Source organism: Carassius gibelio, chromosome B10 (genome assembly GCF_023724105.1).
Source record: "Carassius gibelio isolate Cgi1373 ecotype wild population from Czech Republic chromosome B10, carGib1.2-hapl.c, whole genome shotgun sequence".
Taxonomy (NCBI): domain Eukaryota; kingdom Metazoa; phylum Chordata; class Actinopteri; order Cypriniformes; family Cyprinidae; genus Carassius; species Carassius gibelio.
The window spans coordinates 17,898,444-18,024,588 of NC_068405.1; the positions used below are offsets into that span (position 1 = coordinate 17,898,444).

Genomic DNA, 126,145 nt, shown 5'->3' on the forward strand with positions numbered 1-126,145 from the left:
AAATAGCAACCAAGCTAGTTTTTCACAACAGTCTCTCATCCACTTATGGACCAGGCTCTGGCCTGTTTAGCATAAGTGATGAATCAGATCAATCCAAACATGGGCAAATGCAATAATAAGAATAACTAGTTTACTAAGGCTTATGATGATATTATACTTAAAGAATGATTTTCCTGTCTCTTTTTTTCCATTGTATGTCAATGCAGTGCTATTTTGTATTTGTATTTATTTTGTCTTGGAATAAAAAAAAAAAAAAGGAAACACGATTCCTCGCTGCATCTTTAGTAAGTTGTGAGGAACACTTATAGTTGAAACTGATTATTTATTATAGGTGGATTTTATTATTATTATTATTATTATTATTATTATTATTATTATTATTATTATTATTATGTAACAAATTCAAAGACAGAAAAGACAACAATGATGGTTTACATACATTACTCCAAAGCATGCATAATGTGGATGGATGAACTCTCAGAGAAAAATTTCAATGACGTTTCACCCAAACGGACCAATCGACCGCCAGAATGTGAAAGAGTAGGCGGTGATTAACTCCGCCCCTTTGAATGTGACTGACAAAAATTATATTCAATCATAGCACTGCATACACATTGCTACACCAATCAGAGACGGCCAGTTGCTCACAGCGTCAATCAAGTTTGGCTGCGCCGGAGGCTCGCTCTCGCCCCGCTGTCTTGATAGAGGACGTTGGAGTCACAGTCAGGAGGGGTTCTATATCAAATATTAATTTTAAAACAGCAAGCACTTACAGAAAATCCAGCCAGCATGTTCTCCCGCATCGCTAGACCAACCGCCACCCTCGTCCGGAGCTTGTCGACGTCCTCCCAGGTAAAATCTCATATCTGTGAACATGCGATTTCGCTAACAGTAGCCTCCATGATTTGTATGACTGTGATGACGTTAATATGTCAAACTGAAATTAATACAGTGTACCCCCTCCCCCGCCCCATACTAATTCTTATTTCTTAATTAGCCATAGACTACAATAGTATAATTGAAACTAAGTTAAGTAAACCTACAACGTAATTTGGAGGTTACCTTGCTTGGCATTTAGCTATCACAGTGACAGTGTAGGTGTTGCAACATAACTAATTTCTTAGTCATATGGTCTACATGTTTATGGAAGTTGGAAGGATCATTAAGTATTCCTTATGAGACTGTTCAAATTATGTTATCTTGAATGAGAAGTTTTTCTTTCAGTCGACCTTGCCATCTCATTTAGATCAACCTGTTAAGAGGAAGTATCACTTTGACTCACGTACACCTTTGAAAGGTCATTACTGTAATCAGCTACTTGGCTCACTGTTGCATAGTAAATAAAACAAAGTGTCTTAATCTGTAATGAGAGATCAAGCTTAATGCAGCTTTAATGTTGTGAACAGCAAGGCCATGGGAAAAAGCTAAAGTGCTACAGAGATGCTGTCAGTTGTGCCATCTGATGCGTATTATAAGGCTTATACAGGAGGTTTTGGGAACACACAAAAAAAAATTTAAACAGTGAAAATAAATATTATTAAATAAGATTGGTTTAAATAAATGCATGTAAAATGTTTAGTTAGTGAACAAATAGTAAAATAGTTGCTTATTATGCAAACTATATATGAAGAAACAATAAGTCTTAATAGTACAGTACTATAGTGAGTAGAATTTAAAAAATGAATGTAACATAAAGTAGATATTTTGCAAGTAATATTTATACATTAACAATAACATTTCGTTGAATCTATATACATTAAAATTTAGAGGGTCCTTCTCATGAGTATGATAATATTTGTGAGTCTGTGGCATTAAAAATTTATATATATATTTTTTATATAAAAGTCTTTGACATTCTTTTTTTTAACATGATGCAAAATAAAGCATAAGCATAATGTAAAACTAATTAGTTTGTTTGCTTCTCTAAACACATCCATATTCCATACAAACTTCCTTTGCACTGTCTAAACAATAAACAGAATCCTTAATCACTTGGTTTAAACCTTGTGTTAGAAAAAAATTACACTGGCTTTTTTCCAGACTAAAAAGGTCCCAAGGTAAAGATAAAAAAATATGTTGTGAGTGCTACCTACATGTGTAAATGCTTATAGATGCACACAGTTTTTACATTTTGCATTCAGTGGTTGTTCTATATTTTTATTTAATCACTTTTTAACTGTCAGATTATGATTAATGATCCATCTTTAATGTATTTAATGCACACAACAATACAAAGCAGTACATTTATTGGCCTGTGGAATCAAAGGGCACTTTAATGATAAGAGTAAGGTGGATCTTCATATATTGTGACACATTGCAATTTTTTCTCCTTGCAGCACAATGCGAAAGTAGCTGTCCTGGGTGCCTCAGGTGGCATCGGGCAGCCCCTGTCCCTCCTGCTGAAGAACAGCCCTTTAGTGAGCGAGCTTTCGCTCTATGATATTGCTCACACTCCAGGAGTGGCTGCTGACCTCAGTCACATTGAGACCAGAGCCACTGTCACAGGTACAGAGATGGCTTCAGATCCTCAAACCCCTTAGGTTGGGCTTAGTCATTTTTTGAGTTTTGATTAGTTGCAGAGAAATCATATTTGCAACCTTAAAGTTGAAATACAGTGAAAATTCACCCCATCTATTTTCTTAATACATCTTTTTGATTTTCTAAAAGATTCATCCATGTAATTTTTTGTAGCCTGTAGTTTGTTAGTAAAATTTTAACTGGGAAACAACAGACTGGTCATGTATGCCAGACTTCAATCATTTAGATCACTTAAAGCTTGCCAGTTTCTTAAAAGATCTGAAAAGATCTTCTGCTGCTTTCAAGTCATTGTGACTTTGAATATGTCTGCTATAGTGTTCACGGTCTTGCATTGCAGGATACATGGGAGCAGATCAGCTGGGTGCTGCACTGAAAGGTTGTGAAGTTGTTGTCATCCCTGCTGGTGTCCCAAGGAAGCCTGGTGGGTATATATTACCTCTGCTTTATTTATTAAGTGCATTAAAGTCAGCATGGAATGGCATTTGTAACCCATTTTATTTATGCATATATGCAATATATGAATTCAATATAAACTATTCATTGACTTAAACATACAAGGTCTTGGAGATGTAAATGGGCTCAATCATAAATCCAAAAATTGATAGAAAACCACCAGATTTCTCAAGATTGTGCTTTTCGTCTTTTTTTTAGGTATGACCCGTGATGATCTGTTTAACACCAATGCCACCATTGTGGCCACATTAACTGATGCTTGCGCCCGTCACTGTCCTCAGGCCATGATCTGCATCATTTCAAACCCAGTAAGTATAAGGCTGAGATCTTACTTTATACCTGCTCAAAGGCCACAAGGTTTTATAGCATTATAAGATAATTATCTGTTTTCCATTACGATAATTGATAAATGTTCCTAAAGAAAAATAGATTTCATATTGAACTTTGATACTGTGAATTTCAGGTGAACTCCACCATCCCGATCACTGCAGAGGTGATGAAGAAACATGGCGTCTACAACCCCAACAGAGTCTTTGGTGTCACAACACTGGATATTGTCAGAGCAAACACTTTTGTTGCTGAGCTCAAAGTGAGTTCTAGAAATACAAGATTGATAGAAGAAGAATTGATTTTTAAGTGCAGATTTAATGTCATCATCAGAAAATATATTTGCACAGTCAGCCCATTGTCAACATTGCTGTAATATTTCCAGGGCCTTGATCCCGCCAGAGTCAATGTGCCCGTTGTTGGAGGACATGCAGGAAAGACCATAATTCCTCTCATTTCACGGGTAAGGAAACCTTTTAGTACCTAAATTCAAATTTATTTCATAAGCATATGAACAATATTATATCACAAAAACTAGCAAGACAAGCTGTGACAGGATATTTTGTTGGTTGTTGTTTTGTTTTGGTTTTTTCCTGCGACATTGCACTGCATAACCCCGCCCACTGTGATATCTAATTGGTTCAAAGTCCTATACCATGAACATCAAATAACTGATTGGCTGTGATTGCTTTTGGACAGATTTAAATTTAATTTTGTGTTGTTTTCAGTGTACTCCCAAGGTCGAGTTCCCTGCAGATCAGCTGTCTGCCCTGACAGGTAGGATCCAGGAAGCAGGAACTGAGGTTGTGAAGGCTAAAGCCGGTGCAGGTGAGAACTGAAGTTTTATGTGATGTATGGCTGCTTGTTTGTTTTTGATTAAGAACTCTAAAGTTTGGTTCCTTCATTGCCAGCATTTTAATTGTGCGGATACTCACTTTGGTGAAGTAAAATACCATTTACAAGATCTGGAATATGAATTTAAATGTGTAAACTGAATGTATATCTTTTTTTATAGGCTCTGCCACTCTCTCAATGGCCTATGCTGGAGCCAGGTTCACATTCTCCCTTCTCGATGCCATGAATGGAAAAGAGGGTGTTGTTGAATGTGCATTTGTGAGATCTGAGGAGACAGAATGCAAATACTTCTCTACACCTCTCCTCCTCGGGGTAAATCTAGCTAGACGCTCTTTAGATGTTCCTTCACCTTATTTTCAGATCATAGAAGGTCAAAGTAACAACCAGTAAAATAGACTAAGTTTGTTAGTTTTTTTGTTTTTGTTTTAATGAACTTAATAAAAATTTAATTAACTCCCTTTTCTTAGAAAAACGGCATTGAAAAGAACCTTGGTCTTGGCAAGCTCTCTGCGTTTGAGGAGAAGCTGGTAGCTGAAGCCATGGATGAACTGAAGGGCTCTATCAAGAAAGGAGAAGATTTTGTTGCAAACATGAAGTGATCTGTGCTTGTTGCACACTACCTTGTGAAATGTCATTTATTTAATAATCTGAAATCATTGTATATCAACAAGGTTTCCCAAAAATGTATTTTCATCATGTTCAAAGACACTCAGTCTTTGTACGTTTAAAATGGTCAAATCCAACCATCAATAAAACAGTCTGTTTGCCAACTCTATACGACTTTGCATTTCATATTATTATTAATATTAAATATTGCTATTTTGCTATGAGATCCTTTTATTGACTTATATTTTGTTGTTGTTGATAACTAGTTGCAATTTGAGTGACACATAAATCAGTGTGAATTAATTTTACATAAACAGAAATGGCTCTGAGTAATCCTGTTGTCAGAGAGTGTGTGTGTGTGTGTGTTTTTAACAAAGATCCATATTCTATTAATTCAAGTTTGTATGATTTATTCATTAAAAAACTTATGATTACTGCAAATCTACCCCTTAGTTGTATCGTTTGAAAATGGGGTGCTGGGTAAAAGAAGTTGAAAGCATCTTATATATATATATTACTTTTGAAACTTTGGACCACGTCTCTGTCTACATGGCATCACTATGTTCTGTCATTCAGAAACATGGCTTTTCATACCGCTGCAATGCTGATGACACTCTACCTCTTATTCCATCTTGATGATTCAATGGTAGCTACTTGCATCTCAGATTGTCTAACAGACATTTCTTGATGGATGATGGACCATCACCTTCAACTCAACCTTGCTAAGACAGAACTGATTGTGGTTCCAGGAAACACATCGTTTCATCACAATTTCACCATCAAGTTAGTCACATCAATCATAACTCCTTTAGAAACAGCCAGAAACCTTAGAATTATGATTGATGATCAGCTGGCTTTCTCAGACCACATTGCTAAAACTGTCTGTTCCTGCACATTTTCTTCAATCAACATCAAGAAGTTCACGCCCTTTCTTTTGGAACATGCTTCATAACTCCTTGTTCAAGCTCTTGTTCTGTCCAGGCTGGAATATTGCAATGCTCTCTTGGCAGGTCTTCCAGCCAGTTCTATCAAACCTTTCCAATTAATCCAGAACGCGGCAGCAAAATTAATTTTTTAATGAGCCAAAAAGAATACGTCACACCTCTGTTTATCAATTTGGACTGACTACCAATGGCTGCTCGCATAAAATTCAAGGCATTGATGTTTGCCAACAAAACTACCACTGGCTCTGCACCCATTTACCTAAATTTATTACTTCAGACTTATGTGCCCTCTAGAAGCTTGCATCCTGCAAGTAAACGTCGCTTGATTGTGCAGTCCCAAAGAAGCACAAAGTCACTTTTACGGACTTTAAAATTAAATGTTCCCTCCTGTTGAATGACCTCCCCAACTCAATCCAAGCAGCGTAGGCCTTAGCCATCTTCAAGAATCGGCTTAAAACCTTTCATCTTTATTTGACCCTCTTTAACACTCACTATTCTAATTCTATTCTTAAAAAGAAAAATTCTAACTACCTTTCTAATCTTTATTTATTATATTACTTAAAAGCCCTTGCTACGTGTACTGTGTTATGCTAACTGAGACTTGTTATAGCACTTACATATTGCTTATACATTGCTCGTTTTATTTTTGATTGCTTCCACTGTCCTCATTTTTAAGTCGCTTTGAGTAAAAGCGTCTGCAAAATGATTAAATGTAAATGTAAATGAAACATGCAGATTATAAAATATATAATTATCCAGTTTATTGTACTTAAAAAAAAATTAAATGGGTTCGGTCACGTTATCCCAAATGACTCTCTATTTTACTGGCATAAAACATAAACCATGCCTTCATCAAGTTATATAAATCAAAACAGGATGATTTTTTGTTGTGTATTCAGTACACAAAAATTGTAAACGCTGAAAAAATACGTTTTCTAAATTCTTGTCTCACGTTGGCTTATTTGCGTAAGGTTTGCTCATTTGCATACGTGCGGAACGTCCTGCGGCCAATCACTCACAGGAGGTTTGTACGAAAACATCGTCTCCGCTTCCACCACCGTACTAATTAGTCACATTTTCCGTTTCTATGACTTTACTGTGCCAGTATATTAACAGATAATTACACAAAACATTCCGAATTTAGACTGAAAGGTATTTTGGTGTACAGACCGTAGAATAATGGCTGGTTTAACAGATGAGCGTTTGCGCGTGGTAGCGATTATTCACGCGCTCAAAGCTGTCGGTATCCGTGTGAAAAGCTGGAAGAACTTTCTAAACGGAGATTCAAACGGTGAACAAACTTTTACTGAGGTAAAGACAAAAAAAAGTATGAAACTCCATGCCTTTATTTGTAGCTTAAATATATAGCATCGTTGTCATACGTTGAATCTGTCTCTCAGGAGAGCGCGTCTCAACGCTTTGCTTTTAGCCGTGACCTGCACTTGCTCCCTCAACATGAACTGTCTGACATGGGTGGTACAGTACCTCAGTATGTATAACTTACTTTATTTAAAAATGTAAACAATAAAGAATAATTATGATTTTCACGTGGGAATCATGACAATGGTTGACAGAAACCGAGGAACCTGTGTTTTGTGTTTGTCTGATGTGCTGGTTTTCAGGTTCCTGGTGGAGGCCTGTGGCTATCTGTCACAACATCTGGATACAGAGGGTCTTTTCAGGAAAACTGGTTCACTGAGTCGTATTCGGGCTCTAAGGGTAAATTCCTTCATTAATAAGACTTTTTCATAACGCTAAGTCATTTTGCATTTAAAAAATATATACAGTGATTTATTCTTTTAGAGGATTACCACCTTTTCATTCAGGTACATGTTTTGACCTTATGTTCATATGTACTTTTTTAGTTACGGAATTTTTACTCTGCTGTTCAAAGTATGGAATTATAAAGTCTCTTGTGTTTACCCTTGCTGCATTTATTTAAACAAAAATACAGTTAAAATTGTAATATTGTGATTGTTTTTTTTAAAGAAAAAAATAAATGAACACACCTTTTTCCCCAGCAAGGTTGCATTAAGGTGATCAAAAGTGACAGGAAAGACATTTGAAATGTTACAAACATTGCATTTCTATTACAGATGAATGCTGTTGTTGAGGAAAGAATCCTGAAAAATTGTATCACAGTTTCCACAAAAATATTAAGCAGCAAAAACTGTTTTCAATATTGATAATAATAAGAATCATTATTAACTGAGAACAAATAATAATTGTAATTTATCACTAAATAAGCATTAGAATGATTTCTGAAGGATCATGTGGCACTGAAGACTGAAGTAACGTATTTTCCGCACTATAAGGTGCCCTTAAAAGTCTTTAATTTTCTCAAAAAACGCCAGTGCGCCTTATATATGGATCAAGGTGCTCTGTCATAATGTTGACATTCCCTTTAGCACAGCTCCATCTAATGGATGCATAACACAAACCCAGTCAAACGTTTAAAATAGGCCATTCATTGAAGATGCGCTTTATAATCTGGTGCACCTTATAGTGCAGAAAACTGTTTTGCTATCACAGAAATTAATTCCATTTTAAAATGGAAAGCAGTTGTAATGCCAAGTGCTTCTATTTCATAGGCAGATCTGGAGCAGGGAAAGCCCGTATTCCTTCCCCCGCATGCATCCCTCCTGCAGCCCTCGGATGTTGCCTCTCTCATCAAGCAATTCTTACGTGAGCTGCCGTCTCCTCTCATCCCTGCGGACCTCCAGATCCCTCTGATTCAGGCCCAGGGACTTGAGATGATACATGACCAGGAGGGAGCAAGAAACAGAACAACTCTGCTCATAACAGCTCTGTTTCCTTCATCCCACGCTCGTGCTCTCAGATACCTCTGCACCTTTCTGCATCAAGTTGCAGAGAGGTTTTACATTTGATTAGAGTTTGAAAATGCTTGTTTTTCTTTTTAAAGTCTTTTATACTTGTTGGATTTGTACATGTTAAAGGAATATTCTCTTATTTTTCTGTAATCTTTATGCTTTATTCAAATGTATTATTTTTGGTAATTGAGAGCATCCAACTGATGCTTTACATAGACATGCAGACAATGCACAAGCTCATTCTTAGAGGTCAGTAATGATTTAGTACTTTTTTTTTTCTTCCTTATGTTCATGTCTTTGATCAGAGGCAGTGAAAATAGAATGGATGCTACCAGTCTGGCAGTTGTTATTGCTCCTAACCTGCTTCAGTCTCCAACACCACCTTGCAAACTCACTCTGGACACAGAGAAACATTTAGACCAGCAGACATCAGTGATCAAATCTCTTATTCTTCATGCAGATCGTATTGGTAAAGATGCATTAGATTTGTATAAATAATTGGTTATCTGGCCATTTGCTGGTTTAAGCATCATTTTACTTTGTGTAAACTGAACTTGTGAATGAACTTTGTATATCAGGTGTTGTTCCATTGTGTGTGCTGGAGGCATCAAAAGCAACATTGAGAACTGAGACGCCCTCTCCTGCAGGTGGCGCTATGTATAGTAAAAGGACCGGACTCAGTGTTTACAGAAGCCTGAGAAGACAACGGAGGCGAAGTGTTGGTGGTGAGATTTCCATGATAAATTCTTGATTTTAATCATTTTTTATATTTAATTACTAATTTATGAAATAATTTATATGAAAATTAAATTAATCAAACTATCCTGAACAAAGAATGAAAGAATATTAAGGAGCACAACTGTTTCCTACATTAAACAATGTAAAAATGTTGCCTCAGGTTATACATACATGCATATATACGTATATATCTATCTATCTCAAAATTCTGTTTCAGAAATATTCGTAGATGCTTTTTCTAAATTGAAGCCATGTCGTACTCTTACTGGACCACTGATAGTTTTAGATGTCACACCAGGTGAGCCACTATATTTTTGTATGGCAAGTGTATTCATATAAATTAGTATCTCCTTATCAAAAATACTTTGGATCTCTCCAGTGACTCCTCTCTCAAAAAGCCCCACTCCTCAATCACCAGTAACAGTCAAACGCAAAGCCACTGAGGAATCACTTCCTGAAATTGAAGGGTCTGCAAGGAAAAGGTGATTTGCGACTTACCTGATATCAGTGGTGTCTGATTGTAAGACGACTTCACAGATTACTTGCAGGTAATGTATTGTGTGTTTTTTTCTTTTTGTTCAGGCGGTCTCTGCATGACCTAAGAGAGGACGCAGTGACACCCATCTCCCAGCCAGAAGGTAAGTCTATTTATGTGTGGATTTTAACAGCTCATCTCGTTATTGTTTCAGAATAATAACACAACAAAGTTGCTTTGCATAAATCTGCTAGAATGTGCAAGCAGTCATAGTCCCCTGGAAGAAAAGTGTAGAAAAGAAGATCCCATTCCTACCACTTCTAAAAAGAGAAACCAATTAAAAGAACAGCGGAAATCACTTGGGTATCGTGACTGCACTCTACACTATACTAACATTATCAAACCATTTGTGCATGAATTCTAATGTACAAATAGTAGCAGTCAGGGTTATCTGTTTTGGGGTTTTCAGGCCTCCAGCACGAGAAGAAAAGGTGCATCGGAGAAGAAAATCTCTCAGATTTTTCACTGAGTCCAGTGGCAACAACAGTAACCCTGTGTGTTTTTTATTTTATTTTTTGTTTTTTAACTAACTAATTGCCATCTTTTTTTGCCTGTGATTTTAGTTTTTACTTTGTTTTAACTATAGTTTTTCCCCATTCTTCTGACATGGTTCAATACTTATAGCTTTCAGTGACCCCAACCCACAAAGACCCAGAAAACTGTTTAGAAGAACACCAAGAACAGCCTGACAGTAAAAGTGGTTCACCACTTACAAATGCTGATGTATCTCCAAAGATACCACTTATCCTCATTGATGGACCAGGAGGAGGTTTGGATCAGTTTTTATGTATTTACTTGAATTATTTTTGACTATTGGCTGAATCATGAATATTTTCATAATAACTGACATTAGTACATGCTATAAATCTTTTCCTGTTCTCTTTTGTTGTCTTGCAGTAGTCGTTGAGAATGAGGTGGATGATGACCCGGTTCTTCTCAACTGCACTTTTGCTGAAAGCCCTAATGACTCTCAAGTATCTTGCATTCAAAGACAGAACAGTGAGCAACCCAGTGATGATGAATCCTGGACTGTACTTGAAACTGAGGACTTTGTGCAGTTAGGAAAATGTGAGGTAATACAATCTGTCACTCAAAACAAGGAGTCTCAGATAAATGCAAGCACAGAAGTAGAGAATGAACGAGAGGTGAAGCAGCCAGAAACCCAGCCTCGTAAAAAGTCCAAAAAAGTGAAGAAGAGCTCTAAGAACCGATCCCGTCCTCGTAGATCCATAAGCCTACCTGAGGTGACATTGGAGTTGTGTACTGATGAGATGCCTGAGTTGGAAAAAGAAGTTGGTAGAGCGGAAACTGAGATGGATAATGCTGTCTGGCCAACGTTTGCAAGTCCCACCCTTTCAAATGAGCAGAAAAAGGTGTGTGTCAAAGAAATGCAAGAGCCCAAAGTTAAAACTTTTAAGAATTATAAGCAAGACAAAATGACAGATTCAACTGTTGGTTTCAAAAGACCCCATCTGCGTTTGTCCATGGCTGAGCGACTTCGAGGCTTTAGTGCTTTGACCTTGCTTCTCCGGACATCACGCACAGCACCTCAGTTTCAGGAGAAACCCCAGGAAGCCCTTCAGAGGGGACCCACGCGTCTCCGGAGACAAGGTGCTCGAAGGTTCAGTCGTTCTTTCAGTCATGAGGGAGTGCCAGAGAGACCACTAGAGCAGAGCCCTGTGGGATCTCCACCAGTAAATCAGGCTTTTATAGGTATACACAATGCTAGCCCTGATTCAGGTGTGGAGTCATTCGATCATGAGCCGATTATTGATTTTAAACATCAAGAGGTGTGCAACATGTCACAATATTACCCTAACGTTCCAATGACAAAAGATGTGGATGTGAATTCTCTGAGCTCGTTGGAGAATCCAAACCAAGATCCAGGTTTGCCCACAAGAGACAAAACTAAAAATCAGTTTCCCTGCAAGCAAACAGAGCTGGATGTCGAGGAACTTGACCTTCATAAACTATTGGCTCAGAAGTGCCACATTGGTGGTCATGGTAAAGACGGTCATCAAGATTCAAGTGTTCCTGCAGAAATTCTTAAACCTGATCTTGCGTCTCCAATGTCCTTCGAGCAGACGGTGCCATTGAAACCCTTTGAAGACACAAGCTCAGTCGAAGACTTTAAAACGGATCAAGTCTCTCCTCTAAATGGAAGTGAAAAGGAAACTGCCTCATGGCTGAATGCCAGTCCTCCATTTGTGTTTCCAAATTTTGCTCCTTTGTCATATGTTGGTGTGATTTCTGAAAATGACACATGTAACCGGTCACCTTGCGATCTCTCCCCTCCAGCCTTTCAGTTCAGGCATGTGACCGCAAGGAGGCACTACCGAGACTCTCCCCGCTGGCCCTCTCATGAGGTGCGAATGTCTGCTTGGAACCCGTTACCACTTTAAACGGTTCTTAAAATTTTTATTGGTTAAATATTAGTTCCCAATGACTGGGATCTGACATTGGATTGTATAATCATTTATTATTTATTGAACAATGCTTTTATTTGTGTTTTTATGTTTGTGAGCTGTCACAAATTTTCTTTGTTCTTAATAAAATCAATTTCAGTAGTTAAATTTTTTTGTTGTTTTTATAGAAGATCAGTTTATTAAATTTTCTCTTAGAAACTGTATAACAAAATATTGAGTACTTTTTACAAGCTGAGGTACTTTTACTTTGTCATTTAATTTTTGTATCTCAAGCACCGATCAAGTTCAGAGAAGGCATTAAAAAGGAAGGTTCATTGTCACTCATTAAATAAAAGCTTCAGTCCCTGTTGTCATAAAAAGATATTAACAACAGTATAATTTAATACGAAGTAGCCAAACCAAACAAAGTGATAACTTAGTTTAATGAGGCTGGTGCTCCTCCCCTTTAATGCCGAGCAGTGAGGGGAAACTAAAGAAAGTGGAGCTCCCTGTCAATCTCTCTGAACCACCTTCATCAGAGCCGATGACGCCCAGTACTCCCACACAAACCGGCAATCTGTCGTCTTGAGTGGAAGAAGGAAAGAGAAGGGACCACATCCTGACATCTGTACGGCTAGTAGATCTTCTGCACCATGGCAGAAGGAGCAGAGGGAGAGGATGAAATCCAGTTCTTACGAACAGTGAGTTATACTTGACAATGCCATACCATACCTCTGATTAATTTGCATAACTATACCTTATAGTAAGAATGTGATTATACATTTTATATAATACACAGTATATTACACTTTAGAAATATTTTGAATGAATGTAAATCATAAGAAATCCTTGTTTGAAGTGTGGAAATCTTGAACAAAACGCTTTTTATATTAAGTTGACCACATTTTGACAGCTTTTCTCATGCCATTTTTATGGATGTTTTTGGATGAATGTGGAGTGGCATGACCAGGTGTGAGTCTTTGTTGTCTGTTTATACAAGGTCCAGTGCAGAGGTTAGATTGTCACTCTTTGAAACAGGATTTTACACCGTTCACCGAAAGAATCAAGAAGGCAACATACTGCCAAGACTAAAATATAAATCTAGACTGTAGACTAAATACGCAGGGTGAATACTGTATATGAATTTAGGATGTAAGTATGCGGTCCGTTGCTGCTATAATATATGGTTGCACTCTACTGTATATTGTCACACTTCTGTGGAGAGAGGAGCCCATCCTTGACCTTAGTGTTGTACATGCCTGACCTGGTTGTGTTGGGGTTATTTCAACATGAGCATGTTATTAGTTGTCCTTGCCAGAGCTAAAACTATCCTGTCATTGATGCACTGAAAGATTTTAAAACAGTATGGAATTCATCATAGATCGAGATAACTAGTACTGTTCTACTGTTGTTTGAAATGCTGCTGTCTGTGTGCGCTATAGTCTATATACAGAGATGGCATTAGCAGCTTTCTGGGCTTGTCCTTAACCAACACCTGTTTGTTTCAGTCTATTTAAAAAGTCTGTTACATGTCCTTCTACTTTTATGACAGCCTCTAGAGCTTTTCGGTTCATATTTAGTGCTTTGTTTGATTAACCGGAACATTTCAAGAACATAATTTAACTGTTAAGTGGAGAAACTATACTACCAGTCAAAAGTTTGGAGACCATTTTTATTTGTTTGTCATGATCTGAAATTCTTGAAATTAAGTTTGTAGAAAAATATGACTTGTATGTGATTCTTGTGATAAAAAGTCAATTTTTTTAATCGTGTTAAAAACAAGTTGTAATTGATGGTGAAAGAAAATTATTATATGATTTTACTATTATTCTAAACTGTGCAGGTGTGTCTGAACTTTTGACTGGTATATGTATTTCAGGATTCAGAACATTTTTTCATTTAAAGTTTTATTCTGGAGTGATTGTTCAACAGGAGTCAGATGGCTATTCTCTCCTTTAGACTCTGTGCTAATGATCTTTTGACTGTCGTTAATGAACAGACATTTGTTCGTGGCTCAGTTTCCAGTCAGCACTGTCGGTTGATATGTCGTGATGTATTCTGGCTCGGGAAAATTGCATGTAGCAGGTGCTATAGCCTGAAATAGAGGGACCGGGAATGAGGAGGAGGCCAGGAGAGACAAGTAGAGGAGAAAGCTGATGGAAAAAGAATTTAATGTTTGTGTTAATGTAATTACATAGCATGGCTAATGTTTCAAAAAGTGACATGATAAAAAAAAAAAAAAAGTGTTCTAAATCTTTTTCTTTATAGATGTAGATTTTTGTGACTTCATGTTAATTGATTACATTGAGTACTTTTAAGTAACTTTATAATATCTAAAAATTTACGAATTCCCATAAATGTAAAAACCTAAATAAATAAATACTGTTGTAAAAAATGTATGCAGTCTTCAGTGTCACATGAATCTTCAGAAATCATTCTAATATGCAAATTTCCTACTTAAGATGTTGAAAACGGCTTATTATTATTTATTTATTTTCCAGAAATCTTTGAATTTGAAAATTCAAAGGAATATTATTTATTTTAAAAGGAAATCTTTTGTGATCGTATAAAAGCCTTTATTGTCATTTTAAACTATTTAATACAACCTTGCTGAATTAAAGTATTAATAATTATTGAAAAAAACCTGACCCCAAATTTTTTAACCTTAATATATTTCCATCAACAGGTTTAAATAGGTTACATTTTAATTGGATGATGTAAATGAGATAAACTCTTATTCACTTGAAAATGCATTTCCCCTTTCACCCAGTATAAATACATATTCTGACATTTATTCAATTCAAAAATAATTATTATTATTTTTGTGTTCTCACAATGACTATATTGTGAAGTGCTGGGTCTCAGGTTGCTAGCAGCATGTGTCAGTGTGGACAGGGTTTTTCACGGCCCACTGGCTTACATTCCAGCCCTGGAATATCTCAGCAGATGACACACTTACATACATAATACACCGTCACTAATCTGTCAAGGACATGACCTGCCCCAATTTCTTTAAAAAGGCATTCTTACATTACATCTTTATAATGAAATGCTGACAATAGAAATTGCATAAACATGACATATTTGTACAAAACATCATATAATTTGAACTGAATCAGTGGAGCAATTATGAGGCTGTCTATCAAATCAAGACTTTTGAGGTCACCTTATATGGGAATAGAGTTACAGACGGCGGGTGCTGCACATAAAAATGAGTAGCACTACCACAGGCTTTATCACGATGTTCTACTAAGAACAATAATTTCACTTTCTCATAGAGCTTAAATATATTAAGGCAAAATTCTAACTTCGAATTTCAAACAGGCCTCATCTAGGCCTCCTCAAGTGTTTAGGCTGTAACCTGAGCCACATTCAGGATTAGATGCATGCTGCCCTGATCAAGGCTACAAATGTCATGTTATTTAGCAGCAGCATGTGCTATGAACATACTGTTACAAAGAAAACACTGATGACTTGTCTAAAGCAGTATTTCAGGAAGTGTAAACATCTTAACAGACATCAGATTGGACTCCAAATCAGCAATAGAATTGAGATATTTATTGCCAGTAGTTTTGATATAAAAAAAATGCATCAAAAAAACAATATTGTCTTGAACACAAAGTTAAAAGTTCTATTTTGTTTGCTTTTTAAATATTCTAAAATATTTAGCCTTATTTATATATTTAATCCTAAGAGTGATGTCTTGACATCCATTTTCTTTGTAGGATGACCAGGTGGTTCTACAGTGCACTGCTACTATCTTAAAGGAGCAGATCAAACTCTGTCTGTCCTGTGAGGGTTTTGGGAATCGCCTGTGTTTTCTGGAAACTACATCCAATGCCCAGGTTTGCTTTTCATCGATCTCATTCAGAATTTATTAAATATTGTATAAGGCTTTGGATTGCCAGTTTCCTGTACACTTCTTTCTTGCCATTCTAGAATGTTCCTCCTGATCTGGCGATATGCTGCTTTATTCTGGAGCAGTCCTTATCTGTGCGGGCCCTACAGGAGATGCTGGCTAACACAACTGAGCTTAATGAGGTCGGTTCAGAGCACGTACTTCAGGTCTCAGTCACCTACAAAAAAAAGTTCATTTAAGTTTGAAACAGCATGAGGCTTCTCCATAAAAGTGTACATATTTGTAACCTTAAAATGTTTGAGTCCTCCTTTTCTTTTGCCTGTTTTAGGCAGTCGATTTGGATAAATGGGTAGGTTTCTCTTTGTGCCTCGAAATGTTCTTTGAATTTAGCTTATTCTTATTGCTGTGTTTCTAATATAGCCGCATAGTCATTGTGATGCTAAACACTGTCAGAGTGTCCTTGTCTTTACTCACCATAATGTTTTATTAATCTTTTGTTTATTAGTGTGTCAAAAAACTGGTCTTGTTGGAGTTTGAAAAGTAACAACAGAGAGGCATATAGATGTTTATACATTTTTTGAATTGTATATAATCATGTTTTTCCACCTTCTTCCAAGTCTTCACAAGGAGGAGGCCACCGCACGCTGTTGTATGGCCACGCCATCCTGCTCCGACACACTCACTCTAGCATGGTGGGTCAATCTGAATACACATATACATTACTAGATCATCACTACAGGGAAAGAGTCATTCAGCCTATCTGTTTTTACTGATTGACATCTCTTTGCATGACGCAGTACCTCAGCTGTTTGACGACATCAAGGTCCCTCACAGACAAGCTGGCCTTTGACGTGGGCTTGCGTGAGGAGTCGACAGGTGTCTGATTTCTGGTGGATCATTATCACAAATGTACTTGTAAATATACAAAAGGGAACTCTGATTAAAAGAGGTCCATATCTTCATTTAGGCGAGGCATGTTGGTGGACCATTCACCCTGCATCCAAGCAGAGGTCAGAGGGTGAAAAGGTCAGGGTGGGCGATGATCTCATCCTGGTTAGCGTGTCTTCTGAAAGATATCTGGTAATGCTCATCTCCACTGTATGTAGTCAGCACAGTCTCACTTTTAGTTTACCTTTAAAAATTTGTCCCATCAACAGCACCTTTCCTATGCCAGTGGAGACCTCATGGTGGATGCTTCTTTTATGCAAACTCTTTGGAACATGAACCCAGTCTGTTCTGGCTGTGAGCTTGCAGAGGGTAAGCAACTAATATTGATATGCATTACGGAGATTACCAATTTCGTTGTATTTACAACAAATGTAATGCAGTATTTTGTGATGTTCCCTTTGTGCAGGGTATCTGACTGGAGGGCATGTTCTGCGTCTTTTCCACGGGCACATGGATGAATGTTTAACAATTCCTGCTGCTGACCAGGGCGATGACCAGAGACGGTGAGATATAAAACCATACGCTAATGTAATGTAAACAATTTAATGTATTTTTTTTCAGTGAAAACATGCATCACAGTCAATCGTTTCTTGTTTTTCATGATTTTTCAGAAATGCACACTATGAAGGTGGAGCCGTGTGCAGCCACGCCAGATCTCTGTGGAGGCTGGAGCCTCTTCGCATTGGGTTGGTGCTATTTGTATACATCAAGAGCCTTAACAAAAATATACTTTTTTTCTTTCTTTCTTTGAGCTGATGTTCAACCTGTACACAGGTGGAGTGGTAGCCACATGAAGTGGGGTCAATCCTTCAGAGTGCGTCACATCACCACAGGCAGGTATCTGTGTCTGGATGAAGAGAAAGGACTCCTGCTTGTGGATGCGGAAAAAGCCAATACAAAGAACTCCGCTTTCTGCTTTCGTGCTTCAAAGGTTTGTATACCGCTCTCAGCTTCATACATTAGTCTCTGGGAGGCTGGCCTTTTGAAAATATTTTCTATCAATCTTTGACGTCAAACATCATGTGAATGAGTAGGAGAAGACGGAGGTGGCTCAGAAACGTGATGTGGAGGGAATGGGGATCCCAGAGATCAAGTATGGAGAGTCCATGTGCTTTGTGCAGCATGTCTCTACCAGCTTATGGCTTACATATGCCTCGGTGGATGCCAAATCTGCTCGGCTGGGGCCATTGAAAAGGAAGGTACAAATATTAATCACATTATTGCTGTTTTACTGTATTAAATAAATGCATACTCGGAGATCATAAGAGACTCTTTTCCAAAAAAAGAAAAACAGCAATGTAAATTCACTCTAGTCAGGCCTAAGACTGCACAATTCAGAGATTTCACCAGTGCTAACATGTGTGCTTCTTTTTCTTAGGCTATACTTCATCAGGAGGGTCACATGGATGATGCTCTGACTGTGGCGCGTTCTCAAACAGCAGAATCCCAGGCTGCTAGAATGATCTATAGCACAACAGGACTTTTCACTCAGTTCATTAAGTAAGAAAAATCCTTTCTTAAACCAGCTTATAGTGGTTTAGTCTGGTCTTCTAGGATGAAAGGAAAAAAGTACCCAAACACCATCAAAACAGACCAGCTTAGCCAGACTTGGAGACCAGATAGATAGGCTTGTGCTGAAAAATGTTTTTTTTTTAAATCAAGGCTAAATATAAATATGTATTTGTTAATTTGTGTTGTCTGACAGGGGTCTGGACTCTCTGAGAGGGAAGAGTAAATCTCCAGGCACATCACCTCCGTCTTTGCCTCTAGATGCCGTGGTTCTGTCCTTGCAGGATCTCATTTTCTATTTCCGACCTCCAGAGGAGGAGCTGGAACATGAAGAGAAGCAGACCAAACTGCGCTCCTTAAGGAACCGACAGAATCTATTCCAAGAGGAGGTTAGACATGCTGGCAAATATATACTGTATAATTTCATTTACACTAAATCCTATATTGTCTTTAACATTTACAAAAACATACGCACATAGTTACCAAGGTCTGCTTTGTTGCACAGGGCATGATCAGTCTTGTATTGGACTGTGTTGATCGGCTGAATGTCTACAACACTTCAGCCCACTTCTCAGAATTTGCCGGGGAGGAAGCAGCTGAGTACTGGAAAGAGATAGTCAACTTATTTTATGAGCTGTTGGGTATGGTTGCGTTTACTAATGATTATAACATGGAATGCATGCTTAGCCACACTGTTTTCAGTGTTTTTAGAAAAATGCAAAGCCCTTACTTTTTTTTTTCTCCTATAGCATCTCTGATCAGAGGAAACAGGTCAAACTGTGCTTTGTTTTGTGATAATCTTGACTGGTTGGTCAGCAAACTGGACCGTTTAGAGGCATCCTCAGGTAGGAAGCCATAATTGATTTAAAAACAGAGGCCGTTGAGATTTATTTAAAAGCTTTTTTATGATTCTTTGATAAATAGAAAGTTCAAAAACCTTTATTTGATATAGAATGTCTGTACTTTAACACTGGATCAATATAATGTGTCCTTCCTGATTGAAAATATTTTTTTCTTAAAAATGTCTTTTAAACGGTTGTGTAAATGTGCATATTTTAACTGGCAGGCATTCTGGAGGTGCTGTATTGTATCCTTATTGAAAGTCCTGAGGTGCTTAACATCATCCAGGAGAACCACATCAAATCTATCATTGCACTTTTGGACAAACATGGACGCAATCACAAGGTTGATCTCTCTTCGTAATCAAGATTGAAACTTTTCTGGACTGCATCCTTCAGTCGTATCTGCTCTGTTGTGACTTTTCATTGTAGGTTCTAGATGTCCTCTGCTCTTTATGCGTGTGTAATGGTGTTGCCGTGAGGTCCAATCAGAATCTGATCACTGAGAATCTGCTTCCAGGGCGTGATCTCCTCCTGCAGACCAACATCATCAATTATGTCACCAGGTCTGACTACAAACCAAATAATACATCGTAAAAGAGCTATGTAGATTAGTTTGTTTGGCATCTGGAGCTCATGTTTGATGTTTTGCAGTATGAGACCCAACATTTTTCTGGGCACATGTGAAGGCTCTACACAATATAAGAAGTGGTACTACGAGTTAATTGTAGACCATGTGGAGTCATTCTTGACTGCTCAGCCATGTCACCTTCGTGTTGGCTGGGCTTTGACCGAGGGTTACAGCCCTTACCCTGGAGGAGGAGAGGGATGGGGAAGCAATGGAGTTGGAGATGATCTTTACTCATATGGCTTTGATGGGCTACATCTGTGGACAGGTGAGGATTACCCTCCTTCATCTGTTCCAGCACACTGATATCCCACTGCGGTCATCTAGAACATTATGCTCTCGTTAGGTCGCGTACTACGTCAGGTGGCCTCATCAAATCCACACATTCTCGCGGCTGGAGATGTGGTGAGCTGCTGTTTGGATCTGAGCGTTCCTAGCATCTCCTTCCGGATCAATGGACATCCCGTTCAAGGCATGTTCGAGAACTTTAACCTGGACGGTCTCTTTTTCCCTGCGGTCAGCTTCTCAGCTGGGATCAAGTAAGAGCCAAGCTTTTAATTTCAACACAACAATGTTAACTTTGAATCTCAAGTTCTGTTCTTGGAGGGCCGCTATCCAGAAGAGTTTAGCTCTAGCCTTTATTAAACACTGTTGAACCAGCTAATCAGAGTCGTTAGGATCACTAGAAACTTCCAGGCATGTGAGATGCTGCTAAACTCAGCAGGAAAGTGGACCTCAGAGAGCAGAATTAGACCTGACTTAATGGGACAAATTCAAAAATGTGTTCCACAGAGTTCGGTTTCTACTTGGTGGACGGCATGGAGACTTTAAATTCCTTCCTCCTCCTGGTTACGCCCCATGCTATGAGGCAGTTCTGCCCAGAGATAAACTGCATATTGAGCCCATTAAAGAGTACAAGCATGACTTTGATGGGGTCCGGAACCTTTTGGGACCGACCCAGTCTCTTTCCCACACTGCCTTTACCCCTTGCCCGGTGGACACTGTGCAGGTAGGATTTCATAAAATGTAGCTAAAGAAATATATTAATAAAGTGAGATCTACTGATTTTGCTATCTAAATTATTTCTGCAGATTGTACTTCCTCCTCATCTAGAGCGGATTAGAGAGAGACTGGCTGAGAACAGCCATGAGCTATGGGCCGTCACTCGAATTGAGCAGGGCTGGACCTATGGACCGGTCAGTCTATGACTACATAAGATAAATATATCATTAAAATACTATGTGCACAATAAACATATTTAATATATAAATAATCTGTCTTTTTGTCGATTTGTCTCTGTATGAAGTCAGTAACTCAATACTGTCATTCTGCTGTCTACACTCTTTTAGTTTCGTGATGACAACAAAAAGCTGCATCCATGTCTAGTGGATTTCCAGAGCCTCCCAGAGCCTGAGAAGAACTACAACTTGGCAATGTCCGGAGAGACACTGAAGTGAGTGAAATACTGAGATTTGACATGTTTGTTTCTGTCTGGTTAATTAATCCCTGTTTCTCTGTGTTGTATAGGACTCTTCTGGCTTTAGGATGTCACGTTGGAATGGGTGACGAAAAAGCAGAGGAGAACTTGAAGAAAATCAAACTTCCTAAAACGTCAGTACTAGAGAATATTCTGATAACCACTAATCATGAATATGATTAATGAAGTCTCAATTGCTTTTGCTCAAAAATGTATAATTAAATACATTATTATTTTTTTGAAAGAAATAAATCCTTTAATATTACAGCAAGATTGTTAAATGTTATCAAAATCAAAAAGGTAGGACTATTACATTGTTTTAGAAAATGGTTTCAGTTAAATTATTTTATTATTCATCAAAGAATCCTGAAAAAAAATCTTTGTTTCTGCAAAGGTATTAAACAGTATGGCTGTTTTCAACATCAAATCAGCATATTAGAATGATTTCTGAAAGATCATGTGACACTGAAGAATTTAAAATTCAGCTTTGGCATCACAGGAATTAATTAAATTTAAGAATTTAAAAGTTATATTTAATTGTAATAATGTTTCACAGTAGTTTTTGATTGAAAAAAAAATCAGCCTCTATGAGCATAAGATACTTACCGAAATTCAAACTTTTGAACAGTACTAAACATGTAAAAAAAAAAAAAAAAAAGTCTAAACTTAAATTACTTTTATTTTTTTTTATTCTTAGATATATGCAAAGTAATGGATACAAACCTGCTCCTCTGGACCTCAACCATGTAAAACTGACACCGAATCAGAACACACTTGTGGAAAGACTGGCTGAAAATGGACACAACGTCTGGGCTCGAGACCGTGTTCATCAAGGATGGACTTACAGCATTATTCAGGTAGGGCTGCACGCTTTTTTCAGGAGCAACAAAATATAACAAATGACAAAAATAAGGAAAAGCACAAATGCATCTAGAGCATGGTTTATCCTTTACAAGTCTTTTTTCAGAGTTTCCATTTTTCAGATTTTTTTTCTTGTTTTTGTTCTTCGGAACTCGTCTTTAACAATTTTCTGACAGAAATACTCTTTCCTAAAATCTTTTGAAAATGTTAAGATATACAATAATAATTATAAATCTAGATTTTTTTATGAGGTTAGCATTTTAATACCTGATCTTCACTGTAGGTCTTGCTGCATCTGTTTCTGATTTGTTTTAGGAAATTGTGAACAAGCGCAACCCCCGTCTTGTGCCATACAATCTACTGGATGAAAAGACGAAAAAGACCAATCGTGACAGTGTATGTGCCGCTGTACGCACTCTGATTGGCTATGGCTACAATATTGAGCCACCTGACCAGGAGAGCAGTGAGTCTGTCCATCTAGTCATTTACCAAATCAACCTCTTCAAAGGCAACTTAAAATCATACAAGGAATTTTGTATTTGTAAACTATTAGTCTCTATTTTAGGTGGCCATGGGGCTGGCAGTGGTCGGAGTGATAAGATCCGTGTGTTCAGGGCAGAGAAATCCTACGCTGTAACCCAAGGCAAATGGTACTTTGAGTTTGAGGCGGTAACATTGGGAGAGATGAGAGTTGGGTGGGCAAGACCAAGCGTCCATGCTGACAGAGATTTGGGATCAGATGACCTGGCCTATGTCTTCAATGGGTTCAAGGTACTTTAATGGAAAAATTTAGCATTCTTAGGGGCTTCTTTGTTTTAAGAACTTTCTACTGTTGTTAATTGCACCTAATGTGTTTACTGTCACTTTTGACCAATTTAATGTAGAGTAAAATATAAATATCTTTAAAAATGAAACTGAAGAGTACTGTATAATATAATATATCTGATTTTGAACCCTAGGCTCAGCGTTGGCATATAGGAAATGAGCCGTTTGGCCGGCAATGGCAGTCTGGTGACGTGGTGGGCTGCATGATTGACCTGACGGAGCAGATCATCATGTTTACTCTGAATGGAGAAATGCTTATCAGTGACTCTGGGTCTGAGATGGCCTTCAAAGACATTGAGATCGGAGAAGGTGAGAGTCATGAAGAGGAATAAGATTGAGACATTAGTTGCTGTGACATTTACTAATATGTCCGTTGTTCTCCTGAGCAGGCTTCATCCCTGTGTGCAGTCTGGGGCTGTCTCAGGTTGGCCGTATTAACCTTGGGCAGAATGTGAGCAGCCTGCGTTACTTCACAATCTGCGGCCTGCAGGAAGGTTTTGAGCCTTTTGCCATCAACATGAAGAGAGATATTACCATGTGGTTCAGCAAGAGCTTGCCCCAGTTTGTGCCTGTGCCAACAGACCATCCTCATATTGAGGTAAAAACGCTCTGAAAATGCCTTATTAATTAATGTGAATCTCAGCTGCAGGTCTTTCCTTTTCTCAATCAAGTGATGTTAAGTTAAACTAAAACTATTAAAAATCATCTTCATTCATTAAATCAAAGCTGAAATAAAATAAATTATGAAAATTAGATGAAAAACTTTAATGAAAATCAAAAATGTTGTGGATAATATTGCAAATAACTGAAATAAGATAAAGTACTAAAGTGATTAAACCTGAAACAGAAATCGAAATAAAAAACTAAATTGGATATATAAAAAATAATAATAATACATGACAATTACTATAACTTAAACAAAATTTAAAATGAAAAATGAACATATTAAATATTCTTCCAAGTATTAATATACGCTAAAAAAGCTAAAAATAACACTGTCTCTGACACTTGTCTTTAATTGCTCCAACAGGTTTACCGTGTGGATGGAACAGTGGATAGCGCCCCTTGTCTGAAACTGAACCATAGGACATTTGGGTCTCAGAATGCCAACACAGACCTTCTGTTCTTTAGACTCAGCATGCCAATCGAATTCCATGAAACCTTCAAAGTGCCAGTGGGAGCTTCCCCCCTCACCCGAACCCTCACTATCCCTGAGGATGAGGCCCTTGAGGTGGACCCTGAATCTGAATTTGAGCTCCTGAAGAAATCAGCCACTCGTAAGGAGCAAGACGAGAAAGAAAAAGAGCCATCTGTCCCTAAAGAGCTTCCTGGCAACAAAGAGGGCGAGAATGAGAAAGACACCACCACAGAGAAGAGCAAAAAGAGAGGGTGAGAGAATATAAAGTCAATGAGAGATTTGTAATTCTCTCTCTTGTTTATGAAATGACAAAGTATCCGTGATTTCCAGGTTTTTTTCTATGGCAAAAAAGGCAGCATTTATTGCCCCACCACCAGTGGTTCCAGCAGTGCCTCGTCTGATGGAGGACGTTGTCCCAGATGATCGAGACGATACTGAAATTATCTCTAACACAACGACTGTATGGATGAAATTTTATAATCTTTTGCTTACTAAATATCTTTGCATCACTTGCAGAATTCATTTAAATAATGCTTTGATCCTTGTCAATGTTGTCATGTATAATAAAAGCTTATTTTCTTTCCACCAGTATTATTATTCAGTCCGGGTGTTTGCCGGACAGGAGCCCAGTGGAGTATGGGTAGGGTGGGTTACTCCTGACTACCACCAGTATGACCCACATTTTGATCTGGGTAAAGTCAGAAATGTAACCGTTACTGTTGGGGACGATAAAGGCAACATTCATGACAGGTAAGACCATTCATGCTGCTACATACTTCCGTACATTTTCCACCAGAATAGGCATACATGAGCAATGACCCAGGCATAACTTAAACCATTTCATATCACTTTACTCTGCTTTCCTCAGTGTAAAACGCAGCAATTGCTACATGGTTTGGGGAGGAGAGTTCAGCAGCTCACAGCAAACACGCATCAGCCAGGAGGATTTTGTGATTGGCTGCTTGGTGGACCTGGACACAGGACTGATGACCTTTACAGCCAATGGGAAAGAGATCAATGCCTTCTACCAGGTGAGAGAAAGTGGTCAGAGTGAAGTAGTTTAAATTACATGACTACGTGTTTGCAACAGTTTTTCAAGTGCTATATAATATAAAATTAATAAAAATTTATAATTTACTAATTTATTTTACAAATACTAAATAGCACCATCATTTTATGTAGGGGTGCACGAAAAATATTGGCCGATAATGAATGCGCATCTCGTCAATAAAGCCGGTTATCTAATCAGTGGTAAATTCCATCAGGTGCGTGATTTCACGTAGAGCAGCTGTTACTGTACAGAGCCGATGTTAACTGATAAGCTGCGCAAATCCTTGTTGAGCTTTACTTAATAGATGCGTATTAATTATCTGCCGATATTTATCGTGCACCTCTAATTTTATGTCCATTTAATGTGACATTAAGCTCTTTCTCTGTGTTTCAGGTGGAACCCAATACTAAGCTCTTCCCTGCTGTCTTTTGTTTGCCATCAAGCCAGAACATGTTACAGGTGGAACTCGGCAAATTAAAGGTCACTATCCCATGCTAAAAATGTAATTTTGTTGTACAAACATTATACAGTGATTTTTAATGTAAATTGTTTTTTATTCTTATTCTCCTTTTCCTTTCTATATCCAGAACATTATGCCCATCTCTGCAGCCATGTTCCGTAGCGACCATAAGAACCCGGTCCCTCAGTGTCCTCCCAGGTTGGATGTCCAGATATTAACACCTGTCATTTGGAGCCGGATGCCCAATCACTTTTTGGCTCCTGAAACTGGCCGTGTGAGTGAGAGGCAGGGCTGGAAAGTGCAGTGCATGGAACCTCTTATTATGATGGCGCTGCACATTCCAGAAGAAAACAGGTATTAAATTTAGTATGGAAATAGTACCTGGTTATTATATTAGAAATTAGAAAAAAATACTTGACCCTTTTAAATAAAAGAATTCAGTGTGCTATGAAAAATGTAACTTTTCTCTCTTCTCCAGGTGCATTGACATCCTGGAACTGTCGGAGTGCACCAACCTAATGAAGTTCCATTACCACACACTGAAACTGTACGGTTCGGTGTGCGCTCTGGGCAACAACCGTGTCGCTCACGCCCTTTGCAGCCATGTTGACGAATCGCAGCTCTTTTACGCCATTGAAAACACCTACCTTCCCGGCCCCATCCGCAGCGGCTACTACGACTTGCTTATCTCCATGCACCTCGAGTCTGCCAAGCGCAACCGTCTCATGACTAATAAAGAGTTCATTGTGCCCATGACGGATGAAACACGTAGCATCACCCTCTATTCAGATACTGAGAAGGCCCATGCGCTTCCTGGTGTTGGGCTAACCACCTGTCTACGCCCCAAACTACATTTTGCCCCAACTGGATTTGTGGGTACTAATGCAGACCTTTACACCCTCAGTCCCATTTTACCTCTGCAGGTAGGTGAGAATGAAATTTGTGTCTGGTTGTAAAGACTGACACAAAATTTGCATCTTAATTTCTCTTTGCTACCTTGTTTTGTCTTTCTGTACTGTAGATGCTTAAAGACCATGCCCTCAGCATGCTTACAGAAGCCGTGCAGGACGGTGGGCAGGCCATGCGAGATCCAGTAGGTGGCAGCGTTGAATTCCACTTCGTGCCCATTCTGAAACTCATCAGCACCTTGCTAATAATGGGCGTGTTTGATGACAGTGACGTCAAGCACATCCTGAAGCTAATCGAACCATCGGTCTTCAGTGATGGCGAGAACCCAGCTGAAGAACTGGAGGCTGCCAAAACTGGCGATGCCGAACAACAGCTGGTCTACAAAGAGGAAGGAATGGAGGTTAAAGCGGAAGAGGGGGAAGTAGAGGGTGAAAATAAGAGAGAGCTACTGGATGAAGGAATGGGAGAGGAAGAGGAAGAAGAGCTTGAAGAAGAGGAGGAGGATGAGATCGAACCTGAGGAGGAGGAATATGAAAAGCATGCAGGAAAACAAGGGAAGGAGGAAGAACATGCTGCAGAAAAAATGGATAGAGAGAAAAAAACAGATGAAGAAGTTGAGAAAGAAACTGGTGCAGCAGAGACAGAAACAAAGGAAGAGGAGGATGTGGGAGAAGGACTGCTACACATGAAGCTTCCTGAGTCTGTTAAACTTCAGGTGAAGTACTATTGATTGAAGACTTTCATATATATTAGTAAAATTTCCCCTAATTTTCTTTCTTTTTTTTTTATCTTTCTTATTCTTAGATGTGTACACTCCTGCAATATTTCTGTGACTGTGAGCTACGTCACAGAGTGGAAGCCATCATTGCTTTCTCAGACAGGTTTGTCAACCAGGTGCAGACCAATCAGAGACAGCGTTATAATGAGCTCATGCTGGCCTTCACGATGAGTGCCGCAGAAACAGCCCGCAAGACCCGCGAATTCCGCTCCCCTCCACAGGAACAGGTACTGTTCAGCCGCTCTGGAGAGACAATGCAGCTTTGGTATATATAAAGCTAAAAAATGTATTTATATATATATATCAGCTTTTTTTGCTTTTATATAGATATATTCATTCCAAGGCTGCTTTTTCTCGCCATGGAAAAAAGAGCTATAATTTACACTTACACTGTTTATTCAGGTGAACATGTTGATGAGCTTTAAGAACTCTCCAGAGGAGGATGTTTGCCCCGTTCCTGAGGAAGTCCGGAATGACCTGCTGTCATTTCACCATGACCTTTTGGCTCACTGTGGTCAGTTTATCCACACAGACTAAACTCTGTTCAAAGAACATATACTCTGAAATGTTTCATATAAGGATTAAGGGGGTCCTATTATGTTGTTTTACAAAGTCTTGATTTTGTTTTGGGGATGTACAAGAACATGTTCTCATGCTTGGTGGTTCTAAAACACATTATTTTCACATAATTTACATTATTGCAATATCTTTGTCCCCAGTCTGGCACAAACAGCTCAATTAGTTCAAGGTTTGATCTAGGCCCGCCTTCCAAAAAACTAAATGTGTTGTGATTGGTTTGCTGCGCTCACACTTTGTATGTACATACAAACAAAAATCTACGAGAAACAGAGCCTGTTTTTTCCATTGCGTATGTTTACCTACAGCTGAGAGGAGAACTATCACATGAGCTTTGCTGTCTTCTTTCCTATTGGCTATCTCTCCCACAAGTCGCTCTTCATTTGCATAAAGTTGAAGGATTCTGAACTTTTTTTTCTCAGACTTTCAAATTATAGGCTACTTCCTTTGATAACCTTTGTCCAGTGTCAGCACTCATCATTGACCTCATCAAATTATCATTGATAAAACGGTCTCTAAACCCCTTTAAACTAGAGATGTGGTAGATATCTCATAACTCCCTCACATTGTCAGTGCTGCCCGTCTATTGATGTTGCGGTCTCCGGTAGGTTTGTTGTTGCGTTTCTTCCTTTTCTTTTTTTGGCTGGTCTGTGCCAGTGTTGACACCTTGTGGACAAACTAATCAGTGCAAAATCATTATAAGGCATATTTGCGACCTGCATACTCTTCCTCAGGCCAGATGAAGATGATTGGCAGGCAGTATTCGGCCGGCGGGCCTCCAATTGAATAGTGTGATGTAGGGCGTCACATGTATTCTCCTCCTCTATTAAAGGTGTTCATATTGAAGAGGAAGAGCAGGAAGAGGAGTTGGACACCTCTCTGCGTGGGCGCCTCTTGAGACTAGTGAAGAAAGTTAAGAGCTTGCGAAAGAAGCCGGAGGCTGAGCCTGAACCCGAAGAAGATAAAAAACCCAGTAAAAGTCTTTTACTTCATATTAGACTTCAAAGTCCCTTTTTTCCCCATAATGTAATTACATGAACCTTTGCTCTTGTGTCACAGGTACTCTGCAGGAGCTAATTTCCCACACCATGATCCACTGGGCTCAGGAGTCTTTCATTCAGAACCCTGAGCTGGTGCGGCTCATGTTCAGTCTGCTACACAGACAGTACGACGCCCTGGGAGAGCTCATCCGAGCATTGCCCAAAGCCTACACTATCAGTGCAGTGTCTGTGCAAGACACAATGGAGCTACTGGAGTGTCTGGGACAGATCCGCTCCCTGCTCATCGTACAGATGGGGCCTGAAGAGGAGAGGCTGATGATCCAAAGTATTGGGTGAGGGCATGATCACACCCTTACAAAGTTCCTTAACTTCAATAAGTAACAATAGCAACTGCAAAAGATATCATCTTCTTACACTGTCATGAATTTACACCACGAGTTGCAACCATGCTCTGGCTTCGTCTTTCAGAAATATTATGAGCAACAGGGTATTCTACCAGCACCCCAACCTGATGAGAGCTCTGGGGATGCATGAGACGGTCATGGAGGTTATGGTAAACGTACTTGGGGGTGGAGATTCCAAGGTACGCAGTTTTTATTAAAAGACACATTTTAATCTGATGTTCAAACATAATTTAATGATCATTTTCTCTGAGCAGGAGATCAGATTCCCTCGAATGGTGACCAATTGCTGTCGTTTCCTGTGTTATTTCTGCCGTATCAGCAGACAAAATCAGCGCTCAATGTTTGATCACCTGGGCTACCTCCTGCAGAACAGTGGCATTGGGCTGGGTAAAGTCTGATTTTAGAGAAACTCATCTTTTTAAGCTGTCTCTCCCTTTTATATCCAGTATGGGTTTTTATGTGTAGCCTAGTTAACATTAATAAAAATCAAATTTAAATTTCACTTTATTCAGCTATAAATGTTTACTATTTATCGTCACATCAGCCAACCAGTTAACCGTTTCTTTTAGGAATGCGTGGCTCCACTCCTCTGGATGTTGCTGCTGCATCCTGTATCGATAATAACGAACTTGCCCTGGCCCTCCAAGAGCAAGACCTGGAGATGGTGTGTCAACCTAAAGTACAAACAGAAAACTTTGACCAGTTTTTGTGGCTGCCAGAAAACTCTTTTCGTTTCTGTTTATGCAGGTGGTGAAGTACTTGGCAGGTTGTGGTCTGCAGAGCTGCCCCATGCTCTTATCAAAAGGTTACCCAGATATTGGGTGGAATCCCTGCGGGGGCGAGAAGTATCTGGATTTCCTGCGCTTTGCTGTATTTGTTAATGGTTTGTTTTTGTAATGTGATGGTTTTAACTGTAAAATAAAGAGTGTAGTTTGCATACATTATACTGTACACTATTGGTTTGTTTGTTAGTATAAGACTCTTAATATGATTAAATAATAATAATAATAATTGATGGTACAGCTTAGTTGGACCAAACAGATCCAGTATAATATCCTCAAATTCCATTCAGTTTAATTCAATTCAGATCCATTCAATGAAACTGAATTGTTTTTCAACATTATATATAATGTTCTCATTTCAGGAGAGAGCGTGGAGGAGAACGCTAACGTGGTGGTCCGACTGCTGATCAGGAGGCCTGAGTGTTTTGGTCCCGCGCTGAGAGGAGAAGGGGGCAACGGTCTACTTGCTGCCATTGAAGAGGCCATTAAGATCTCAGAAGATCCTGCAAGAGATGGACCCACTGTTAAAAAAGACAGACGCTTCCCTATGTGCGTACAAATGACCTTATCCAGATATCCTTAATTTTATCCTGACAAAGTTACCCAGTGTGATGCTTTGTTACTGTCTGATTTCACAGTAGTATGTACAGAGGTTTTTAAATGCTTCTTATGCTGTGTCAGGTTTGGAGGTGAAGAGCAGCATGAGGAGAACAGAGTGCACCTGGGAAATGCCATCATGTCGTTTTACTCAGCTCTCATTGATTTGCTGGGTCGCTGTGCACCTGAGATGCATGTAAGTGCGTTTGTATGCTAATGTTTTAGTGATACTAAATGAAATCTGATTAACTGAACATCTCACACTTCCTGTCTTGCATAGTTGATCCAAGCTGGGAAAGGCGAGGCTTTGAGAATCAGGGCCATTCTTCGGTCTCTGGTGCCTATTGAGGATCTGGTTGGTGTGATCAGCTTGCCATTCCAGATACCTGCTTTTGGAAAAGGTAATTATCAGTTAACAGACTGTAGATAGATGCATGTATTCGGACCATTCTCACACCGTTTTGCCCATAACATTTCAGATAACAGCATCATTGAGCCAAAGATGTCTGCCAGTTTTGTGCCTGATCATAAAGCACCAATGGTCCTGTTCCTGGACAGAGTTTATGGCATCGACAACCAAGACTTCCTGTTGCATGTACTAGAAGTGGGCTTCCTGCCTGACATGAGAGCAGCAGCTTCCTTAGACACAGTAAGATACCTACTGTATTTTTCTTCACTAGCAAAAATGCTGTCTGTGTTTGCATTCAATTAATATCAGACATATTGAGATGTGGTGTTCACATGGGAAATGTGGATTTAAGTTTAGCTTGCAACATTCTCTGTACATATCTGTCTGCACTCTCCAGTACTGTCACAATGACCGTCCTGATCTTTCTCTTAGGCCGCATTCAGCACTACAGAAATGGCCCTGGCACTGAACCGTTACCTGTGCTCTGCTGTGCTTCCTCTTATTACTAAATGTGCTCCTTTATTTGCTGGCACGGACCACCGTGCCATTATGATCGACTCCATGCTCCACACCATCTACAGGCTGTCCCGAGGACGCTCTCTAACCAAAGCTCAGAGGGATGTTATTGAGGAATGCCTCATGTCTTTGTGCAGGTGAGTGTTATGCACAGCAGCAAACAGCAATAAAACAACGAGTGTGCATTTAAAACATGTTTAGCCTTAGCGGACGTCAGTATTTTTATCATTTTGATTTATTATGTAATGTTTGCTTTACAGGTACCTGCGTCCATCCATGCTCCAGCACCTCCTCAGGCGGCTGGTGTTTGATGTGCCGATTCTAAACGAGTATGCTAAAATGCCCCTTAAGGTATGGCATTATTTCATCCCACATTCAGTAGGTAGTATTCATTTAAACTGGTTTCTACAGTTAACTCACCTGTGTGATTATTTTGCAGCTGCTTACTAATCATTACGAGCGTTGTTGGAAGTACTATTGTTTGCCCAATGGCTGGGCTAACTTTGGCGTATCATCAGAGGAGGAGCTTCATCTGACCCGTAAACTCTTCTGGGGAATTTTTGAATCTCTAGCCCACAAGGTGGGAATACACCCTCTTGTGTAATAAATACAAAATATGCTGTTATTGAGCTGTTTGAGTGTGTTATTCTGTCCCAATGTATTTTGAAAAGACAGAGTAACATTGTAGCTTTTATATTTTGTGTCTACCAACAGAAATTTGATGCAGAGCTATTTAAAATTGCCATGCCATGTATATGTGCGATTGCTGGAGCGATTCCTCCGGATTATGTGGATGCCAGTTACTCCTCCAAAACAGAGAAAAAGGCCTCCGTCGATGCTGAGGGTAACTTTGATCCCAAACCTGTGGAAACGACCAAGTATGTTTAATTTTTAAATTATTCTGTTAAAGTCAAATATTTGATCAATTATCACACGTTTTAATGTTATCTTCTTATAGCACTATCATTCCAGAGAAGCTGGATGGTTTCATCAACAGATATGCAGAATACACACATGATAAATGGGCTTTTGAAAAGGTATGCATTTTATTGTTTGTTCATTTTTATTGTTATTTTTTATATAACACTTTGTTAGGGGGTCTGTTTGTTGCAAGGGTGCTGCAAAATAGTTGGTAGTTTGTAATGAATGGTGCCTAGCTGGGTAGTTTCAGATTTATTTGGGTAAGAGTCTTACCAGTGCCTTATAATCCATCAGATTCAAAACAACTGGACATTTGGTGAGGTGCTGGATGAAAATGCCAAGACTCATCCCATGCTCAGGCCTTACAAAACGTTCTCTGAAAAGGTAAAAGACATCATGCGTATAATATTAGATTTTCACTCTCTCTATCACTATGGTGAACTTGGAAACAAGTGAGCACTAAATCCAAGTGAAGAATAAACAAATTTTACAACCATAAACCAAAAACATATATTAGAAACCAAACAAAAAACATTAAAAAAACAAGAACCAATGCTGATAACACAATTTAAACACTAAATAAGACAACTAATACCTAAATTAATTAATACATAAAAAAATACACTGCAAACAGACAGCTAGGAAATGCTACATAGCCAAAATTTCCACATAATAGTCTAAATCAAGACACAGAACGGGATATTTGACACTTTCAGACTTCACAGTGCTCTTTTTGTTTATTGCAAGAGCATTATTTTATATATTTTAATTCAATAATGTTTGCATTAGGACAAAGAAATCTACCGCTGGCCCATTAAAGAGTCCATCAAGGCCATGATAGCATGGGAGTGGACGCTGGACAAAACCAGAGATGGAGATGACGAGAAAACAGAAAAGAAGACAGCTCGCAAGATCTCACAGACTGCACAGGTAAGGACAGAGAGTGGAAAAATATCTTGAGATACTAACCAAATACTAGCTGCATACTACTGTTTCCAAGTTTTGTTCTGAGATTTTTGTTTTTCGTGCTAAATGAGAAATTACATATTAATACTCTAAATATTTAAACTATTATTTTTTTTTACATTTATTTTCATAGGCGACTTATGACCCCAGTCATGGCTACAGCCCTCAGCCCATTGATATCTCAGGCATGACTCTTTCCAGAGAGCTACAGGTACACAGTGCTGCTAATGCACATTCCCATTTAGTTCAATATCCTCATTTAATACAATGGAAAGCATCATAGCTATAACCACACACTGTGTTCTAGTCCATGGCAGAGCAGCTTGCAGAAAACTACCACAACACCTGGGGGCGCAAAAAGAAAATGGAATTACAAGGAAAAGGTTTGCATTTCAATAATGTCTCAAATAAAATAGTTTTGCTGCAGTATTATTATTATTATTATTCGTATTTTAGTTGCAGCTCTTTTTAGTTTGGCCGCATCTGTCTTTTTGAATTAGGGGGCGGCACACACCCTTTGCTTGTGCCTTATGACACACTGACGGCTAAAGAAAAGGCTCGAGATAGAGAGAAGGCGTATGAGCTGCTCAAGTTTCTCCAGCTGAATGGATATGCTGTGACAAGGTACAAGGAGCCACTGAAATTAATGTATACTCCAAAATATTGTAATTGCTATAATTCTGATTGTCTAAAAAAAATCTCTGTCCAGAGGGCTCAAAGATATGGAAAGTGACATTTCCTCTATTGAGAAGCGTTTTGCATATGGCTTCCTACAGAAGCTGCTAAAGTGGATGGATATTGCCCAGGAATTCATAGCCCATCTTGGTACAACTTTCTTTATCCTTTTTTGCATGACTTTATGGAATAATTGAAAAACGAAATTTCCTGTAACATTTGTGTTTACAGAGGCTGTTGTGAGCAGCGGCCGTGTGGAAAAGTCGCCACACGAACAGGAGATAAAGTTCTTCGCCAAGGTCAGGCTCTCGTGGTCTGTACGCCTGATGCTGAATGTCTTTCAGCATCTGAACAGGACTGTGCATAATTAGTGACTTTTTTTTTATGTCATCCTCAGATACTTTTGCCTTTAATAAATCAATATTTTAAAAATCACTGCCTGTACTTCCTTTCCACACCTGCCAAAATCCTGGGCAGTGGCGGACATGCCTCCAACAAGGAAAAAGAGATGATTGCAAGGTAACAACACACTCACAGACACTTGACCAGATGTTTATGGCAAATACAAGGCCAGATCTTCTTACTTCATGTGTTTTGACACATGAAGTAAGTATTTCACCCTGTTCTTCTCGCTCCTCCTTTTCCTTTTTTCTCTCATTTATTCATCATTTTCTTTTGGTTTCCTTTTATTTGGTGTCAGTATCTTCTGTAAGATGTCTGCCCTGGTGCGACACAGAGTGTTTCTCTTTGGTAAGATATCTACTCTGCTGTCTTCCATCACTTTTCCTTTCGGTTTTCTTACTGCTTTTATTTCTTATTGCTTTGCTATCTTTTTGTGTTGCTCTCCATCAACTAAATGCATAGAGCATATAATTTACTTTACCTATGGGTCTAAAATAGCTCAATTTCACTCCTTGATGTAATACCATCTATTTGTGATGAACAGGTACGGATGCACCTGCTATTGTGAACTGCCTCCATATCCTTGCACGGTCACTTGATGCCAGGTAAGTCACTGAAATGAATTTCCAGTAAGAATGGAAAACGTTTGTGAAGTAGTTAAATGTTGCATTTTTTTATAATTTCTTTCATTTCTCTGACTTTAACAGAACTGTGATGAAATCTGGACCTGAGATCGTGAAAGCAGGACTGCGTTTGTTCTTTGAGAGTGCAGCCGATGACATTGAAAAGATGGTGGAGAACCTCAAACTTGGCAAATTGTCCAAAGGCAATCAGGTACAGCTAGAGTAATGATGACTGTTTATGACAAAGTTCATTTGCTGCATTGTTTTTGCATAGCATGATTATTATTATTTTTTTTTTTATCTCTCAGCCGGTTAAAGGTGTATCCCAGAATATTAACTACACCACAACAGCTCTGCTCCCTGTCCTCACTTCTCTGTTTGACCACATCGCTCAACACCAATTTGGAGATGATGTTATCCGTAAGGACTTTTTTGAAAACTGAAATACATAAATACAGTATGTTTTCAATAGTCTTGAAATCTAGTTAAATTAACCTGTCTCTTTTGTTTCTGTTAGTGGACGATTTGCAGATGTCCTGTTACCGAATCATGTGTAGTATCTACTATTCCGGAAGTGTAAAAACACCTCATGCAGAGAGGTTTGTTAAGAGTGTGTTTGTGTGTACTAGTCTATAAGTGATGTGACTGTGGTTGAGGTTTCTATAGCTTTCCTCTATATTTATATTAGGCATAGACCAGCCCTTGGAGAATGTCTTGCACATCTTGCTGCAGCCATGCCTGTGGCCTACCTTGAGCCCCATCTTAATGAATACAATGCGTTTTCAGTGTACACTACCAAGACACCCAGAGAAAGAACAAGTAAGTCCTCTGTTTTACACTACAGTTGATAAAATAGAACTTACTTACAGATGTTACAGAAGTTCTTTCAATTAAATGCTATTCTTATGAACTCAATTCATCAAAGAATTCTGGAAAAAAAATCAGTTTCCACAGAAATATTAGGCCGCACAGCTGTTTTCAATATTGATAATAATAGGTAATGTTTCTTGAGCACCTAATTCGGATATTAAATGTATTCTAAAGGATCACGTGACATTTTTATGGCTACTAAAAATTCAGCTTTTAACATCACTGGTATAAAATACATTTTAAAATGCAATTTTTCCCCAATATTATTGTTTTTACTGTATTTATTTTGAAATAAAATGCAGCCTTATTGAACATGAGAGACTGCTCGAAATCATTTACCAATCTTATGACACCAAACACATATATATATATCCATTTCTGTATTTGTTTCTGACTTTTATTCTCCCTTTAATCGACAGTCCTGGGCCTTCCGAACAACGTCCATGAGCTGTGTGACATTCCTGAGCTAGACATATTATTAAAAGAGATTGGGGACCTGGCTGAATCGGGGGCTCGCTACACTGAAATGCCTCATGTGATCGAGGTCACCCTGCCCATGCTGTGTAACTATCTGCCCCGCTGGTGGGAGAGAGGAGAGGAGATCTTTCCCGAATTGGAGGGTAAGTTGTGTACAGACGTCACATCCGATCAGCTAAACCAGCTTCTGGGAAGCATCATGAAAATTGTGGTCAACAACTTGGGAATTGACGAAGCTTCCTGGATGAAGAGGCTTGCAGGTACGAGAAGTTTTGATTCTAAAGTATGTTTGTGTATTTTAGGTTCAGTACTTGATCTTCAACATTATGTCCTTGTCTCGATCCAGTGTTCTCCCAGCCGATTGTGAGCCGAGCCAAAGCAGAGATGCTCAAATCCCATTTCATTCCCACCATGGAGAAGCTGAAGAAGCGTACGGCTAAAGTAGTGGCTGAGGAGGAGCACCTGCGTATGGAGGGGAAGTCTGAAGGGGACGAGGAGGAAGGAACTATTAGAGATGAATTTGCAGTTCTCTGTAGAGACCTATATGCGCTGTACCCTCTTCTCATCCGCTATGTGGATAACAACAGGTATTTTGTGGTTCTTGTGTAGGTATTTTTTCATGGATTTATTTTTAGCTCTCTTGACATTTTAAATGTTGCATGGGTTTTAGAGCAAGATGGCTGATGTGCCGAGACCCTGATGCTGAGGAGCTGTTCCGCATGGTGGGAGAGGTCTTCATCTTCTGGTCCAAATCTCATGTAAGAGACAAATGTCTGACTCATCACAACTCACGGTATCAGCAGACATGATAAATACTTTAATTGGAGCCACAGCGTATGACATTCATATACAACGATCTACAATTCTGTGTACTTCACTGATCTTCTCATTCTCTCTGCAGAATTTCAAGCGAGAGGAGCAGAACTTTGTGGTGATGAATGAAATTAACAATATGTCCTTTCTCACTGCTGACAGTAAGAGCAAGATGAGCAAGGTGAGGCCCTTTGAGATGTGCAATCAATGGGGCATAGACTTTCATATTTGACTAACGATTTGCTTCTATATTTGATTATCATGTGGTCAGAGAATTTTTTATTGAGTGAATTCATACATCTATGTTAGTTTATACTGTATTTTGACAATTTTACATTCATTCATTCAGTACATCTGCATAATAGTTTTGGTGTGTTACTTCAGAATTATGTCTATATTGTATTAATATTTTGAAGGTGCTTTTTCTATATTTTTAGTTTTTATTTTAATTTTAGTTTAGGTTTTAGTAGTTAATTTTTATTCTTATTTTTTTATTTAATATGTCATGTTATTATTGTTCTTTTTCAGTCATCTTAGTTAACAATAACAACACTGGTTGTTAATGCCGTGAATGTTAATGTTGTGATTAAAAAAAAAAAAAAAAAAACTTAATAAACCAACAGTGAATGGTTGGTTTGGCATCGAGCTCTACATCAAAGGTAAAGTATGCTGTGCTTTCATGCGTCACGTTTCAAAGGCGTTGTGCTAATTCTTGCTGTCACAAGTGGCAAGTGCTTTTTCGGATGCGTTTTACAGGATTTAGATCACAGTGTTAATGGCGTTCTCTCTGTGACTGTGCCCTGTCCTCTTTTTCTCATCTGGATGCTGGTGGGTTTCTAGACCGGGGACTCTGAGGTTAGCTTCCCTGACTGCACGACTGCTGTGCTACCGCATGGCACCTCACATCCGGGGGGGCATTTCATCAACCCCCCAACACACTGGCACTCTACACACATATAAAAGTGACTTCTCAACTGTTTGACCAGAGTAGTGTGTCACTCCCTCCATTACATGCTACATTATATAATTTCATGCTAGAAAGCATATTGGTTGTTTGTTTTTTTCCCCCCAAAATGGTAGTACACCTAATGGATCGGATATCTAAGAGATACAGAATTGAAATGTGAATTTGAGAGAATTCTTAGAAAATAATTATGGGTAAAATGACTACTATGATACAGATGAAAAGATAGGCTCTCTCAGTTTCAAGAAACATCCCATCCCCATGGACACAAGGGCCACAGGGTGCCTGTCGTGCTGCCAGTGTGTGAGGGGGGGAGGCGTTTGATGAAAGAACTCTTTGTAGAGGCTCATGGCACTTGATTCCATGTCTGTCGCAGAGGGTCCGAGCCCCTGGAGGCCTGTGCCATCACCCTGTACAGCAGTTTGCATCTGTTGGACTGTAGTTCGGATGGGGATCTTCATACATCTCTTATCTTCCTTTTCGCTTTGTATAACGGCTGCAGGTTGGGGTCAATATTTAATCTGTTCAGGAAGTCAACTGAGACTCAGATGCAGAAATGCACACATCAAATGATTCAAACTGTATTTCAGTTCATTTCCTAAATTAGATTCATGTGAAGGAATTTGACCTCAATTAATGTTTATTTTATCATACATCCTCCCTGACAAAGGGGAGCATTTAGAGTCCATCCTCTAATGTGTGCTTACTTAGTCCCACCTTAACTGGAATTGTTGCCATACTTATATCCAATGGCTCACATCTCCATATTGTTCCATTTTTGTCTCCCCATCCACCCCTTTCAGCCCATGACCCCTGATCCAATCAAAAGAAAATGATTGAGGTGGGATTGTGGAAAAAGGGATTACATTTGCATACTTTAGAACTAATGTGACCTCTAAAACTTGGTTTTAATTGTTCAGTTGCAACTTGCATTAACATAGTGGTCTACAGCTGAAACGACAGAATAGATGGATTTATTCAGACCAGGATTGAAATGTAGATGAGCACTAAATCAAGACCGATACCAGGGCCCTTAAGCCTCAGACCCAGACAAAGAGGTGTTAGTCCAAGTTATGAGACCCACACAAAGGCCATGTTTATTATTATTTTTAATGGTCGTAACCCTAAAATCTTCTGTATTATCCACCTTATTTTTCCTGCTAGAGTGGGTGTGGCCATTTGTAAATTTTATGTGTCTAGCTTCAGGTCTCATCCGCTTCCAACTAATTTTAGCTGTAAAAAAACAGCTAGTTTTCCTGCTTGATATTGCAAACTGGTGTTTCTTACCATAATATTTCAATATTGTCTTATGAACACACTGGTTTATGATGTTAACAGTTTTACCCTTTACTGCACTTTGTTATTCTTCTTGTTATTTCCCTAGCAGTGGCTAATGAACTGTAAGTCACGCACATTCACAGAAAACTACATACATTTGTCTTGAAAAATAAGGTGGATATTTTTTAGTAAGTAAAAGACCTTTAAGTGTAATTCTATGATTGATCATCTTCACATCATGGATTGTGGATTTTGCTGTGACAACTTTGCTCATTTTTTAATATAAAGGAAACATAAGAATCATGTTATATCATGTTAAAATGTAAATATTAAATACTATACATCAGTCTTATAAGGAACTGTTATTTGTCAATCTCTCAGGCATCACTGGATTGGATTTTTTTAAACAATTAAAACAACAACAGATTTTACATAATAAACCTAAGCATTTAAATATAATCTTTCTAAGACATGTTATTAGGACACATCCAGTGATATGGAATCTACCAGAACTTCATCTGACATTTTGACCATATAAATACCATTCCATTTAACTATAAAGGCCATCTCATTTTTTGCTGTCTGGGCTTCTGAATAAAAGTGAGTTGTTGTTTTTTTTCCCTCTTTTTGTTTGAGCTCTGTATACAATATCATACTGTATGAACCATAAAAGCCTGTGTGCTGTTCTGCATTTAGTCTAATAAAGGTTCCAGTTAAGTCCACCCTTCTGTTCAAGGTTAAGTACTGTATATAATATTGTTGGGTCCTTAAATGATGACATCACAAGTGTGAGCCAGGGTTTCAGCAGTAGCAGGGAAGAGCATGTGGTTATGGCTGTTATAGTTTCTCGATTTAAGTTGATCCGAAGGCACATTTGTTTTAAGTTATTCCATGTTCAACAGTAAAGCTAAGAAATGATTCAACCAAGCAAGGTGTTTGATACAAAGGGCAGAACAGCCTGGCATAATAAAGAAATGATACTCAACAAAACACATATGCAAACACATTTTTTAAAATGTGTGTCTAAAGGTTCAGTAAACTATTCCATTTAAAAAAAAAAAAAAAAAAAAAAGAAATTCAGGCTTTATGAGTAAGATCAATTTCACAGATTCACATTCAAACAACTATAGTATATTCTCTCTTACACACAACGGGTCTCATTAATGAAGCATATGCAGAACATTTTTTGTCTAAAACCATTCTTTCTTATTAAATTTAAATCTTTTAAAATGTATTTTCTCATGTTTCCTAAATGAGGCCCAGTTTCTAAAATTGGGAGTGTTGGTTTGGAGGGGCAAAACTGGTGCAAATGGGACTCGTGTGATCAAGATTACTGAAATGATTTCCTTTGTTTCTGTGGGTTGGGTTTCTTCAAGGTTAGCAACCCAAAACGAGTCAAAAGCAATCGTTTCGCCTTAGTTTTATAATTAACTCCACTGAATGTGTTTGTTTTTGTTACTGAGTGTGGGATTGCTGTTCCTCTTCCACCTGCTGCGGCTGAGCATGTTATGACTGTGCACGTCCTTGCAGACCTTTTCAGTGCATGGAGTGTATTAAACTGCACTGACACATTACAGCACCAGCCAACCTCCAGTGCCTGCTTCTATTATATGTCTGAGCTAAGATGATGTTGAATGATTGTTGCTCCTTTGGTGCTGTCACCTCGCTGTTGAGTTACGGTAGTATTGAAACTTTAGCTTCAGACCTACTACAACTTATTTTCCCCACTAAGCCCCACTGTTGTTGTCTATTTTGATAAAAAGCGACCCTGAACATTTACCCTTCCTTACCTCTTAATGACCCTATTAATCAGAATGACTAATTTCTAAGGACTGTTCTCTAAAGAAGTCCTAACTTAAAAAATGTAATATAACGACTGAAGTAATGTCTTCAAGTAAGGATGGATTAGTCTGTTTAGTTGTCTAGGTCCTGGTAAGGGAACAGGAATCTTTGAATTTTGCGCAATAAAATGATGGTACACTCTTGAGGTGGACGTCTATTTTGTGGTCAACAGACTCTGTTAGGTGATCATTCAATATGAAAATCGCCTTACAAGATGCTAAGGTTTCATTAAAAGTTATTTCATGTCGGTGTCAGCTGTCATGCTTTGAATGTTACTGTCATCTCAGGCTGGTGGCTCGGACGTGGAGCGTGCCAAGAAAAAGAGACGTGGAGATCGATACTCTGTTCAAACGTCCCTCATTGTGGCAGCCCTGAAGAAAATGCTTCCCATTGGACTGAACATGTGCTCTCCTGCAGACCAGGAGCTCATTAACCTGGCCAAGACACGCTATTCTTTGGTAGTGTGGTCCCATCTATTTGTCTGACTGTCTTAGGATGTTTTACATGAGAACTTCAGGTTGGTCACTAAACAGGTAAACTGAAGCATGTCTCTTGTGTTTTTGACCCACAGAAAGACACAAATGAGGAGGTCAGAGAGTTCTTGCAAAATAACCTGCACCTCCAGGGCAAGGTAAGTGTATGTCTTATGTTAGTCTTTTAAAAAAGTGTTTTTGCAGACATTTGAATCCTATCTTTCTCTCCTCAGGTTGATAACCCATCTATGCGCTGGCAGATGGAACTGTATAAGGAAATGGCAGGCAAGGCAGAAGATGCAGATGCTCCAGAGAAAGTTGTGAAGCGGGTTCAAGAGGTCTCTGCAGTTCTGTACCACATTGAAGTGGTGAGTTTGAATTCCAAGGTCTGAAACTCTTAGTGCAATGCAAATAATGCACACTTTGGCGACCACTCACCCACACTCCCATTATACTTCAGTAACCAACTCAAATTGCTAAAGCCTTTTGTAGACTAGATGACATATCTATTCCATATGTGGTTTAAAATCTGAAAACGCCCTGAGATAGTTGTTCTTTTTACAGACTGAGCACCCTTTCAAGTCCAAAAAGATGGTTTGGCATAAACTGCTGTCAAAGCAACGACGTAGAGCAGTGGTGGCCTGTTTTAGGATGACTCCACTTTACAACCTGCCCAGGTGAGACTAGACAGGTCACAATCATACAACAGAAGTATATGTTTCTGCTCTAGTGGGTCTGATTCATAAAATGAATAAAAGAGATAATGGTGGATTAGAGAAGATATATAAATGTATTGTCTCTCTTTCAGACATAGAGCATGTAACATGTTCCTGGATGGGTACAAGCGAAACTGGATCAAAACCGAAGGATATTCCTTTGAGGACAGAATGATTGATGACCTGTCTGTATGTGCTCCCAAATTAACAAAAATAACTGATGCATTTTAGTATGAGAGAAATTCCTGTTAGTTTTGTTTTCCCCCAGACAAATTTAGTAACAGATTACTTTTTCTCAATGACGCAGAAAGCAATGGAGGAAGAAGAGGAGGAGGAAGAAGAAAAGGAGACAAAGCCAGACCCTCTTCATCAGCTCATACTTCACTTTAGTCGCACGGCCCTCACCGAGAAGAGGTGAGACCCCTCCACACCTCTGATTAGATGTAGTGATGAAAGTAGATGATCACACGGACGTAACCAGACTATTCACGTTGTGCACATGGCCTTTTGGTGAAGTTATGTAATCATCCGTTACAAAATAAAAGCAATTTACAGATATGTAATGTATAGGTTTAGAAGTACTCTATAATGTACCGTGTTCATATAGTAAGTAATGCAACAGTAAATTATGCAGTTGAAAAATCATTATACAAAGAAATGTGACCACATACTATGATCTAAAAAGGATATTTCTAAATATGTATTTACAATCTAAAAATTATGTTTTTCAGAATTATTAACAGAAAACAACTTTAGGATGAATTAGGATTTAAAATGTAGGCATGTTTTTACATCTTTTATATCCTTTAATTATTTTTTCCCCCTGATTCTGCTCTATCACAGTAAACTGGACATAGATTACTTATACATGGCATATGCTGATATCATGGCTAAGGTGAGACCTCGCTGTCTTATGGTTAACAATCATCACCAATTTAGTAATTTATTTTATAGATTTAAAATATTGCTACTTTACTGTAACTTGTAACTTCTCCATTTCAGTCAAGCCATTTTCCTATTTGATTTTTGATTTTTTCATATTGTTTTTAAATACATGGAAGTTTCCATCGCAGGATCTCATGCTGTGTATCATCCGTTGTGTCAATCTCTGGTGAATTTAGAGTTGCCACATGGATGAAGAGGATGAGGGGGGAGAGGAGGATGAAGAGGGGGGAGAGGAGGAGATGTCCTTTGAGGTGCGACAGACAGAGATGGTAGGGGGAGTCCGGGGGCTGGGGACGGGAAAGACACAGAAGCGGTAGACCCGAGTGACATCCAAACCAACCACTGTATCATCCATCCATTCACTCACATTCCATTTTATGTCTCTTTGTCCAGGCTGTGCTCTCTGTCTGTCCATCTGACCACATCTAATATGCTTTATCACATTACACTGCATCATCTTTAACATGTTTATTTTTTTACAATTGTTATTGAACTTTGAGCCACCTACTAAAAACAGATATTAATAGTATAAAAATATCTAAATACATTTAAATACAATAAATCAAATGTAAAAAACAATAACATATATTTTATGCCAAAAGAGCAGCATTCAGGAGATTTTTTTATGCTTTTTGTTGTACCTTTCAGTGTTTGCATAACCTAAAGTTGCAGCATGTGATCATTTTCAAATATGTCGCAAAAATGACAAATCTGCTCAACAAGTTGCATTAATTGGCCATGAAGCTTTTAAGTGTAACCGATACAAACTACAGTATAAGGTTATAATTTCATGAGGTAATTTTGAGACCTCGGTGTGTGAAAAATCACATGTTGCAGCTTTGATGTCCACAAAAAGCTATGTTCTCGTTTCTTTGTAAACATTTGTTGAATGATGTTTTTTAATCATTTTCTTGCCATGATCTATAAGATTGATGTGTCAAATGAACGTGCATTTATTTCTATATGCTGTTTTACTTTGACAAAAAAACTAATAATAACGTATTTGTCACTTTGTTTCTGTATGCTTTCACATTCTTACCTTGATTTCCTTTAAAGGGGTCATATGATGCTTTTTTTTAAAGATCGTTATTTTCTGTATTTGTATTTTAACAGAATAAGTTGACACACTTTCATGTTCAAAAGACACATTATTTATAAAATCCTGTAAATTATTGTAGGTCCTGTATGCCCCACCTCTCTCAAACATGTAGTTTTTCTTCAAAGTCCCTCCTTCTGACAAGCGCAGTCTGCTCTGATTGGCCACCTGACCCAGTGCATTGTGATTGGCCGAACACCACAAGCACTCGTCGGAAATGTAACACCCCTTTCCATAATCGCAAGCTTCATCTTTCAAAGCAAATGTAAAGACAATTAATAATGTCCTTAGTTTTACCATTAGTTCAAGCCAGTTCAGATTTCTTCAACCTTATGCAAATAAGCAGCGAATTTCGTGAGCGACAACCAATGGGAGTGAAGTCAGTGGAGAGCACGTGATTCAGCTGTAGTAGAGTGTTACGGGGCAACCAGTAGTTGGAGCGCCCAGTAGCGACCTCAATTGCCAGCAACAAGCAGCAAAAAAGTCACTGGCGGTGTAAACGGGGCTTTACTGCAGTTACTGAAACCACTCCTTCTTTCCTTGCATGAACATTTGGGTGGCATTACGCAAATATTTCCAGATGGCGTGTTTGAATAAGCCGTTTTAGGGGGGTCTAGAGTCTTAACTTTGATAAAGTCATATCTCTTTGAATTTGAGACTTTAGTCTTTGCAACAAATCTTCTTTATGCACCAAGAGATTGTAACACTCCAAAGAGAAAGAAAAAATTTAAATCGCATCATATGACCCCTTTAACTCATTCACAATAATCACGTGAAAGTGACTTATGAGTGTTTTCTCAATATAACTGACATAGTATACTGACACACAGACTACAGTTAAAGCCAGAGCAGTCTCCTAGTCTGCACACACACACACACACACACACAATGGAACAAGCACACAGATGCACCTATAGCGAAGTGGATTGTGCACGCCATACACACACACACACACACACACACACTCACTCAATCAGACTGAGCGTATATGTATAGACATAGGAAAAATAAATGCACTATATACTCCACACATTTGGGTGCTTACTTAGTTCAGGCTTACACGGGAGGGGGGTGGGATGGGAGGTTTGGGAGGGGGGTGTACTGTATTATGCATGCAGTAATTATAAACATATGCACTTTATGATTTCTATAATTTTTACCAAAGCAAGCTTAAGTAAACCAGTGTTTATATTTGCTTTTAAATGTATCTCTTATGCAGTACTTTTTACATATGTCTGTAAAAAAAAGCTTGCTTTTATTATCTGTTAAATCTGCTAAAGTTAAACTTTAAATACAATTCCAGTTTATTTTAAAATTAATTAATGTTTGATGATGCTGGGTTATGAATATATATTCACCTTATTATGAATATTCCCTAAGTTTACAGTTCACTTTCCAGGAGACCATAGATGAGTAACACCTGCATGGTTCTTTGTTTCTCTTTAAGATGCAAAGCCATCAGGAGAGTTTACTGTAGTCCAACGTTTGCTCTGATAGACAAACGTTAGAAATAAGAATGACTGTCCCAAAACTAATGAGGATGATGGGAGCATGCTGAATAAAAATGACTGAAAGAGAAGACAATATTAGAATATAATAATAATAATAATCACATCAGCAGGGCCCAAATCATTTACAAGCACTCACAATCACCTGATCTTGCCTTAACACCGTTATAATCACATTTTAACTAAAATAAACAAGTGTTCACTTTGTGTTGTATAAGATATTTAAACAATCAATAGAGGAAATCACTGAAAAGAATTGATAATACTGCTGAAAATTAAAGTTGTAAACATTAGCAGTGTTTGTGGTTGACTTGATGAAAGCCTCAAACAGTGTTTTAGGTTGCTATGACAATAATTTCATATTCTCACTGCTGCTCATAGTCATAGTCTCAGTAAAAAGCAGTTTCTAAAATTAAAAATACCAAATTGGATTTTTCCATCGCTCATGGGATAAGGCCAATAAAAATGACAAGTAGTAACTGGGCAAGACTGAAAAATGAACATTATTGCTTGTAGTTCAATTAGAGGGGCAGGGAGATTGAGCAGAAAGAACAGATTGTAAGAAAAGAGAAATGTTAAGGCTTTCAGACAGTTCAATTTTGCCATGTTTAACCTTATAGGAGAAAGAGATGGAAAAGCAAAGACTCCTCTACCAACAGTCACGTCTCCACAACAGAGGGGCTGCTGAGATGGTCCTACAGATGATTAGCGCCTGCAAGGGTACATGTTCACCTCTTTCCATCCAGTTTTTTTTTAAGCTTGAGCACTTTTTTCTCCATTTATTTTTTTATTATTTTTTTGTACAGGTGAGACTGGTTGCATGGTCTCTTCCACCCTAAAACTTGGTATTTCCATTCTAAATGGTGGAAACAGTGAGGTCCAACAGGTTAGTTAAGAGGCATTTGCATCATGGAGGCATGACAGTGAATTAGACCCTAAACTGATGCTGAGATGTAACAGCATCGGTACTTTGCTTGCAGAAAATGCTGGACTATCTGAAAGACAAGAAAGATGTGGGTTTCTTCCTCAGTGTCCAGGCTCTCATGCAGACCTGCAGGTACATTCTGATTGGGAGCTGTTGTCACCTCGCATTCATATTAGTTAAACGATTCATTAAATCAATGTTTGTGCCTCTTTTGCAGTGTTTTGGACCTGAATGCCTTTGAGAGGCAGAATAAAGCAGAGGGTCTAGGTATGGTGTCAGAGGAGGGAACAAGTAAGTAATGTGAATGATCTACAATCTTTTTTAATCAAGAATAATAGCAATATATTGTTGAAAGGAAGATCAGTTAAGTCCTATCAAATGTAATTTTTCAAGCATAGAGTAACGGCATCCAAGTATTCATCCATCTGTAATCATACATGTTTGGTCATTCTAATATGGAAATTCTAAACATAATTTGTTATTTGTTACATATTAGTTGAATAAATGAATTGTAACCATATTATCACAGTCGTACCATCTCCAGATTTTATAATCTAGTCTAATATGATGTCAATAAACTGATTATGATATTGGCCATGAATAATTCCCTTTTCATTCCATGCTGTCTGTTTGCCGTCAACTCACCATCCCTCTTTTTCCATAACTATACTTTTGTCCTCCATCTCTTTTCATTGTTCCGTCCTTTCACGGGCCTCAGACATGAAGCTAGAGCGGGGTAAATAATGCCTCTGTACCTCTATTTCTTCCTGTCACTCCTCTCTGTCCTTTTATCTCTTTGAAATCATTTTTGTTAGAAATTTCGCTTTTTGGGTTTTGGAATTTTTTTATACAGTACCGACCCAAAGTTTGGACACACCTCATTCAAAGAGTTTTCTTTATTTTCATGACTATAAAAATTGTAGATTCACACTGAAGGCATCAAAACTATTAATTAATGTGGAATGTGGAATTATATATGGAATTATATACATAACAAAAAAGTTTGAAACAACTGAAAATATGTCATATTCTAGGTTCTTCAAAGTATTCACCTTTTGCTTTGATTACTGCTTTGCACACTCTTGGCATTCTCTGGATGAGCTTCAAGAGGTAGTCACCTGAAATGGGCTTCCAACAGTCTTGTAGGGCTTCCCTGAGAGATGCTTTGCACTTGTTGGCCCTTTTGCCTTCAGTCTGCGGTCCAGCTCACCCCTAAACCATCTTGATTGGGTTCAGGTCCGGTGACTGTGGAGGCCAGGTCATCTGGTGCAGCACCCCATCACTCTTCTTCTTGGTCAAATAGCCCTTGATGCTTTCAGTGTGACTCTACAATTTTCATAGTCATGAAAATAAAGAAAACTCTTTTAATGAGAAGGTGTGTCCAAACTTTTGGTCTATATATTCTGTGTGTGTGTGTGTGTGTGTGTATATATATATATATATATATATATATATATATATATGAATCTTATCACTCAAGGATTTGTAAAAACAACTTTTGGTCACATTGCAAATGCAGATCGCAGTACATTACATTATATCTGAATTACTTTATAGTGAAGCCGCCTATCCACTGCACACGACATTCGGACATGATTGTCGCATTTCTCCCTCTAGCGGCAATCGCGCAGAACTTTCAAACTGGTCGTGCAGCAACCATTACCTTGGCATATTCACCATGGTAAAATTAATAATTTTAATGAACATAGTTAATTTATGAATGCATCGTCACAAATCAGGTGACCCCCAAAATAAAAACAGTAGGTTTTATGGGGCTAATCAACGTAAATAATGGTTTAATAATTATTCAATAATTATTTCTGCCATAAGTATTATAAACCACCATTTTACAGAAATAGTGTTTAAATGATAATGTTAATGTTGACAAAATATTGGGAATTCTGACCTCACACCGATAGTTTTGATTAGAATACATCACATCCGGTCGGGCGTTCGCATACGGTCTAGTCGCTGAAGTTCAAATATTTGAACGTATCCGAGGCTCAAATCAGATCCGAAATTTCCGCATACGCATGTGATCGGAACTCCACGCAGCTCCCGCTTTACTTTCCATTGGAAATGAATGACTTCCGGTCTGTCCCTTGTCGTTCATCGGAGACAGTGGAAAGGAGGCTTTACACAGAATGTGACTGAAGTGTTTTTCTTCTCCCCTTGAGTGCTGAAACAGATCTACTGTAACTCTAGATCTCTGCTTTGTGTCTAATCTAAAAAAAAAACCAGGAGTTAAATTATATAATGAATATATGCTGCATTTTAGTTTTGTATAACATTCAAAAACATTAAAAATGTTATTCGTAGTGTTGGTTTTTGTATTAAAGAGGTCATAAGATGCGATTAAAATTTTTTCTTTCTCTTAGGAGTGTTACAAGCTCTTGGTGAATAAAGATGGTCTGTGAAGTTGCAAAGACTAAAGTCTCAAATCCAAAGAGATATTCTTTATCAAAGTTAAGACTCTGCGAAACCCCCCTAAAACGGCTCATTCAAACACACCCCCACATGTCTACGTCACGATGTGGAAATATCTGCGTAATGCCGTCCAAATGTTACGCCCGTTTCACACATACTCCGTCTGCAGTGTGTATGCGTTGTGTATTTTTTTACGCACCCATGTTAATGGTTTCCAGCGTTCACACTGCACGCGGTTGTGGTCCGTCAATGCATTCCAGGAGCAGTGCGTCTGCAGCAGTGTAGAGATCATTTACGTACAGAGTCTATTTTTGCTGTGCTGAATGTGCTGAATTAAAGTGACAGCGCATTGTTCGCGGTAAAAATTAACATGGATTGACACGGAAATGCAGTCATTTCACAATAAATGTATACTAATTAAAGCCTACTGTGTTTCATACGGAACACATGGGTTTTGGCTAGATTTAAAACAAGAAAAAGAGCAACTAGAGAAACAAGGCAACATTATACATGCACTTTTATAGAGGCAAAAAAACAAAGTTATTTAAGATCCATTGGATTGCGTGTAATAAAGATTTAAATGCAAAAGGCCCGAGAGTTGACTGTTTCTGTCAGTGGTGAGTTTTAATTTGAAATGTTTGTGATAACCTAACAAGAAAAGTAGGCTCATGTTGTGTTTAAATGTGTTGCAGCTTGTTTCAGCAACTTGTTATAAAAACCTAGCAGTCAAACGCATGAGTAATATGTTGTTTATATTTGAATCTAAATATGTCTATGAAAGATTGTTACTGTACTGTGATGAAAGAATATCACAATGCTGAAAAAGCTTTTTTAATTTCTTTTTTTTTTTTTTTTACATGATTTGATAGCAACATAATGGACAAATGTTGTATTTTGTGGCTTAAACAGCCGCATCAGCAGCAACTGCAAACGCATCCTGTGTGAAAGCACAATGTGTCTGTGCTGCTTCAGCACCACATACATAACGCACTCGGACTGCATAAGCACTGCAGACGGAGTATATGTGAAACAGGCGTTAGTGTTGAAGCAGACATTTCAGGTTTTGTGAACCTAGGAGAGGAGGTAATTCTGACTTTCCTATGACAATCTGGCGCTTCTGAATCAGCTACTGGAAGTTTTGTTATAAGTTTAAGTATTTGCTATTGAATGTTCAAATGCAGAGTTTTACTCATCACGTATGTGTGTGGATGCATGCTGTAAGAGAGAGAGAGAGAGAGTGAGACAGAGTCACACAGTGCAGTCAGCTGTCGTCAGTGTCTTGTATACTGCAAACACATACGAGCTTCATCACTGTGTCTGTCACGTGACTTTGTCTCTCTTTCGGGCTTGAACTGAAGGTAAAACTAAGGACATTATTAACTGTCTTTACATTTATTTTGAAAGATGAAGCTCACAGTCATGGAAAGGGGTGTTACACTTCCGACGAGTGCTTGCAGTGTTCAGCCAATCACAATGCACTGGGTCAGTTGGCCAATCAGTGCAGACAGAGCTTGTCAGAAGGAGGGACTTTGTAGAAAACTATGCATTTGAGAGAGGCAGGGCATAGAGGACCCACAATAATGTTCAGCATTTGAAAAACGAATGCGTTTTTTGAACATTAAAGCATGTCAACCTATTCTGTTACTCCAAATACACCAAATAACGATCTTTAGAAAAGCATCATATGACCCCTTTAATAAATTTAGTTTTCACAGTGAAAAAGGTCTTAGCATTCATATGATGGCACTAAAATGAGAATTTTTGTTTTGTTCCTAACAAATACATATAACTTACCAGATCCTGCCATTCATTGGTTATGAATTAAACCATAAATGATCTAACTCTCTCTTGGCTTCACCATTTTTGCACCTAATGTTACCCTATATGCCCTCCTATATTTACCCCAGCTGAGACATTGATTTGAGGTCACAATTAATCCAGTAACCAGCCATTTTCAAAAACGGTAAGTTATGTTAGGACGCAGCATTTTAGCGGTGCAGTTTAACATCGTGAATTTTCTATGCAACAAATTCACTTGAAGTTATTTGCAAAAACATCATTCTATGCTGAAGGGCTTTTGAGTGAATGTGATTTTCATGATTTTAGCATTGATTATTGACCTCCTCCTTACCTACCCAAACACAGCTGAGGTTTAGGATTGCAGTAGGTCTGTCCCGCACGCTAAAGTTTTGTCTGTTTCTCGTCTGCTTCATGTTGTAATTAATCACCCTCTGTGTTTGAACCACAGTATATGTGATTATATATCAGTGTTCTTATATCTGTGTTCATATATGTACATTATTGTGTATGTGTAAAGTTGATGTGTATGTGTTGTGTTACTTGGGTAAAGTGATTCTGTAATGTGTTTAATTTTATGCTTGTATAATTCAGTCTAAGTCACTTCAGTCTAAGAACGAGTGATTACGCAAACAGCTGTCTCTTTCCACTCCCTAGTGCACAATGAAGTGAATTGTTCAATTCTGTCATTTTGTATAATTTTTTTTGTGCATTGTTATTGTAGCTTTTAAAAAGAGTGGTACTATTAAGAAATATTAGTTTGTAGATTTCTGGTGCTTCTCAAGGATTTATTAACATAAGTGAATATAGTGAGCAGCCTATGCTCACTGGTGCTCTCTAGGATTTCGGTGGGACAAATTGGTAAGCATATGTAATACTGAACTGGGCAGTGGAAAAAAAAAACTAAATTTCTTGCTTATGTCTTACAAAAAGGGAAGAAAATATTGCAGTTTTCACTAACATTATAACATGAGAAATTTGAGGTAGTTTTTCTCTAAGCTCTTTAATCAGCTGCTCTCTTCCACTTACTTTCTCTTTTCAGTTCTAATCAGATTGCTGCTACACTAAACCTGTGATCAGTGTCACAACATGTTCATCTAGATGTAATGTGTTGCTGCATATTTCTTTCCTTCACATAGGCGAGAAGGTCATGGCTGACGATGAGTTCACTTGTGACCTCTTTCGCTTTCTGCAGCTCCTCTGTGAGGGTCACAACAATGGTGGGTCCTTAAACAGAGTGTACAGTCAAATATAGTGCGCACGAACAAAATGTACTGTGATTTATTGCAGTTTCAATTTCTTGAAATGAGTCTTGGATTTAAACACTATCATATTGTTCAAAACCTATATAATGTTGTTTTTTTTACTGTTAAACACAAAAAGTGAATTTGAAGAGGCAAGTTTCAAGAGTTTAGGGAATGTCATTGTTATACAGATTTAATGTTTAACCATCTGTGAGTTCACTTCACTTTAGACTTCCAGAACTACCTGAGAACACAGACAGGCAGCACCACCACCATCAATGTCATTATCTGTACAGTGGATTACCTGCTTAGACTACAGGTGAAGTCTTTTTACCCCTCAAAAACTGACTAGTTCAGACAAAGTTAAGCACTCTCAGTAAGTACACTTATTGCTTTGTTGGTGTTTATTTTCTCTTTCCAGGAGTCTATCAGTGATTTCTACTGGTATTATTCAGGGAAAGACATAATAGATGAACCAGGCAAGAGGAACTTCTCTAAAGCAATGACTGTGGCCAAGCAGGTGTTCAACAGCCTTACTGAGTATATCCAGGTACATTACATTGACATTCCTAATATAATATAACAATACAATTTTCTCCAAAATCATATACTTATTATATTGCTGTCCTGTCATGTATTTAAGTTGTCCTCCTGTTTCAGGGTCCCTGCACAGGAAACCAGCAGTCTCTGACCCACAGTCGCCTGTGGGATGCTGTGGTGGGCTTCCTGCACGTGTTTGCCCATATGATGATGAAACTGGCTCAGGTAACCCATCTGAACTTGATTCCTCTGTTGATCTACATTTTTTGTGTGTTTATTTTATCTGAATCACACTTTTCTCTAGTAGCAAATGTGTTTAATTTCTACTAAGAGGGATTATGGTTTACTTAAGTGGCTAATAGAAAGTGCATGTTAATAAAACTTTAGTAGTTGCTTATGTATTGTAGAACTGTTTTTAATAATTATATTACATGCTGAATTGAAGAACATGTTACATTCCTTTTTCAAACTTAAAATGACTAGTATGTTGGAATGTAATATTGTTTTTACTCTCAATGTTTTACTGATTAATTAAACTGTTTTTCATACACCGTATGCAGGGAAGAGTATGTATCACTCTTTTTATCTATTGAAGTGATTGTATTTGAGTTTTTCCCTTTATGTTCCAGATTCCCAAATCCAGGTTTTTTGAACCCAGTAGGCCTTTTTTGACACAAAATATAACTTTACTCTTCATTTAACATGCCAATTTCTGAACTTTCCAACAGTTCTGCAAAAAAAAAAAAAAAAAAAAAAAATCTGGCAAGTATGCAAACAAGTGGGTCAAACAGCCTGAGAAAATGGATGGCAGTTAACATTACCCAGAAAAACCATGTGTTTTCAACTTCATGTGAATTTGCTGTATTAAAAAGTTTAGCCTCTTCTACACTTCTGCCTTTGGTGTGTTGTTTGATTATTATAATTTTTTCTCAATCTCTTGTGTATGTGTATGGAGTGTTTCTCTTCCTAGTAATTAACACCTGTTATTGTTACTGCATGCAATAACCTGCATTTAAACGTTAATTTTTTTTAACATTTTCCTGAACCAATCTGATAAGGTAACATTTCTTGTAAAGATGCTGATGTAATTGTTTAGTGACCGTACCCTTATACAGTAAGTTATACCCTCACAATTTCTTTTTTGCATTTTTCCCTTTTTTTAAATAAATTATATATATATATATATATATATATATATATATATATAAATTATTATTCTTTTTTTTTTTTTTTTTACAAAAGCTGCTGATTTAGATTATATATGTTATGGTACAGTGTATATTATACAGAATGTCATTGTGTTTTCTTGAAGGATTCCAGTCAGATTGGTCTTCTAAAAGAGTTGTTGGACCTTCAGAAAGATATGGTGGTCATGTTATTGTCTCTGCTTGAGGGTATGAATAAAATATTGATTTTATTTCATCATCAGTTTCACATCATTCAGTCTAGACCTGATTAGCCTGTATGTCTCTATATTTGTCAGGTAATGTTGTAAATGGCACCATTGCTCGCCAAATGGTGGACATGCTAGTGGAGTCCTCCAGCAATGTCGAAATGATTCTCAAATTCTTTGACATGTTCCTCAAGCTGAAGGACATTGTTGCATCTGATGCATTCCGCGACTATGTGACAGACCAAAGAGGTTTGATATCCAAGAAGGATTTCCAGAAAGCCATGGACAGCCAGAAACAGTACACACCTGCGGAGATCCAATTTCTGTTGTCCTGCTCTGAGGCAGATGAGAATGAGATGATTCATTACGAGGAGTTCGCCAGTCGGTTCCAAGAGCCAGCAAAAGACATTGGCTTTAACATAGCAGTGCTGCTAACCAACCTCTCTGAACATGTTCCTCATGATACCAGGTTGCAGAATTTCCTTGAACAAGCGGAGAGCGTTCTAAACTATTTCCGCCCATTCTTGGGTCGTATCGAGATAATGGGCGCCAGCAGGAAGATCGAGAGGATCTACTTTGAGATCAGTGAGGTGAATCGTAAGCAATGGGAAATGCCTCAAGTCAAAGAGTCCAAGCGGCAGTTCATATTTGACGTGGTCAACGAAGGTGGCGAATCAGAGAAGATGGAACTTTTTGTCAACTTCTGTGAGGACACCATCTTTGAGATGAACATCGCTTCACAGATTTCAGAGCAGGATGAGGAGGAGAAAGAAGAGGACGATGAGGAGGAACCCGGAGGAGGAGATGAAGAGGGAGGTGGGGAGGAGGGCCAGCCAGAATCAAGCTCTGCTTTTTCCGAATTCATCCAAAGCATAATGAATTTCTTGGGCATGTTTACCTTTAGGAATATTCGCAGACAGTACCGTAGGCTCAGAAAGATGACCATCAAGGAAATTGTGGTCAAGCTTGCTACCTTCCTATGGACAATCCTCATGGGCATCCTCTATTTCATTTACAGTGTGTGTAAAGGTTTCTTCATGCTCATCTGGCAGACACTTTTTGGAGGTGGTTTAGTTGAAGGGGCCAAGAACATCACTGTGACGGAATTGCTGGCCAGTATGCCTGATCCCACGCAGGATGAGGTGCATGGAGACCTACCGGGAGAACCAAGGGGTGGAGAAGAGCAGGATACAGGAGGGATAACAGACTCAATGGAAGTAGGAGGAGGAGAGGAGGAGGATGAGGACATCCAAGAAAAAGACGGTGGGAAGATTCCTGGTATTGATACACCAGGTGGACTTGGAGATATGGGTGACACGACCCCTGTGGAACCGCCAACTCCAGAGGGCACTCCATTACTGAAAAGGAAAATGGTATGGTGTTTATTTAGCTGGATTTCCTGTGTTCCTTCACCAGTCTTCTACACAAATTTGTATTTGTCATGTTGTTTATTTTTTTTATTTATGCTGCAGCAACCAGAAGAAGCAGGACCTGAACAATCTCCTGCTATTGAAGAACTTCCTCCTGAGCCTGAGAAGGCAGAGTGAGTGACTCCCAAATGAAGGGAAAACAGGATATTGTAGTGTTTCTGTTCGATTTTTTGGTTGTTTTTGTAGCCGTATTTACAAATTCAGTGACCATCTTCCATGTGTAACAGCACTGAGAATGGAGAGAAGGCTGAGAAGGAAGCAGAAGTCAAGTCTGAAGCCACAACAGAAGAACCAAAACCTGAGAAAGCAGCTAAAGCAAAAAAGGAAAAGAAATCAGTCAAAAGAGCAGGATTTGAGCTCTGGAATGAGTTGGATGTTCAAAGAAATAAATTCATGGTAGGAAATAAAAAATTCTTCTAAATTGGAGTTGAAACTTTGAGTTTTATTTCCAGGTTTAGTTACGTTTATACGGGTTTTAATTTGCTGTTAATCTCCACTTCAATCTACAGAACTGCTTGTCCCGTAACTTCTACAACCTTCGTTTCCTGGCTTTGTTCATCGCCTTTGCCCTAAACTTCATTCTTCTCTTCTACAAGGTTGGATTTTTACACTGTTTTACTGATTCAATGTTTAATTTAAAATGGCATGCCTCACAATAATTGTACTTTTTAAATGCACATGGAGATAAAAATAAAATCTGTTACTGTTAAGGCTCCATTTTTTTTTAATACTCCAGGTATCTGATACTCCTCCGATTGCTGATGAGTTTGATGGCTCAGGTATGTTTGAAGGCTCTGGGCTGTTTGAAGGCTCTGGACTGTTTGAAGGCTCTGGGGAAGACTTTGAGGGCTCTGCTGGACAGGATGGAGGTGGTGATGATGATGAGGAAGGTCCTGTGTATTTTTTCCTGGAAGAGAGTACCGGATACATGCAGCCCACTATGTACTGCCTGTCAATTGTGCATACCATCATTGCTTTCTTATCTATCATTGGATACAACTGCCTCAAGGTTTGAACCATTAGATTTTACATTTTAGCACTTGAACTTGTGTCATTATCAGTCTTGTTTCAGGTTGTTTTAATTAATTCTGAATATGTGCTATCAATTATTTGTGCTATCAATAATTTATCCAGATGTTGTGGTCTGTTAGATTCCACTGGTCATCTTTAAGAGAGAGAAAGAGCTGGCAAGAAAGCTGGAATTCGATGGGCTTTACATCACAGAACAGCCGGAGGACGATGACATCAAAGGTCAATGGGACAGATTGGTACTAAACACACCGTAAGTGTGGAGATCTATCTGGTTGACTAAAATGAAAGTTGAGCTAGATTCTGTTTTGTGGTCAAACTGGTTTTTTCACATATGTGGTCTCTAATTTATGTCTCCTTGATAGACTAGTAAGTGTTCATTAGAAGACCTAGCCATTTTTATTCATAGTTTTCTTTGGTAAAAATTGTTATTAAAACTCTTTATCATTGTTTTAGCTCCTTTCCCACCAACTACTGGGACAAATTTGTTAAGCGAAAGGTAAACCGATATTCTTCCTGTTCATTGGTGTGTAGGCTTAAAATCTGTGCATTTATGAAGCCATGTTGTTCTTGTTTCCTTTGGCAAGGTTCTGGATAAATATGGAGACATTTATGGTCGTGAGCGAATCGCAGAGCTGCTGGGAATGGATCTGGCATCGCTGGATGTCAGCAAACAACAGACAGACAAGAAACCCGAAGAGCCAGACAACTCTATGCTTGCATGGTATTAAAAGTACATTACAAGTGACATTTTAAGATATTACATATAGGTCATGTGTTGTTTTTTTGCCACTAGTGGCAAAGTATTAGATTTTCTTTCCATTTTCAGGCTCACTTCCATTGACATCAAGTATCAGATCTGGAAATTTGGAGTTGTGTTTACAGACAATGTAAGTCTTAATTTATTTCAGGTATTAAAATCTACTGTATTTTATAAAATCGCAGACTTTGCCAAGCACAGTTCTAGTCAAGTGTACTAAAGTGTTCTTCATTTACAGACTTTCCTCTACCTGGTGTGGTACACCGTTATGTCACTTCTTGGACATTACAACAATTTCTTCTTTGCTTGTCACCTGCTGGACATCGCAATGGGTGTCAAGACCCTGCGAACAATTCTGTCCTCGGTCACACACAATGGAAAACAGGTACAGTCAGTACAACAAATCCAACTGGTTCTGAAAATCTGCACTTATACACCGGTTGACTCTGTTGGGTTGTTTCAGCTGATGATGACTGTGGGTTTGCTGGCTGTGGTTGTGTACCTCTACACTGTGGTGGCCTTCAACTTCTTTAGGAAGTTCTACAATAAGAGTGAGGATGAGGATGAGCCGGACATGAAGTGTGATGACATGATGACGGTTGGTCACTGTGTCATACATTATTAGTGTTACATTTTATTTTATTATTCTTCTCTAATAGCACATTTTGTTGGTAACACCTGCTGTATAATCCAACAAATCTCTCTCTTTTTTTTTTCTTCACAGTGTTATCTGTTCCACATGTACGTGGGTGTGCGGGCAGGTGGAGGCATAGGAGACGAGATTGAGGACCCAGCAGGGGATGAGTATGAACTCTATCGGGTGGTTTTTGACATCACCTTCTTCTTCTTTGTCATCGTCATCCTGCTAGCCATCATTCAAGGTTAGACTCGTGTTTTTATTCAACTGCGCCAAGCAAATTTGCATTAAACCTTACATTTCGTAGATGTATAACTGGTTTTGAGATTTCGTTTTCATTAGATTGAAAACATTAAACTGCAAGTCACTGTGTTTGTTTGCACAGGTCTGATCATTGATGCTTTTGGTGAGCTGAGAGACCAGCAAGAGCAGGTCAAAGAAGACATGGAGGTACGAAGATCTCTACCGTTTGATAAAAAAATTAAGATTAAGATTAAGTTTATATTCTTATTGATGTGTCTGAATATACACTTTGCATTGCTTCTTCAGACCAAATGCTTTATATGTGGTATTGGGAGTGATTACTTCGATACAACGCCACATGGCTTTGAGACACATACGCTTGAAGAACACAACCTGGCCAATTACATGTGAGCAATTCACTTTTCTGATGTTATGCAATCTCTCCATTTTTGGACAAACAAAAGTAATGTTTCTCTCTTCACTAGGTTCTTCCTGATGTACTTAATCAACAAGGATGAAACTGAGCACACTGGGCAGGCAAGCCATGTCAAAATGTTCCTAACTGCTAAACATGAAAAGCGATCTAAATATAACAGACATGTGTATGTGTGACAGGAATCATACGTGTGGAAGATGTACCAGGAGAGATGCTGGGATTTCTTCCCTGCCGGAGACTGCTTCAGGAAACAATATGAAGACCAGCTTGGATAAAGCTTTTCTGTTTTGTACAGTACGTAGCTTTTAACAAAGCTAGTATGATATTTGTGACAATCCATGATTTATGTAAAATTATACATAGAAATATAGGCTTGCACAAGACCAGAGAATAATAATAATAATATACACTCAGAATGCACTCTATTTATGCATAGTAAGTGTTTTTGGGTCATTTTACAGTATCTGCTCATATGTTAATGTGCCTAAGACCTATTCTAATGATTCTTTAGCATGTCAAAATATTTATTTCAAAATTTTAAGCATCCCACTTCAAGATCAGCTCAAAATATACTGTGAAAAATGTTATCAAAATATCTTGGTCATCACAGACTCCTCACAGATCCAATCTTTTTATTCAGATTGTAAAAGCATTACATTCTTGAAGCATCACATTTGTCTTTAAACATATAATCATTTTAAAATGGCAAGTTCACATTCTCATAAGTATGCTGAATGTTAAAAAATTACACACAGACAGAGTACTACAGACGAGCAAAATTCTAAAAGTGCAAAAATAAAGCCTCAAGAAAACACACAATGAATAAACAGTTAACCAAGATACATTTGCTATCAATGTTGTATAATGTTAAGTTTTAAGGTGCCTTTTTAGGGCCTTTTGCAATACGATATGAAAAAGTTTTGGAGCTAGGTCTAGTCGAAGTGAAACTTCTTCAACTACATTACAGATTGCCAGCAGCATGATTCACAAATATCAGTCAGCTAAATAATCAGATAATACTGGGTTGCTAGGTGATGGGATTTTCCCGAGAAGTACACAAATCAGATTCTAGAATTTACATAGTACTAAGTATATATGTTATCACAGACACATTTTACACTGTCACAATTTTTACAATGGTCACTGCTTGCAAAGAAAAGCCTTGCTTCGGGAGACCCTACAGAAATCTCATCTACATTACTGTGGAAAACCGCAAACATAATATTGTGAGTAAAAAATATACTTTTGACACAAATAAAAACGACACATGACCACTATGCTGCTACTCAGCCTGACTTAATACAAGAAAGAAAGAAAAAATCCAGACTATATAAAACACAAAAAGGATCAAAATTAACCCTGCTTTAACATAAGAAAACAAATCAAATGTTTATCATTGCTTGTTCCAAGTTGATTATTTAAGTGCAAAAATGTATTTTCAAAATAACAAAACAGGATTTTACTTGGTTTCACCATATAACATATGCATCACCCCTTTTTGAGGTGTAAGTATTTTCTCTTTTCTTTTCAGGATTTTAGTTTCAAAACTAAATGTCAAAGACACTCATTTCTAAACTCTCGACTTTAATAACTTCCGATTAAGGTGAAGATTTAGACTGGATTATCCACTTGCGACAGATCTTGGGGTTGTATGGTTTCAGAAGACCCAGGTATGGTGGAGGCTGATGAGTAGCTATGCATGCACTGGTAATCTGATGACAGGTCTGTTGGGTTTGAGAGGATGCTTTCGCTGTCAGTGCTGGACTGGGACACTGTCCTGTACTCGCGCACAGGACAGGCACGCTCCGTGAAATTGGGTTTGAAGCCATTCTCCAGATCTTTGGGCATGGACAGCCATTTCTGCATGACAAAAAAGATTGAATCACACATTCCCTCTTTACAACTGTGGGTTAAAGAACAAATTCAAGCATGGTATATGGCTGATAAAATAAAAACTGTCACTTACCTCAACATTGCCATCATAATTGTCAAACAGGGCTGCAAGGTATTTGCTTACATTTCGTCCTGCATTTGGTACCACTGGTATTAAAATTATTCTTAGCCTAAGAAAAGTTAAATATTAAATTAGCATAAACAAAACATTATTGCAGCATTAAAAGATAAAGTTTTCAGTGGAAAATTAAAATGTGTATTTAAAAATGGTTAAAAAACAGATTCCAACCTCTCGCTATGGACGAGCAAGCAGGACAGTATGATGAGAATAACTGTGGCTCCTGCTGTACACAGCACCAGTGACATCACAGACATGGGGAAACCCCCTGGGGAAAAGAGTTTCCTTTAAAGCCACTGCTGTAGTTTTAAGAAGTTTTTTTATTTTTTATTTAACCCAAACCTTTGCAAACAAATGACATTTATGGTTTAGTACAGTTTAACTGACAGCAGGTCGGTAACACTACCCACACTTGTGGCCTTTGCCACTTGAGACTCTGCACTTGATAGGAAGATTGGCCAGCAGATATGAAACATTTGAATTTTCAGTGCCATTTATGCACTTCCTTGTAGTATTTGAGGCATTTTTTATGTCCATTTTGTTAAACGTTTACATCATTATAACAAGATTCACGATTGCTAAATTGTGTCATCTGTTACATAGGCACTACTGAATAGACATTCTGAAGTACTTTATATATTTTTAACCCTATATAGATCATAATGCAAGTCAAAAAGTGGGCAAGTGCAAAGACTGCAAGTGTGGGTATTGGTACAGGCCTTGGCCCTTGTGCACCCTATTTCGCATCGAGTAAGTAAGTCAGTCAGTTTCTTTGAATATACTTTATCTAGTTGTAGGTAAATCGGTAAATATTAGTTTTTAATATTTAGCATTGTAACAGGAAGGATTGACACACATATTATGTAAAAAAAAAAAGGAATATATTAGGATTATTTAATTCTGTCATAGTGAAGTTAGAGTAAGAGACTAACGTTACGCCTTTAATCACTGAGCAGTCTCATTAGACCTAACTTAGTATGTAATGTATATTAATAATCCAACGTGAAACTGGTTGTGGAAAGAAAGAAAAAAAATGGTTGTGGAAAGATTTTATATGACAAATTCCTCGCTTTCAACATGTAAATCGATCATAATAATAATAATAAAAAAAGAATAATAATAAAAAAAACATTCAGTCTGGTAAAGCATCACTGAATATGCTGCAGTGCGATGCGAGTGTGAGAGGCTGAGAGCGCGCAAAGGGAAGGTGTCACAGCACGGTCGGTCACGCTATATTTTCGCGTTAGATGTAATGCGCTTGCAGCTGTGACTTTGTCTGCATCTTTTTGTCTTTTTAAATCGCAACACACTAGGCAGACAGGGGCGTCGGACTGGGAGTAAAACCAGTACTGATTACCAGGGCCCCAAAGGAGGAGAGGGCCCTTGAAAAGTCTGGAATATATATTTTCAGGGTGGGGGGCCATTAGGACTGCCTATGCATAGGGCCTGGGATCTTGTGCAGCGCCCCTGTAGGCAGATAAAGCACTAGGAGACTTGTAAAACGGATAAGATACGTTACCTGAAGTGTCGTTGGTCTTTAAAGATCCCCAGTAGACAGGCTCACTCCAGTCGCTCCAAAACTTGGACTCTCCGCAGGATGACTCTATTCGAGCCCTGACCTGGAACTCATAGCGTTTTTTTGCAGGGAAAGGCAAACTGAAAGTAGTCCTTCTGCTTGGAGTGGTGTTCTAGGGAAGAGAGATGTAAACTTTGTCATTTGGTGTTTGATTGTGAGACGTCCGCAAGTTGAGAATGAATTACAATGACAATTTGTACAACATGGTCCTTGAAATTGATTAGTTGTCAAGCACTGGGACTTTCTCTTTTATCACAGCAAACACTTTAACATTTAATAAGCAGTTCCAACCAGATATAACATATGTAGTAACCATTATTATTATTATTATTTAAATACTAATTGCTCTGTTATTATTTTTGGAATTTCTACTGAACGTACTCTGCATGATACGTTATTTAGCCGATAGGTGGCGACAAATTTGTATCTTTTTCAACAATGATTACTACAGGAAAGAAACAAGCGACATTTTCTTATAAATGAGTCATTGAATAATTCACCCAGTCAGTGGTGGACTGGCCATCTGGAGCACAGGGATTTTTCCCGGTGGGCCATTGTACAATGTAGGCCAGCCTATTGAGTATTTATATGGGGTTTACTGTTCACAGAAGCTGAGTGGCACACCACTTGAATGAGGGAATTTAGTGTAACAATAGTCAAAATACCAAAAAAAAAACTTGTCAGGCATATTTAGATCAAGAACCATTAGAGGACATTCAAGTACTATTTAAGGATCACAATGCAAAATCAATCAATTGAATTTTAAAAGCACTTTAGTTGCATTCGATATGCTCTCTGTGTATATAAAACCACTTTTGTAAATTTATTTTGATGTGATTTCAGCATCAGTGCATGTTTCTTATATCATTAATCCATTATAGGCTATATTCAATTTAAATTAAATTTATGCATTTATCATACTTACAGTGCATTCAGGCTAATATTCTTTACCTATAACATTATCATATGAAATGAATACCTATACAATGTCCATGCGTTTCAAATGTGGCCAATCAAAGTTTAGTTTCACAGAACAAATTTCATACCTTCCATGGATTGTTGTCTGTCCTGTGACGAACTTCACTCTCAATGCAGCTGTCGTTCTTTGAATTATTCCAGTACAGCCATAGTTCAGTGTCTTTTTTCTCCATCACGGACAGGTTGAACGGAGGGTTAAGCTTCACTGATTACCAACACAATAAGTAAAGTTTTAATTCAACAACCGGTCAATTATTGTCAAGTCATAATAAACATGAATCATTTCTAATACCATATTCTTTGAGCATATGTTTCTGCTCTGTCACCAAACTGCCATTGTCACTGTACAGCCATGTAATTAAGTCATTAAACCGTTGTGGTTTTATGTAGGGGAACTTGCAGACCGTGTTAACACCATCAATCCTTAGATACTCTGGACAGTCCAAAATTTCCTTATGAGTAAACCTGAGAAAGAAAACACATACTGTTGTCAGCTCTGAAACCTTGATCCAAAATTGCAGGTTTTCTATTTTGTTCAACATACGTACATGCTCTTGAAAATGTAACGGTGCTCATGCTCAGTCCATGTGCAATTAACATAGTCCAGATTTATGATAAGACAGTTAATTTCTGGGTGAAGAAGAGAAAAACAATATAGTTAAAACTTAAATGCACTTTATGTAATCATGTTATATATAAATGGCACAGTATTGCAGCTTGTAGGCTGTCAGTAGAGGATGCTCAGCCTGTGAGGACTGGAAAGAAACGTACACAGACAGGAAATATGTACATTTTCAGTCAAAATTATAGATTTATACTTTCTTACTGATTAAAATTAAATCATAGCTTTACATGAGAATTTTTTGAACATTTTGATAGTCTTTCTATGGAAAAACTGAACTGAAAGTGTTGTAGGCTCAAGTTGTGTCAAAACTGTCTTTGGTTGCGTGTACGCATCATGGCCACAGAGAAGCCATTTTGGAAAGCAAGCATCTGAATATTGTCAACTGTTCAGACGACAGGTTGCTGAAAAATTTCACAATTTCCTGAAGAATATGTAAAGGTCACATCTGCTGATGAAATAATTGCCATCAGGAGACATTTTTAGGCCTTATATATGTTAACAAATTAGATATTTTCATCTTAACTGTTGTACAACCGCATACTTCCGTAGTTTTAAAGAGCATAATAAAACCACGAAAAGGGGAAAAAATGAATACAAATCCAACAAACCCTACCCTGTTTTGTTTAATAGTTTAGAAATTACTTCTGTAATCCTTTTGTATTTTAATACCAGGTATGATGTGTTTTGTAAAGGCAACATAATGTAAAATCTAAATAATTACAAAATAGTGCAGCTGTAAAATACTCACTTGGTTGGGATGACGCAGAAAATGCAAAGGAAGGAATGTTCCCAAGGAAGAGACTAACTAAAAGAAATATCATCTTGGACAGGGTCACATAACGCACTTGTTGTTTAGGTCTGTTTCTGTCTTCCTTGTTCAAACCTATATGTATCTGCTCTGTGTGGGCTGACGTTTGCGTGTGAGATTTCCTGTTCAAAGAACCCACATTCTGCTGATTGCCTGTTATGAAAATAACTGAAAGCTACGTTTGTGTATGAAAGAGAGTATAGGCATTAACAATTTTAGAACATTTTATTTAGCTTTTACGTAATTCACTTTTACATGAAAACAAACATATCAAAAACCTTAAATAAACTATACTATAACATGTTTAAAGAATAACCTTATGGCCTATATTCGAACCTTTAGTTAGACAATAAAGTACATCAAGTGCAATCAATGCAGTAAAACAAGTGATCCACATCAGAAATCATGGTACTGTAAACTATTTTTTTGTCTCAAAACTAATATGCTATCATAAAGATACAGTCGCCAACTATATTTCAATGGAGAAATTGACTACTAAAGAAGACGGACTATTAAACAAACTGGTTATGAAATATATATATATATATATATATATATATATAGACACACACACACACACACAAGTTTGTGAACCCTTTACAATTAACTATATTTCTGTATAAATATGACCCAAAACATCATCAGATTCAGAGGCAATTTAATACGTCAATCGTCAGATTTTCCATTGTGATTTCTATCCATCTGTGAACTCTAATCTCTCTTGTTGACTCAAAAGTGATTTCAAAAGAATCTTTTAGTCTATTAGTACAATGTAGCTTTACCATGTAGGGTAAAGCAATAGACCAAAATGACGGAAAGCATTTTGAAACTTTGCACTTTGACGGACTGACGGAAGATTTTCCGTTAATGCAACCTCTGCAGTCCGTGCTGTTTTAAAGTCAGCATTTTTGTGTGAGTGGCTTGCCAAGATTCTTTTATTTTAAAGGTTTTATATAGAAAATCGGCTGCATTCTCAGCCACCAAATGTCTAAATAAGTAATAACTAATATACTAATAATAGAACTAATGTGGCAATTAAAGTTGCTTAAGAGTATGATATGAGATTGATACACTATTGATATATATTATATATATCAGTGCTGCTTGAAAGTTTGTGAACCCTTTACAATTGTCTCAGAAAGATGTCTTGAGATTTTCCTTCAGAATTTGCTGGTATACAGTAATTCAGAATTCATCTTCCATCAATGATGTCAAACCGTCCTGCAAAACAGGCCCAAAACACGATCCTACCACCAACATGTTTCGCAGATGGGATAAAGTTCTTATGCTGGAACTTTTCTCCAAACAGTACACTTTTCATATAAACCAAAATTCTATTTCGGTCTCATTTTTATACAAAACATTTGTCCACATGATATCAATCAGGCTGCAGACAGGCAGTGATTTTTTTTATTTATTTTTTTTTGGGAGAGCAGTGGCTTTCTCCTTGAAACTCTGCCATGCAAACCATGGTTGTTCAGTGTTTTTCCTGATGATGGACTCAGGAGAAAAATTTACATAAGCCAATGTGAGAAAGGCTTTTAGTTTCTTAGAAGTTACCTTGGGTTAATTTGCAACCTCGCAGACTATTACAAGTCTTGCATTTTGAGTGATCTTTGTTGGTCGACTGCTTCTGGGGAGGAAAACAGAGGTCATCTCCATTTCTGATCTTCTGAATGTAGATTTGTGGAGTCCAAACTCTTTAGAGATGGTCTCTTTTAAGACCTTTTTCTAGCCTTTTTTTTTAAGGTCCTCCGAGATCTCCTTTGTTCATGCCATGATTCACGTCCGCAAACATGATCAGACTTTCACCCACTGCAGAGGTTGCATTAATGGAACATTTTCTGTCATTTACTGAATTTAAAAAAAAATCTGAAAGATGATTCAAAGTGCTATCTGGAATTTTGGTCTATTGCTTCACACTACATGGTTAATTGTGGTTATAGACTAAAAGTCTGTTGTGAAATGACTCTTGAGTCAACAAGAGAGGTTCGAGTTCACTGATGGATAAAATCGCTACAGAAAATGTACATGATTTACATTTACAATTGACATATCAAATTGCCGCATTATGATACTGAGCCTTTCATTAGTTTCAGATACCACTTTTATACTATCAACTACCACAGCACAATATCAAATGCATTAGAGTTTTAAATGACAAAAGAGAGCTCTAAAGGCAGTGTAGTGTTACTGAAGGAGAGGCTGGATGCTTCCTGCGCCAGCTGCAGAAGGGATGGTAAGATATCCGAATACTCTCCACTATCGTAGCACTCCTGCTCTGGGTCTGCATTCTGTTGCAGGCTCTGCCGCTGTGGAACTGCACGAGCACAATAAAAGGAACAAACCAGAAGTGTAAGTTCTGAATTCATGTGGTTTGTGCAGGTGATACATGTGTGGGTTCAGGATGGTGTGTGAGAGGGAAGCGTGGGCGTTTATGTGTGTACCTGTGTCGGCGTGAAGTAGCGCATCGGCTTCATTCTGGCTTCTCTGTTCGCTCTCGCTTTTTGTGTCAAAGTCGTTAACAGCAGAGATGTGGCGGCCCGGACTAAGGATCTATCATGAACGTGAAATCAAACACGTCAGATTATACAAAAGCTTGTTAACTATTACTAAAGCAGTGTGGTTTGTAATAGCATCTGTGTTTATTTAAAGATGTCTAAGTCAGACCTTGCTGAAAGTGTCCAGGTCTGGTGAAGGTGGAACGCATGAGGAGATCACTGCTAAACTGGATTCAATGAGTGCCAGTGGATCAGACACATCATTACTGTTCTCAAGAGAAGAAGAGAAGTGAAATATTAGGGCTGAACATTTTATCAAAATGGCTGAGTGTGATTTATCAAATGACAAAGTCTGCAATTTATTTTTAAATAGGTCTATGTGTTTTAGAGTGAAGCACGTCACTGTGTTCATTTATAGAACAGCTGCTCAGGATCACAGTGTTTTCAGTGTCCCGGGGCAACTTGGTTTGCATGTTCTCAACAAAGGAGAAGGTTTAACCCTGCGGCAAACACCTTGTTGAATCTATGCTATGAAGAATAAAGGCAGTTCTGAAGGTAAAAGTGCTAGCAAGGTGTATATATTTATTTATATTTATGCATTTAGCAGATGCTTTTATCCAAAGCGACTTACAGTGCATTCAGGCTATCAATCTTTACCTATAAAGTGTTCCCGGGGAATCGAACCCCCTACCTTGCGCTTGATAACGCAATGCTCTACCAATTGAGCTACAAGAACACTAATACTATTAGGTGTACCTAATAAAGTGGCCAGTGAATGTATATAATCACAATATTTGGCCAAATTTTTCAGCCCTAAAAATAACAATAATAAATCGGGAAAATTGCATTTTAAAATCACAAAAAAAAAGAATTGCAGTTATATTTTCCTCCCAATTGTGCAGCCCTATGAAATCCTGAGTTATTGCTAAAACAGAACAGAGATCTTTTAAAACTATAAAATAAAACGGCATACATGATCCGTTTGCGATCTAACCTTTCAGAGGGTATTTCCTCAGACTCCTGGGCAGCTGGGTCATCTAGCAAATTCAACGCCAGCTCCATGGAGGGGTGAGTAGGGGAGGCAGGAGGTAAAAATGTAGTTTGACTTTCGGGAAAGCAGTCTGTCACTGGCTCTCTGTAAATCGAAAACACAAATGAAACCGGAAGATAGACTGTGAAACCCTAAAAAGTACTTTCAGTTCTGTTTTTTTTTTTTTTTATTTACCCAGTAAAGAAGTATTTTTAAAAACCCTGGAAAATTAGAATTACACAAAACACAATTCCTGTAGAGGATAAAGACTGCAGGTGAGCAGTTGCCGTCTTGCCTGATGGGCTCAGGTGTGGGATCCAGCAGATGAGTGAAGTCAGAGATGATCATTCCATTTGAGTACACATCAGCCGGTGACACATCCAGCTACCAAGAAACCCACAGTGAGGTCACTGACTTTCAATATGACAGAAATCATGCTCCTTTTATAACTAAAGAGCATCGTGTTAGATGAAGTCAAGAATTCAAACTTAGATCACACATCAAGGTTTTAGCAGGCACCTCTTGCAACGAAGGGATCTCTTGGAGGGAGGAAGTGGTAAGGGTGGGATTCACACTGAAGGAGCGGGCATATTTCGGCGCAGACTGAAACTCCCCAGAGTTGTTGATCATAGGGCTGTTAGGGTGGAGAAAGGAAATGCGATGTGAGAAAAGATAGCTGAAAATGCAAACAATCACATTTCTCACCGACTAGGAGATCATTTTGTGTGCTTTAGGCGAGCAAACTTACAGTCTTCTTTTGCAACCTTTTATCCCATTTGACTGGACGATGTTGATGATGAACTTTATAATCTGAAAAAGAGTGACATACAATAGGAGACGTTTGTAAAGTGATTAGCAAAAAAGTATTAATTATTGGTTTACAAATGTGTTTTTAATTTACCTTACGTATGATTTTGTGCTGCTGCTGATAGTTCTGTCTTAATGAGTCCAGTTCTCTCCACAAGCTCTCATTATCCCTTCAGGAAAGAAACAGCTAAAAGGTTTAGTCATGGCAGAGAATTTAATATTTAAAATGCTATTAGAATTTTTTTTTTTTTTAGAAATGATTACTTTTATTCAGCAAAGATGCATTAAAAAGATCAAAAGTGACAGCAAAGGCATTTATAATGATTTCTATTTCAAATAAATGTTGTTCTTTAGAACTTGTATTCATCAAATAATCCTAAATAAAATAGCACAACTTTTTTTTTTCCAACACTGAGATTAAAAAGAAATTTGAGCAGCTAATGAGCATTTTAGAGTGATTTCTGAAGGATCATGTGACACTGAACACTGGTGCAATGGCTGCTGAAAATTCAGCTTTGCATCACAGGAATAAATTACATTTGAAAATATTTTAAAATAGAAAACAGTTGTTTTGAATCTTAAGAATATTTCATAATATTACAGTTTTTACTGTATTTTTGAGCGCATATATACACCCTTGATGAATAAAAGTCATGTTTTAAAAAAAAAAATGGTAGTGGTATTTCAAGTGACATATTAAGAAATAATCATTAACTGACAGTTCCACTGACATTCACTCTTAAGTGTATAAATGAGGCTGAAGTGTAGGTACACTGATGAATACTGTTCTTGTTACAGAGAAAAGCTCACCTGCACAAAGCCATGAGTTTGAGGTCTGAGGAGTCTTGCCAGCCTCTGACGTGACTAACCTGAATGAGTACCTGAGACACCTGGCCTCCCTCTTCAACTCCACGGCTAACTGAAACCTACTCATGAAATCACATGTACACCACATATACAACACAGATATTTACACACACATCTCAGCATGAGAGAATCTGAGGGTTAGCAACTGTGTGTGAGTGCTTTGCATGATAATGCTTATCAGCTTCACCTTCCTGCGGATGAGGCCCAACAGATGAGGTTGAGCTCTCTGGAAGTTCTCGTGCTGAAACTCGACACAATTAACCTGGCTGTCAGCTTTAGACAAGCCAGAATCCATATGTACCACTTTGTGGAAGCCATCTGTAGGTGGATGTCAGACACAGGAGGGTTAGAAGATGATGCTATATATATATATATATATATATATATATATATATATTTTTTTTTTTTTATCATTGGCTAAACACGTACACATGTTGAGCTGGCGCACAAAGCTGGTCATGTTGCTATGTTTGAAGTAAAGAGGCAGGACTTCCTTGCTGAACCGCTGCTCATCCTGGACAAGAAAACTGCGGCCATCCTTATAGAGCGGAAACAGGAAGATGTGGTTAGACTTACATCACTTACATATATCATACGGTTTCTAAAGAAAAGCCCATTCCGGTCTGGCAGGAAACACTATTTGTTCTTTAAAAGCACTTGCACATATTACCGCAGGTTTCTAGAATCACTCAAGTTTGCTTCTTGAGTTCACTACTTTTACATTTACATATTTTAAAGTTAAACATGTTATGCATAGTTTATGTTTTATTTTTCAAGAATTCAGTTGTTTGCTTGCAATGACAATAAAGCTATTTAATTCATTTAAATTAATTATTCAATATAATACAATGTAATTATCAATAATTATTAGGGTGTTAACATATAGCCTAATATAATCTTTACCACTAGGAGGAGTCTTGTTAATAACAACTTGAAAGCAAACAAATGTAAATACATTAAAATTTACAAAAAATAAAAGAAAAAATAATAATTAAAAGAAAAAAGAAAAAAAGAAGTTGAACACCAGAAATAAATGTATTAAAAAAAAGGAAAAATTATAGCGGTCAATTCAATAATTTGCTTGATTCAAATCTAACACTAATGTATTTAACTTAAAAATGTATAGAAGCATCTTCAATATAATAAGGATTTCTTTTATTTTCTTTTTGAGTGTTGATCTCAAATGTTCTATTTTCAGGGGACATCGTTCTGTCACATGACGCGTATGTTCAGAACGTGACGTTCCAAACCAGACTGTTCTTCATTAGGTAGTACGTTCTAAAAATAAACAGAGCGCCCATTGGACGGACAGTGGACCAATAGCGAGCTGCCTCCACCTGAAGCAGCGCAATACACGTGGATCTGTTTTGTAAAATGGGTCAGTCAGCGCATTAAAAAGTATTACTAATAGGCCAATTGAGGATTAACATCATCTTAGCAGATAAACTGAGTAATGTTCAGTTAGTTATAATAAATTTTGAAGAGTTTATTAATGTGTAGTTTATTATTCTAGAAAGTTAATATTGTTGGTCTGGTCAAAGTCAAAGGCCTGCCTTTATACAATTCCTACTCAGGACACAAGTCATAAACAATAACTACTATATAATAATTACCCCACACGAATAAAAGTTAAAAGAAATCAAATCTGCATTTTGCATTAAACACTCACTTGGCTCCAGCAGATCAGGTCGTTCGTTGACGGAGCCTCTACAAGTGTCCAAAGTTTGCTGACAAAAGCTGGGACGCAATGGCTGTGTTTCATCTCTCCTGTTTAAAAACAGAGGTGAAAAAACTTATCTGACTTTCTTGAAGATAAAGCTGGCCACACTGCTCTAGTTTAGCCGACTGTGAGGAGGTAAATAAAGTCCCAGGCTGACCTACACGTGAATTTCTCTGCTGCGACACACCCCCTCGTCCCTCTCTCCACCAATCCCTAACACGGATCCCTGTAGCATACGTAAGTGTGTTGTGCAAAAGTACTTGTATTTTTCCTGTCTTACATAGTCACTTGCTTTAAATAAATTAACTTTTGTTATATAAAGATAGACTACTTTTCCGTGTCATTAATATTGAAAAAAGCTAACATACTTGTGTATATTTGTATTGTGTGTTGACTTTATAATGGATCATTTAAATTAGACAATTTTAATGAACAACACGGTTTTGCAGGATTGTGTTATTACATGCATTGACTTATGAGTGGTAATTAATACTTAACTAGTAAGTAACTAGTATGTAACTTGATCTGGTACATCTTTTATGTAGCTCTTTTTTTCTTGTACATCTTTTATGTAATATTTAACATTTATGTATTTGTATGTATGATATCATTGAATGCGTATTCGTCTGTGTGCATATTGAAAACTAACAATAGTAATAAATTAATGAAGATAACTAGAAAACAGTGAAGAATAAGTTCACATTATTTTAGACAGCGTTTGAAGCTTTTATTTTGAATACGCTAACGTTACTTCCGGTGTAAATAACCTCTCTACTGTTTCTGCGCGTATCCGCGTTCCTTTAATTTACTTTATCAAGAGTGAGTATTATTTGGATAATAATCATTTTTCATTAACTTAATTTTGCCCATTGCCTGTATAATTACGACGTTATCGCCTCAAATTCACATGTTATGAAGCCTGCTCGCATGTTATGTTTGAATAATGTTCTTGGAGCGCGGTGTTGGGTGTCATGGACGCAAAACAGTTTCCTAAACACTTATTTGTTGTTGTTGTTGCTGCTGCTGTCGTTGTTGTTGTTGTCCGGTGGTTATATATCTTTTTTTGTATCTCAAAATCTCAGATTTTGTCTACACAGGACAAATTCAGCAATTGGGAGATGGTTCAGTTGTACTTCAAACGAGGAGATGATAGTCAGTTTCTCTTCAATACTACAGTGGATGTGTCGATTGAGACATTGACCCAGCAGGTCTGCGCCATCTATAATGGAAGATTAAAAGTGGACAGGATCTGCTCGTATGTTTCAGAAGGATGAGCTTGGATGTCGAAATGGACATGGTAGTCCGCTGTCACATTTAAAGTTTACATTTGAAGTGCCCGGTTAATTGCTATAACTAAATTCTGACTTTCAATTTAGCTCCGAACAAGAAGATGAAAGAAGTTTTAAGGAAAACAGTGTATGAATCAAAAGTATGAATCTGATTCTAATATATAATACTTCTCAACTTCAATATGTTGTTACCCTTTTGATATGTTTTGTGATCTTAATTTCTTTACTCTAAAGAAACAAGAGAAAGCAAATGTATGCGTTACCTTGGATTTGGTCAAAGAGGCTTTGGATCAGTTGCGGGGAGCTGTGATGATAGTTTACCCAATTGGGCTGCCTCCACATGATCCAATAAGGATGGAGTTTGAAAATCAAGAGGATCTAACTGGAACACAGGTAACTGAGATATCTTCTGTCTTTCTTAAAAGAACACTCAACCCAAAATCACCCTCATGTCGTTCCAAACATTTATGACCTCCTACCTTCTGTGGAACAAAGAAGATATTTTAAGAAACGTGTGTGCATATGTTTTTTTTTTTTTTTAGGTCTGTGGGCTATTTTGCACGCTGCAGAAGATATAAAGTCTTGGACAGGTTTGGAACAACATGAGGCTGAGTAAATGACAGAATTTTCATTTTTTAGATGGAATATCATAAAACGAACCAATACAATGTACTTTATTTGTTTGATGAACATAACCAAAGCTGCAATACTGATATGAAGGCTCTTTCCTCTGCAGGCCTCATTACTGGTGATCCCAGAAGAAGAGGCTCAGCTGTGGTCGGCATCTAAAGAACTGTAGAGGGGCAAAAAGCTGCAGGATTATGTTGGAAAAAAGGAGAAAATGAAAATTATTGCAAAAAGTCAGAAAGTATGTGTTCAGTTTGAATTTCAGTTGTATTTTTGTGACCTTAAACTGGTGTTTAAACTTATCTTCAAAGAATTTCCTTATAGATGATTTGACCTAATGAAATGAAAACTGATCACCAATTGTTTACACATTCATTTTAGAGAGGCCAGGGTGCACCAGCTCGAGAAGTGTGAAGAGGATCAAAAAAAGATGATGCTGCACTATTACAAGAAGCAGGAAGAACTAAAAGTGAGTGGCCACTAACTTTTAGAGTTTATAATTTAATTGTATGTTATGTTATATATAGTTTTATTTTAATGATTAAAATATATCCAACTATATATATTTTATAGCATTCATCAGTGTTTGGTCTGTTTTGTTCTTGCCAATAGAAACTAGAAGAGGCAGATGATGACTCATATCTTCAGTCTGATTGGTCGGACAGACAGGCCCTAAAAAGACAGTTCCAGGGACTCACAAATATCAAATGGGGCCCAAGATAGATGAACAAAGAAAATCACAGCTGATCTACAGCTGCTCTCAATTTGACAAATACACTACTGCTCTATACACTACTGCTGCTGTTTTTATGCCATTTGGTGCATTCGTTACATATGAAAGGTATTTATGTGACAGTTTGCAAATGCAAAGCGTGAGACGTCAGATTTCCCTGCTCTTCATTGGCAGAAGGATGCAACACCTTTCTTCTCCTCTATTTGTCTGTGCCTCTGCCAGTTACTCAGTATAAACCTGATGCTGTTTAAACACAGGATGTCGGTGTGCAGCTCCTAGGATGACTGTTACACCGCAGAGTTCATTTGGAGAGAGTTGAGAAGGAATTCCAGAACATTTTGGAATCCTTAAGGCAAAATCGAGGTTACAGTATCGGGAGGTGTGGTTTCACTGGAAAAGTTGGGTGCGATGTCGTGTAATTAAAGTACTTTCTGTTTGTGTTCATTTTATTTCCATTCTATGATTTAATCTTTAAATACATTTAATGTAACATTTTTAACAGTCTTCTCAATTTGAATTGATTTCAATACCACATATATTATTCATCCAGTGTTTAATAAAGAAATAATTTATGAAATACTTTTCTCTTTACATGGCTGTACATTATGTAAAGTGTAATACAACAGCTACTTTATCAGCTGAACAGAATAATTCTAGAACAGAATAATAACTTTGACCTTCACTTAGGCAGTAAAACACATCAGGCATTGGTTGTTCTATACTATTATGTCCTCCTTTTTTTTTTTTTACCTGACATTGTCTTTAAAGGTGATGTGTGTTATTTATTAAAGTTAAAATGCATCTTTCAAATCTTTCAAACCTGTCTGTAGACAGTTGTGATTTCACACTTCACCTTTAATTTTAGTGTTTTGGTAGCTGAAAACATTCAAAATGCTCACTCCTTTTGTTTGAAATTACAGCTACTGCACATTCTGCGTAACAGTTTGGATGTATGAGTGCAGGAAGCATGTGTTTCCATTGAGGTATGGTTTCATCCTGATCTCCTGAATGACAAGCTCTCTGCGCTCAATCCTTTCCATCAGCACTGCTGCCTTTGTGTACGTCACATCTTCCCAGCAACACACCTTCCTGCCAATCTCTGTCAGGTTAGAGCTGTCGATTAGTGACCCTTTCTCATCCTCATCTTCCTCCTCTTCATCATTATCCTGGTTCATTGTCTCCTCCTCTTCCAGATTAGTTGTTCTACTCTTCTTCCTGAATATTCTACTTGCATTTAGATGTCTTCTGAAGGTTAGCTGTGTTGAAACAGCTATTAGAACAATCAGAAGTCCCACACAAACACTTGATGTGAAGAGCAGTCTCGTCGTTTCTGGATGCTCTGAGAGAAAGAGAAAAGGATTTGTGAGTACATGTAAAGAATAGTTCACACAAAAAGTAAAAGTGCGTACACTTATAGTTAGCTTTGGATTTACTTTGAAACTATATTCATTCTGAAAACTGCTAGTAAATCTCACAAATAATTGCAAAGAAACGGCAAGTAACATTGAACTTAATGAAATGTTTAATTATAAAGACATATAGTATTTTCAAGTAAAATGTTTCGTAAAATTATCCTTTGTATAGCATGGGTAAAATAAATAGTGGTTTGAAATTACATGAAAGTGAGCAAATTATAGAACTCTAATTTAATTATATTAATTAAAATATATATATATAAATACTTATATAAAACCATTCCTCCATTTGGGCTGCTTTATGTTGACTGGGCTCATGAAAAAATCCAGGCATGTTTAAGCTTGAGACGTTTACCTGTAATGTAGCCATATGTCATTAGAGACCTGCTCGCAACAAAACTGTTCTCTGGAAACTTTGCTCTTCTGATAACTGGGTGTTCCCCTATAAATAACAAAGAAAAACAGTTTAACAGTTTATTTACCTCAGCTGCACAGATGTTCTATACAAAGTGATCTGTATGGTGTACTGTAACCTTTTTTGGTGCTCTGATTAGGAACTGAGGTAGTTTGGAATCTGCTGGAATCAGCCTCCTTGAGTAAACTTTGGAGAACTGAAAAGGCCCAGTACAAAGAGTTAACATCTTCCAATTTCCAGGATCCTTAAGTGCAGGGTCGATGGGTAATCTTTATATTTTTCTGATGAACTGATCCTGCCTTCCAATCAGTAATAAAATCCTGGCATTTAAAGCAATCACAGGAGGTTTTACAAGAAGCCTGGAGGCCTTCAAATGCCAGGCTCTTTCCCTATGTTTGTTTCCAAACAACTTTTGTGTCCTTCGTAATTTATGAGATGGGAAGAAAATGTATATGGGTAAATCAACAATCTGAGATGAGACAAAGGCCACGTGTTAGTCTTTTCCCACACTCTCAATCAATGATTTAACATCTCAAAAAGATTAAATGCTGTGAAGATGGTACGCCATACCTGTGACTGTGCTCAGAAAATTCAAGACAAAACACATTCAAACAGATTTTGCTTTGGGAAGATTTTGATGGAATGAGAGCATTTATACTGCATGCATAGAGGACAGTGATATACTTTTTTGTTCCAGGAGGGCAGTTTTTTTTTTTAAACGTTCCTTATCCACGGTAAACAAACACCTGTTTTCCATATAGCAAATGCTGGATACCACGTCAACGGCTCCATGAAAAAGACATTCTGTAATATTAAAGAGATTTTTTTTTTTATGTCTCATTATCAAAGTACCAAACTAAAAAAATAAACAAAATGTGGTAAAAATTAAAACAGAATTGTATATTACAATAGATTCAAACATATTCAAATGTGTTTTTTTAAATATATAATTTAACAACACATTGTCCAACTGCAAAGCCTAATTTTATAAAGTAATAAATATAAACCTTACTAAATCCAAAAACGTACCAAATGGTGGAGGTTGTTGTTTCTCTGATGGGCACAAGTCTTTCTCTTCCAGCTGTCTTCCATAAACAGCAGAGTAGATAATCAGCACTTTTGGACACTTGCAGTGCAGCAAAAGTCGATCTCCCTCACGTTATTCTCTTCTTGTGCTCCTCTGTAAGACAAACGTCTTTACTGATTTACAGGAGTAAATAATTGGAGAAGAAATAATCAATTAAAGCTTTAAAGGGGGAAATACTTACTAGGTATACACCTGTATGATACATGGAGGTATTTAGGGGTTCCAGGACAAGGATCTCTGCCAAACACTTGATGATTAACCAGAAACTGGCAATTTCTGTGACCCTAGCATTCAGAGAACACTTTCTAATGGAGAAAGATAATCAAACACCATAGAATGTGTGTTATACAAAAGGCAGGGAAAATGTAGTAGCCTTGTCCTGATTATGAGCCAGAAGTGAGTAAGTTCGGCTGCCAGAGGAGTCATCTTAGGGCTGTTTTCACTATGGGACTATTGAAAAGGTACTAAAACAGCTTTATTAAATTAGTGTTTAGTGCATGTAAAAAATGTTGTTTTTTTTGTCTGAAAGCAAAGCACAGATTATTCACCTGCAGCGCTGTGGTAGCAGAACAGCTGTGATTGATTACGCCATTGTCAGCTCATTCCTGGCACGATCCCGTGAAGGGTTGCACTCTGTCCATAAATTCAGACTGAATAGTTAAGGTGGAGTGTCGTGGACACCTGAGGAGCAGGAGATCTCCATCACAGGCTTGAGCTGATTGACTCTTGATGATCCTAAACAGATAATCTAACGAAAAGGTGGAGAGGTTGGATCTATAATAAGTTATTAAAAATGTGTAAATTATTTAAATAAATTATTTGGATGTTTTTATATGATATGTTTAGAGCCATTCAATTTAAATTATTATTGTGAAAAAAGTTAGCCTATCAAACCATGAAAAAATGTGCCCATAAAATGTGCCCGTCACTGCCCCATAGCCTACATGTAAATGTATTTATGAAAAAATAATATAATTTCTAAAATACTGTTTAAATTATTTTTCTAATTATTATTAGTGAAAACAGCAACCATAAAATTTGTCTCTCTCACCTGCCAGAGAGTTTCACCCGACTTAAAGTATGTTTTCATACCTTAACTTTGACGTCCCAGTCCTTTCAAGCCAAACTCTAAGAAAGCAATCCCCTCGAAATCGTTTCTCCCTTGATTAAAGAGAGACAGAGATATGACACACAAAAAACAAACATCTCAAAGTGACGCAACAAGTGCGCAACAAGTCAGTGGTGCCTGAAAGCAGTGACATTCGCACTATTCATTCCATTGCTGATGATTTTAGGGTCCCAAGTGAGACAACAAATGGTACAAGTTTTTATTAGCACTCAGAAAGTGATTTTTGAGGAGAAAGTTGATGAAAAACCATGGGGAAAACGCATTGCGGCGGAGTTGAGAAGCACTGAAGCTGATCGAAATGTAGTATCATTCATAATATTAATAATCAATAAGATTTAATATAGTCATTTTAGCGAGTTTATCTTCTAATCCAAACCTTTTTGGACTATTACACCTTTATAAAAAGGTATATAAATATAAATAATATAAATAAAGGTATATAAATAAATACAATAAAGATAAATATTTCGTTCATAATGTGTGTGACAGTGCTTGGTCATGTTTATAATCTAAAATCGATCCTCACGCGATGAAGTGAAACTCTATTGCAGCAGGGGGCGCTACGCGCTTGTTGTTTTGTCTAAATCACTGCAAAACTCAACTGCAGAAGTAGAAATGCTATGTTATGTCTGAAATGGCAGGCAAAATTAAAGTTGCCGATTACTGTAGCAATAAAACATACTCTGTTTGCGAGAGTGATAGCAGCAGAGTGGAGGAAGATGGAGAAAGCGACGGTCCAGCTGTGTTTATGTGCGGCAAATGCAAGATACCCGTCGGCGACAGTTTGTCCTGGGCAGGCAGTGACGACCAGCAGAACCAAATCATGCTCAAACGTACAATATTATTATGTTTTTATGGCTCTTGACGGTAAAATGCTGGTTATAACTTGAAGTCTTGGGATGATATACACTACTATGCAAAAGTTTGAAAGGAATTAATACTTTTATGTACCAAAGACTCAAGGGTGACCGAGAAGACATTTAACGTATAATGCTACCAAAAACGATTTTACGGATTTATCGTTCTTTTAAACTTTCAAGCTAATCAAAGAATCCTGAAAAATGTTTCTACAAAAATATCACGCAGCAAAAACGTTTACAAAACTGACAACAATAAGAACATAATAAACGTTTCTTGATCAGCAAATTAAAGCCAATCAGCAAATTAAAATATTAGAATGATGTCTGAAGAATAATGTGACACTGAAGACTGGAGTAATTCAGCTTTGCCTCCTAGAAATTAATTCTGTTTTAAAAGATTTTATCGTTGAGAAGAGATTGAATTTAAATTGGAAAAAAAATATTTAATACCTTTACTATTTTTAGTGTATTTTGATAAAGTAAGTGCTTGGTCAATATAACAGACTTTTTCATAAACATGAAATCTTATCGATCTTAAACTTTTGAATGGTAATGTAATGTTTACTTTTATGCATTTCGAAATATTGTGATTTTAGTTTTTTCTTTGCATGCATTTGTTAGAATAGCGTAACATAACTGTGGGTAAAAACAGTTTAAACATAGCTGAAATCAAAATATAGGGATTTGTGCACTGATACCAGTGACTGCAAAACATAAAAAATATTTTTAAATGTATTTTCAGGGATATCTGACAATGCTGTCATAGGTAAAGAGCCCTTTGTTTCTGGTACTCGAAAGGAGCTTGGATGGTGAGATATTTTTATTTTTATTTATTTATACGTGTGTTTTTCCACCTAAACATGAAATCAGAGTCTCTGAAAATTTGTCTCCCATCAGAGAAACATATCAAAGCCAAAAAATCTTGATTACAAGCTCTTTTCTGCTTTAATGTTGAAAATATTCTAAGGTAAGTAGCCTATTGTGCACAAGCCTGTGCAATGTTCATCGTTAGTCCTTTTTATAATCACAATCACTTTTGTGTATCACACTGAGGACAAGGTTGTGTCTTTCTTTCTGTAGTTATGTAGTCAGAATTTCCAGGCCAGCGGGTGCTAGAATTAGACAGAGAAGACAGACCAGTGACCCTGGAGTACCAGGATATTGTGGAACAGCAGTTGACAGAGGTAAAGTAGCCCTTCTAGAGACTGTTTAAATTATTGATCTACGAGCATGATGCAAACCGATGTAAGTCTTTTTCTGTTTAAAAATAAGCTTCTTTTTTTTTTTTTGCACTACAGACGCATGGATTAATGGCAATATTAAATTTGTAGAAAACATGACAAAAATAATATTTGTTATTAAACTTTATGAGGGACAATTAATTGAACTTAAAAACAAGAACCTGAATTTTTTTTATTGTTTTAATTTGAATTTAAAACTGATTTTTTTTTTTGGGGGGGGGAGGGGGGGGGGTCATAAAATAAATCCGTTCATTAAAAAAAAAAGAAAAAACATGTTCCAGTATGGGTGAGGTACACAGAGAAAAATAAAAGCTGTTGAAAAAAAGTTATCTGGGCTTTTTAGTGTTTTTAACACGCACAAGTAAACAGCAGATGGCGCTCTCGCGGTGCTGCCAGAGCTCTTTGTTTGGTCACTGAGTCCGGCAAACAATAGACATTAGGATCTGTTCAAGAATTTGATCCAGAAAAGGGTGTTGACAGTTATATCTGTTTGTGCTTGTTAATGTTTTAATTTCATATTCCTTGTGTGTGTGTGCTTGTCGAATAAATCAAACAGATCTTCTAAATTACAAGACGATTTCTGTGGATTTGCTGTAAATTAATAATTTTCCAGATATGATGTATTTGTGATTTGTGTTATTGCAAAAAAAAATTTGTATAATATATATATATATATATATATATATATATATATATATATATATATATATATATATATATATATATATATATATATATATATAAAATCTGTAGTTGTGATAATAGGACAACGCCTACTAGAGATTGAAAATAACCTCCAGTGCAGTTCTGGGAAATGATATGAGCGCTCTGTTTTATGACTGAGGGTAATAATCCCATGCATCTGTTGTGAATGAGGTTTGTGGACACTCTTTAGTGTAAGATAGTTTTGTCATTCTAAGAGATGTATGAGTACAGTACATAGGTTTTGTGACAATTGTATTGTTCTTTACAAGTTGCTGTACTCTTACTGGATTTCATGTCTCATGTGCGATCCTTGTGTTGTTGTCATATGTGATGCTAGTATTTACAAGATGTATACACGTGTACAGTAAATATAATGGTAAAGCAAAACACATAGCCCCCCCCCCCCCCCCCCCCCCCCGTTTGTTTTTGATACTTCATCGGTTGCATCAAAATATCCCTGCCCAACCCTCTGAAAAACTGGCTCAGTAATAAGTGAATGGTGGGAGAAAGAGGGGGCATTTCGGTTCAAGCCATTTTTTTGTTTACAGTTCCTGTCTAATGTGCCTAGCAACACTTTCCACCAGGAGGCGGGAAAGACTAGTACAGACCCTGAAGGCACGCACCCCCAACCCTCAAAGCTGGGGTAGCATAACAACAGCGGCTGATAGAATCCGTGCACCTCGGACCAACCAGAGAGCTGTATCTAAGGGCCATGCTGCCATGGAAACAAAGCACACATGCTGTCGCTAGAGCCTGTTGCCATCGCATCCGTCGTTTCCTTATTTGCCGGCCAGCGAGTCAGCCAACCAGCTTGCGAGGGGGGGGTCTGTCAGTCTGATGACGTTGCGCTTCAGTCGTTCGCAGGGGCGTGGTCTCCACCTCACCAGCAGAGAGTTCTTCATTCTTGTGCCTTTGAACTCCTCCTAGGTTCTGCCTGTAAACCCAGAAGAGTTAAAAATAGGGACAAGAGGTAAAACGTGTGTATAGCACATGGCATTATAGCATCATGTTTACTGTTTGTGTCCAGTAGAGGGAAACATCACTCTTCATCCCTCAAAAGGCCAATCATATCTAGTTGTACTAGTTGGTGAGGAGTCATCTCAGTAAAGGCCGGTTTACACCAATAACAATAACTATAAATGATATCTGTATAAGGGTTTACAACAACAGACAATAATTTTGTTCATTTTAAGGGTTGCGCAGACTAATTGTCTAGTCCAGTGGTTTTCATTCCTAGTCCTGGTGGACCCAGTGCTCTGCACATTTTGTATGTCTCCTTTAGGGTGTTTTCACAACTAGTTTGTTTGAGCCCTCCAAATGCTCTCGGAGCAGTTCAGCTCCTATGTGTGAACAAACCAAGTGATTTCAGATCCTCCTAAAAGGACCCAAAAGCAAACCGGTTTGTTTAGTTCGTGGCTTGATTTTCTTGGCAATTGTGAAAGCAATATGGACCAAATTAACAGTAGGGCCAAATATTATGTGTATATATATGTATATGATTAAAAATAGGGCCAAATATTATTCGTATATATATATGTATATGATTAAAAATAAGTAAATAAACCAACTGTTTATTCTCTAACAATACAAAACAATTATTTTTCCATTTATGTTTTTTTACAGCTAGCTTTGCATTGAATTTATTTAATTCATGAGGAAGGCAAAGAACCGCAGCTGAGATTTACCATTCTTTTAAATCAGACACCACAACATAAATGTTACCTTCAAGTTACTGAGAAATAGTGAATCAGTATCAAAGCTAATATATTAATAAAACTGGCAGTGTTGAACGCAAGTGTCAATGCCTGCGAGTAATTCTGTGTGCGCCGGCGTGATCTGCCAGTGATGTGTGTGTGTGTGTGTGTGTGTCAATGAAAGCAGTGAAATATAGCAGCAATAAAAAAGTTAGTAGCAAATAAAAAATGTAATACTACCTTACCTGAGAAAAAAGGTAATTGAAATAACTTTATACATAATGTTCCCTTTTAATTTTACATTTGATTTAAATGCATTGTTAAAGCTCTGTGAATATTTTGACCTGTGGCATGATCAGGGATTTCCAGCTCTTCCTCACCTCCTTCCCTGTTCACTTACTCTTCCAAATTTTCCAAAAGGTAAGACTCCAGCATTCCACTGCTGCTCAGAGAGCTGGGGTCTGAGTCTTTATGAAGTTGCGTTGTGAACAAAAAAGTTTGAGATCACATTAATGCTGAAGAGGACCAAGTAAAGGACCAGGTTCTCTTTTGAGTTCACAGTGTGAACACCAAACGGCTAAAGGTCACTTTCAGCTGGTTCCTGAGCTAGGTTTGGTTCCTTTAAAATGATCTATATGTTAAAAACACCTTTTTAACGTATGATTCAGATCACCAGCCAGTTAAGAGAGAGCTCCATGAACTCAGCTGAGTGTGTCAGAAAAAGGAGACACACAAAATGTGCAGAGCAGTGGGTCCCCAGGAGCAGGATTGAAAACCACTGAACTAGTCTACTTTAATGCTCTGCTTTAATCCTGACGTCGACTAGTCACAGGCCTATTCACCTTATTTTTCAACACGGACTAAGACTTTTTTAGTAAATGTGTGAGACTTTTTGTTCATTAACCTAGAAGAATAACAAAGTGCAGTAAATGGTTAAACTGTTTGCACTACAAACAAGAGTGTTCATAATTAGGATAATACATAAAAATTGTATGGTAAGACAGACCAGTTTAAAATATAAGCCAGGATAGAAGCCTGATACTGGAAGCCAGACATATTAAACTTACAAATGGCCACGCCCACTCTTATGGGGTAGATAAGAAAATCAACAGGATAAGAAATCTTTAAGTCAATATTTACGCTCCATTTCCAAACAGTTAAAAGGGCAAATAAAGGCATACTCCGAAAGGGCTCTACAAGATGTGTAAATATACCATCTGGATGCTCAAAACTGAATAGGAGAATGCAGGTTTTAAACAGCTTATTGTATAGATAAGTTAATTGTGAGTGCTGTATTGTAATGCACACACACAGGCTACAGACAGTAGCTCGTATATCGAACACACACAGAATCATTCAGTAGCTCAGAATTGTCAACAATAAAATAACTTAGAAACAGAAAAGTTCTAGCATATATTTCTTAGTAACTACTAATGTAATTGACTCGATTTTCATTACATAAATGTCAGCTTTAAAGGTTCTGAAGTTGTCGGCTCAGGTGTTGTTGTGCTTCAGGTGTCCAATGTTCGAGTCCTGGCTCGCTGACATTTTCGATCCCATCCCCTCTCCCCATTTTACTTCCTGTCTCACTGTCTTATTAAATAAAAGGCAAAAACTCCAAAAATAAATCAGGAGTTTTTCAACCCCTAGTTTATAAGAAGTGCATATTGTTTTGTCATCTGCAACTTTAAAGCTCTTTGAAGCCGGGTTATCCACCTTCTTCATCCCATAAGAGTGGGCACAGACATATTTTTTATAGGTCTAGCTTCTGGTCTCATTACCTCCAGCTATTTTTAGCTGTACAAAACAGCCCATTGATATTGAAAATGGGTGTGTCTTACAATACTATTTTTATGTATTATCTTCATAATGAGGACACTGGTTTGTATTGCAAACAGTTTTACCATTAACTACACATTGTTATTCTTTTCATTATTTCATGATGGCTAATGAACCGGAAATCTCCCCCATAGACTTACTTCTGCATTATTATTTATTGTGTTCAACAAGATAAAGATTACATAAAATATTTGTTGAGATTCGCTCATTGTTTGCTTCAGTGTCCTGTTCTACTGGTTATAACAGGTGCTGAATGGTGAGTGTTTTATGCCTTCCAAATCATTGAATTATTCATTCAACCAATTTATTAAACAACTGCAATGTCTTTTTGTTCTTTATTAAAATGTGGGTGACAGCAAATCTCAAAAAAGGAACAAAATGTCATCTCTTAATGTCTGGTTCATTTTGTTCCCAAACAACATCGGTTCAGTGCCTCGAATCTCAAACCCAGTCATTGAAGAAACATATTCGTTCATGAGCCCAAAAATAAAATGCTCTTTCACAACACTGTTTTCCAACTAAAGCAGTTCAAAAGGGTGAATGATAAATGTAAGAATGAAAAAAAAAGATTTTAAAAATTAAAAACACTTTTTTTAAAAACACTGATTTGTTCACCAACAAAAAACGACTGAACTGTACATATGTTGCTGTCTTTGTTAATTTATGTATTTGTTCTCCCATAGCCTAATTTCTCCACCTTCTCTGCCAGCCGCTGTCACTTTGATTAATGGATGCTGGCTGCAATCTTAGAGTGCATCTCACTTGAACTGAAGAGCTGATGCGCTGCACTTTCAGTATGATCTTACCCACCCCATCCACCTCCCTCTCAATGTCCAGACATGAACACACGCGCACACAGTTTGTCCTGGAGGACTGGTGGGCTGGTAATCAATAATGTAGACAGTCTGATTAAGTGAAGGGTACTTCTTTGCAAATAGCCCCGTGAGGCAATCGACACAAGGACTGTAGAGACAAACCCTCCAATAGCAGCGGAGCTCAAAACAGGATTTGCCAGTCCATTCTTGCTTATATGCAAATTGAGTGTTGCTTGGAACAGCTGCATTCTCATTTTCCTGTATTTGCCTCAACATTTCATTGGACTTGGCATTTATTGTTGAAAGAATTTTGATATGTTGAACTTTGACACATAAAGAATATGCTTTTTCTTTTTAAATGCTGTATGCAAATATTATTTTACAGGATGACATAATTGTGATCCAGGACCAGTTTGAAACCTGAATGAATAAGCATTGATGGATGGTTTGTTAGGATAGTACAATAAAATAAATAAATAAAAACATTAAAGAAATCCAAATTACCAATTTAGCCCGTACCAATGCATATTACAAATCAAAACTTAAGTTTTGATATACTTAAGAGTAGGAACTTTACAAAATATCTACCGGTACATTGACTGGCAATAATTACAATATAATTTTCCATATATTAAAATTAATTATATATTTTATGTAATGACATTACTATATATATATATATATATATATATATATATATATATATATATATATATATATATATATATATATATATATATAATTTATTTATTTATTTATTTATTTATTTTTTACATTTGTTGTCCAAAACAATACTTTTTATATTGTACTGAAAGTATTTTGCGTTTTAGAAATAAGTTGTCACATGTTTTAAAAGTTCTACATTCATAGAATATATTCATTAAGATATTTGTTTGACAAAACAACATTTTTTACATTACATTGAATCAGAGTTTTGTGTTTTATAAACAGATTTAGCTGAAAAGTCTAAAATAATTGAATTTTTTAATTAATTCCCCTTACCATGTGACGATATTCCACACAAAACTTTAAACTGTCCTTACAGAAACTGACTTTCAAAAATAAACTCACCCTGAAAACGTGGCAACTATACCAGTGAAGATTGTCTTTTGTTTTTGTTTTGTTTTCAGACACAAAGAAAATATTCCTGAGCTGAAAAAAAAAACGCCTTTGAAAATAGGATTAGTCTCAATCAGGATCTGAACCTAAACAGATTGAGAGATTAAGAAGTCTAAATGCAGCAAGAGGGCCTTTATTTGACTTAGACTCTAATGATGGTCTTAGCCATGTAACGACAGTAAACACTGATTTGGGCACCTTGTCCAAAGGGTTGGGGATTTTAACTTGCGACATTGCCACATTAACATGCCCTGCTAGTCCAATAGAGAGGATATCCGTGATTTCTTTATCCTTCCTTTTGCTCAGGTTATGATGTCAGCAGGTTAACTCGACATTTGTGGAGCCCGTCTATTCTTGTGTTAGGCTTAGAAAGCTGAGTAGAAAATATTCAAGAGTAGAAGAGATTCATATTTCCATTTGATATCATCACTTTACCACAGAACTCTCACAGTTCTTTTTAAGGGCTTGATGGATGTTCTTGAATCAGTCAGAGCTAAAACTTTAAGGTAAAATGGATTGTGGGCAGTAAAATGTTTGGTGTAAATGTTGTTCTACATCTCACAGCCAATATATCTTCAGCTCTTGTTGTTGTTGGGATTTTTTTTTATTTTTTATTTTTATCAGAGCTTGTTTTCGCCTCTTGATCGGATTTTCGATGAGTGCCGTCCTTTGTAAACAAAGAATTTTGTTTTAATATACTTTGCAGCCTCTTTTGTCCTTCAGCTTTTATCAGCTTAGATGCACAGACTTATCAGGGCTTGAATCTACATGTCTGTGGGTCAACCCCCCCGTCTCTGTTTGGGGGCATGAGAGGGTGTATAATATGGGTGTTTGTGCATGTGAGGGTGCAGCTGACTGGATTATCTGACCGAGTCTTTCAGCTGTCACTCATTTAATGTTTATTGCTGGGTTCTCATGGGAAAAGCGTACAGTTACACTAACACCTGTTTCTCTGTAAACGACTTTGTGACAAAACATTTTATGTATGTATGAACAAAAGAAATACAAATCTGTATTTAGGTTTTGTGCATTTATTTGTGTCAATGAAGTAATACATGGCGGTTTAAAATAGAAATTCAGAAAAGAAAGAATATTTTTAAATATAAATATTTAAAATCTTTTTTACATCTTTAGAAAATCTTTTTTTTTTTTTACTTGGCAATAATCAAAACAATACAAAACTTACAAAAGACCTTCAAATTGCTCTTCAACGTAACAAAAGTACAAAGACGTGTCACCAAAAACTGACATCACATTTTTTTTTTTTCTGGTGTGCATGCAAAAGCGTAGCTGTGATGAGAACGTTTTTTTTTTCACAGTTATACTCTTCGGTGCACGTGAAGACTGTGAAAGAGGTCTTCCTTGTAAATCTAATGTGTATTGACAGCATGAATCACCTTCAAACACATGGAATGAAAGACACTTCTGGGAGAGAAAACATCACCCTGGTAATAACCAGGTCAGCCATTAAATATATACACACTATTGCACAATCTATTATTTCACCCAACATTTACTTTGTAGGTAGAATGAATCTCAAACACTAAGAATTCAAATAACACTGTAAATCTTCCATTGCAGCCCAAAGGCTGAATGCAGATATTTAAGGCTATACAAAATGCCAGCAATCCCCTATGAAGGGGAAAAAACAATACAAAATGTCATCTTCCAATCAAATATTGACAGTTTCACTACAGGTTTAAAATTGAGGCAATTAGAAAAGTTCAGCATTGTTGACCTGAGTGTCATTACAATTTGAGGTTAAATACAATAAGAGCTTAAAAATCACTATTATTGTTTGATCAAATAAGCACGCTGTCAAAAACCCCTCCAACCATTCATTAACAGTCTTCGTAGTATTATTGTACATGAACACATTAGTACACACATTATTGTGGGCAGTGACAGCATTGTTTCACAGAACAATTGTGCGTTAAAGGTTGTTGCTAAGCTGCTACATGGCACTTGGACTAGATTCGTGTTGTATGTGCTGCTGCATGTGAACTTGATGTTCAGTGTCTACTATCCTAGGGCTAATTTTACACAGTGTTCAGAGCCTATATGTTCTCTGCAAGTTTTCACTCAAACTATGTATATGACACATGCCAAATGACTCCCTGTGGGGGTTAGCAATACATCTGGTCTACGAGTGGGAAGCCCAACTGCTCAAACTGCAAGCGTTGTTGGTGAGATAACATGTTACTGCATACATCTGACTTTATATAATCTAAAAGTTCTTCTCCTCAGCACAGGGTTTTGAGAGCCCCTGTGGCACAGATCAGAGTTTGCATATGGTAGGGAGTTGGAGACTCCACTTCCACCACACGCTCTGGCTTGAACGACAGCTGAATCCTGAAGGGCGACACCTTTTTCTTTAAAATCTGCCCGATGCCCATGGAAGGGAACTTGATGCGGTGCTGAGGGCTGTCTGGTTTATCGCTACCCTTGTTGTTAGGCAGGCTACCGTTTGATTCTGAGGAGCTCAACCGCTCTGAAGCAGGAGGACTTTTCTTGGGTTGAGGTTTGATGATGTGAACAGGTGGGCTGTCGGGTTCATTGTTTCCCACGCTGCTAGGTGGGCTACCGCTGGACACCGTGTAGCTCATCCACTCTGAAGCTTTCTTGGGTTGAGGTTTGACGATGAGAGCAGGTATGCTTGGGATCGTGGCCTTCTTCAAGTACGAGCTATCGGGCTGGAAAGCAGACACATGTCGAGGTGGAGAGAGCTCTCCGTTGGTCAGCTTGTACCATGGTGATGGAGGACTGTCTTTGCTGGGTTCCTTGCTTGCGGAAGCCCAGGAATGAGCGCCGAGGGAGGAAGGTGGGCGAGCGGGGACTTTGACAGCTTTTGGGGAATCTTTGGATCTGTCTTTCTGGTCTGGTTGGGTCTCGGGTGTAGGATGGGTTGGGGTCGACTGTGGGGTTGGGTACAGGGGGTGGATCTCCATGTACTCCAGAGAGGATGAAGTGATGCAGCCATCACGTCCTGAGTAAACATCTTTAAAACCTCCAGTCACAGCTTTCAGAAGACCTGAAAATGAGAGAGGAAAGAGTTTGATTGAGAAGAGATCCAACTCGTGTGTTATTTGTACAAGCAATTACTAAACAGTGGCCTGATATATTTTAGATTCATATTTCCATTACTCTGTCATACAGAAAGTGAAAGTCTGCTGGGCTAGAGAATGTCTTTTGAGGTTTAGCACTTGATATTTTAAATAGCTGGTTGTTTTGAATGTTCTTGTCAATGAAAGAAAAATGAGGCAAAACAACATAGGATCCAATTGATTTTGAATGTAAGGACAGACAGACAAACAAACCGAGACATTTTTCAAAAAAAAAAAAAAAAAAAAAGTAAATCTTACAGGTGAGGTGATGGTGAAGTATGTGATGGTGAGTAAACTTGAGTTTTTGTGGCTATCGATCTAAGAGAAAAAATTAAGTACAAGTTAATGAACTATGCCCTCTATTATATTGAGTTGAAGCATCTTTGAGGCTCTGAATCCTTCAGTATAGTCACATGGCTTGGCAACCAATCAAGTATGAGTGAGTGGAACAGGTTTTCAATACATGTCTTACATGTGACTGGTGAAGTCATGATTAATGTTTAAAGGTCATTCCACCAGGAGGGAACATTTAATTTAAAAGTCTGTGAAAATGATTTTGTGCTTCTTTGGGACGGCACAATAAAGCAACGTTCACTTGCAGAAGGCACATAAGTCTGAAGTAATGAATTTAGGTAAAGGGTTGGAGAGCCAGTGGTGGATTTGTAGGCAAACATTTTGTACATTTTGTAGTCTTGAATTTTGTTCAAGCAGCTATTTTTATGTAGTATTCATTCTCATTCTCAGACAATTATTTTCACATCAGTTGTGTGCATGTCTATGTTGTACTGTGTCTATAGCCTAGTTTCAGGCTCTCACCATTTCTCTGTTTCTTCTCCTTGGTGGGACCTTTGTTCACAGCGAGATATGCGGGTGTCTGCTTGGGTGGAATCGTAACCTTCTCAACGTGCTTCCTCCATTGAGTCTGGAACAGCTCACTCTTTTTCTCCTTCTCAATGTTGTACTGTTTCTCCTGTGAGAACCACACAATGTTAAACTCATGAGAATGAACTGAAATGCTTTAAAGGCATGGGGATGTCATTGTTTTCTCTAACTTACCCTGTACTCTTTTGAGAGTCTCTTCATCTTGTTGCTGAGGAGGAAGTACACCGTCAGCGTGTGGCAAGCTTTGTTAGTGAGCACAGCGCTCAGAACTTCACTGTGTTTGTAGCCCATTTTCTCTGTCATGTGGAGCAGAACTGTGTGGTTGATCTCCTTAATGTGGATCCTGATAGTTACAACAAAATATTTTAGGCCATAATAAGTCATAAAAGATCTAAGAGATGTGATTTGACTTTGACCTGCCAACATATTAGGTGACTAACCTATTTAAGTAAGGAACTCCAGTGTGAGGGTTTCCCAACTGCAGCCATGGGTCTGCCATCACTTGGTGGATGTTGGGTCTTTTGTCGGGGTCAGGCTCGAGAAGTTTCTTCAGCAGGCTGGTGGCAGCTGTAAACACAGACAGGAAGAGGTGAGGCCTTTGTGCTATCTTTCTATCTTTCTTTTTATTATTATATAATAAAGCTAATCTCGTTTCAACACTGCATCATCTTGTAGTTATATATCCAGTTACAGATTTAGTAGTGAATGAGCCATCTGTTAATAAGATCAATCATGTAAGTGTAATGCAATGGAAAAAAGAATGCAATTAATCATAATGTTTATCTTCTTCTTAAACAGATTTTATCTGGAATTCTGCTTGCATCATATCACTCAATGAAGAACAAAGATGAGATGACTCTTAGGCCATGACCACATGTACATGGGTATTTTTATAAACCAAGCGTTTCCTTCTTTCGTTAAAAACAAAACTAAAAAACTTGCATGTCCACATGAAAACGCATTCTATGATCAGTATTTTCAATGGAAGGTAGCTAAACCCTGCTTGAAAAGTAGCTAAATGTCACTAAATGTCATTCATTAGCATACTGATGACATCATCATGTCGTATTTGCATTCTGCGTAAAGTCGGCACGATTCAACGCTGTTGAGCTGTTTTTTCCACCAATCTGTGCTCATAAACCTCATAATCTGTTTTAATATATAAATATAAGCGCATGACAAGAATGATTGGTCAAATACATTTTTCTAATTTAATACAAAAGAGAAGCTGGAAAGTGATTGGTCCATGGCAACACAACGTGCACGTGCACATATTGTCAGCTGTTGTGCGTGTGTGGGCATCGCCTCAAGGTACATACTATAGAAACACCTTACTTCTGTGGAAGGTTACTAATTAAATCTGTAAAGAAATCTGAACAAAGCAAATCATTCCTTGTGGCTAAAACCAGTTTTTCTTGTGGTTGAAAAAATAAGGCCACCACTTATCTGGCACGTTTGCAATGTGTTTATGAGTTTATGAGCCTATATGTTTATGAGTTTATGAGCCGACGGCACTGCACTGAGAATTTTAAGTATGACTTCTTGAGGATGTTTTAATTAAAAAATGGATCATACTGGACTAAAAAACATGAAGTTTTACAAAGAGTGCATTCATTTTTAACATTTGGAGCATGATGCCCATTAAAACCTAATTGGTAGGAGGACAAAACTTATTTTTAGCATGTAATAGTTGCTTCTTGTTGTTTCAATGGGACCTTTGTGGTCCTAAAGAACATTTGGGAAACTCAGAGATGTAGTTCTCTCAATACCTGAAGAGATGGATGGAGGTAGAGGGTTCATATCCTTGTCCACCATCCTCTGATGCAGTGCTTTCAGGCTAAATGGCTCCACGGTGAATGGTAGGGTACCAGCCAGCATAGCATACATGTTCACCCCTCTACATTGAAACACATACATAAAGTTAAATTCAGAAACATGTCCCAAATGCAAACTTGGAACACAGTGCTTCAAATTTCCTGAACTCACATTGACCAGACATCCACTTTGGGCCCATATTTCTTTCTTGAGAGAAGCTCAGGGGCAGCGTATGCTGGGCTGCCACACTGTGTGCTGAAGGGATCAGAGTATCCCAGAATGCCCGCACAGTTACTAAGTCCAAAATCTGTATGGGAAAACAGAGAGAGGGTATTTGCATTTACTTTCTCATGGAGGGACTGATGTTCCTACTAGAAGGGGTGCAAAAGGGTTTATGGCTGCCCAGCACTAACCCTGTCTGTCACACACAGCTGCTAAATAAAAGCCATGTGTTTGTCAGCCGTCTCACAAAGAGGTGAGAGGTCATTTATTTTTAATGAGATACTGATTGCTCAATCAGTCTTCACCACATGCTAAAGATGAACACTTCCATGTCACTTCACTTTTGTGTCATTAGGAGTCATTGAGACTTTGTGCTGTTCTTTAAGTAGCATTTAAAAACCCTGTGTAATTTAGATCTCGGACAATGCTTACCGATCAGCTTTATGTTGTCTTGTTCATCAAGGAGGAGATTTTCAATCTTTAAGTCTCTGTTGAAATTAAGACAGAAAATGTTATTTAAACAACCTTAAATAATCAAACCAGCCATCTGAACTTAAACAAAGACACAATATTATCTGGAGTATCAACCTATGGTTTCTGCATGATTTCACTTTTCTTTGTTTCTTTGGAAAGTCTTGCTTAAAGTTCCCTTTTGAATGACTTTACACTTCGTTTCTCACCTGTGAACTACTCCTGCCCTGTGCAGGTGCTCCACCGCCATGACTAACTGGCGTACATATTTCTGGGCTTCTCTTTCTTCCAGCCTTTTCTTCTCATAAATATGGTTCATGAGGTTTCCACCAGGGCAGAGCTCCATGACGAGATAGTAGCTGTTGTCCGTCTCCAGGATGTCCAGCAGTTGGGTGATGTTGGGGTGCCGGATCATCTGCTGAATATGGCCTTCACGACGCAAGTTCTTTGTCACATACGAGTCCTTTTTGGCCTTCTTCTTATCAATCACTTTTACTGCCACCTGTGAAAAAAAAAAGATTTTGTAAATATATAAAATACAATTTGAGTGTTTAGTGGATGTACAGAATTATTCTAACAGCCCTGAACAGGTGAGGCAAGCCAGACTAAGACAGACAGGACTCTTATTTGCCTGTCTCCTCACGTCTCAAGGTTTGAATGTTCAACCCTGAGATCCTGTAGAGGACTTGGTGGGGGAGGGATAAGGACAAATGACCGATGTGTAGCCATTGGAACACCTCCAGCTGAAGGAAAAATCTCCAAATGGCTTTTAATGCCACCCATTTGTCGACCAATGCTGTATAAACATTGAGCCAAACAGAGCCCCCCCACCCCCCTTCTGTTATACATATATATTATATATTTATATTTATATAAAATAATTTGCATCATTTCAATGTTTTATTTTTGATAAAAGGTGGGAGGAGAGGGTCTTTGTTCTTTATCAAACAGGATTTCTTTGTCCTGGATTGAAAGTCCCTCTGTATGCTGTAACAATAGCCTTGATAAAAGAGCCCCCCGAGCATGACCCGAGGAGGGTTCAAGAGGTGACCTGCCGTGCAACCACAAATCATTAGGTACGAAAAGAAACTGTTGAGCAAACTGCTCATACATGGCCAATTGAGAAGATAATTGGATCAATTACGTCAACGGAGGTGCATGTCAAAAGACGTACTGAGAAAAAAGGGCAGAATCCCCTCCCTAAACAATTCCCTAAAATACTAATCCGACATTTCTGGATCAAAGCACTCTGTTTTGCAAGCATTGTTGATGGGGGACATTTGTGGTCGATAGTTAAAGGGGGGTGGCGGGGGGACCCCAAAGCCTCAGACTAACATGTTGTTTTTCTCTCTGGCAGACAAAGGCGGCGAGGGTGAAAGTGGGTTGGATATGCTCACAACATACATGGGGGAAGCATGTGCTGTCGCCCACCGATCGTGAGCCCCGCCCCACCCCGTCTGTTTTTGTAGGTGATGTCAGAGAACGAGAGCGAGGCAGGAGACAAGAGGAGCACGAGGCAGCCTCGCTTCTCTTTGTGATTGCTAGCGTTTGCATCATCGCCCGGGACCGACCTCTTCTCCTTCCCACAGCAACAGTGAAACGAGGCAAGAAGGCTGAACAAATCCCTAATATGCTAAGAAGGTATTTCAGGTCATTCACTGGAAGTGCAATCTACTTTTGTTTTTCTACAATGAATACCAGCTCCACCCCATAGCATATCCTTCCAAGGAAGGCAGCAGCCAGTTACAACGAAAATCACACCCCACTCACAGAGAAAGCATCATGCAGCATAAACAAATAAATTAAAAACTATTAGTCATCATACGTATTTATCCATTCATTCTGAATGACTACACACTTTCTCTGGGGGAGTCTGAGATTAATAAAGACACCTGAATGCAAACAGGCTCAAGGATTGTCTCTGTTGCCTAATTTAATTTCCATGATGAGGAGCATGAGACCAGTGAGAAACAACTCAATCTGATAATCAGAGGGTGGTGTTTCTGACATTCTTTGCACCCAAACACAACATCTACTGACGAGTATTCAGCTTTTAACTTAACATTGACAGTAAACATTTGTTTTAGAATGAATCACTGAATAACATATTACAATGCATTAAAGGCATGGTCCCTTGCCTGCCATTGACACTGAGGGGAGGGGAGTCAGTTGACCAAAATTTCTATTTAACTTGCAGTTTTCTTCTTCATACAATGTCAACAAATAGATTAACTAGCTGTAGTATAAATAACCAATAAAACAGCATTGATGTATAGGCTGGATTTTAAACAGTTTGGACTTAAGTAGTGTTATTTTTTTCAACTAACAATTTCTTATTCAGGCAATGGTATGGATAAATAGATAAACCAAATGCAACAGTCGTGATCTTGGATGGATTCAGAATAATGTATATTGACAGGATGATTTATGCTTTCGTCTTCGTTTGCTTATAGAATGAAATAAACACATTGTATATCTGTAGGCTATATTGAAGAAACACTATCAATATGGGAGTTTACAGTGTGATTTAGATACAAGTTAGCTAACACGCGTCAAACACTGGATCTTCTCACCTTCTCGCCGGTGATCGCGTGAAGCCCCTCTCGCACTTTGGCGAACGAGCCCTCTCCCAGCTTCCTCCCGATCAGATAATTCCCGACACTTTTCGTGTGGTAAAAGTTTCGGAGGATGTCAGCTTGAAGACCGCTGCTCAGAGACGAAGGAGGGGTGTTTTCTGTTCCTGCGGGAGCCAGGGGAGCTTTCACCCCCAAAATCCTCCCGCTGTCCGTCCCCATGTCTGTTCCTGCATCGGGCATCCCTGCGCCTGTTGAACAAAACCTGTTGTCCTTTGAACCTAATGTTACTGCTTACTATGAAGTCCTCTGTGAGAATGGGACATCTGAATCCCTGTCCCTAAAACTAAACCCTGACACACGCACCACCTGTTTGGCTCAGCTGGCTGTCAATACGCAAACTATAAGATTGTGATAGTTTTTAGTCGTCATGGGATACAGAATAAAGCCACTCTCGGTCCTAATCTAAATCAAATGACCAAAACGTCCTATTAACATGCGAACGTCTCCGTCTGATTAAGCCAAGTTCCCAGCACCTCACTGTATCTGAGTGAGAAGTAAGTGAGTATCTGCCTGCCGACTCTCTCACATTTGTTGTTTGTAGTTAGTTTCTCTGCATGGGGTGGGGGCGTTTCTTATTTGCTAGAAAATCCCATCTCAGTCGCCGGGCTGAAATCTGATCCAATCAGTGATCGCACCGGAGCCAGAGGCTCCTCCCACCCCGGAGTTGTAAAATTAACCCCGCCCCCTCTCCCATGCTTACCTAGACAACAAAGAGCATGTTGCCGATGGGGTCAGATTCGCCGTGATACTTGATTTCTAACAGCTTTCCCCGGTGATGGTTTACGTAGACCGCTTTTGGCTGACCTATTGGTCGCGACTAAATTATCTATTGATTATTCATTGACACAGAGATGCTAATGCACACAAACACGTTTTATGCAGTGATGTCATGGCATATAATGACATTTACCGCATTATATAGAATTACATTATTATTGTTATTATTTTCTAAACATTAAACTTTGTATTTTCCACATTATACATAAATTCATCCTCATCCTTTTTTATTTTATGATCCCCTTATTTTTTATTACCTCACCCTGTTTGTATTCCTCATTGTCTATTTCAATACTTCAAGCACTTTATATTCTTGGCAATAATATAACAAATATGTCAAATAATGTAAAATAACCCAAGTGTGCCTCAGACTGTTTTTTTTAATGTAATTGAGCATGTTGCCAATTAAAGATTTTCCATGAAACACCTTATCCTATGAAATAATAATAGAAAGACACCAATGTCATTTTAATTCTTTCAAATAAATTCCCTAAATTGCATGATATTAATCATACAGTATCTTATACACGTCTTTTTTTAAATGAGTGTCTTGGGTTTTATTCGTTCATCAGTTGTAGTCTCTCAGCGACGACTGTCCTGACATGATTAATAGACCGCCACAACAATGGAAGATTTTTTTTTTTTTTAATAAGACACACGATTGCGTCACCTCACCCCGGCTGGTAGCTTGTTTACATTACCATGCGGTCATGAGACGAGCGATGAAAGATGGTATGTAGGTCTATTGCGCCCTCTATCGGTAATATGATGTAAGACAAGTAGGGCAAATGCATCTATCTATCTATCTATCTATCTATCTATCTATCTATCTATCTATCTATCTATCTATCTATCTATCTATCTATCTATCTATCTATCTATCTATCTATCTATCTATCTATCTATCTATCTATCCCCTGTAGCAAGGGAATTGTATTTGTTTAAAGGTACATGAGGTGAAAGAACAGACTAGAATCAGAATAGCCTGTTGTCCTTAGCAGCCTTTGTATGCTATCAGACCTCTGTTTTGGTTGCATTATGCATGAGCTGTTGCAATGAAATGTCAATAAATGGTAAGATCCTGGCCATCTCATTACCCGCTTTATTTAAATAAATATTTACCTGTAGCTATGGATCATTATATCATGCCACCGCTGACCGTTAGAGGGCGCACATTACTAGTAGCTTCACGACTTGATTCTGGTGTATTCGATTTCCATCCTTCTGCAGCCGGCTTGAGATTCTTAGCTCTCTGGACATACTGATGGACACAGGTTCATATATTTCTGCTGCTCTCTGTCCTCGTTTGGGGAGTTGGTGACGTGCACATTCTCAGCATAATAATCATCGGTGGCCACTTTTATCTAGCTAAATGAGTTTGTTTCTGTCAAAACAAAAAAAAAAAAAAAAACACACCTGTTGTTACAAATAATCTCAACTTCCACGGACGTAATTACATTAAATATACGTGTGTAAAAAAGTGTAGCCTAGCTGTGTGTGTGTGTGTGTGTGTTTTAGAAATGTTATTTGTTTACAACTTACAACTAAATTTTATATTCTTCCCCTCTCTCTTAGTGCCTTCTTGCAAAGCTTTTAACGACAGAATCTCACAAGTAAGAAGAAACATAGTATTTATCCATACTATGCATATAATATATTAATCTAAATAAAGCTCCAAATAATTATCAGTATGGGGACTCGTGAGATTCACTTATTAGTTCAAACTCAAGGCAGAGCAGAGCCCTGACAGACACCTGATTTACAGCCCATTAAAAAAATAAAAACCTTTTAATGCACTAAAGTCATCTCAGTAAATAGCTGACAACACGTTGAAAGCATTTTCACATTAACTCTTTAACCTTTGAAAGCTTATTCTGTCTTCTTTGTTAAATGAGCATTTGCACTTTAGGCTTAGGCTATGTGGGTGGGTGTTTGCATGATTATATAATTTATGAGGACAGAAATTTGTTTAATTACATAGGTATAACACTGGTATATAAACATAAACATGATTCACGATTATTAATTATTTAAAGGGGTCATATGACTGGGAACTTTATTTTGTGTATTTGATATTTAATTCAATATGTTTATGCGGTTTAAAGTAAAAAAAAAATAAATAATGTACATAATGTACATCTATGCCCCGCCTTTCTGAAATGTGTCAATTTTTACAGAGCTCATTGTTCTGAAAAGCAAGGTGTACACTGATTGGCCAGCTATCCAGTGTGTTGTGATTGGCCAAAGATCTCAAGCATGTGACGAAGATGTTATTCCCCTTACCATACCGTGATGCTGTGTGTCCTGAGGCAAAAACAATAAAAGCCATTATAAATGACATGAGTCATTTGTTTATCCAGTGGGGACATAATTACTGATTATAATAACTTGTACTGTCTTTTTTAAATGTAAAACCATGTCTACATTTGTGATTGGAAAAGTGCTACTCTACACTGCTCAAAACTAGCGTTTGAATAGTCAGTGGCAAATTCTTTAAATATACAGACGTACTTACAGACTGTGAGTCAGAAGCACCAAACTGTACTTAGAAAGTTGGAATTGCCCCACTTTATAGAAACAGACACCGACATTGTAGGCTACTCTCCAAGGAAACAGTCCTCATCCTCCGTAAAATGCGTTGCCTACATCTGAATATTTGGGTTGAGCTGTTCAGGAACAGAGTTGTAAATACAACTTAACCACTGATTTCTAGTTGTGTGCTCTTTTGGAAGGTCAAACAAAGTAGTTTCACATTCACAACAAAACACACAGCATCTCCACAACATGACAGCAGTGGCAAAAGCAAGAATAAAAGTGACCCCTTTAATAATTAAAATAGCTGAGACCGTACTAAATAATGTTTTATTAAAAATGTCAAAAGTTTTTTGTGAGGGGTAGGTTTAGGGGTAGGGGGATATTATAGGGCAGGGCTAGTCAACTACATTCCTGAAGGGCCTGTGATCTTCATAGTTTACTTCCATCCCTTATCCAACACACCTGTTCATTATTTTTAAATAGTCCTGAATACTTTGATTAGCTTGATGAGTTACAACCAACAGGTGTGTGTGGCTGTGTACAGAATGCAGGTACATTATTAAGAGTTAAACTGAATGAAACATTTATGCTTCATATTGTCTCTCACAGAAACAAGTTAGAAGTGATCCACAAATGTAAACCAATTTACTGCTGAGTGGCTTCTTCTTTCTGATCACTGAAGTGAAATAATCACTTTCTATAATCACATGCAATAAACAGAATCACATGTAATTATAGCAGGATGTAATTACCTGCATTTACACCTAAATAGATTCAAACATCTTCAGATTTAATGTTTTCTGTTATATAATTTGAAAGGTTACAAATCTTGTAATATCAAAGAGATTATCTGAGATCAAATTGAGGCATATGAAAAATGTATTGACTCTGCTAGGCGCTATGAAGTCAGTTTTGTCCTCCCTTTTATCGTCTTCTTTGGTAGAGGCGTGGGATGTGGTTTTTGTGATACGGAGCCTAAAAAACTCATATCACACCCACGGGGCTGAACAATGAAGAACATCGCTTCCCCATCAGGCTCAAACCTTAAAGCAGGTAGTTTTACATTGTACTCTATGTAAAAGTAAATCTGTAAAATTCAGTTTTGGTTTCATTTAGCCAACTTAAAAAGTTTTAAATGCTTTGGTAAAGATACTGTATGCTTATGTTCATTAATAATTATTTATATTGCAGTAAATTTAATGTTATTATTATTTGTTTTCATCAATATGGTAGATATACAATGCTAAATGATAATCTTGAATTTCAATTCCTTGATTTACCAAAAAAAAAAAAAAAAAAAAAGGTGTATTGATCTTTAGCCACATAAAAGTCAGACTAAATTATGCCTGCTCAGATCCATCTCAGACTCCCATGTGTCAAAGTATAGCTGTAATTGCTGTGGAAATGAATTGATGTCACCAGTAAGTAGCAGTGAAAAGACACTTGTAATAATCACCACTTAATAAGCACTTCAGAGCCATCTTTGCAGTGTACAATATAATTAAAACCTTTTTGTTTATGGTTTTTGTTTATCAGATTCTTGATTTTCTGGCCACGTGATGGCACTGTTGTTTCAGTCCTAAAATAGTCCTCAATGGGATGAAGGTCTGTACAGTTTCCTTGTCATAGGCCCAAAATGTCAATGTTTTGTTCCTCGAGTCCCTTAATTATCACGTTTGCTTTATGGCAAGGTTCTTCATCATGCTGGAAAAGGCATTGTTCATTACCAAACTGTTCTTGGATGGTTGGGAGCAGTTGCTCTCTGAGGTTGTTTTTGCACAATTCTTTATTCATGGCTGTGTTCTTATGCAAAATTGTGACTGAGCTCACTCCCTTGGTGGAGAAGCAACCCCACACATGAATGGTTTCAGGATGCTTTGCTGTTGGCATGACACAGGACTGATGGAAGCGCTTAGATTTTCTTCTCCGGACAAGCTTTATTCCAGATGCCCCCAAACTATCTCAGTCAGCATGTCAGAGTGATGCTTGTCCCCATCAACACTCTCATCTGTGTTAATGAGAGAATCACTGACATGATGCCAGCTGCTCCTTTTGTGGAAAGGCTGTAATTTAGTGGAAATGTTTTTGGGATTAAGTTCATTTTCATGGCGAAGAGGGACTTTGAAATTAATTGCAATTCATCTGATCACTCTTTATAACATTCTGGAGTATATGCACATTTCAATTATAAAAACAGGCAGAAGACTTTGTGAAAATTAATATTTGTGTCATTCTCAAAACTTTTGGCCATGGCTGTAGTTAATTTGGAATAATCCTCAATGGGCTGGAAATGTTTGTTTACTTGAACAGCTTTAATTTGTTTAATTAATCATCGCAAAGTACGTGCTTGAAATATGGCATAATTGTTTAATGCAATAAGTTTCCCCCAAACCTGAAATGTAATAATCTACAACTTTAGTAGTAATTAATATTGAAATATTATAATGTATTAAGAATTTACAGGAATACAATTACAGACAGATAGACAGACTTATATTGTAAAAACATATTTGCAAAAAGTGCTATTGCTACCAGAGCCTTAGGTAAGGATTTTGTTATGCCTTTTATTTTGTCAGGTGAGGTTGTTTCAGGTTGGTTTATCTTGACATTTTTTTTTTTCATCAAGATTTCTTTCGAGGATTGGAGCTGTTGACAGGAAGGTGCTAACACTTCAGTTTGCATCTCAGTGCTACAGCATGTGGAACATGTTTCCCAAACATCACCTTGTCTGAAATATCAGCCTTGCTCATTAACCACCATGTGCTGGGGCGAGAACCTATGATAACTAAAAGCCCTATGACTGGATGTGACTTGGCAGTAGAAACCACTTCTGGGAAGTGTTTCCCGTGTATAAATTCAAAAGGCCTGACTTCTTTCCTCATTGTTTTCTTTCTCTTCAGGTTCTGTCATAATCATCTTCAGGCTTTTGGCAGTATAACTGGCACTTTAGATGGGCAACAACACTACTTTTGTCACTCTTTAAAAAAATGCAGCTGTCTGGGAGCCTTCAAAGATCAGAATAAAAAAGATCAACATGTAACAATGACATTCAGGTGTCATTCATTAACTCAAATCCTCATGAAGTAGATTTCAGCATTAGAGATTTAAATTTAACTTAAACTTTTTAAGTGTTCTTCAGTATGTTTTGAAATATAGTCTCTTTCTTATGCTAAGGGTGATGTGTGCATTTTTTGCTGCACCTTAATAATGCAGAGAAAGCTATAAGTAAGCCATCCGTAGGTTGAGTTGCATCAAAGAAGGAAAAAGGAGCTAAGACATTGCTCTGGAAACCTGTTTGCAAACAATGCTTCATTCACATGCTTAAAAAACTTTTGTTTTTACTGGTATTCATAATGGAACACTTTGCATTATTTGACAATTTTGCTGCAGATGCTCTCAGACAAGACACAAATCTAGAGAGTGAGAGGAGTGAATAGTGAGGTTGCACAATATGTTCTAATATGGAAGTGATTTTGCCATATTTTATGCAACAGATTAGTCATGGGCACATGCTCGCTCACTCAAACTACAATAATAATCCAGATTCATGTACATTTGAGTGAGCTGGGCAAATTTATAATTCCACAAATTATTCAGCATCAAATAACAATCATTACATCCACCACAAATCAGACCACAAAATAGAAAATTCACTCGTAGAGATTAATGGGAGACTATAAATTTTTTTTATTTTTTTGTTACATAATTTATCAAAAAATTGTCAAAATGTTACAATGCAGATAACACAAAAATTGAAGGGGTCACCACTACCATGCCCACGATCGAGGTAAAACACACACACACACACACAAAAAACTTCTGGAAAGATCTGTACCTACTACCTATGTAGAAATGGCATATAAGTCACTGAGTACTGCTCTAGAGCCATCTAGGCTGTAGATAAAATTTCATGTTTTTTTATTTTTATTTTAAAAGTGTTTATTTTTAAATAGATTGAAACAATTTTGCATTAAATTGTTGCATATTGGCCATTTGATCAACATTATTTTAAATTAGGAATTCTAAACATTAGGACCTAATAAAAAGCTGTTTTTGTAAAAAAAAAAATTATATATATATATATATATATATATATATATATATATATATATATATATATATATATATATATATTAATATAATATTATATAAATTAAAATAATAAATCCTCCAAAAATGGCACAAATGTGAAGTAAAAACATTAATAAATGGAGTTAAATTACATTTGTTAAAAAAATATTTTGTTACAAAATTATATATTTTTTTGCCTGGGGCCCAAACAGCCCGAGTGTCCACCCCAAACAAACAGTGCGTAAGATTTGAACATTTAACCTAGATAAATGTGTGCTGTTAGGTGTATATTCAATTGTTTGTAAGAAAGGAAACATCAATAACAGAATCACTTACATTTTTATTCATAACAGTGAAAACAACTTAAAATACGCCGTCGTTTTTGCTCTCAAATGTAAGAGTAATCAATCATTCAAAACTGTAAAGGGTCTATTTTTATTTGTGTGCGCTCTCATTATCAACAAAACGCTGTGCTTTTGTAAAATAAAGAAAACAAAGGGTCAGGGAAGTCGTGGCCTAATGGTTAGAGGGTTGGACTCCCAATCGAAAGGTTGTGAGTTTGAGTCCTGGGCCGGCAGGAATTGTGGGTGGGGGGAGTGCATGTACAGTTCTCTCTCCACCTTCAATACCACGACTTAGGTGCCCTTGAGCAAGGCATCGAACCCCCAACTGCTCCCCGGGCGCCGCAGCATAAATGGCTGCCCACTGCTCCGGGTGTGTGTTCACAGTGTGTGTGTGTGTGTGTGTGTTCACTGCTCTGTGTGTGTGCACTTCGGATGGGTTAAATGCAGAGCACAAATTCTGAGTATGGGTCATTATACTTGGCTGAATGTCCTTTCACTTTCAAACTTGAGTCTTGAGTAGGAGCACTTCACAAAAGCGAGTCGAAACTCAGCATATACTTGCTTCACAGACATGTTGAATACATATATTTATAGAAATATTCAAATTATTACTTTAAAATTAAATTATTAAAATCAAAAACTAAAACTACTTCATTATGTGATTTGTAAAGATTCATTTCTCAAGACATGTCCAGTGAGGAGATGGCGAGTCAGGATCGTCAATTTCATTTTCTGACAATTATTATTATTATTATTATTTTTTGCATATGGGCCCAAAGCTGACTTGCTATGCCACTGGTGACTACTAATTGGAATCTGCATTTATCAAGGCCTAGATGTGGATAGTTTACACCTTTTGGGGACAGATGGTAATTTGTATGAAAAACTCTAGCTCTACAATAAGCAAAATATCTCTAAACTCTTAGGATCTGCATTACCTTTTAGTCTACTACTTGTATTGAGACCATTGCACCTGTACCAGAGACAATTCAATGATACCAAACATGACTGTGAATATCACTTGCATTCATGTCAAATGTTATATTTAGCTGTTTATCATTCAGACTGAGCCGAGTGAAGGGAAGGATAGGTGAGGGGAAGGAAGTGGATGAAAAGGAACAATGTATAAGTGAGAAAGGAGTTTCCCCGCATCTTCTTTCATTGAGATGTGGGAACAGATGTCTGAATGTTAATACACTGTTTTATTGTTCGTATCTCAGAAGATCAAAGAGTCTCAGGTTCTTCAAGTCTTACAGGGCTATAGTTTTTGAAATTCTTTTGGAATGCATAAATTACAGTACACACATCATCTTTACTCAACTCAACTCCCAAATGCTGAATTTTTGATCTTCCATCTGTTTAATTTTCCAGCACATTCTGAATAACCTCCAACTCTCTGCTATCACATTCATCATTGAAATGTTTTGGTGTTCCAAGTACATTTGGTACATACAGGTACACTCTAGCGTCCAGTTACTCCTACCTCTTCTCATTTAAAATGGGCATTCCTTGACCTTTCTCCATGAAGTTCAAACTAGTGTAGTAGAGCCATAATCCCTAAACTTCTGAATTGCTAGTAGTTACTTTTGATGTCATTTGGAGTTGTTAATGTTTACTTAAAAATATTTGATATAAGACTTAATATAATGTCTTATGTCTCCTGTTATAGAATGCATTGAGTTATGAATAAGACTGAGCAAAAACCCTTTAAATGGGTGTCGTTCGTTTGAGATGTTACCAGATTCTGTGCTGTATAGCAGAGTTTACCAGATGTTGTGCTCATTCACACAAGTTGTCAGGCTATGATGGGAAGTGCAGCATTCTTCTGGCACTGCCACGGTAAAACTCAAAAATATGCACAACAAAGAATGTACTCCACCTCTCGACGTGTCGGAATTACGAGTGTTGATTCAAGAAGTTGTCTTAAACACATTTTATGCATCTGTTTTTATTGAAACATCTTCATGGTTTGTGTTTTTGGAAGAAGAGACCAGCCTGAACTTATACAACCTTCTGCAGGTGCTAAGCAAATTCAAGACATGAAAGGTGAGCTGCAGACTTTTCAAACTTTCACCTGTTGTTACTGCAAAAGTTATATATCAAGATTTCATGGCTTGTTTACTGTGGCTCTCTTATAGCAACAATCGTTGTATTTGAATCAGGAAAGCAAAGAGAGCATGTCACTGATTAAGTTGACTGACTGATCATAAATGATGTCACTGAGACTGGGTGTGCAAAACTTTCTCGACCAAATGTACTTTTCTCTCTGTGGACACGCAACATTTAAACTTCTCTGTCACTTTAATTTCAGACATCCCATCATAAGAAGCTGCGAGGAAGCCCTTAAGGGCCTATCCTCTCATAAATTGTTTCTTAATTATGTGAAATGTTACCTGTACTGTTTTTTTTCCTTAAGAGACCCAAACATTATGTTAGTAAAATTATGCGAGGGCATTACAGATTTGGGTCTTACGTGCAACTGCTTGGATCTTGCACACAAATTAAGCAGGATTGGCTGTTCTGTCCTCCCTGTTTAAAAATTCCTTTGACTTTCATCGCCACTGAACATAAAACAAACTTTTATGCCACAACATCTTGGATATTGCTATATAGGCCTTCTCCTGAACTAACAATCCCTGGAGAACAAGTAGATAGGTCAACACAAAACATAAAAACTCCTGCGGACTTGAAACAGCACTTTGCAAATGCATCCAAAGCCTGCTGTTTCTTACCCCAGTGTCTTTTCTCCATAGGAGTGGTTTCTGGGCAGACCCCTCCATGATGATGAAGCAACAATTATCCACCACTATGCTTTCTCAGAGGACCCCTACAGCTTCACTTATCCTGACTTCATTGCTGGCTGGGCCCTCAGTTGCCCCGTGGCTAAGCGGTCAGATTTCATCTCTGTGCTTCTTGCGTACCTCTGCTGCAGACTGTTGCTTTGCACTTTTAATACAGATATCATTTGATCTGGTATCTCAGAACTGCAGAACGTGTGAATTATGAGCCGCCCAAATCAGATTTCACAACTGACCTTCAACGTGACGTGAGAAAGATCGGAAGATATTTAAGTGTTCTGTACAAATGCCCTAGAGATATCTGTTGGTTTGGCAAATATTCTTTATCTTGCGGTGGAAGTGCTTGGTGTTTTACAATAAATATGAATATTTGTAACGGAAATTGCTCTAATGCACCTGCCACAAAGCATCTTTAAAAAAATTTAGTTTTCCAAAATAACCCAGACACAGAGTCTTTACCTCTTTCCAGATGTATCGTCTTATCTCTTCTGAGCTAATATAATACACTTTCTCTATAGTCTCCCGTGGTGTCACATCTCAATTCAAAGTGTCTGGCATCTCCTGTTGAAATAATGCGTCCATCTGCCTACGGGAATATCTGTGTATTTATTAATCCTCATTGATTTCACACAGGAGCTGTCATCATTAAAGGGTTTAGAATTTTTTGACATTGAAAGACGGTCTCCCTCCTTTTCTCTTGCCATGACTCCTCTTCCTCACTGATAAAAATGAGACTGTATGTTCCGGCGAGAACTCTCAGTGCTACTTTTGTGATTTCTATTGATGCAGTACTCTTAAGAGTCTGCTCAAAACGCTCTGGTCTTACCGACTGGCATCTGTCTTGTTCTTAAAGGTATAGTTCTCCCAAAACGAAAATCCTGTTGTCGTTTACTTACTGGTCAAGTCCTTCCAAATCCGTCCGATTCTTCTCTTCCATAGACCACAAAAAGATGATGTTTAGCAGAACGTTCATGCTGCTCTTTTCCAATCGATGGAAGTAAATAGTGACCAGAAGCTCACAAGTTACATAAAGCCACTATAAAACAATACATAAGTTCCTTAATTAATTATTCCTTGCAAATCTGTTATTTAAATTCATATTACTGTGACTCTTCATTTTAGGGTGAACTATTTGCAAGATATTCTCTCTTTCCTTGATTTCTGAAGTGCTTAGTTCTTTGTTTTATTTGAACTTTGTTTCTTAAGTGCAACATTTAATAGTCATTGATTCCTAGAAGAAGTCATGCTTTGCTTCTTTTAGTGATGTTTCAGATTTCCCTCTACATTTGGGAGGAAGGGAGAGGTCCTGCTTTGACTGCGGTGAACGAGTTTTGCTCAGAGCTACACAGCTTGTCCTCTACAGGAGATTGTGCTACGTCCATCAACACCTTGTCTGCATGTGTAAGTACTAGAAATGCTAACGGACCTCACCAATTGTTCAGAGAGATTTATGCAAGCTCTCAGCCATGTAAATGAATGAAACTATGACAAATCGTTCTGTTCAGAAGAGACTGCCAAGAGAAAGTCAAGGCGTATTAATATCTCACAGTCACTAATGCCCTAATAAATGACAATCTTCAAATGTGAACGCCAAATTCCTGCTTGTGGCTTTTTCACACATGCTGTTCTTGTGATAATCAAAGGCATATAAGTTCAGATTCCTCGAAATAAGCCACCTTATACTAAGTGTCCCCTCAAAGCTGACACACAGACATTCTGTAATAACTTAATGGTCCTAAGTCCTGGACTAGATCTTAAAGTTGGAACAAGAGGTACTTTGGTTTTGACCCAAATACTGTAACTCCCAGAGTGGTAGCAGACAGCTAACTGCTTTAAATATCTGTTATGTTCTTCATAGGGAAACCCTGACATCTTTGTTGCTGGTAAAACATGTCAAAGATTTCATGGAGATAGACGTGGGTGTAGTCAGCCTGTTCTCCAGAAATAGATAAAAACAGTGATTTGATCATAACTAACCAAACTTTAAAGGTGAAGTCAGGGCTTTTTAGGTAACAAACTTATAATGACCAGAAGTTTATTATTTATACATTTTGTTTAATGTTAATTTTTGCATCTAACAATATACGATTAATAATAGTAGCTAATACTAGGAATAATAGTAATAAAACTATAATTGTTAATGTTACCATGAGATATAGCATTTAGTTTGCATTATTAACTATGTTGAACCGTAAAATAAATGATATTTTTCATTGAGTTGATGGTTATTATGCATAAATTACACACTTCACCTCTGCGTTTTCATTGGCATGAAATCTTTGCTTCTTATAAATATTGATAACTGCATGTTTTATTTATCGTAGCTTGTAATTAGTTTAGATTTATGAGGGGTTGGATCCTTTAGTCTTGGTTTAAAAAGTAAAGCCTGCAAATCAGCAAAAGAGCCCACCGAGACATGCTTTACAGATAGAAAATAATAAAAGGGAATAATTACAGCCGTCAGTCGCGTCGTCCCTCGGCCCACACGTGATGTCTGTAAGTGACAATGAATTGATTTTGTTGATTGTTGCCACACAGAGTTTTTCTTTTCAGAAATATTGTACTCACAAGGACAACTCTCTCCTCATTCCCCTTCTTTGGTCTCTCTATACTGTATAATAGGACATGAATAAATGCTGTTTTATATTCGAGGAGAGATTCCATTTTGCCGCTGGTCAGCCGTAATTGCACCGATTTGCATGATTATGTTCAGAGTTTGATTTTATCAAACTTTCCAGGCAGCATTTAATGCTACAACATTTTGTGTGTGGCTACAAAGATCATACTATCTGTGTTGGTAAAACATCTGCAAATTCACAGCAGGATATATTTTTCGTGAAGTTAACTTCATATGATTTATTGATTTTTATCTATATTTCTTTTTGCCCTTTCAGATGGATGTTATAATCTCAAATGTAATGCTATCTTAAACTGTATGCTCTAATGTATCTTCATAGTTCCTTTAGTTAAACAAACTTATTTTTGTTGTTTTCTTTGTATGGATGGATTCCTCGGGTTGTGGAAAGATTTGTAGGCAGTCGTAAAACTACAAGGTGCCTCTCAGTAACAGAATTGAATGCTGGTATTTTTATTATCAGTTGTTTACTGGTTTGATGTTTTAAGAGCATTGCAACTGACAAGTTTAGGACAATGCTACACAGAGGAGTAAACAGGAGACTTTTATAGAGGTCACTTCTTAAAAGGATTACGTTTAAATGAAGTATATAAAATAGTTCTAATCTCTTTAAATGGAAAAAAAATGTGATGTAAACAGGGTTGATGGATAACATTGGTATACATGTTCAAGTTCTCAAGTCTTTTTTTTTATTAATCTGTCAACTAAAAATGTATTGCTTTTATTTTAATATATTGTGTTTTCATCCAAATTTGCATATCTGCCCAAATAGCAATTAGGACAGGACAGGCCAAAAAGGTGGATGGGTAGAAAAGGACAATAAATAAATAAAGTTACTGGATTTATGTTGACATGTTCATGTCCTTATCAACCACATAGTAAAGAACTAGCAACTAACACCTTCACATTTGAAGGCTGCATACATCATTAGAGCAGTCTTATTTAAGAAAAGTAACTGTTAAATTGCAAAATAAAAAAAGAAATAATATTTTTGTTAAACCTCACCAGGAGTCATTTTTATTATGGTTACTTTTCTTAAATAAGACATCCTTGATTACCTATGCAGAATGATGCATCCTCCAAAATGAGATGCAGGTACAATTAAAACAACTACGAATCCTTTAGCAACCTTCTACCTCACCCAGTACACTCTATAATCCAAACAACAGCATGCTAAAAACCACTCAAATCCACTTTGCAACTGCAGAATTGCTCCATGGCAACCACTTAACCTTATATTTACAGCAACTTAAGCAAACATCACTTAAGAAAATGCTATTGAGAAGATGTTGGTTTAAGAGTGGTAATATATAGTTTTGTACTCATATGTTTAGCATTGCAATCTTTGTGACCTAACAGTATGCTGCTTACTAAATGTTCTAAGTAGTTTTCTGTTTACTTGAAGCAGTGTTATTTGCTGACGGTGGCTTCCCATTACAATGTAGGTACTTTGTGAAAAAAAAAACAATGGTGTGTGACTGTCACACAGGTGACACTTTAGACCTTGATACATTGTTAGATCCTGAATTGTGATAATATTCAGTATCTGAATTGTCTGTGTGAACCAAACAATGCCCCAACTGTTTCATTCTTTGTATATTCTTACAGGATGGTGTTCAGTAGAGTAGCAGTGCAGAATATTTTGGCAGGTGGCTGTAGTTGCCACAGTTTGGATGCCCCTGATGAGATGGTGATAGGGATGTGTCTGACCACACTGGGACTCCCGGTCACACACAGCCCACTTTTCCATCAGATAGCATACACACCCACACACTGTCAACTCACATGTTGTCTTCTCTACAGCAGCAAAAACTGTAAATGATGCTTTTAGCACCCAAGAAGGGCAGCTAATAAACTGAAATGCGTGAACCTCATTTATAAAATGAATTTACTATCTAATCCTAAATTACATGGATTTGATTGTAAATGAAAGTAGTTTTCCCCAATATGATGTAATCAGGTACTCATCCTCATTCTGTTCCAAACCCTAAACCTGTTTTTCTAGGGAAGGAAACGTTTTGAAGAATATTCACACTGCTTTCTTTTATACAGTAAAAGTAAATGGGGACAAGTGGCCATCAAGCTCAAAAAGGATAAAAAAGCACCACAAAATCATTCTAAATGTGATCTGTGCAGTTTGTTCCAAGACTTTTGAAGCCTTATGATAGATGCTTATATAAAAAATTTTGTTATTCATAGAAAATCTTGCCACCCGGTATGTTAGCTTTCAAAACTTTGGGGTTGATAAGATGATTTTGAAAGAATCCCTTTTGTTTGTAACAAAAACACAGTAAAACTGTAATATTGAGAGGTATTATTAACTGTATATTATTAACTATTTTGTTTTTAATATACTTTAAAATGTAGTTTATTCAAACCTGATTTTTCTGATGCCTTTACTACATTTCTCAGAGTCTCATGATCCTTCAGAAATGATTAAAAAATGCCGATTTTGTGCTCAAGAACACTTTTTTTATGATCAAACCTGGAAATAGTTGTGCTTTCTGAGATACAATTTTTCAGGATCCTTTGATGAATGTTCAAAAGAAAAGCATTTATTTGAAATTGTATTTTCTTTCTGTAACATAAAGATCTTCACTGTCACTTTTGAACAATTGAATGCGTCCATGCTGATTAAAGTCTTAATTTCCTTCAAAGACAGTAAACTTACTGACCCCATACATTTGATCAGTAATGTGACTACAGTTCACTTTCTTTTTATGTCAAAAGCAGCTTAGACTTTTTTCTTCTTCTTTTTTTTTTTGCTAGCTACTCTTTTTTTTCCACAGAAGAAAAAAGTAAAATGGGATTCTAACAATATGAGGGTAAATAAATTATGACAATGTTAATTACTGGGTCAAATACACCTTTAAAAGGCATAGTTGTTGTTGACATTTTAAGAATGGCAGTAAAGGACATACATTTCAAATATACATCATGGGAAAAAATATGGTCACAATTATGTCTTTATGAGCTGTGTGAAACCGTTGGTGTAATTAAATGTCTCATTTCTGACCAAAGACTCGTACACAAGATTATCTAAAAGAGCTTCTGGCACGACAGAGCCCAGTCTCCTTCCACAAACATTGCAACGTCAACCCTGTGGCCATATACCAACACTGGTTTACAGTGCCAAATCTGAGAAGACCGCACACACTCAAAGACCAGAGAGGAGCTGTAGATGGAGCTTATGGAGTCTGTGTATTAAATTTAATAATTTGATACTCTAGAAGCATTTTAATATCCATGCAATCAAAATTAACCATATATATTTTGTTAAATGCAATCTTACCTTCATATCACTTTAAACAATTATTTTGTTCACGTTATTCAAAAAATTCATATCACACTCAATTTTTTCAGCATCTTCACGCATACAAAACTTACTAAAGATGTGTGAAGTGTGACATAATATACATCTGTAAATAAATGCGATATAAATTCACATCTTGCACACATTAATGCCCTTTGAATCAAACATATCGACCTTTTTTCCCATGGTTTTGGGAAGTTCCGCTCAAAAAGACTTGCATTTCAAATCAAAAGATTGCACTACAAACAATCCTTATCCATCATTTTGACTGATTGGATTATTATTATTATTATTATTATACATTTTTATTGTATTTTACATAACATTTTACATTTTCATTCCATGGCACTCAAGGACACCTTACAAAGTCCATAAAACAGGGTGAAACAATAACATTAAACAATAAAAGCCAGTACAACAAACTCACATAAAAGCCTGTCTAAACAAACACATTGTAAGATGATTTAAAGACCAGAATACTTGAACTATTGCAAACTTCTATAGGAAGTGAGTTCCATAAAAGAAGGGCTGCATAACCAAAAGTTTGTGACCCCATGGAAGTTGCTGGGGTGCATGGTAGAACAAAGGTAAGCTCTAAAGCCAATCTTAAAATTTGAGAAAGTGTGTGTATTTGAAGAAGATGTAAGAGATATGAAGGAGCCAAATTGTTGAGTGCTTTGTAAGTTAAAAGTAAAATTATACAATTTACACAGAATTTCATTGGGAGCCAATGCTAATTTTTTAAAACAGGAGAGATGTGTTCAGAGATGGAACTTTTGGTAATAACTCGAGCAGTGGCATTTTGTAGCAACTGTAGTTTGTGAAGTGATTTGGAAGGAAGCCCATAAAACAAAGCATTACAATAGTCAACTTGTGATGTTACAAGAGCATGCACAAGAAGGATTGTGAGGATGCAATACTCTTCAGTGAAAGGACGCAGACGATTGCTATTCCTCGTGTGAAAGAATGCAGAACGAGTTACACCGTTAATATGAGCTTCAAAAGATAAAGTTTTATCGAAGATGACACCCAAACTTTTAACCTGATTAGACTGAGGAACGGGGCAAAATTGTTTATTATCACAGAGAAAATGTTTGACTAGTCTATTGTGGGTTTTGCACCAACAAGAAGAATTTATGTTTTACTATTTAATTTGAGAAAATTATTTGAAATCCAAATTTTTAATTCATCAAGGCATTCGACAGGAGCAGAAGGAAGAAAGTTTGAGGAGGGTTTAGGAGACAGATAAAGTTGAATGTCATCAGCATAACATTGGAAATGAATACCATATTTCCTAAAAATGGTGCCAACTGGTAAAAGGTAGATAAGAAACAGAAGAGGTCCTAAGACAGAACCCAGTGGAACACCAGTGACTACATAAGTACAGTAGATTTTGATTTAAACAGTTTGAATTGTACATATTGAATGCGGTCTGTGAGAAAGGACTGAAAGCAACATAAAGTTGTACCAGTAATTCCAATAGATTCCAATCTACTTCAGAGTATAGAATGTAAAACAGTATCAAATGCTGTAAGTAAATGAAAAAAGACAAGCATTTGTGGTCTACTCTCCAGAATTAATTTGCCATATAAATCATGAATAATTCCCTGGAATACACTTGTCACATTTGCTTAAGAGTGATACAATGCATACAATGCAGTTATGAAGGCTTTTAATATAAATCCAAAGGAAGACAGGTAATCAGAGACAGAGCAACAGAGACCAAAGCAATAATAATACCAGCAGGGATGAAACAGAAATGGGGAATATTTATACCAAAGTAGGAGAGAGATAATTAACTAAACAATGGTGAATAGTCTAGGGTTGTCGTGAGGACAGACTACTGTACCACACAGAAATATATAGTTGGCAATACTTGCAGAGAAGAAGCTGTATCACATGAATGTGCATTTCTTCATACTCATTAATACTACTGAGATAAAGAAAGTAAATCTGACCTCTTCTTGAATAGGACTGTGACCATACAGAATGTTTATAAGCATGCAGTAGTGTAGGAAACAGAATGCCCAGGGACACAATATTCCATGCATGGTTTGCAGAGTGGTCACATTTAATTATGCAGATCAAAACAAACAAGCAAATCCCAAACAAACAAAATCCCACTGTTTTGATGCATCTTGGGATTTAGTTTTTATGGTTTAATGCTTTCATTACTGTTTCCCTTTGCCCTTAAATTTGAAACTTGTGTAATGAATAGCAAATGTTTTATCAGTTAAAGCTGAAGAGTTTTATTACTGTGCCAGCACCCCCAAATGGAAATTTATAGATTCTTGCCGATATATCCAACCAAAAAAATTTTTTTTGTTCACATAATATGTGTACTGTGTATATTTATCATGCATATATAAATAGACACACATGCATGTATATATTTAAGAAAAGTATGTTTTTTATAGATTAAATATATGTATAATATAAATATGAATATAAAATGTATACAGGTGAATGAATACATGTAAATATTTTCAAAATGTAAACTGTGTGTGTATTTATATATTTATAATAAATATACGAAGTACACACACACATTACATATACACAATATTTTTTATTTTGGATTTGATTTATCAGGATTCATAGTTTGATAGCACTAATATAAATGAATATACATTTGTTTTTTATTTATTTTTTCCTGAACTCTCCTCTTGTCTTAAAATTGGTTGTTAGAAGTGTCTTGCCCCAAAATACGTTTCCTGCATAACTTTTTGGACTGAAAAGCAGCCAATGGCTTTCTTATAGTTATCTACATGTTAAGATGGGATCTGTAAAATTAAGTAAGCATCAAAATATTACACTCAAATTAACAAATTAAAGGCTAAATAGTTCTTATTTTGGAGCAAAAACTCCTAAATTCATTAAGTTAACAGCATTAAATACTGCATGCACTGCAAAATAAATAAATAAAAGTCTTTCTCAGTATTATTGCCTTGTTTTCCAATAAATATATCTAAATATGCTTAAATCAAGATACATTTACTTAAGATGCAAAATAACAATATGATATCTTGTTTTCTGAGTTTGGGGGGTTTCTGAGTTTTGCTTTTCAAGTTAATATATCTTGAGTAAAGAATCTTTATCAATTTGCACTGGAAAATAAAACAAAATTACATAGGAAGAACATTACATTTTAACAAGTTTTGTTTATAGTTAAGATTATTTCCATATAGTTGTTGGGAACAGATATTTGAGTACTTTTTTTTTTTTTTTTTTGTTAAATGAATAATAAATGAATATAGATTTGTTGGAAGCTGTATGTTTATGCTTTGAAGTGTCACTAACTAAATGTGTGCTCCATAGAGATTTACATTATGAGAGGATACTGACGTGTTGTTCAATTTATTCTTAAAATTTATGTAATTGGTTAAGACTTTTAAAAGGTCTTATAATAAGTCTTCAATGTATCATCATAAAACCAGAAACCCTGTAAACAGGACTCATCATTTATTCCAGGTATAATGAATCACTGTTTCTAATTCTGTGCTTTCAACATATTCACCTTAATTACTTCCTTATTCTGAACACTTGGATAGGCTTCAGAAAAAAGCAGTTTAACACCTGTTTTTAGGTCATACTTCTCCAGTAATTTTCCAGTAATTAACTAAAGGACGCTAACAGCATAAATGTAAGGAAAGACACTTTTGAAAGGAGACTTTTATTTATTTATTTGTTTAATTTCTACCTTGCATAGACAGACATTCTTTGTGTAGGAATACATCAGAGACTAAGCATAGAGGACAGCATAGAGTTTCATCCCAGACCCTACTCAGGCATGTTGAGGCTAATCTTGAACTACCCACTTGGGATGAATGAATCATCTTAGCTCAGAGCACAACCAACCGAGAGAACCGCAGCCTTATGAGGATTGTCAAGCAAAATCGATTCAAGAATTTGAGGGAATTTCGCAAGGAAAGGACTGAGGCTGGGGTCAAGGCATACAGACGTGTCACGGAATTTGGCTACAGTTGTCGTATTCCTCTTGTTAAGCCACTCCTGAACCACAGACAACGTCAGAGGCGTCTTACCTGGGCTGAGGAGAAGAAGAACTGGACTGTTGCCCAGTGCTCCAAAGTCCTCTTTTCAGATGAGAGCAAGTTTTGTATTTCATTTGAAAATCAAGGTCATAGAGTCTGGAGGAAGGGTGGAGAAGCTTATAGTTGCTTGAAGTCCAGGGTTAAGTTTCCACAGTCTGTGATGATTTGGGGTGTAATGTCATCTGCTGGTGTTGGTCCATTGTGTTTTTTGAAAACCAAAGTCACTGCACCCGTTTACCAAGAAGTTTTGGAGCACTTCATGCTTCCTTCTGCTTAGCAGCTTTTTGCAGATGCTGCAAAAAGTTAAATGAACATGGTGTTGGTGTGCTTGACTGGCCAGCAAACTCACCAGACCTGAACCCCAGAGAGAATCTATGGGGTATTGTCAAGAGGAAAATGAGAAACAAGAGACCAAACAATGCAGATGAGCTGAAGGCCACTGTCAAAGAAACCTGGGCTTCCAGACCACCTCAGCAGTGCCACAAACTGATCACCTCCATGCCACGCTGAACTGAGGCAGTAATTAAAGCAAAAGGAGCTCCTACCAAGAATTGAGTAGATGTACAGTAAATTAACATACATTCCAGAATGCCAACAATTCACAAAAATTTTTATTTTCTATTTTATGAGTCTATTTTTTTGAGATAGTGAATCGGTGGGGTTTTGTTAAATGTGAGCCAAAATCATCACAATTAAAAGAACCAAAGACTTAAACTACTCCATTCTGTCTGCATTGAATTTATTTAATGCACAAGTTTCACAATTTGAGTTTAATTACTGAAATAAATACACTTTTCCAAGACATTTTAATTTATTGAGATACACCTGTATTATACTTAAAACAAGATGTATTTCCCTTTTGGACTGCTAACAAGCTCTGGAGTGGAGACTTCAGCTCCCTTCCAAAATCCTCTGTGATAAGTCTTCTGTCCCAGGCAGTGCCCCAAATGCAGCAAAATGACTGATTTGAAGTTTATCCTTTTGCATGGCACAAGTTGTGCTCCTCATGTGAATGACCGGAGACTAGATTCTCTAACAGAATCACTGAAAAAGTGTGTTTCATTTTATTTTAAACTTTATTTATATTTAAACTATATTTACATTAAATTATTTTTAATCGACAAAATAAATAGAATTATAACCTTGAAATTTCCTCAGTTTTTTTTTTATAAGAAAAATATAAAGTATTTTGTGTTTCAGTTTGCTAAACCTTTTAATGGCTTAATGCTAAAGAACAGAAGTGTCAAATGTTATATTTCTACACTTTAAAAAAAAATGTAATATGTGACACAATGTGTATTAAATGTAAGAATTTTTTTTTTGTATTTGATTTATTTGACGTGTTTATATCTATGTTCTGAATTTTGAACTTTTTATTTTATAGTCAGTGCAACTTTTGAACTTTTCAAGGATCTGTCTGTCATTCATTAACACCACCGACCTCAACAGTGTTCTGTGGACCATCTGTGTTTTGTGTGTGTGTGTGTGTGTGTGTGTGTGAAATATGGTGCTAAATTGTCTAGGGATAGTCAGTGTGTTCCTCTAAAGGAGGAAAACTTTTTGTCCCTCCCTTTAAGACAGAAGATTTTGCTCCAATAATTTTGGCAGCATTTAATAGGATTCAGTTGGCTACACTGTAACTTTTTAGAAGCAGGATTATTTACCCTGGCACATCTCCATCTACTTGACTGAGGTGCCTATTCTTTCTCTTCTTTTGAAACTAGAACATCCTTGTACATTGTTTGTAACCAATGCTAGATGATGTGAACATACATCCACCTAGTCTTAAAATCTAAGAGTAAGAGATTTAAATGCATGTATTATAGAATTTCTGTTCTGGAAATTGTTTTTTGTTTGTTTACTGCTGAGACTGTGGATCAGTGGAGCCATGGAAAGACGCTTAAAGAAACTAGGATGTGTTTTGAGCATCATGCTGGATTTGAGATTATATCCGTGAAGTCCCTCACAGCAAGAGTGCTAAACTCAGTTTCCGTAGTATGAGAGATGGCAACATTTTTAACAAGGAAGAATTCATAACTGCACTCTTGCTGAGAGACTTGCTAATGGCTCTTCAGGGTTTTGCCTGTTTTCAAAGATTTCAAGATTTTTGTTTCTCTTTTGCTTCTCTGTAAAAATAATACTATCATTTTCCAAGCAAAGCCAAAAAAAAAAAAAAAAAAAAAAGACGAAGAAGAAAGGACTCATGAATAGAAAAACTTAGGTTTCAGCTGTTTTAACTTTTCTTAAACATCTTTTAATGTGAGTCCAATGCCTTTTAAATTTGCTAAATGAACATATGTCTGATTAAACTTGATGGAAGTGGAGCACATAAAGTTTTGTCATCCTTTGGGGCTTTTTTTTTTTTTTTTTTTTTGGACTGTTTAAAATTAATTCTTGCTTTAGAAGTTTTTTCAGTGCATTGGTAATGCTCTAGTTAAACCGTGACCAATGAAGTGATGCTATCATTATTTTAGTTCTCTGTGCTTATTTAGTTTAATGTGAACATATGCCTTTCTTTCTTCATCCTTTCTTCATAGAAAACTGTAATTTACAGGATTTAAAAGCTTTAGATATATCAAATGGCTCTGTGCTATCTGTAAATCTAAGAATTTTTTTCTGTACGAGATATTTGATTTACTTCCAAAAGTGGGAACAAATTTTAATTTTCTCACTTCACTTGTACTTCATTGGGTCCATTATCAGACACAGATAAATATCCAAATTAAATCCATCTTAAATTGGCAGATTCCCTGCTGAATGTGAACATCTTGATGAAGCAGACAACAACGAGTCATTCAGAGCTTCAGCAGTTATTCAAAACCTCATTAGGTCTAGAATGGTTTACAATCCTTGTACTTCAGGGATGCCGAACATCTCGTATTGATTTTTGGGTTTGGATGTGGGTGGAATTCCATCTTCCTCTATTTGGAGGCTTGACATCAAATCAGTTGCTAGGCTTTAATTCACTTATGTCCTTGGTGATGTTTCTCAGTTGGCATGATGTCACAGCGCAGGTGATGCTAGTAAATCATTTTCAGACTTTTAGAACAAATGCACAGGTGCTCCTGCTCAGCTGCTCTGTTATGTCAAAAATAGCATGTGCAGGTACCTTCTGTTGCTTCTGAAGGGCAATACTAAATGGAAAAAATATCTATATATTTAAAAGTGCCATAGAATGGAAAACTGTATTTACCTGGGCATAGTAGAATAATAACTGTTCTGTACATGGCAATGACATACCTGCAGAACTTCTAATGATTTGGCTGTGTAGGTTCAGCTGGCGGCTAGTATAGAACATGGGTGGGTATATGCAAATGTTTGGGTCATAACTATTAGTGATCCTGACTGCACAGTTGGTGTTATGTTCAGGTTTGTCTTTTGCATGCAAGAGATTTACATAAAGAGGAAACAATGGGGGTTGGGGCTCACGGTATGTCATTATCATGTACAGAACTGTTATTATTCAACTATGCAAGGTAAATGCAGTTGTCCATTCTATGGCACCTTTAAATGAAGGTCTAAAAAGGTTATTCTCTCAGGTATGGCCTTCATTGTAAGTGAGGCACTTATGCCAGTGCTTAAAGTAATGGTCATGATTCTTTCAAATAAAAAAAAAAAAGGAGAGAAAAAGGTGCTTTCTTGCTCTAGTGTCATTACAGAAGGCTGAAGAGCCCTGGCTCTTTTGTGGTTTTATGGTTGAAATGGCAATTTAGTTCTTGCCTTGTCCTTAAGTCCCCATTTTTTCAGTTATTTTGAGTGGTCGTTAATAAGCCAAGGCTTTAATGAGGAGAAAAATCTATATCTGTTATTAGTCAACATGAAGGATGAAGATGAAGGATGTAATGGCTTTTTATTTGGCCATTGGTGTATTACTTTTGCCTTCTGTGCTCAAACACAGCACAAGTTAAAGAGCAGGATGGACCTGATTGATGATGCTAAAGCACACATGTTCTGTGAAGCAGGCCCTGATGCATAGGCTAATGCACTTTGTTAGGACATCATAAATGCTGCCTAATGAGGTGCTATAAAACAGTTTAGGATTGACGAAGGTGAAAATCACATCAGGAGTCTTTAAAGGAAACTTTTACTGAGTTGGACGGCTAAAGAGCTATCAATGCAGTGCACTGTGTTCACTAGAACTGACTCAACCACTGACAATGAGTTGATCAAATCTATTAAAGTTCAATGCCAGCTTACTCCTGGCAATGTTATAATTAATTATGGAAAATCTTTTTTTTATTTATTTTTTATAAGTTTAGATGCTTAGCACCGAAAACAGTTCCAGACTTCTAAACAATACCACATTTGGATTCAACCAGTTTGGCTTGTAACAATAGAAGAAGTATATAAGTTTCCATAGTGTCATAAAGAAATGTGTGTGTGATTTATTTAAATTGCTTTTTATAATATGGTATATTGCCACTATTAGCATTCGCATTTTTTATTTATTTAAAAAGCACAGCAAGCTTTGCAAATTATGTACTTTTTTAGACATAGAGAATTGACAGAAATGGCAATTAAGCTGAATAAATAATAAATGATAAACACTGATCATGAATAAATACATTAAGGAATAAAACACAAAACACGTGCAATGAAGACCAAGTTCCAGTGAACATCTTCACAGTCCTCTATGATGATAATGATGACATTCATCATTATGTGCATATTTTGAGTGGCAGTTTTTTTTCTGCAGACCAGGTTGTGGTGTTATCATGAATCATGAGAATGCATTGATTCTGAATGGCCTCAGAGTGAGAGAGCGATGGTGACAGACTGACTGTGCATCTTCTACACAACCTTGAGCAGAGGCAGGGTTCAGTGCATGAGAGAGCAGTGACATAACCAAAGGCGCTTTCTCTTTATTAAAGGCTCAGGGGAGTGAGGTCTGTAGTAACTAAAAGAAGAAGAGACAAATAGAAGCATTTTTGGCTTATCCTTGACTTTGCTATAGAGAACACTTTGTCTCATTGTCTCAGTTTAAATATTAAAAGACATTGTCAACATCTAAATGTTTTGATTTTCTTGATATATTGAATACTGCATTCATGTGCATTTTCCTGCAGTGCACATTTTAAAAATGGGTTGTGTTGTCATCTTGATGCTTTATGAGTTACAGAACTACAGATCTTTTTATCATTATCTTTTTACTTTTAATGATACCTTGCACAAACAAAGAGATGAGGTTGCCATTTTGTGGACAAAAACAGCTGAATCATTCTTTAATGTATGTTTTTATGTTTATTAGAGATTAAGCCATTTTCTATCTCTATCTTTTCTCAGTTTTTCTCTTTCTTCTTTCTTTCGGGCACTCTGTCTATCAAACTGTACAGATTCAACATTTAGATTATTCTGTTCTGCTAGTAAAAGTCCCCCAAGTCATATAGCTTCCTTGTTTAATTGTCTGAGTAGCGACAGGTGATGGACTTCTGAGACAACAACCTTCTGCTGTTCTCTGAGGCAGGCTGCCAGATAATGGTTGGTGCGGGAAACACTTTGGATGAGAAAAGCCTTTTAATTTCTGTTGGGAGCAGAGATAACCACTTCTCGATCTGAACTTTACGGAGTTCAGTGGTTCTCCACAGGTTATTGCCTCTAACAATTCTGCCAGATCAGCAATAGGAATAGAGAACGATGCTTTCACAGTGATTCGATAAAGAAAAGCATGAATCCAGCTCAATGAACAATGCCATTGAAAAGACAGAAAGAAGGCGAATGTCCTCTTATTTGCAAAAGAGACTTTGTCATCCACAGAACAATACTGCATCTCTCACTCCACCTCATCCATCCCTTCTCTCCATTTTTAATGAACCATGGTGAGATTACCTTTCCAGCTGCTAGAACATGACAAACATTTGTTTGTGAACATGCATGGTGATAATCCATTACAGTTGCTGTGGTCCAGTCCTCTGTGAATGTTAATTTGGTGTCTTTCAGTCTATATGCTAATAAGAGTAACGGAGGAGCTGAGGTGACTTCCAATTCTTCTGTTTTCATTCTTCTTTAATATTCAAGATTAAAACAGGAGGTAAAGGTCACTGCAAATGTTTAGGCTTAAGAACAACCAGAATAAGATACGTTTCATGATTCTGAATGCTGAGAATTTAATAATCTTCTCCACTTAATCGGTATATTGTATTGAAATCATTATTAATAGTATAATTATTTTATTCACATGAATTATTTAAATAGCACAAATAATAGCTAAATAAACTCTGATCTGTAAATCTACAGCACAATGTTATTTGAATCAAAGTATAGCATACACTGTTTGTTGTGATTCACCAATATATTTGTTTGTGCAGTGTATATTAGGGAATGTTAATAGAGCGACAAATCAAATTGTGTTATTTATTTGCTCCAGACTTTTAACTCAGTTTTTAAGGCAAGTAAACCAATTACTAAGGTTGTTAAGGTGTGGTCAAGTGATAGTATTGAGGAGCTGAAAGGTTGTTTCCTCTGTACAGACTTGGGCATTTTTTACCAATATGCAAATATAGACAAGGTCCCAGAAACAATTATGGCATATATTTCCTTCAGTGTTATTCCTCAGAGAGTTATTAAGAGGTATCAGAACGATAAGCCATATGTAACAGGGGAAATTAAAGATGCATCAATAGGAAGTAGATGGTCTACAGGCTGGTGGACACTGTAGGGCTCAGGGCAGCACAAAAGGATCTTAATCAGCAACTGAGGACAGCACGGATAAAATATAAGGAACAGGCTGAACAACATTTGTTAAATCCAATAAGAAAAGAACTGTGGAACTCAATTCGTATAATGGCCGACATGACCTCGGTAAGGAAGCCATTGTTTGCTGGTAATGAACTGAACAAATTTTATATGAGATTTGAGACTGATTATTTTAAGTGAAGTGACATTCAGCCAAGTATGGTCACCCATACTCAGAATTTGTGCTCTGCATTTAACCCATCCGAAATGCACACACACAGAGCAGTGAACACACACACACTGTGAGCACACACCCGGAGCAGTGGGCAGCCATTTATGCTGCGGCGCCCGGGGAGCAGTTGGGGGTTCGATGCCTTGCTCAAGGGCACCTAAGTCGTGGTATTGAAGGTGGAGAGAGAACTGTACATGCACTCCCCCCACCCACAATTCCGTCCGGCCCGAGACTAGAACCCACAACCCTTTGATTGGGAGTCCAACCCTCTATTAGGCCACGACTTCCACGACTTAAGGATCGTGATGAAATTTTTGGTAAATTAAATTGTGATGTTGGCGATGATAGAATATTAATATGTCAAGGGGATGTTCTAAGGGTTTTTAAAACTTTATGCTCTAACAAAGCCACAAGACCAGATGGTATGTCATGTTTCCTTTTAAAGACATTTGCTGAGGAGCTTACACCAGTCTGGCATTGCCTTTTCCAGCTCTCAGTTGATATGCATATTGTATCAAAACTCTGGAAAAAATGTATTAACATTGTCCACTGTCCTTAACATTATGAAATCATTTGAATAGATCATAATAGGAGAGCTGCGTGAGGAAGTTGAGCCAGCCTTAGATTAGTACCAATTTGCTAATAAAAGTAATCGTGGAACTAATGATGCGATTTCTACATTAATGCATTTTGTTTTACAGCATCTTGAGAGTCCGACTGCTTATGCTAGGTTACTTTTTATAGATTTTAGTTTTGAATTTAATTCAATTCAACCACACAAACTACTGGGGAAATTAGTTAATTAACAAGTCAATCATTTTATTATTAATTAGTATTATCCTTTTTTTAGCAAATAGGATACAACAGGTGAAAATTAATTAAGTTCTGTCTGATATTACAGTAAGTAGAACAGGTGCCCCACAAGGGTGTGTACGTTCCCCATTTCTGTTTACTCTTTATACAACAAATGCGTCAGTCAGCAGTCAAATCAATTCATTCTGAAGTTCTTGGACGATACGGTACTGTTGCATCTGTTGACAAGAGACTGCAGGATTAATGACTACAAAGCTGCTGTAGGAGGGTTTGTAGCCTTGTGTGATGACCACCTTCTGCAGATAAATGTTAAGAATACAGAAGTCATCATTATAGACCCCAGATTAGTGGGGGATAGAAGCTTTGTTGTGGTTCATGGTCAAGATATTAAACAGGTTGATTCCTACAAATATTTGGGGGTCTTAAACTTAAAAGTTTGTACAAGAATTCATCAGCGCTTAAATTCTTTACAAATATTACAATTATTTGGAGTGAGCAGCAATGTAATGCTAACTTTTTATAAACCAAAAAAAGACACCATTTTAGGATATGGAATAATTGTATGGTTTGGGAGCTAAACTGTAAAAATGAGAGACTAATTAAATAATTTGTTGAGAGTGGCAGGGAAAATTATGGGGATACAGACACTCAGTTAGTTACAAAACATTTCTAAATTGTGTATGATCCAGCAGGCCAATAAGATTTCAATGGACTCTTCACATGTGTTGCACCCCGAGTGTGTGCTGATGAATTCTGGAAGAAGATACAGGGTTCCATTATGCAGGCATAGTCGGTATAAACACTCATTTGTTCCACTGTCTGTCAAATTAATTAATGAACAATTGTGACAGGACGTTTAAAAGGCAAAGTAGGAAAATTGCATCATTTGGTATGAGATGATGCAATTTTTTGTGATTGTCTCTTTTTAAGTAGAAACCAATTTGAATGGCATGTTTTTTTATAATGTGGAATTATAGGATTGGAAGGATTATAAATGTTGTATGTTGCATGTTTTTTTTATGCGTTGATGTGCAGCGGTTCTCTATAATACAAAAAAAATTCTCCCAAGGGAGACAATAAACACTACCTTGACCTTGACCTTGATTTGAATGCTGAAGTGCATAAAAAACTTACAGTGGTGGCCAAAATGATTAGAACAATACAAAGTGATACATGCAAAATCTGGTAACATTCACTATTAATTATGACTTTTGCCTCAATAAACGTATTTATAGTTTGTATGGTTGTTCTTATGTTTACTCACGAGGTAGGTTTAAGGGATCTAAATATGGTCATGCAGAATAAATTAATAAGTGCTTTGTAAGTACTAATACACCACCAATATGCTAGTAATATCCATGCTAGTAAGCAACTAGTTAATAGTGAGAATTGGTCCATAAAATAAAGTGTTACCAAAAATCTTTCTGCAGGAGCAATTTGGCATATTCCAAAGTTAAATTGGTCCTCACTTCCTGAAGCTTAACAGCCACCCTACTGTTTCTCTTTCATGTAAGTGCAGTATTTCTCACATACTGATGAAAATAAAATCACTGAGCTATATAAAGATCATAAGGAGTGGGTCGATCTCAAAAGGGGTAAGAAGAATTACTGCATTATCATCATAATGCACAAAAAGAACATAGCATTGGAGAA

General features: G+C 37.4%; 10 protein-coding genes across 12 annotated transcripts; 6 read left to right on the top strand and 4 right to left on the bottom strand.

Annotated features, from left to right (window-relative positions):
- Positions 1–651: 651 nt before the first annotated feature.
- Positions 652–4,948, top strand: LOC127966452 (malate dehydrogenase, mitochondrial). The gene is made up of 9 exons (XM_052567421.1): positions 652–852; positions 2,337–2,505; positions 2,876–2,959; positions 3,190–3,299; positions 3,455–3,580; positions 3,704–3,781; positions 4,047–4,146; positions 4,334–4,485; positions 4,641–4,948. The coding sequence occupies exons 1-9, from the start codon at positions 790–792 to the stop codon at positions 4,770–4,772; spliced, it is 1,014 nt and encodes a 337-aa protein (XP_052423381.1). The 5' UTR covers positions 652–789; the 3' UTR covers positions 4,773–4,948.
- A 1,758-nt stretch (positions 4,949–6,706) lies between these two features.
- LOC127966453 (uncharacterized) lies at positions 6,707–12,400 on the top strand. Its single transcript, XM_052567422.1, has 13 exons — positions 6,707–7,034; positions 7,124–7,212; positions 7,346–7,442; positions 8,315–8,598; positions 8,860–9,023; positions 9,133–9,279; positions 9,510–9,590; positions 9,672–9,774; positions 9,875–9,930; positions 10,022–10,130; positions 10,237–10,321; positions 10,452–10,596; positions 10,725–12,400. The coding sequence occupies exons 1-13, from the start codon at positions 6,903–6,905 to the stop codon at positions 12,227–12,229; spliced, it is 2,997 nt and encodes a 998-aa protein (XP_052423382.1). The 5' UTR covers positions 6,707–6,902; the 3' UTR covers positions 12,230–12,400.
- Positions 12,401–12,729: 329 nt separating this feature from the next.
- Positions 12,730–60,454, top strand: LOC127966454 (ryanodine receptor 1-like). Of its 2 annotated transcripts, XM_052567424.1 has the most exons (106): positions 12,730–12,933; positions 15,958–16,077; positions 16,172–16,273; positions 16,420–16,440; positions 16,709–16,783; positions 16,889–16,967; positions 17,059–17,171; positions 17,249–17,348; positions 17,446–17,542; positions 17,651–17,725; positions 17,814–17,970; positions 18,074–18,238; positions 18,418–18,539; positions 18,745–18,937; positions 19,054–19,189; positions 19,298–19,393; positions 19,615–19,733; positions 19,820–19,953; positions 20,042–20,283; positions 20,362–20,554; positions 20,808–21,024; positions 21,107–21,211; positions 21,365–21,468; positions 21,543–21,626; positions 22,190–22,349; positions 22,669–22,816; positions 22,919–23,124; positions 23,313–23,487; positions 23,568–23,776; positions 24,209–24,567; positions 24,647–24,776; positions 24,906–25,066; positions 25,185–25,347; positions 25,761–25,847; positions 25,955–26,181; positions 26,306–26,750; positions 26,849–27,451; positions 27,541–27,741; positions 27,917–28,028; positions 28,923–29,063; positions 29,150–29,423; positions 29,560–29,674; positions 29,750–29,882; positions 30,065–30,159; positions 30,243–30,378; positions 30,640–30,826; positions 30,959–31,070; positions 31,155–31,275; positions 31,354–31,523; positions 31,716–31,936; positions 32,060–32,150; positions 32,239–32,379; positions 32,514–32,677; positions 32,758–32,836; positions 33,015–33,104; positions 33,510–33,650; positions 33,820–33,897; positions 33,994–34,069; positions 34,187–34,310; positions 34,396–34,511; positions 34,593–34,660; positions 34,759–34,880; positions 35,062–35,111; positions 35,308–35,368; positions 35,471–35,597; positions 35,695–35,806; positions 35,904–35,985; positions 36,075–36,205; positions 36,676–36,993; positions 37,080–37,320; positions 37,404–37,491; positions 37,635–37,727; positions 38,387–38,401; positions 41,918–42,088; positions 42,202–42,261; positions 42,337–42,471; positions 42,668–42,780; positions 42,912–43,008; positions 43,127–43,233; positions 43,663–43,714; positions 43,941–44,015; positions 46,989–47,088; positions 47,175–47,254; positions 47,349–47,425; positions 47,511–47,584; positions 52,657–52,737; positions 52,992–53,080; positions 53,183–53,311; positions 53,422–53,526; positions 54,614–54,695; positions 54,785–56,067; positions 56,167–56,237; positions 56,352–56,520; positions 56,634–56,720; positions 56,861–57,133; positions 57,276–57,406; positions 57,610–57,652; positions 57,741–57,877; positions 57,983–58,043; positions 58,152–58,298; positions 58,377–58,511; positions 58,638–58,794; positions 58,936–59,000; positions 59,100–59,200; positions 59,279–59,330; positions 59,409–60,454. In XM_052567424.1, the coding sequence occupies exons 1-106, from the start codon at positions 12,886–12,888 to the stop codon at positions 59,502–59,504; spliced, it is 15,231 nt and encodes a 5,076-aa protein (XP_052423384.1). In that variant the 5' UTR covers positions 12,730–12,885; the 3' UTR covers positions 59,505–60,454. The 2 variants fall into 2 exon arrangements, with proteins under 2 accessions (XP_052423384.1, XP_052423383.1); XM_052567423.1 differs by lacking the exons at positions 12,730–12,933; positions 15,958–16,077; positions 16,172–16,273; ... (12 more) ...; positions 19,298–19,393; positions 19,615–19,733 and adding an exon at positions 48,012–48,029 and having other exon boundaries at positions 19,836–19,953.
- Positions 59,847–65,334, bottom strand: il2rga (interleukin 2 receptor, gamma a). The gene is made up of 8 exons (XM_052567426.1): positions 65,168–65,334; positions 64,343–64,424; positions 64,087–64,259; positions 63,863–63,999; positions 62,760–62,928; positions 61,412–61,508; positions 61,196–61,292; positions 59,847–61,089 (listed from the first exon to the last, which is right to left on the bottom strand). The coding sequence occupies exons 1-8, from the start codon at positions 65,238–65,240 to the stop codon at positions 60,841–60,843; spliced, it is 1,077 nt and encodes a 358-aa protein (XP_052423386.1). The 5' UTR covers positions 65,241–65,334; the 3' UTR covers positions 59,847–60,840.
- A 103-nt stretch (positions 65,335–65,437) lies between these two features.
- On the bottom strand, positions 65,438–72,251 carry si:dkey-18a10.3 (heat shock factor protein 1). The gene is made up of 12 exons (XM_052567425.1): positions 72,102–72,251; positions 70,862–70,970; positions 70,620–70,750; positions 70,376–70,491; positions 69,660–69,735; positions 69,507–69,568; positions 69,278–69,392; positions 69,054–69,142; positions 68,723–68,863; positions 67,898–67,994; positions 67,675–67,783; positions 65,438–67,547 (listed from the first exon to the last, which is right to left on the bottom strand). The coding sequence occupies exons 1-12, from the start codon at positions 72,192–72,194 to the stop codon at positions 67,381–67,383; spliced, it is 1,305 nt and encodes a 434-aa protein (XP_052423385.1). The 5' UTR covers positions 72,195–72,251; the 3' UTR covers positions 65,438–67,380.
- Positions 72,251–75,380, top strand: cfap298 (cilia and flagella associated protein 298). Its single transcript, XM_052567427.1, is given in 9 exon segments — positions 72,251–72,389; positions 73,250–73,407; positions 73,409–73,449; positions 73,529–73,581; positions 73,676–73,834; positions 74,178–74,309; positions 74,450–74,475; positions 74,477–74,537; positions 74,681–75,380. Coding segments are annotated over 8 exon segments (720 nt in total). The 5' UTR covers positions 72,251–72,389; positions 73,250–73,270; the 3' UTR covers positions 74,792–75,380.
- On the bottom strand, positions 75,338–79,241 carry eva1c (eva-1 homolog C (C. elegans)). The gene is made up of 8 exons (XM_052567428.1): positions 78,770–79,241; positions 78,267–78,466; positions 77,900–78,023; positions 77,661–77,811; positions 77,378–77,435; positions 76,750–76,827; positions 76,572–76,658; positions 75,338–76,140 (listed from the first exon to the last, which is right to left on the bottom strand). The coding sequence occupies exons 4-8, from the start codon at positions 77,721–77,723 to the stop codon at positions 75,722–75,724; spliced, it is 705 nt and encodes a 234-aa protein (XP_052423388.1). The 5' UTR covers positions 77,724–77,811; positions 77,900–78,023; positions 78,267–78,466; positions 78,770–79,241; the 3' UTR covers positions 75,338–75,721.
- Positions 79,242–79,449: 208 nt separating this feature from the next.
- Positions 79,450–83,108, top strand: mis18a (MIS18 kinetochore protein A). 2 transcript variants are annotated; one of them, XM_052567430.1, is made up of 4 exons: positions 79,450–79,680; positions 80,450–80,516; positions 80,788–80,891; positions 82,202–83,108. In XM_052567430.1, the coding sequence occupies exons 1-4, from the start codon at positions 79,473–79,475 to the stop codon at positions 82,210–82,212; spliced, it is 390 nt and encodes a 129-aa protein (XP_052423390.1). In that variant the 5' UTR covers positions 79,450–79,472; the 3' UTR covers positions 82,213–83,108. The 2 variants fall into 2 exon arrangements, with proteins under 2 accessions (XP_052423390.1, XP_052423389.1); XM_052567429.1 differs by lacking the exon at positions 82,202–83,108 and having other exon boundaries at positions 80,788–81,056.
- Positions 83,109–88,135: 5,027 nt separating this feature from the next.
- On the bottom strand, positions 88,136–96,769 carry hunk (hormonally up-regulated Neu-associated kinase). The gene is made up of 9 exons (XM_052567431.1): positions 96,188–96,769; positions 93,824–94,116; positions 93,576–93,631; positions 93,093–93,228; positions 92,876–93,003; positions 91,547–91,673; positions 91,281–91,449; positions 91,041–91,194; positions 88,136–90,151 (listed from the first exon to the last, which is right to left on the bottom strand). Exons 1-9 carry the CDS (start codon positions 96,428–96,430, stop codon positions 89,364–89,366), a joined length of 2,094 nt encoding a protein of 697 aa, XP_052423391.1. The 5' UTR covers positions 96,431–96,769; the 3' UTR covers positions 88,136–89,363.
- Positions 96,770–100,462: 3,693 nt separating this feature from the next.
- b3glctb (beta 3-glucosyltransferase b) lies at positions 100,463–109,809 on the top strand. The gene is given in 9 exon segments (XM_052566949.1): positions 100,463–100,615; positions 105,738–105,761; positions 105,764–105,816; positions 105,912–106,023; positions 106,731–106,867; positions 106,960–107,023; positions 108,048–108,176; positions 108,634–108,691; positions 109,733–109,809. Coding segments are annotated over 9 exon segments (807 nt in total).
- Positions 109,810–126,145: the final 16,336 nt, after the last annotated feature.

Bases quoted from the DNA above. Each gene is read 5' to 3' on its own strand.
- si:dkey-18a10.3 (XM_052567425.1), bottom strand. From the start codon at position 72,194: ATGAAACACAGCCATTGCGTCCCAGCTTTTGTCAGCAAACTTTGGACA. The intron at 70,492-70,619 runs GTGAAGCTGATA...TTTCATGAGTAG, and splicing joins TGGGCCTCATCCGCAGGAAG to GTTTCAGTTAGCCGTGGAGT. The intron at 69,393-69,506 runs GTAAGTTTGCTC...CCACCCTAACAG, and splicing joins AAAGGTTGCAAAAGAAGACT to CCCTATGATCAACAACTCTG.
- eva1c (XM_052567428.1), bottom strand. From the start codon at position 77,723: ATGGAAGACAGCTGGAAGAGAAAGACTTGTGCCCATCAGAGAAACAAC. The intron at 76,659-76,749 runs GTTACAGTACAC...TGTTATTTATAG, and splicing joins TAATCAGAGCACCAAAAAAG to GGGAACACCCAGTTATCAGA. The intron at 76,141-76,571 runs GTAAACGTCTCA...TCTTTCTCTCAG, and splicing joins GACATATGGCTACATTACAG to AGCATCCAGAAACGACGAGA.
- mis18a (XM_052567429.1), top strand. From the start codon at position 79,473: ATGTCTGAAATGGCAGGCAAAATTAAAGTTGCCGATTACTGTAGCAAT. The intron at 79,681-80,449 runs GTACAATATTAT...ATGTATTTTCAG, and splicing joins GAACCAAATCATGCTCAAAC to GGATATCTGACAATGCTGTC. The intron at 80,517-80,787 runs GTGAGATATTTT...TTCTTTCTGTAG, and splicing joins ACTCGAAAGGAGCTTGGATG to TTATGTAGTCAGAATTTCCA.
- LOC127966454 (XM_052567424.1), top strand. From the start codon at position 12,886: ATGGCAGAAGGAGCAGAGGGAGAGGATGAAATCCAGTTCTTACGAACA. The intron at 21,212-21,364 runs GTCAGTCTATGA...ACACTCTTTTAG, and splicing joins AGGGCTGGACCTATGGACCG to TTTCGTGATGACAACAAAAA. The intron at 35,986-36,074 runs GTTTGTTAAGAG...TATTTATATTAG, and splicing joins AAAACACCTCATGCAGAGAG to GCATAGACCAGCCCTTGGAG.
- hunk (XM_052567431.1), bottom strand. From the start codon at position 96,430: ATGCCCGATGCAGGAACAGACATGGGGACGGACAGCGGGAGGATTTTG. The intron at 94,117-96,187 runs GTGAGAAGATCC...TTTTTTTCACAG, and splicing joins ACGCGATCACCGGCGAGAAG to GTGGCAGTAAAAGTGATTGA. The intron at 93,004-93,092 runs GTGAGTTCAGGA...GTTTCAATGTAG, and splicing joins AAAGTGGATGTCTGGTCAAT to AGGGGTGAACATGTATGCTA.
- LOC127966453 (XM_052567422.1), top strand. From the start codon at position 6,903: ATGGCTGGTTTAACAGATGAGCGTTTGCGCGTGGTAGCGATTATTCAC. The intron at 9,280-9,509 runs GTGAGATTTCCA...ATTCTGTTTCAG, and splicing joins ACGGAGGCGAAGTGTTGGTG to AAATATTCGTAGATGCTTTT. The intron at 10,131-10,236 runs GTATCGTGACTG...TGGGGTTTTCAG, and splicing joins GAACAGCGGAAATCACTTGG to GCCTCCAGCACGAGAAGAAA.
- il2rga (XM_052567426.1), bottom strand. From the start codon at position 65,240: ATGATATTTCTTTTAGTTAGTCTCTTCCTTGGGAACATTCCTTCCTTT. The intron at 64,425-65,167 runs GTGAGTATTTTA...TTCTTCACCCAG, and splicing joins TTCTGCGTCATCCCAACCAA to AAATTAACTGTCTTATCATA. The intron at 64,260-64,342 runs GTACGTATGTTG...TTTCTTTCTCAG, and splicing joins CGTTACATTTTCAAGAGCAT to GTTTACTCATAAGGAAATTT.
- LOC127966452 (XM_052567421.1), top strand. From the start codon at position 790: ATGTTCTCCCGCATCGCTAGACCAACCGCCACCCTCGTCCGGAGCTTG. The intron at 3,782-4,046 runs GTAAGGAAACCT...TGTTGTTTTCAG, and splicing joins TAATTCCTCTCATTTCACGG to TGTACTCCCAAGGTCGAGTT. The intron at 4,486-4,640 runs GTAAATCTAGCT...CCCTTTTCTTAG, and splicing joins CTACACCTCTCCTCCTCGGG to AAAAACGGCATTGAAAAGAA.